Consider the following 144,179-nt stretch of genomic DNA (forward strand, 5'->3'; position numbering starts at 1 on the left):
TGCTAACCCAAGATGGAGCTATTGAGACTAGGAATCACACCTTACCAAGGGTGTAAAACAGGTATTCCTAAGGCCTCAAGATGCATCACCAGGTTGGCATCAGCAGCAGACACATTGACACCGCACTGTGCACATGGAGACTCCAGTCACATATACCACAAAGTCCTGGGTTTGCATCCCACTCAACTAGGCCTCCAAATGGTCAAAGCCATCTCTTGCCTCTCCACTGTGTTGCCTGCACTGGTGGTAAAATGTCATTTTTAGGCCATCTTCCGAAGTGTGACTGATCTGCACATCTAATCAGCTGCTTGAGTCAAATTGGGTTGGCATGCTTCACACGTCATGCCAAATTACCCTATACCTTGGACACTTGGCACAGTTTAATTATCTACAACTTAACTTTGTGCAAGGTCTCTGCTTACTGTAACACAAACCCTTTGGAGGTAGATGTGACAATACAACCAGTAACAATGTATGTTTTTCATCAACAGGTCAAGCTGCCATTGGGCACAAGGAGGCCACGGAACAGACTTCTACTACCCCATTGGATGAAGCCCTTAGTGACAATGACACTCCTGGACTTCTGGATGTGGAAGGGAGTTTTGGCCCATCTGGGCAACCTGGTCAGACGGCAACAGTGAGTCTCACTGTGGCCACAATGTCACCACTCAACCCTCTTCCATCAACATCACAGGAAAGCATTCGCCCCCAAACTGTGTCCCTAGCACAGTGTCCCCATCTAGTGCTCCCAGTCCTGGATCCTGAGTTGCAGCTCAACACTTCAGACAATGAAGGTCCAGGAACAAGTTGAAGAGGGCATCCTGTGGGAAGGGCACAGGGCCATGGGGGTAGAGTGTATGGGAGGGATGCTGTGGGCTAGCGGGGTGACGCCACTGGGGCTGCTCTTGGCCAGCACACCATCAGCCACATCTTGGGGTCTATCAGGAGTCCCAAGACGTGATGGGCCAGATGTTGACCAAACTCAAGGAAATCAAGCAGCTATGGAGGGACGTGCATAGGGACATGTGTGAACAGATGGTGGCCCACAATTCCAGCATGGCCTCCCTAACAGAGGTGTTGAGGGACATACATACCACCTGGAGCAGGGCTTTTTAAAACCAGTCTACCCCTTCCTTTGGCTCATCCACAGGAGGCCGATCAACATCAGCGCCAACCACAAGAAGGGAGGCCCTGCCAGAGGAAGAACCAGCCACAGACATCCCTGCCTCTGTAGCAGTTGATCACCCCCCTCACCCGCAAGTGAGGACATCTAGCAAAGAATCCAGGAGGTGCGGTTAGCAAGACACTCACCTCTGCCAGCAATAACCCTCTTCCTTAAGGTCCTACTTTGTGTGTCACACTTTTCACTCTGTGGACTGATCTTGAACCATATTCCAGTTCCAATGGGACTACTCTGGACTTTGGACTTCCAATTGTGTGGCATGTACTCCAATGAGTTCATTCACCATGACTGACCCCTTCACATATTTTTTTGGGTTGATTCATGACACGCATATTTGCTGTTATTCGTAGCTTCACAATAAAATCACCCATCACTGATTTATTGTCTGTTGATTTTGATTTCATATTGAGCCATGTAGATATGTCAGACCATATGAATCATACGATGATGATCTAAGGTACTTTTCCATGATGAGATATGTTGCATGTACACAGTTTCCAGGTCAGGATTACATTCATCCCACACAAACACACACATACAAGTGTCTGGTCAAACTGAAAAAATGTATTACAGTGTTCAGCACATAGGCTGTCAATATGTCTGAACAATTTGAAACGTAAATGATTGTTTCATACTGAATAAATGAACATATTTACAGGTACTATTGTTTGCCTATTCAGATGGATGACGTGGTGTTCCTCCATGGTCTGAAGGTCTGACAATGGACGGTAGACAGGAGGTTATCACATCCTCCCTCTCCCAGGGTACCTATGTGTGAAAAGACATGATTTGAAACATTAGTCACTGTGTCCACAGCAGCAGGCATGATGCATACTAACAATAGCATGTGATAAAGCATTTCTGATTGGATACACATGACACCTAGTAAACATCACAGCTGGCAACTACACAAGAGACAAATGTGACCCCCATGGTTGTGAACACGTGTCCACAGCATGGATTTGGGCGACACCCAGCTATCTGCTACACAATAGCCCCTAGAAAAGTGACTGTATTTTCCAACCACCAAAAATACCATCAGTGGTGGTGGGCAATGCACTGCCGTAATATGCCATCTGTGCACTGCAACACACTACACTGGCGGTTGTGTAGTAGGACCTACATAACAAGACAGAATAAGAATGTTTGTGATGATCCTACTCATATGGTGTAGGTGTGACACATTTTACAGGACCAAATACAGTATTTTAAACTGCTGCAATGGTGGATGCCTGACCTACTCCACTGGACATTAGGAACTGCCAGCAGCTGCTGATGAAATTAATCTGCACAGTAGGCGGTTCCAATTATGGCGGACACAACCATAAGCTAACTTTGTTGCCTGTGGCGATCACGGCCCAAAGGCTGTGTCTGTCAGCAGTGATGACCGCCTATGTGGCATATGTGTCCGCCGCGTTGTGCAAAATCAGTCACTTGACTCTTGACATTGCTGTCAGCAACACCTCTGGAAGCAATCATGCCATGTCCAGCAGGTGAAAGGGCCCCTGCCTTATCGCCATAGAAGCTGGAGAGGCTTGTGACTGAGGTCCTTATCCCTGTATGGACAGATCTATGGCTCACCAGAGGAGCAGGTAAGTACCTCATGTGCACAAGTGACTCTGTTCAACACCATCCTTTCTCTCCTCACAGACTACAATGTGCTCCTGTGTGCCAGTTACACTTCTTGTGTGCCTGTTATTGCGGTCTGTGTGGCATCAATGGGATGTGCATGGTGCAGGTATTGGTGACCAGTACTATATGTTGTGTTCATTCATAATGCATTGTGTAATGATTTTTGGGGTCCTAGATCATGTTTGTGTTGGATGCACATAACTAGGCAAGGAGAATTTACTGCCATACAATTACATTTCTTTGTTTATGATAGTTGTAAATGTTAGACAACACGTATGACAGCATGAGGTGTGTATGAATCTTGTCTGAGTCATTTGAGGATCTTGTAAGCAATGTGTATTGCAACTGATCTTTCACCCCACATCTGGCCTTGCTGGACTGTTCTCTGGAAGGCATATCATGACTCACTCTGCCCTTCAGGTTTCCACACAAGCCACATTGATGATGGCCTCATGATGTGCTGTCATTCATGGAAGTGATGGAAATGTGAGTGTCATGTAGGTTCTATATGCTCAGACTTCAGAGACCCGGGCTTGTCAAATTTACCTCCCATTATGGGATATTGTCCAGGCTGTGGGAGAGTCACTGTGGCTATGCATCTGTGGCATTGTGCCCACTCCCTGTGGTCCTGCTAATCCCGTCAGGTGGCCAGCTCTTGTGGCAAAACTTGCCCTGAATGCCTTAGTCCATTGACTTGATTAGGAATGGGTTCTGAGGTAAATCCCAGGACAAGTCTATATTTGCATTTTGCATTATTGTCAATGTGTGTCTTTGACTCATGACAGATCCTTTACTCCCACAGCTCTGTTGTCACCGTCACATAAGTCATATTTGCCCTGTACAGGCTTATTGCTCAAATGACAGGCCCACAGTGCAGACAGTGTGTAGATTCCTGGGAGGCCATGATATGTTACTTAGTAGCTGCTTGGTTACACAGCAGAAATTGTACAATACATACCTTTGTATGTCGGATGCAATCTCTGTGGGTTAGAAACATATGACCAAAGGAGTGCACTGTGGTACAAGTACATACCACAGAAACCCCCCTTGAAGTGGCATGAGTCTGCATTTGGTAGGCCACATGTCCACACATACACAGGGAAGACACTTTCTGTACCCACCATGCCAACCCTTTCATCGTCACTCTAGTGTAAGGGTGAAGTCTGTACCAAGGTAGTTGAATGTAGGGACTGTATACAGTGATCAATCTTGCTGAGTGTAAATGTGTTGGTCCAGTCATGCCAAAGGAGTTAACCCTTCAGAAGACACATTGGTGTGTAGTGTTTCATTGTGGCTTACATCACAGTACATGTTCGTGGAGCATGGGCTACCTGATGACAATAGGCTTGCTTAGTCATTACAGGCCATGAGCAGGGCAGTGAGTTGGTCAACAGATGAATCCAAAAGTGTGTAGTCATTTCCCTGGACTTATTGGCATGTGTGCTTTTACACTTGTGGTGTGTTGACAAGTTTGATATTTTGTGCTTGGTGTTTCTACACGTGCGTGACACAACCATTTGGGCAAAAAGTTTTACCCTGGGTGTGCACAGCCAGTGGAGTGCCTACTGTTGCAAGAGTTGGGAGGATCCAAGAAGCTGGGCCCGGAAGATCATGGAGGTCCAACAGGGGTGGGTCACACGTCAGACCATGATCCCCCTAATGGCCCACATTCTGAAGGTGACGTATCTAGACCTTGATGGACATTTGAGGGAAGCAGAGCAGCCACAAGGGGGTAAGTGAAGGGCATAGTCCTGCTTGTCACATAGCCAAGTTGATGTGTTACGTTCTGACATCTCCCTCTGATGATTGGGGATGGGCCATGTGTGACATGCTAGATGAGTGACTGTTTGTGTAAGTATGTAATGTGGTGCATACTGATGTGCCTTGCCTATTATCCCAGGGACCTAAGACACAACTGGGTCAATTCACAACAATTCTGCTCTCCAGGGACAACACATGGCTGTGCACATTGATCAATCAAGTAATGTTTGTTGTTGTAGTGTATCTAAATTCTACACTGCAGACCACTACTTCTCAGTGTTACAGGCCAAAGAAAAAGAAGTTATGGATCACTGTCCTCAGCCATGTGCCTGGTCAAGTGAGTAGATTGACATCTGCCCCCAGAGGCCCATTGTCTTCAGTGTGTGATGAGTGCTGGTGCCTCACTACTGTCTGTCATGTGAAGGTGGCCCTCAAACATGTGACAGAGCATACATTGTTCTTTGGGTGCAGCTACAGATAAAAACTTTCCCTTAGTAAGTGGGGAATGTCCATTGATATGATGTATATGCCATCATTGTTGCCAACATTTCTTGTGTCAAAATGTTAGTATGTGTCCCTTTTTTCTTTTGACAAAATGTGTACACTGCTGTTTCATGCATGGTCTACCTGTGTTCATGGGATTATTTCTGTATTCCCTCACACATATGTGCATGCCAACCTGTGTATGTTTGGAACTGGACATATGTTATGGGGCTACAGTCTATGTGGTGCCATAGACAGGAGTGTGTCACCATTTATGATTGGCTCACACATACCCTCACCTACCATTACATGTTATTTGGCATGTACAACTGCAGAAGGGACATGAAAGGTAGGACTAGAGTACTAATACACAACGTGAATTTCGATGCCATTGATGTCGCATCATGTGGAAATGTGCACTGCACATGTGTAATGGGGAGGGTTTGCTACCTTACTATTGGCATGCATTATGGAGTGGCTTGCAGTTATGTTGGAAACACATGTGGTTGGGTACAACTATTCATCCACGGACATCTGGGTTTACATGACCAAAATGGAGACAGTGATGTAGCTTCCCATTGGGCAACATGTTGAGGGCCTTCTACATTTTGTTGACAGTGTACATTTCCTTGCCAAATGTGTAGTATATCTGAGCAAAATTAGTACTACTTCCATGACTCCATTAAGACAAATTACACCTTCTTCAGGCTACTGTACTGATGTCAGCAACGTGGCACGATTTTGGAGCATCATTTCATATTGTTGTGTTATTGTCTAGGTGACAAATAGATGTCTGCATGACTTTGTGTGGGATCTGTGGGAATGAACTTGGCATTGGCCTACTATTGAGGAAAAGCATTGAAGGTGATGTGTCTCCTATTTGTTAAATGGTTACTGTGTTGCATAACTTCGCCCGTGCAATTGTAGTTGTCTGAGATCCTGATTTTCCTGTGGGCAACTATTGACAGTTTGTGAGGCATGAATACATATGGGTAAATGTAGGAGCCACTTTGATGTAGTTTGTTGCTGGGGCCAACTTGACGTTATGGTACTGTTTGCTAATCACAATCGATCAATCAAAAATGTTATAGAGCGGACTACTCACCTGTAAGGGTCTCAAGGCGCTGGGGGAGAAAGGAGGAGGGGGAGGGGAAGCCGATTAATGTTCGAAAAGCCATGTCTTGAGGTGTTTTCTGAAGAGCAGGAGGTTCTGAGTCTTGCGGAGCTTGGTGGGGAGGGAATGCCAGGTTTTGGGGGCGAGGTAGGAGAAGGATCTGCCTCCGGTGGTGGCGCGTTGGATTCGGGGGACTGTGGCGAGTGCGAGGTCGGCAGAGCGGAGGTGGTGAGTGGGAGTGTGGAAGTTCACTCTTTCGTTGAGGTAGGTTGGTCCAGTGTTGTGGAGGGATTTGTGTGCGTGGATGAGGATTTTGAAGATGATCTTTTTGTCGATCGGAAGCCACTGAAGGGATCTGAGGTGAGAGGAGATGTGTTCATGGCGTGGGAGGTCTAGGATGAGGCGGGCGGCTGCGTTCTGGATCCTCTGGAGTTTCCGCTTGAACTTGACTGTGGTGCCGGCCTAGAGGGCGTTTCCGTAGTCTAGCCTGCTGCTGATGAGTGCATGGGTGATGGCCTTTCTGGTCTCTATGGGAATCCATTTGAAGGTTTTTCACAGCATGCTGAGGGTGTTGAAACAGGAGGAGGTGATGGTGTTGATTTGCTGGGTCATGGAGAGGGAAGAATCCAAGATGATGCTGAGGTTGCATGCGTGGGTTGCGGGTTTTTGGGGGGGACCCTAGGGCGGTGGGACATCAGGAGTCGTCCCATATAGTTTTGTTGGGGCCGAAGATGATGATTTCGGTTTTGTTGGAGTTTAGCTTGAGGCGGTTTGTTGTCATCCATTTGGCAGTGTCAAGGAGTCTGGCGTGGAGGTTGGTTTTGGCGGTGGTAGGGTTTCGGGTGAGGGAGATGACGAGCTGGGTGTCGTCTGCGTAGGATATGATGGTGATTCCGTGTGGCCGGCGGATGTTGACGAGCGGGGCCATATAAATGTTGAAATGGGTGGGGCTGAGGGAGGACCCTTGGGGAACTCCACAGATGATCTTGGTAGCTGGGGAGTGGAAGGGAGGGTGGCGGACTTTCTGGGTTCTTTCGGTGAGGAAGGAGGCAAACCAGTCTAGGGCCTTGTGTCGAATACCTGCGTGTGCGGAGTATTTGGTGGCAGACAGGCAGCGGAGAGGCCCAAGAGGATGATTGCGACAGTCTCGCCCTTGTCGACTATGGTTCTGATGTCATCAGTACATGCGATGAGGGCGGTCTCAGTGCTGTGGTTCTTGCAGAATCCAGACTGGGAGTCGTCGAGTGCGTTGCTTTCCTCTAGGAAGTGAGACAGGCGGGTGTTCACTAGTTTCTCAGCGACCTTGGTGGGGAAGGGGAGAAGCGAAATTAGGTGGTAGTTGGTGAGGTCATCCGGGTCTGCTTTGGGCTTTTTCAGGAGTGCGGTGACTTCTGCGTGCTTCAAGGAGTCTGGGAAGGTGGCATTGTCGAAAGAGCTGTAGATTACAGCGCGAAGTTTGGGAGCGATGGTTGGGCTGCCTTTGTTGAAAATGCGGTAGGGGCAGGGGTTCGAGGGGGAGCCTGAGTGGATGGAATTCATTGTTTTTTCGGTTTCTTCATTGTTGGTAGGAGCCCAGGTGTGTAGTAGGTTGGGGGGAAGGTGAGTTGTTGCTGATCGTGTCGGTGGTGGAGATGGCGAGTGCCTGTGGTGAGAAGCTGGTGTGTATGTCTAAGATTTTGAGGTGGAAGTGGTTGGAGAGGGAGTCGCAGAGGTGTTGTGTGTGAGTGGGGTCAATGTTGATGGCTTTGGGTTTGGAGAGCTCTTTGATGATGGTAAAGAGTTCCTTGCTGTTGTGTGAGTTACTGTCTATAGATTCCTCATAGTATGCCCTTTTGGTGGTGCGTATGAGTTGGTGATGTTTGCGTATGGTGTTTTTGAGGGTGGAGAAGTTGGTGGGAGAGGGTTCCTGTCGCCAAGCTTTATCTGTTTTGCGGCATTCACGCTTGGAGGCTTGGAGTTCAGTGATGTACCAGGGGGCGTTCTTGATATTGCGGGTGGTGATGTTTCTTCTAAGAGGGGCGAGTGAGTCTGAGCAGGTTGTAATCCATTGTGTGAGGTTATGGGCGGCAATGTTGGGGTCGTTGGTGTTGGGGGGGTTCTGAGAGAGTTAAGCGTACAGGTGTTCTGTGGGGATCTTGTCCCACATGTGGTAGGGTGTGGTGTGTTGGTGGTGGTGTTTGAGGGGGTTTGGAGAAGGAGAAATGGACGCAGTGGTGGGCAGTCCAGTGGAGTTCGGTGGTGTGAGTGCAGGTTATGTGGTTGCTCGAGGTGAAGATTGCGTGTGTCCTGCTGAGTAGGTGGGTGATGTGACCAGTTGTTTGAGTCCTAGGTTCGTGAGGTTGTCTAGAAGGGATGTGGAGATGTGGGGATGTGGATGTGAAGGGGGTTCTCCAGGTGAAAGTTAAAGTCACCAAGGAGGATGTAGTCTGTGGAAGTGAGGGTGTGAGAGCTGATGGTGTCAGCGATGGCGTCACAGAAGGGGGGGCGAGGACCGGTGGTCTGTAGCTGAGGGTTCCTCTGAGAGTGGTGTTGTCGTTTATGTGAATTAGGAAGTGCATGTGTTCTGCGCTGCCTAGGCTGTCGTGTTTGTTGGTGGTGACCTTAATGGGGTTTTTGTGTATAATGGCGATGCGGCCTCCTGGTTCGTTTAGACAGTCTCTACAATGGATTTTGTGGCCATCTGGGGTGGCTGTGCCTATATCGGGCTCACATGAGGGATTCATCCAAGTTTCCGTGAGGAAGGCAATGTCTGATGAGTGTGATGTGATAAGGTCCCAGAGTTCAATGGCATGCTTGTGTACGGAGTGGGTGTTTAGGAGTATGCAGTTTAGGTGGTTGCTGGGGCTGTTGTTGTTGTGGTGCATGATGGTGTTGGTGTGGGGGGTGTTAATGATGTTGTGCAGTGTGATGGTGTTGTGGGGTGTTTTGGTGTGGGTTGTGGTGGTGTTTTTGTGGAGTGTGTTAGGGTTACGGGGCTTGTTGGTGTTGGAGTAGGGTCTGTTGGGGTGGGTGAGGACTCTGTGGGAATTTTTGGTATTGATGTTGCGGTGTCTGGTGGTGTTGTTGTCGGGAGCGTTGGGGTTGGTGTGGGGCGTGTGGGTGTTTCTGGTGTTTGTGGGGGAGCAGGAGAACCGGCAAGCATAGCAGGTGAAGGGTCACTGCGTGTGTTTGGGTTGGCTTGGGTGCAGGTGGGGAGCAGTCATGGGTTGAGGGAGAGGAGTGTGGTTGTTGGGTAGTGTTGTCTGGGGGGGTTAGGTTTGCGGGGATCAAGGGGACTGGCGCTGGGCGCGGTCCAGGTGCGGATGGGCGCAGATGGGCTTGCCTCTGGTGTGCCTCCGGTGTGCCAGCGGCGCGCCCACGGAGCGCGGCCGCACAGCGGCCACCATTAGGAGGGTGGGGTGGGAGGGTGGAGCAGCTGGGAGGTGGGAGGGAGGGCCAAAGGGTGTTCGAGGGGGCGGGGCCACAGCGGATGCAGCGGCAGGGGGAAAGTGACCGGCAGGAGCCGGTAGAAAACAGGCGGCAAAAACTGGCAACGAAAGAGATACAGGGGGGCACGGGCAGAACACACTATGCGAACAGCACAGAACAATCACAAAGGATCAGAAAAAAAGATGGCTATAAGAAATAGATGCAAAAAACGGCAATACAACGGCAATACAAAATAATGAAAGGATTACTTATGCGACAACCAGGAAATGCCTACCACTAGGCACCAGGGATGAGGCGCAGGCGGGTGCCTGCGGGTGGTGGAGGGCCTCGAACTGCTGTCCAGGTGGCTGTCTGCAGGATCAGGGGCACAGGGGCAGGCTGGTGAAGCCAAGTGGACTCCTGGCCAGAACCAGGTCAGGAAGTCACATGGGGCTCCGCGCAGTGGCTGCCATTAAGAGGGTGGGGTGGGAGGGTGGAGCAGCTGGGAGGCAGGAGGGAGGGCCAATGGGTGTGCGAGGGGGGTGGGGCCGCAGGGGACGCAGCGGCAGGGGGAAAGTGACCGGCAGGAGCCGGTAGAAAACGGGCCGTGAAAACAGCCAACAAAAGAGATACAGGGGGGCAGAAGGGCAGAACACGCTATGCGAACAGTGCAGAGCAAATACAAAGGGACAGAAAAAAAGATGGCTATAGAAATAGACGCAAAAAAACAGCAATACAACGGCAATACAAAAACACGAAAGGATTACTTAGGTGACAACCAGGAAATGCCTACCACTAGGCACCAGGGATGAGGCGCAGGTGGGTGCCTGCGGGTGGTGAAGGGCCTCAAACTCCTGTCCAGGCGGCAGTCTGCAGGATCAGGGGCACGGGGCAGGCTGGTGGAGCCAAGTGGACTCCTGGCCAGAACCAGGTCACAGCTGTTGTTCAAGTGTGATCAGGAAAATGTGGTGACCCTTTTCCTCTTTGTATTTGCAGCATAAGCCCAGGAAAGCGAAGGAGACTGAGCACAACCAAGTGGGGACTGTGAAAACATCTGGCCACAGTACCTCCAGTCATTACACCACCGACACGGAGGGACCCAGTGGCCCGGAGGGTGAGTGGAGTGCCACGGAGGAGACAGTATCAACCTCGTCATCATCCGATTCTACATTCAGTGGCCACTTCCTAGTGGTGGCGGACCCATCAGGACTTGCTCCTGTACCATCCTTGTCCGCCATCCCTGTTCTATCACCATCCTCCCTATTGCTTCCCACCCAGATGGCCGTGCCCGCTCACCCAAGAGGGTGGATGTCTCCTTTGCCCCAGGCATCTCAACCCCTGTTACTCCTGCTGTCCTGAGTGAGGAGGCTATTGACCTACTGAGGAGTAGCTCTGTGGGGCAGACTGCCATTGTGAATGCCATCCAGGGGTTGGCATGCCAACTTCAGCAGACCATTGTTTTCCTGGAAGGCATTCATAGTGATATGCCAGGCCTAATGAAATATTTTTAGGCTCTGGCCTCCTCACTGATGACATTCCTCACCCCTCCATCTCCCTCATCCCATACCAAGATCCCTATTCCCCTGCCTGTCCCAAGCACACAGACACATCTGCAGGCACTCACCTCAACACACAAGCAGCACACATTGACACAAACAGCAGAAGACAAACTGGCACACAGGAACTCAACATTCACCCGCAGACATCACATCACCCACTACTTCTACAGACACCCCCACCACACCCACCGACCCACACACCACATCCAGCATACCCACCACAACACCCAGTGACACATCTACCACACCCACCATACACCCAGACAACAGCTCACAACCCACGGACCCGCACACCTCAGACACCACACCCCCAGACACCAGCACAACACTCAAAGACACATCTACCACATCAACCATACCCGCACACCACCCCAACAAAGACAGACACATCCACCATACCCGCAGACATCACCCCAACACACATAGACACATTCACCACATCCAGCATATCCCCAGACACCACCCCAATAGACACAAACACATCCACCACTCTCACATCACCCAGCACCTCCACCTCCCAGCCCCCCAAGACATGCCAATGCCCACACGTACAACAGACACCACCCACACAGAAGCATACCTCACATACACACACACCCAAGGCACCCACACAAAAGACAACCACTCTGAAAAATCGCCAAATCCCCAACCCCTTCTGATGTCCCTAACCATTTTCCCATAGAGAGTTTCCTTTTCAACTGTTCCCTTTCCCATGTTACCTCCAAAACCCTTCCCAAACCCAACAGCCCCCCACCCACATCCCAACCCATCCCTTCCACATCCAAGTCCTCCCCTGTCACACCTGTTTCCGATGCTAGCACCCATACCCCCCCAAGAACAAGCCTACCTCTCCAATGAAAAATACCCCCCCCCCCAAACCCACCCATCTCACCCAAGGATGATCCCTGAGGTGCCTGCCTGCCCACTCATGCCGCTTCCTGTGGAGGTTCCCTGGCAGTGATTGGAGTGAAGTTTGGGCACAGCCATGTGCATGGACATATATGGACTGGCCAATAGCATTTGCTCTTAAGCATTTAGATCCAATAAACCCAAGTTGTTGTTTTTTTGGGTACATATTTATCCTGCAATTACTTTTCTACCTTTATGTTGTTTCTGTGTAATTTGTGATGTATGCCTACAGTTGTGTGTGTTTCACCCTGATTGCTGATCCATTTTCTGGTGTTGGCAATATCTGACTTTGTGGGCATTGCGGATGTCTCCCAGGAAAAGGGTAGATGTTCACTGTATGGATATTTATTTGTTAATGCACTTAGGGTGTTATTACATTGTGTTATGTTTGCTGTGGTAAGTATTTTATCTTGTGCTGTCCAATGTCAGCATGTATGGTGTTAAAATAGTCCCTATGATATGGATAGAACATTCCTCTCATGTGTGGAAGCTAGAGTTTTGTTTTTACACACATAGAGGGTGTTCAATTGTGCTACCTTTCTTTGCATTTGACTGAGCATGTGTCCATTTTGATGTGTGTACCTTGCAGCTCATTCATCCAGATGTATGGCTATGCTAATGTATGTGCTTTCTTGACTTGCACTTACACATTATGCAGATAGGCATGTCACTTGCCTCTACTATTGTTTGTCCTGAGATACATGAAGGGCCAGTTCCTCTGCAAAGGTTGTTTTAGAGGCATGTGAAAAGTGAACTATGTCCCAGTGCAGTATCCTTCCATACTACTCCTGATGCCACCATCCCTATTGTGCAGGTATTGTTTGCATTGTGAGCTTTGGCTATTTGTCTCTCAAAATATTGTGCATCCCAATGACCTTTCATTGTTTTGCAATGTGGGTGCTGTGTGGTCCAATCCAGGGATGTTTCATGGAAGGGGTATTTGTGTTACATGTGACATCCATACATATATGTCTTCAATCTGACAAAAGTCCAATGCATGTGAAGAATGTCAGGGTGTCAGTTGAATTTGTAGTTGTGATGTTGCTATGGTGTTGCTGTTGTGTGACACTACGTTCTGCGCACCACACTGTCCCTGTGCCTCAGATGGGCAGACATGTCTTAGTGTGGCGGTGCAGTGTCAGTGACCTGGCCAAGGGGGATGTTTGCTAGCTGTGAATGTGTCATTCGTTGTGAATGACTCTAACTGTAGTTACATTGATGTGTACTTGATGCCCGTACCATGTGCCTTATATCATGTGGACGATGGTGTGATGATCTGTTTTTGAGCTTCATGACACAGGCAAGTGTGTGTACTTACATTCAGTTGTGTCCATCGTGGCGTGGATTTTGGGCGCCATCGATGAGCAGCGACAGGATGTGTGTTATGGGCTCCATGGCTGCACAGGATGTGTAATGCTGCCTGCAGGTGAGTTGCTTCCTTTATGCTCTCCGTTTCCACCAGCTGGGAAGTGGTGGTTGGACCACCACGGTCACACTGGTGGTGTGCAACATCATAATGTGTCTAACGGAAACACTGGCTCAGCGGGCCTGTTTGTCCTGCCTTGCCACTGTGGCGTTCTGCGCTGCCTGGTGGTGCCGGCAGGACTGCGGCGGTCTTTCCTCTAAAGGCCTGCCAGCATTGTAATACAGTGGTCCGACCGCCAAGCCGATGGCTGACAGACCGCTGCCACCACCATGGCATGCTGATGACACATACGTAGCATAGAGGGGAGTTCCAGAAATAAAACTTAAGCCATAGGTTCTGATTTTTCAAAGAGGAAAATAAGATTAGAAAGCTATCTGTTGCAGAGCAGAGGGAGCAGGACGAAACATATCTTCTTATCCTATTTTTAATGAATGGTGGAGCATTACCATAGAAAGGTTTATGAACTATACATAATGCTTTAAATTCAGTTTGTTCCTTTATATGAAGCCAATGAAGTAATAGAGGCATGCACATTAATTGAGCAAAACCTCAGGGGTAGTTGGAGTTACATCATAAGCACTTTGGCTCCCGTAGTCACAACATAGTATGCTACATGACATTTTACCCTGAAGACGTCAAAGAAAGGACCTCACGTGACCTTTGAGTCTGGTGGCACCACGGAATGTGTTGTCACAGAGTAGCCTACAATAAGTGTAAGATTAATAATTTCAAAAAGAGCCTGTATTACATTCCTTACAGTTAATAAATTTAGTCGAAGTTTTAGTTGCTACTTCGGGTTGGGAGATTGGGATTGAGAAATACACAAAATTGCAGCCAGACCATGTGCATAGTTTAACCAAAAAGATATCTATTATGGGGATGATTTGATCCAGTGTGTGCCCTTTGGTATGAGTAGATTGTTTAATCTCTTGGCATCTAGGGAAGTCAGGGGGTCACAAAATCCACTATCTGTAGTATCATTGCGACCATCCGCCCAGTAATTCAAATTGCATGTAATAAGTATTTTGGCGACTTTAGTAAATACGGAGCATATGAAATCATAGTGCACTAGAGACAAGGAATTCGTGTAAGTGGCTGTGCAGCAGCAAGGAAGGAAAACTTACAAAGGGAGAAATTCCAGGTTGGTTTTCTTAGATATTTTCCCAGCAAGGACGGACTGGGCAGAAAATGGATCTGGGCACCAAATTAAAACTGCCAGCCCTACTCCCAGCGAATTAAACAGCCAAACAGGTACCCCATGGTTGCAATCCAGGGCAACTTTAAACGTGTAAAGCCACGCTGAATACGTGTTTTGCAAGGTATGAGCGACTGAATGCATTTGTTCTTCCTGCAGACAATGTTTGTGGCAAAACCGCATGCGATAACACAGTATATCTTGGCGTACTGATCTGATAGCATTTATTATTTAGATCAGTAATTGCGAGATACTTGGGATGAGGGGAGAGTAGAAATGACCACTGGTTCTTTATTACCTCAGAATTATTGACATTCAGTATGAAAAGTTTCAAGAAAGTGCAGAACAATCCTAGCAAAAATTGTCTAAGCCTGGCCCTTTAAAAGAGTGCTGGCACCTGCAGCACTGTGTAATGGCGCCCAACTAGCGCAGGTATCACGACCGAGTCACAGTTGACCTCTAGTGAGACGCCCGTCGCCCAGCAGAGAGTAAACGAACACACTGGCTTGAAGATTAACACAGAATGATGTGTGACACTGGGTTGTGTGGTTAAAATAGTTATCTCCCCTTCTTTCTCCTGCCTGTCACCAAACACAAACAGACATGGAGCCACTAAGCAGATAAGTGGTTGATAGGCTTAACCGTGCCTGAAAAAAGAAAACAAACAGGTCCTATCGGGTGAAATGCAAGTGCATTTTCATCTTCCTTACTTTTCGACCTACCTACTAGAGATCGCAATGGGTCATTCTTGATTTAACGCCATCTCAAAAGGTATTTAAATGACTCAGTAAACAGATGATCTGGTGCAGGCCTTAATCGTGTTTATATGACCAGGACATTCCTGTTCTTATCACAGAGTAACCTCCCTTTCATCGTGTAATTTAATTTACTGTTCAAGTTATTCTTGTACAGGAGCTGAAGATGAGAACATATTTTTGATTAGATAGACTGCACTAGTGGCAACTAAATCTATGTCAGTTAAATAAATGTGCACTGACACATGGACTGAACAGCATACGCAAAATGTCCTGTTTGCACTGGACAGTTCGTACAATTGTTGTTTTTGCACTTTTCAGGCAGTGCAAATTACGGCGCAAAACCTACAGGCCGTGAAACGTGGGTGCAAAATTGTACTGGCAGAGGCACAACCTGTTCTAAACCTCAAATCTATAGCAATGCCAGCACCGTATCAATCACAGGATGGAATTTGTGGTGATAATAGCTCTTCAGAAGTACCGAAACCAGAACTAGATTGGCACGTACACCAGCTATATTCCTCACAGTGTGTCTGTTTATTGGCAGCTTTGTAGAACATAGCACTGACAAGATCCAAAGCGTAGTGGCTGTATATCAGAATATTGACTCCAAAAATATTGTGCTACAAAAATATCATATCACAAAACACATATCCAAGTATGCTTTTCAATACATTGATTGATAATTCAAAACATAATCGAAGCGGTCTTGTCTGATTATCGTGTCAACGGCGTTTCGACCATCATGCTGGATACTAGGTTCTCATCAGGACAAAAAAAAGACCTGGGGAATCTTCCCACTGAAGTCTGATTGCAAGCCCTTGTATACAGACTTCGCAATGCATTCCCCGCTGTGGGAAGATGCTGCCAGTCTACCTAGCTCCTATATTTAGGTGACAAAATCACCATTCTCGGTCAGACAGTGTTACCAATATTTCACATTCAGCAGAGACTTTAATAATGCCAACCTTTTACCATTCCCCAGGTCATTTTTTGTCCTGATGAGACCCTAGTTTCCAGCATGAGGGTCGAAACGCAGTTGACATGTTAATCAGACAAAACCTCTTCGATTACGTTTTGAACCAATGTATTGACAAGCATACTTTATAACTTAATAAGAGGCTATCTTTGTGAGATACACCAAAGATCACAGAACTATATCGATTTCTTTATTGCTTTATGGTGTGGTGTCTCTTTTCTCACTTGGGGATCACTTTTTTCAACTGTCACTCTATGTTTACTTTCCTACAGTATGATTATAAAAATGATTCACCATTACATGCTGATGCAGCTTCCAAAGCATTAAAAAGACGTTTTTCAAATATTTGTTGGTACTGGATTAAGTGGAGCTTTTTTGAAAGATTCTAGACAGATGATTTTCATCTTCACTTAAGAAATGTTTTGTATGAATTAACCAGTAGCAAGATGTTTCTGCTATAATATTTAAATTGATTGAAAATGAGTTTCATGTGGATATATGTTTTGTGATAATTCTACCCAGGTTCACGTGGACATTCTGGGTTGCTCTTGTAGTTGTTTACTGTACAAAAATATCATAGTCAAAGTACCCATATTACTAATATATTGTGACAGTAGTACATATAGCTAAGTTTACATTTATTAGACTCAACTACACATGTACATACCTTGAAGATATATATATCTTCTAGCTGCATAAATGTGGTTTTAGGTGCAGTCGATCCATGTTTACCTTTATACACTTATCTTCACAACACTTTTGTAGCTGATATTTTGTCTATGATATTTTTCAAACACAATATTTACAAGTCGATATTCCACTAGTACATACCTGATTGGCTGAAAACTTCACATACAAACAGTTACATAATAATAGTAAAAACATATGATACAGTTCAATACAGCTGCTTATAGGGGTCACTGGCTTTTTTATGTCTATCCTGTTGTCATGGTGGAGAGGGTTACGCTAACACTGGAGATGGGGCACATCTCTTGTGGTCTGTTTATCATTGGGATTTGGTTGTATCCCTGGAGCAGGGTCCCAATGTCTCTCTTGGACATAGTTGTCAAGATTTCACCAGGGTGTGGGTCTCGGTTGCTGCATGCTCTGGATTGTCCTACTGGTTTAGTGGAAAGATGTCTAAAACTATATAATAGATGTTGATTCAGTAATGTTTATCTGGTTGAACAGCAGCAAATGAGGTTGTAGGGTTAGTGGAAAGCAGTCTCAGTTCTGGTATTGATAAGTGAGGGCTCACTGTTGTACTGCTTTTTATCTGTTGCGGCCCTTCTGAGCGAGACTGTACGTGTGATGCTGGGTGGAGAAAATGACTTTGCAGTATTGTGCAAGAAGTCAGTTTGCCTATTGTTAGGGATTCTTGTATAGTGAAGAGGGCTTAAGGAGAAGTATTTTAAATCCTCATCATGGTCATTGAAGGTGGTAGGAGGGTGCAAGAGAGAGTGGGATCCTGACCATTAGGTGTGGCGATGGCAGTGTTGGATGAGTTAGCAGGAGTAGTGTGGATGGAGTTGGAAAGGATGATCATAGCAGTGGAGTTGGAAGGACAGAGGTAGTCTCTTGATTTCAAATTGTGCCACTGGATTCAGCCTGCCTGTAAGTGGGAGGGGTGTCTGGTAGTATTGATGGTATGGAAAGGTGAGAACATAGAGTTGGAAGAGTAAACAATCTGAGGGGGGGGTGCAGTGGGTACACTAGGCAGAGGAGGAGAGGGTTCTTTAAGAGGATGAAGAAGAGTCAGGACATTTTGGACAATTTTTCTGTCTTGCCAGTGATTGGATCAATATTTTCTATTAATAAAGACAGAAACAGAAAGATTGCCTCTAATGTGCTGGAAGTTATGATATTTTAGAAATTGAAAAAGCCTTCAACTTTTCCCAATACTCCACCTCAATGACTTGTGCAGGCAAATGATGAAGTCAGCTGTTAGGCTATCCACGAGTTAAGGATTATCCAATAATATTTAGTCTTTACTGTCTATTGTCTACAGTCTTTACTGGCACTGTGGTATAGTACTTTTTTCTCTGTCAACAAAGTATAAACTTCAGAAATTATGTATTTTCTTTTCTTCCTCTTTTTCCTCTAGCACGATCTCTATGTGAACGTTCCATCGAGCAAGTATAGCATTCGCAGAGGCCAAGGCACAAATGGCAGTTATGAGTTCATTTGTTCGCTAACTGGCTTTGGAAGTGGTGTGGTACCAATAACTTGAGGACTCAAGTCATGCTGAAAGCAGCTTTGCTTTATTCATGTAATGCATAACAGCACCAGGAAACAACTGTCACCCAAACCAAACCATAACATTATATATAGAACTTAGAACACATATAACCAATGCATTCTATGAATACTTTGCATGAGAATCATTACACACTGTGACAATACATTACCACATCTTCCTCCCTTTATTAAACCAAAACTTATACTTCCCTCAAATAAACTAATAACAAAAACCCTGAACATAAAGTATCACAAATATGCAATCATGAGTTTACACATCCTAACTATGTGATTGTGAGCTTACAGCACCCAAATCAAGTACAAAACTGTATCAGTTTCCTCATCACCCTTTTGTCTCTAGCATTGGCTTGACCACTTTCTGACTGATATGATGATTCAGGATCTTTGTCCTGTTTATCTTGAGAATCTTCATTTGGCTAGATCACCTTCACCACCCTACTCAAACTCTGATTTAAAAGTGTGCTTGTCACTGAAAACACCTGGGTATTCCTTTTGCAACACGCTGATGATTACCAAGTATGCATGTCACTATATACAATGGTGTAACTTTTCCCACAGCGTGGGAAAAGTGAAATCGACTAGTGTGTGTATCACTGAACAACCATCTGTTATCAGCGAGACACTAGTTTTCCAGACATGTGTCAGTGTAACCTTCCCAAGTACACATGGCATTCCAAATGCCACATGTTTGCCATAGAATTTCACAAGTGCCCATGACACTGAACCAGATCTGTTAGTAATGGCACACTCTTATTTCAGGTGTACGTGTCACTGTGAGCTTCCCAAATAAAAATGGCACTCCAATTCCACCAAGATTGCCGTAACGTAGAGGTCTGTGCTCTAGATAATGAAGAACATGGCGTCTGCATGATTAAATCCAGAATGCAGAATGTACTGCTTGTTGGGAGGAATGTCTTGAGGACTGTACGAGAAACACAACACTTGCTCTCAACACTTTGGGGAACACACGCAAAAAGACAAATACGTGACTGGATTACTAGATTCCCAAATACGTGCAATGACAGGTGAGGTGCAAGGATGGCAGATACCACGTTTAAGTGCACAGGACTTTGTAACAGTTTCTGCATTGCTGTGTGCAAGGCTTGTAAATGGTCACCCAGACACAAATTAAGTTAAAAAAACAAACTTGACCCCCAAATGCCACGTAATATTACCCTGGAAACCAAACTCTTTACCCAAAAACGTATCTCCACATCAGGCTTGTGTCAAGACTCCAATGTTACAAATTTGTTGAAGCAATATCATTGCATATCCCAAATAGCGTTGACAAAATACCCAGCCACGTACCTCAATACACCGTGTGGTGCACAGTAGATTACCACAAACACATTACTAGTTCTAGCGCAGGTGCATTAATAAAAATTATTAACGAGTGTTCATGTATTCTGAATAAGGGATTTGTGTAGAACATATAATAATGTAAAAAAATAATGCACGCATTTGAAAATGTGATTACGAAGAGTGGCCGCCGATGTTCACAAAGTGTACTTACTAGTAGAAATATTGTGAAATGTTGAATATAAGTTTGACTAATGTAGTTAATATGTCATATTAAGGGCTATGCTCTAGCTTTATTAATTGTAAGCCTTAACTCAGCAAGTGTCTTGGCCTAGTTGCCAGGCCTCATGTCAAAGCTGTATTTCTTAACGTTTAATAAATGGCTGTCCTAGAGAGTCAAACCATGATTTTCCATTTTGCATTGTTTAAAAGTGCTCGTAGCTGAGAATCCTTTCCCATGAGAACTGACTGCTAGAAGATGCTGTTTTTGCTAATTTAACATTTTGTGTGTAAAATGTTTGAGACTGACTTTGTCAGGAGGAGAACAAAGGAGATACTGACTGGAGTAGAAGAGGCAACAATATTGTTACCTAACAAGCCGGATGATGAGGACATTACAGGACAACCAATCAACAATATGTGAACGGAGTAAAGGTAGAATTCATAGATTTGGAATTTTAGTTTTATTGGACAAAGTGTGAACATGCGATTAACTGACGAATAGGGATTTGGGAAGTTGTTTCACTAGTTTTAATGTAATGAGACTACAGTGAGAGAAGACACCATCATTGCCCATTTCCTTGCTGACTGAAAGGTCACTATCTTCTTGTGTGTATTGACAAGAGACGTGCTTAACTTTAATGCTGAAAGACTTTGGGCTACATGTATCCAAACTTTTTGCATTCGCAAACAGTGCAAATCGCAAAATTTTACCGTTTGCGAATGAAAAAATGGCTTTCAAGATATATGAAAGGCATTCGCAGTGCAATTTCAAGGAATCGCTAAAATAGCGATTCCCTGAAATTGCGACTCAATTTAGGGAATCGCAAATTGTGATTCTCTGAATAGGAAATCGCAAATAGGGCATTCCTATTTGTGATTTTCAAAGCACATGTATCATGCATTTCCTAAATGCGAATCGGGCATTTAGGAAATGCAATTACCACCAAATCCAATTTGGTGGCAACCATGCGTAATTTTAAAAATGCATTTTTTAAAATGACATGTGCGCTTCACATGTCCACTGATATTTTTTTGGGGTGCATCAAAGGGGGCCTCAGGCCCCCAGCACCCTGGGATTTGCATTATCTAATTTGCTAATTTGGAAATGCAAAACCATTCGCACATATGGGCCTCCAGGCCCATAGGGATGAATGGAATCCCATTCCCTAATTGAAATAGCGAATTCGATTTTTGAGAAATCGCTATTATCGAATTGCAATTTTCATAAATCACATTTTGCATTTCTTAAATAGCGATTTTTTAAAAATCGCTATTTAAGAAATGCAAACCAGGGCATGATACATCCAGCCCTTTGCGTTTTCTGAACTTTGATGCTGAATCCTGATGTCTTGCGGATCGACTGATGTCCTGACAACGAAGATTGACTCTGCTTGCTGATCCACATTGAGGATAGGTATGATGAATTAGACTGTTGACTTTTATGTATATTTGCTTTTCTTTTAGAGGTACCAACTGCACTGTTTGATGGAGCCATAGTTAGAAGTTTTTCCAAATTGATGTTACTAAATTGTTTTGCACGAAGCCCACCATGCTGATGGTAATCTGGTGTTAGTTAAGGATCCTCACTAATGAAATTATGTTGATAAGGAAACTGCTTGATAAATTTCTCTGCTGAATTTGAATGTATGTAATTACTCTGATGCAGTTGATTTTGTTATTAATTTGCACAGTAACCTTAGGATGTGTTGTAGTTCAAGCTTTGATTAGATTATGTTTTTTCTGCCACTTTGGACAGCCAGTATTGTTTCATTATGTGTTTCATTTGATTTTGAGATCAATCTACATGACATTAGCATTGTTAATATAGGGAAATTAATATTTTAACTTGTATCAAAAGGTGTGGTTATCCATGACTGAAAGGTCATGGTGCTTGACAGTTACCGACTCTATTGATTGTTAATGTTATTGATTGCTGTTGATTATTGACATTGTGTATTGGTTATTGATTATGTACTGGAGTCATAGCATGTACATCTTAATTGCGAGTCAAAAGGTTCATCGACCTATTTGTGTCCCCTTGTAAGTTTACTTATTAAGGTCAGACGCTCTAACACTATTTACCAAAATATACTTCTTGTTCAGGAATCCCTTAAACGCCGATCATTTTCCTATTTTTCCTCCAAGCAAACGTTTGCAGCACACCATTGAGTACAGTGATTCATTGCTGTTGAGTCCGAAGAAAATTGTCGCCATATTATAGTGGTGCATACTCATAACTTGAGGAAAGCTTTATTTATGTAACTCGTAACAGCACCAGAAAGCAACTCTCACCCAAACCCTAACATTCTATACAGAATGTAGAACACATATAACCAATGTATTCTATGAATACTTTGCTTGAGAATCATTAGACATCATGACAATACATTACCACAGAAAAACATGGTTTAGAGCCTTCACAAAATATTTAGGTGCCATAGGAGGTAACAGGTGGTGTGCAGAAAGGAAAAAGTTTGCATTAGAGCACGAATTAGGTTTTGTGGGACAGGCGATCTACGAACATTTGCCTCAATTACAGGAGGTTGTGAATGAAGATAAGGATGAATTAGATAAATACCAACAAGTGGTAAAAAACTGGAGAAACAGTCTGACATTCAGTCAAGCTTGATAGTAAATAGAATAAGCTTTTCACATGTGAACAGCACCAAGAAGAGTCAATAGATGGATGTGTTGCAGCATTGCGCATGTTAGTTGCTGATTGTGAGTTTCAAGAATTCACTACACAATCAATCACAGACCAAATAGTGGTCAGTGTTTAGGACAAGAAAGTCCAGGAGAAGTTAGCAGAGACTATTGCTACTCCACCCCAATGACTGTTGTGCGGGAAAAAAGATGAAGTCAGTTTTTAGGCTATTCATGAGTTAAGGATTATGCAACTACAGATAGTCTTTACTGACTACGGAGTGAGGCTTGCACTGTGGCATAGCATTTTTTTTCTGTTAACTTCTGAAATTATGTCTTCTCTTCCTATTTTTACTCAAGCGCATTCTCTATATGAACGTTCCATCGAGCAAGTATAACATTCACAAAGGCATAAACAGCAGAATGAAGTTAATTTGCCCCCTGGCTGGCTTGGGAAGAGGTTTGGGAAGGGGCTTTCTTACCGAAATTATAATCCTATAATTTGGGGATGTGTTATGAGCCAGTAGAGGAGGCCAGGGGAAGTCTGCCCCGAATGGAGAGAGTCAGTGCTTTCACCATCCATCGGTATTAAATAACCTGTAAGGAACTTAGGGCCATATGTACGAACACTTTTTCCCATAGACACAGAACGGGTAAAAACCTTTGCTACATCTGTCCCTTAGAAACTCTCAGTTTGAACAGTGTAAGCACTGGTTAAGGAATGAAAAGTTTTGGAGCATTTGAGCCAGTAGTGGCAAATGCAAGAACTGGCACACAGTCAGTGAAGGACCTCCTTCACATCAGCTGAAAATGAGAATGAATGTGTGGTGCCAGAGCTTAGCAAACTAGCCATGGATCCTAGTACAAGCAATGAAAATGGGTCCCCTGGCTGGAATTTGTGTGGTAAAATACAGAAATAACCAAAGTTCTGTTGGTCTCTCAGCCCACTTGGCCCTGGTGCAACTGTACCATACGTACCTGAGCCTTGCTATTGCAAAGAATAGAACAACACTAACTGAAAGACGACCGGCATTGGAAGGAAGGTGCAGTGTAAGTGCTTAAGACTGCCGATAAAACCTTGAAGAGAGAGTGCCATTTATCATTGTGGGAGGGCACAGACATAAAGAAGGATGTTTTACAACTACAAATATTCACTTTGTTGTATTCAGTAAGACAGGATTGAAATTATTATTATTGTTTTTTTTTTAGAAAAATTAGTCTTGCTGAAAAAAATGCACACATTCAACCATTTTCAAAAGAATCAAAGACAACTGTGAGCACATTTTACAACCCAGAGAACACGTATTTTCAAACAAGCCAATATGTTTATTTATTTCCATAGCGTCCAGGGGACTCACCAATCCTGTGGAAAAGTTGAAGAACATTTTCTTCAACCAGTTAGAGGCCACAGAGCAGGAGCTACAGGCAAGGGCATACATGGCATTGTCATAACTGGGTCAAAGAGAATTTGGAATTCCCTGAAAAGTGGGTTGTTTTTTTATACCTCATTTCATTTTTCAACATTTTATTGTTTTCATAGAGTGCTTACATCAAAGCGCTGTTCAGAGCCACCTTTTACAAAAGCAACATATCAATTGAAATAGCAAGGTGCACGCAAAAGCATTTCGCCATGAATGGAACACTCTTGGGGAAGATCTCATGTGCTTTCAGGGGAGCACAAAAGGAGCTTAAAGAAACCAAAGTGCAGAGCCATAGCTAGGGAGTCCAGAGCCTGGTAGCAAGAAGGGACGAAGATCTGAAACAAGCTGGCCGTCATGGAGCAGAGCATACGAAGCGAGAGGGAATGTGAGGCTGGACCAAGGAGGAAAGTGAGGGGGGGCTCAAGCATAGACACATTTAAAGACAATACAAAGAGAGCAGAACTGGAGCCGGGAGGTGGGGAATGGAATCCAGCGAAGAGATGTGAGGTAAGTAGAGAGCTGAGACATGGGGAACAATATTGAAGAAAAGTCAATCAGCAGAGTTAATGAATTAGTTTACAGAAGTAAAAGAATAGGCAATAATGGCTAACAGTAGGGAAGAGGAGTAATCAAGGCAGAAAAGAATGAGAACGAGTATGAGAGTTTTGATGGTCTTGTAGGTCAGGTCACAGAGGGTATTAACAAAGGTTTTAGAGCTGGTAGTGACAAGACCGGGACACAGTAGATATACGCAAAGGAAATGAGAGACTGAAAAAAGAAATGAAGCCCAACATTGTGGGCCTGGAAAGACACATACAAATGAGGATAGGAACAGATGGAGGTGGTAAGGAGGAATGAGGGGAAGAAACAAGGAAAATAGGATTTCAGTTGTTGATGAATTTTGGTGGAGACGTGAGAGGCCATCCATGAACTGACAGTCGAAAAAGAAGAAATTATATAATCAAGAGATGAAACAAAATAGGGGAAAGAGATGAATTCCTGGGAATTCTCTTCGCAGAGATGATAATGAGTCAATGATCCGAGAAAAAGTGGAAGTGTAGATAGAGGGTACCATGTATCAGAGTGCGAACCATTAGCCTAAGAGACAAAATAATTATGATCTGAAGGATTAAAAAAGGACTAAGAAAGAACTGTGCCAGAGGTGCCAACTGATGACAGGATGCAAAAACAAAATGGAGTTTTCCACTGCTTCAGAAGACAATGTCTAGGTGAATAAAACAGAACTCACAGCAGCAAGTGGACTGAAGGTGATTTGAGACAACAATGGGGGATTTTGTGGTTGAATGGACTGGTTACACGTAGATAGAAGAGGGCAAAGTAAAGAATGGAAATTCAGAAACATTGAGAGAGCCTGAAGTATAGTATGAAATGAAAAGAAAGACATCTGTGTTGTCTTTGAAGAAACCGTCTAAAAACTATAACAGTAATACGTATTCTACACATTGCCTCAATGCAAGATATAAAAAGACCAGTTTATAACGTGCTGACAGCTACTTCTGAATTTAGAAATAATTAGGCAACAATTAATTAAAGATTAATGCATTGCACAGTTAAAAGACAAAAAGAGATCCAAGTATACATGCACCGGAGCAGAACCCCTACCCTCCATCAAGCAATCAAGCTACCTAGATTAAAGCAAAAGCCAATGCACTGTATTAAGCCACTGCGTTAAGGAGCTACAGATGAATGTAGAAATAACTGCAATATTGTAAGTCTGGTGAGAAGAAAATATGTATAACATACAACAAAAAAGAGAAAGAAGGACACACAGAAATGTAAAAAAAGAGAGAAAACATACGTAAAACATTTCAAAAACACCCCCCACTTGGGATTGAGCAGAAAACGCCCTGCTTTGGAAAGAAAATATATCATATAGGAGGTAAAGACACGTTGCTGAAGTTTGCAATAACAGATTTAATGGCTTAGATATTATTGGTTATATTGATTAGACAGAAGGTGAACATAGCCTGAGAATGCAAATCATAGTCTATGCACCAATTGTGCATATTGTGAAAAATTTGAAAGAAGTTAAAACTTAAAGAAATTCCTATGTTTCAGAGTATTTGGTAGTAATGATGTATCTTTGGGGTGGATTCAGTCTCACTTTACATCATTCTTCCCAAGTCTAAGCTCAAAGAAATATGGGAAGGAAATTAACTGAAAGGCTCAACAGTACAGTGATGGGTACTGAACTTTGGGATGCCGATTGGTTTTACGCGATGGTGTTGTAGTTGCATGTTCCTTGTTACAGAGAAAGGGGTCAATATTTAGCTGGAGACTTCCTCATGACCTGCCTAAGCCATTGAAAATAGCCTTCTAGGAGCTGGTGGGCACTGGTAGTGGACGGACTTGAGAACAAACTACACATGCGGACGGGAGTGTCTTCAGACACAGTACTTTGTGCTAAAATGATACAAATACCAAATAAAAATGAGGTAGGGTGCAATTCCAACGAGACACCAACTAATGCCAATACTATCGATTGTGAGGAAGGAGGTGGAGAAGATGCAAAAGAATGAGGAGGAGGCTGGTAGAGGTGAACAGGTAAAACGGCTATCCCCACTTCTTATATCGAATTGTGGTAAATGCAAGTTAAGATTCTGTGTAGAGCACTGTAGTGTAAATAAAACATTAAAATTGACAGTTCACCACTGCCAAATATTAAAGAGAGTTGCTCATATGAAATGTGGCCATGAAATTTAGCAACTTAAATCTGTGAGCTGTTTATCAGCAGATAGGTTTACACTCAAGATCCAAGATGATCCCAGAATTTGTAACAACAAAGGACATAATTAAAGAGATTACACTTTGGTTTGGCCAGTGTTGCTTCTGTTTTCCGGAGATAAATAAGCAGCATCTTCAAGAAATTAATGTACTACATTCGACATCCTAATATATGTGGAGATGTGATTGAACAGAACAAAGTAGTGGAAAGTGTTTTGGCTAAGCTTTCAATGGCAGGTTTGATACTAAAAAAAGAGAAATACAGATCTAACACAAGCATTTACAATGCATCGGGTCTCGCGTTTGCTCATGTTAGAGCTGATCGCGTTGTAAACTCCTAACCCGACTTTTCACCTATTGGGCAAAAGTGCATTTATGTACATAACCCGAAAAAGTGAAATCAAGTATGTAAAGCGCTTGACTTCTGCCATGCGAGATCGGGCTCGTAAATTAGAGAAAAAAAAGTCCACGAGCTCGATGGAAAACATCGTGCCTCGCATGTTTTCTGTACTTGGTCGCTGCGCTGGAGGAGGGCTAGCCACCGGAAAAGGCATGACATATGCGTGCCTTCGACTAATGAAAGCAAGCAGATTTTATTAGGGAAGTCTACCAACCAATAAAAAACACTGACGTGAAGTTGACAGGGCTCTGAGCCCTTTTCTAAATACAAGAGTCTCGCTGTGAAACGCATGCGCGGACGCATGCAACGCAGGCTCGACCCTAAAAAAGGAAGTTCAATACCTGGATCAATTAAAATCAGAGCAAGGGATGAAGCCCAAACACAATGCATTGTTCGCCATAAAATACACACCAGTGTCAGCTAATGAAGACCAGTTATCATCCTTCATTGAAATGGAAGAGTAATATGCAAACGTTGTAGGTTACTTTAGCACCATATCATAACCATTAGGCAGCACCCATGGAAGGTGGTGCACCTTTGAGTTGGTGGAAAAACAACACTTTCATTGTATTCTCTTTCAACCTGGTCAGGCACATCAGATGGACTCCTTATATGGGACTGTCATAACAAAGACAAGATGGAAGGGAGTGAAAAGGTCAAGTTGGTTGAGTTCTGATGGGTCTCTGCATGAGAGCTCTAGAACTTGAGAGGAGTTTCCATAGTCCCTGGTCCAATGAGCCCTGATGACGGCCCAGACAGAAAGCCAGCAGTCTGACCAGGCTATACCTGCAAGGAAGAGTGGACCCGAACAGTACTCTAGTGACCTGCTCAGTGTGATCCATGCACTGAGCAGACAGGCACAACTCAGTAGAGGCAGTATTGTCCGAATGTTGCTGCACCAGACGTCTTCATTTATTGATTTTAGAATTTTCTATGGCGCTCAGGAGTTTATCTTGGACAGACAGAGACTGGAACGTTGTGAAATACAGATTTTCCAACAATCACACAGTGAAAGTAGAATAATACAACAAGTAGGGCACTTGAGGGACTTGGGGGACATTACAGAGGGAGAGGGTGTGGATTGTTAGGGGTACTATGCATCAGAAAACACAATGTTTTGTAAAAACAACAATTTTAAAGACATTTAAAGCATGTCAGCTATTTGAGTGATGCTCTAACTGCTCATGGAGAGTTCCACTGCAAGTTGTCTTGGACTGACAGGTGGCCCAACAACATTACAGATGCAGCTTCAAAAACAGAGACCAGTAACAGCTTTTGTGGTGGATGGCCCTCTGCAGGGATGGACCTCAGTGATAGAGCTGCATTTTCCAGACCATGCAATGCATTTCTCCCTGTTCTCTATGCCGTAGAAGCAGATGGGCTCTCCTGGCATAATCCACAGCAGGCCTCACACACAAGGGGCAGTCAGACGAGGCACAAGAGAAATACATCCTATCTGGCTCTCTGGTCTCCCTGTTTGTGACTTGGGAGGACTATTCTGGGCTAGTCAGATTGGATGCCACTACTGTATGGTAGTCTGGAATGCTGATTGACAATTCCTATGTGTTCTGTACACTTAACATAAGTACAGACCAGACAACTAGTTCATCCTACATGTCCTGCCTGCTCAGTCAAAACTCTAGGCTGACTAGTACTTCTACTGATTCGTTGACTGGTCTCTGACTGCTTTTTCCACGTAGGTCAAAACATAAAACAACTTTCATTTAATTTCTTCAACTCTACATTTATCCTGGCCTATGTGTTTGCATTCTGACTTGAGGAAATTTTCTTTTCTCTGTCTTCCCATTCTATTTACTGAGGAAGTTTCATCAGAGCCAAAATCTCATGGCTAGGCTGGTATGAGGTCTAAGGAAATTCATTGTAACATACATTAAAAATAAACTTTACTGACTTCCAAACTTACAACTAATCATTTTCAAAGTGTTAACTGCTGCCCACCTGTACTTGTTTGGCTCTGGAGCTCTGATTTAGCAGCAAAGACTCAAACCCTATCTACATCGGTGGGCACTGCACTCCTACTCCACAATGCAGGTAGATTGGACATGCCTGCTGCGGGGGTTGCACCTTCTCTGTCATGGTGCCTAAATTGTTAAATCATTTGCCTTCCTTTCCCCAAGCCCATCGTAAATTGCACACATACATAAAACCCTATGCATTTAAATAAGGTATTCTCCCTGGTAACCAGTGAAGTCATGTATGATGGCGATCTTGGTGTGATTCAGCACATTATTATAAATGCAATCACTACCTAACTAAAACAACAAACAATCGTTGGTGAAAGCGAGATTTTTTTTTTATTCTTGTGCACTGTTAACTGTCCATTTCTACACCTTTCTCAGCCATGCTATTGGTGCTCTGGTGCAGCCTTCCGCTTATTGTTCCCACCTGCCATTCTTGGTGCATTCCCTCCACCGTACCTCAGGTACACATTGTCTCTTATGGGAGACCTTCAACCTTGTGGATCCACTAGTTGCCTGCCTAAAGCCTATCAATGGACAATTATCTCAAAGCCATTCGTCAAGTTTCAAACTGGTCCCATTTCTTGGCAGTAGCATTATTTCCAACATACTTCCATCTTTCCTTTATTTAGATCTAATTCCCACATAAGGGCTATTCCAGGTACATATATGAATCTTCCCACCATATTCTTCCAGGTTTGCTGATTGGTCACCAATACTGGGTTCACGTCCATATCTCCTTCCTTGCAATTCATATCCAGGCTAAACAAGTGGGCTTTGTGCAGATATCTAGGTGCTTGCAGTGTAAATTTGAACCTGCAGGTGGTGATGTTTGATTACCTGAGTCAATCACTCATATAACTATTGAATAGCAAGGATAATAGGGAGGATCTTGGAGTGTTCCTGGGGAACTGCCCTGAACCAGTTCTGACCTGCTGACAGCAGCTTTGTGGAAATGATTGAATCCACGGTAGCAAGTGAGATTCCCACTGACTCGATCATTTTAGTAAAAGAGCCATTGATTGCAGAGGGTTTAAGGTGTATCAGTGGTGTGTAGCGGTCTTGGTCCTCAGTGATGAGGAGCTCAACTATGATGTTATTTGGTGCAGTTTTTAAATTCTGGTTGGTAGGCATTAAACAGACTGTGGTGTTTCGAGTATTAATGAGCAGTCTGGAAAAGGCTATATTACCACTGAAAATAACATAATTGAGGCCAGTTCCATCATCATTGTAAGTTCAACCACAACACCCACAAAGCAGAGAAGGTGGAAGCTACCAGGATGCAAGGCTTTACCAAACGAGAAAGAATAATCCTGCCCACAAGGCACAACCGCATGTGAAGCTTCCCTGTTGTTCTTGCAGGTAGAGCCATTCAGAAAGTCGCATGAACAACTGCAACTGATGCTGTACTAAGTGTAATAAAGCTGAAACTGAAGCCATGTACCATAAGATGAACTTACCATGCATAAGGCAGCTGTTTCATAGACAGGGATGAATGACTGCCACAAATCTCCAGCATCATGATGGAATGGGAAAATGGTACCCAGGCACTGACTAATGATCTTGTCTGACAAGAACAACACCTGGACAATTTATTGGCCTAAGGTACCAGGACAGCATATCCAATACAAAGGCAATAGGCTACCTGCCCAAACCTGCCGTTTTGTGTTCTGTCCAGATGACATGAGATAAGACCTCTTGAATAACACCTAAATGGCCAGAGAACATTTTGGAATCCAATACCCAAACAAGAGTGACAGGACCACAACAGAATTCTTATCTGCTTCCATTTGTGTAACAACTATAGTTGCGTCTGAGGAAAGATGTTTTGCTTCTGTAAGAGATGAGGGGTGGACAATGGGGTGGTCTGCCATGAGAGTAGACAACTTTCTCTAACTCAGTTCTTCAATAAAAATCCTTATGACTACTCAGTCTACACACCATTACCAAAACTAAATTAACAGGAAGGAAGAGAGGAATGTCTCCCTCGGTTGGGGATCTCTGCAATATTTTCATCACTAATAGCGCAGTTCAATCCAGCCTAGCGGACCTTTAGGAAGATACTAAAAAGCCTAATGTTCATCTATCTTCCTGCCCAAACCACAAAGTCAGGCAAGCAGAAAAGGTGACTAAAGATGATTCTGGTTGTGAGAAGTACACTCTCAAAGCCCGTCGCGTGACAAGATATCACAAATCAGTTGATGTTTGGTAACCTACACTTTAAAAGATAAATCATTTTTATAATTGTTAATTTGAAATGTGACAGGTACCTTCAAAGTAGCTTCCACATTTAGATGTTCTGACTCAAAAAGAATGGCCTCGACATGCTGAAAGAAAAGTCATGGCAACAGATGCATTTCTAAAATCTTTTCAACTGATCATTGTAAGTTTATGAGGAGAGCATTTAAAAAAGAAAATATCTTTTATCTACAGATAATTACATACAATATTATCCCGTATTGTCATATGGCAAGAACAATTAAAATCATTTTGTGTTGAGAAGACATTGTACTGTTTAAATACATTATAATTAATCTTTGCCTAAATTTCCCATGCAAAGTCCTTAAGTATTCTTTTGACCTCGTAAATCAATGTATTCCTGCAGGCCCTGACTAGCTGCATCGTGCATGCTTGACTCTACCGACCAAGGTCTGCCAGTTAAAATCTGTAAAGTCGATGCTCTCCACTTAGCAGTGCACACTAATGGACACTTGCTGACCAGTAAAGCAAGCCAGTTGCCAGGAGTGAGAGGTACGAAGACTAAGGGGCTGATTTAAGAAAAGTGGCACTGCACCCGGTGCAGCGCCACTTTCCTTGCACCCTTTAGCGCCTCCCTACCGCCCCCATGTGTGCACCATATTTAAAAAAGTGTCAGAATACCTGATGCTATTGATGTACTCTGCAGAGTACAGAGGTGCCCATTGTATTCAATGGTGTGCCCCCTTTAAACACCTGCTCTGAGCAGGCATTAAAAGTGCAGAACAAAATTATGCAAAGAAATCTCTTACATTTCTTTGTGCCATTTTTTCAGCCCCCCCCCCTAATGGGGGAACACCCCCTTTGTATACATTATTCCTGGTGCAGCTATAATGTAGTGCAGTGGGTTACAAAGTAGTGCAATGCATGCATTGCGCCACTTTGTAAATCTGGATTGGTGATTTTGGCCTTGTTGGGCCATATTAGCGTACAAAAGAAATGACGTTAATGTGGAGCAAGGAGGCACAAGGCGCTCTTAAATCAGCCTCTAAGACTAAAGGCTAAGACAAAGCTATTCGTTTTTTTGAGATATGATGAAATAGAACAAAACGTACCAGTGAGCACATCATAGACTCCAAGAAACAAATCTATCAGTGAAAAGCACCACCTAAGGCAATCTTTCAAAAGTAGGAAAACTTTTATTTAATGATTGATGTTTTTATGTAGAACTTACAATGTCCAAGGGCATCACACTTTTTACACAAAACGTTGTGCAAATTATGAGACAAATTGATAAAGCTAGTAGCTGCAAAAGAAAAATTATACCAGACAACAAATCAATGGGTGAAAATTATTTTCACAAGGGTAAAATAAGGGTAAAAACTATATGTAAAAAAGATTGAAACTGTCGGTATCCGTACACACAGAATACAGTGATTTAAACCTTGGAGCAAATATTCCACCCTTCAAAAGAGCCTCCCAGCTCTACAGGCAAGGTCTAGTGGTTGTTGGGGTATGAAAAAACAAGCGATTAGGAAGAAATTGGTTTAGTTATTTTTGGCTGGAAAAGAGATGTTAGTGCACATGACAAGTAAAAATGATTAAGCTAGAGTGTTTTTATTGAAGTCTGGTCCTTGAAGAAGTAGGGTGTGAGAACTAATAATGACCAAAAACTGCCTCATTCCTCTTCCATCGCATTGCAAAAAAAATGCCTCAAACAGACCCCCCCACAGAATAATTTAAAGCCCCATATTTATTGGATTCATTCTCGACAATCAACTTAAGCCATGTACTTTCCTGATTAGACTATGGAGATACCTTCCTTTGTGGCATTGCTAAAATTTATCCCACTCCTCCTTAAATGCAGCAGCTTGTCTGATCTCAGTGAGTGACCACTTTGACCACATTTCTCCCTTATAATTCTTTCTGAGTTAGCTCTTTATTGAGGGCATATCCACATATAAACCTCCATGCATAGTGCATAAACTCCTAGGTTCCAACCACTCTCTCTGTCCAAGAAGTTGAAGATCTCAATGGTTTCTTCCATCTCTGGAACTCAGTTTAATCTGGAGAGTACATGGATTAAGACCATAGCTCTCATTGCGAGTGTGGCGGTCTCAAGACTGCCACACTCACAATGGGGATCAGACCGCCGCAGACAGGGCGGTCCAACAGCCCCATTATGAACGTGGCAGAGCCGCCCCAGTGAAACCACTGACCCTGCCAGGCTGCAGCCAGCTAGCAGCCTGGCTGTCCCAGCGGTTGTAATCTGCCAGGGCAGCGCTGCCCTGGGAATTACGAGTCCCCCTTCGCCATCCTTTCCATGGTGGTAAACACTGCCATGAAAAGGCTGACGGAGTGAGGGTGCCGGGCGGCCCCTGGGGGCCCATGCACTTGGCATGGGTAGTGCAGGGGCCCCCATGCACAGCCCTTCACGCATTTCACTGCCCGAATTACAGGCAGTGAAATGTGCGACGAGTGCTGTCGCACCCAATGCATTACAACATTGCCGCCAGCTCAATAATGAGCTGGCGTCAATGTTGTGGTGAGTGTTCCGCTGGGCCAGCTGGTGAAAACACTGTTTTCGCCCACTGGCCTAGCGGAACACTCCTAATATGGCGGGCAAAAGACCTCCAGGACTGGCAGTCTTTTGCCTGCAGCGGCTTTGGCGGTCATCAAAAAGGACCGCTGAAGTCGTAATGAGGCTCTCTGTGTTTTAGATCATGTTCAGGTAAGAAATATTAAATACTCATAGTGAGTCTGATCTGGTGAGTGGCATTTCCTGCCGTATTGTGAATGAGTATATGGAGATTTTCAAGATTAAGGTGATTGTCGAGAATGAATCCAAGAAATTTAGAGCTCTAAATAATTGTAAGGTAACTGTTTACGGCATTACTTTTATATTGGGATGGAAGCGGAATGTCACATATTTTGTCCATTATTAGTTCTGGAGATATCCCAAACCATTTGATTTTACTTAAATTATATGAATATTATAGTTACTTGCTGCGGCTTTCGCTTAGCATTGTTTATCCTTTGGTCTGTTATTGTGTCATTCATGTTTTTCTTCCATCCACAGTAAAGGGTAAGGGATCAGCTCCCTTCATCCATTGCCTGACTTCACTGTCAGTGACACGTTCTGCTCTTTCACAAACAACATCCATATAAAGAGTAGAATCTTTCACTAATAGGGACTACTATGACTGTTTTTTTACATCAAATATGTTGTTTGCTTTTAGCTATTTTTGTTTAAATAGACAAATGTCTGGCACCTTACTCTAACAAAATTGTTTGTAAAGGCCATGACAAAACAAAATAAGCATTGGCTGACAACCAAAGCCAGGCCTATTGGCTTTGCCAGCCTTTATTTCTATTGTCTTTTCAAGTAATCATTTTATGCATTTTAAATACTATTCAAAAACATACAAAACGAACCAAATATCTTATATTCCAAAAAAGTGTTACAGCAATACTCTACAATATAGCAAAACAAAATACTAAGGGGAATTAAAACAAGGGATGAGGAAATCTGATAAAAAGCAACCCAAAACAGTCTTACAGAAGGCATAGGAATGGACATTTTCCATGCAGTCATAGAATAGTGGGTGCAGTGTGAGAGCTGTATGTAGTCAACAATGGTAGTTCTGCATCCATGTTTACATGGATACTGATCTTCTTTTATGCACAGTATTTCAGGGGTTATCATTACGGTGTTTTAACAAAACATAAATGTCGTATGTATACCACATGACTCTTCATATCTGTAAAGCTGACGTATTACAGATACGGAACCTCTTATGCTTTTCAGATCTGGAAACTCTGACTCATTTGGCAAGTGGTGGTGATGAGGTAGGGCCTCTGGGGTTTGTTGGTAGAGTACTTACTTTGAAACATGTCATTCAGAATTTAAAAAATGAACAAGTACTGCCACTGCCAATAGGCCTAGCCTGCATTTTGAGTCCTGAGAATAACATTTAAAAAAGCTTACTGCAGTAAAAAACACATACAAATGATTGATTTTAGTATACAATGCGTCTATTAGATAAATTATTTCGTATATTGTGATTCGATGCGCCTTTGAGATGTAAAATTGTGCTTTGCAGTGCAAGCACTCCATAGGTCACAACCAAAAATCCAGAAGCCTGATGTGACAGAGAAATACTCATCTGGTGTGAGCCAGAGCTCTTTTATGTACATTTAGGAAATAGGGGCAGTAGGTCAGGCAGACATTTCACTTTGAAGCAATACCTAAATATACTGCTCCTCAAATAGAAAAAAAATATTAAAACTAGTGAAGAGAATAATTTGACAAATAATAATGTAATTATACAAATTTGCCAGTTTTGTTCAGGGGAAGGAAATTTGATGTGGTCGACGAGAGGTTTAGGCCATTGAGGATAAAACACTTGTTTGATGATCAAAGGAGTTTGGTTCAGGCACATGTGAAGGTGCAACGGACATGGCTTCATTCCGAGTACCACAGTATGTTGAAATTCGGGCTCAAACACGGTTTGCGTCTGATTTTAAATCACAGGTCGCATATAAAGTGCATGTTGTCCTGGGTAGTTTGCCTGTGCAAGTTATTCGGGTGATATGTGACAGAATTTGTTTCAATAACAGTGCTAAACGGAGAATACATTGTAATAATATTGGTTAGGAAAATTGTTGCAGTTTAATGATTCCCCATTGCATTAGAGAAAAATTATGATTTGGGGTAAAATCCCCCTACGAAAAATCTGATATGGTGTGGTTAAAGATTATTTCCCCAAGTTGTTTATTTTTCATTTGACTTTTCCCCCATTCTTCTGAATGAGAAAGTGAGTGGGGCTATCTTTGGCTTGAGCAGAGCTACCAGCTGAAGTGGTTAGGTGGGATGCAAGGAAGAGTGTGCAAATGGGCAAAGGGGCAAAGGGTCAAGGGGTCAAAGGGTCATGGCTTATGCCTAAATACAATGGAGGATAAACTGAAATACAATGGAGGATAAACTGACGAAATAGTAAAATGTTCAATGTGTGCTGGTTAAACCACACTCTCATTTACATTTTATTCCTGTTGTTTCCCATGTACTACTTTGGAAGTAAGTGCTCGGATGAAAGTAAACAGGATGAAGGGTTTGTTGGGGTATGTGGTGGGGCAGAGTTACAGGCTTTTTGCCAGGAGTGGGGGGATTTTGGTAAAATTTCGCGCTTAAATTGGTTAAAGCCTTGTCATTTCCTGAAAGTTATCACCGATATGAATACCTCACATGTCTGTATCTGTGACAGTCATTAGGTGATGTCACAAGGTTTGATCAGCCTTATGTATTTTTAAATTCACACAAGCCCTATATTTTACTGGTACCTACGAGCACTGGAGCTCCTGATGAGCACACACAGCTATGTGCAATTAACATAGGAGAAAGGACATGGGAAGGTCTAACTATTACCAGAAGCCCCGTACGCCATGTTTTGAAACAGTGCAGGTGGAATAGTCAGCAGAAAATATTGTTCCCAGCAGTAATTACACCAGCTTCCCCAAGAGCTACAAGTTGCTGAGGGTATCTCCAAGAACTGCCAGTAGATATCTGTCATTACTTGCATGGCTCCTGATATTATACCGGCATCTTCCAGTAATACTGAGATGTTTTCATTACCGATAACCAGATAACAAGGAATTTCTACAGGTAGACAAGTGCATGGTAAGGAGACTAGATGTGAAATGCTGTGATTCATAATGCTTTTCCTGTCAGCACTTGTCTTACTCCTTGCTTAGGAGTGCTTACTTAATGTCTTAAGTAAAACATACTTGTCCGCATGCCCTATTTATAGTGGGCAAACAAATGGCACGTTTTCACTTTCTTTCACTGCCAGGTAAAACCTGGCGTTACGTGGCAGAGAGAATTGCAAAACGACCCCAACTCCGTGGGAGAAAGCCCCCATGATGAGGGAGTCATTGCTTTTTTTATTTTAAAAAACAAAATCCTTCTTAGGCCGCTGGGCCGGCAGACATCTCTACAATTGGCAGGTGGGTATTCCCTCAAGGTGTTAATGTACTTTACTCCATCGCCCTGACGGAGCAAATCCCATCCCCTGAACTCTAAATCAAGCGCCTAGAAGCTCAGTTTATGGTTATCCTGCAGCTAACTTTGTGTCCTTTGCACCAAATGTCGCAAGGGAAGCTACTACCCCATCAAGGAAAGAAAGTCCTATAAAAAAACAAATGATAAATAAGTACTGTGAGTTGCATGTTCAGGACCTGCTTACATAGGAATTCAGACAGTGGCATATTGCAAAATTATGAATATGAGAGAGAATATGATGAGAGGCCCTGTGTCTCGAATATGTCACAGAAATTCATTAGACTTGGGCTGCATGAAGGGCCCCTTGAAGGATTATGGTGCATGGGCTACAGGGGCCCATGTTAGTCCTCTGAGTACAGTGTAGAAGTGAATGATTTGCTTTGTTCAGTATTACAGAATATGTGCACCTCAACCAACTCATACGTTTATACCTCTTGCAAGTTTATTACCACTCTAAAATTTTCTCATGCCAATGGCTGTTGTTTGCATGTTTTATCATTGAGAAAACTCCACAGATCTAAATGGTGCAATTTGGAGTCCTCCTAGAAATTTACGACTGTCATTAAGTTCCATAGGTATTCTTAGGATCGTTTGTGCATTCCTCAAAAGAAAGAAACCTGCTCCAATCATAATTGACAATAGACGTGCAACTCTTTCTCCAAATGCTTGGTGAACAAGCTCTCTGCCTTTCTGTGCACACAGCCTTTCAAAACCCAAACACTTTCTTTGCAATCAGGCTAGTGTGTGTTTTTGTGTCTGTTTCAGAACCACTTAGAGAGGGTCACGTGGCAAGCAGGAGCGACTGGGTTTAACCGCAGGCTGGGGCTTTATGCTCTTGATGTCCTGGGATCCAACCTACTATGGATCCTGAGTAACTAGCCCTTCCAGCCCTTGGCATTTAGTGGTAGCACAGTTCGAGCAGTCCAAGGATGTTCAGGGGGAGGTAGGTGCAAGGCATACACAGGCTGACAACACAAAGTGCACAAATTAACAGCAATAAGATGAATTTCAAGTCAAATACTAGCTTTTATGAAAAAAGGAGTATTTAGGGCCATATTTATACTTTTTGACGCAAAACTGCGCTAACGCAGTTTTGCGCCCAAAAAATTAGCGCCGGCTGACGCCATTCTGAAGCACCATGCGGGCGCCGTATTTATTGAATGGCGTTAGCCGGCGTTAGCCGACCGGCGCTGCCTGGTGTGCGTGAAAAAAAACCACGTACACCAGGCAGCGCCGGCGTAGGGAAAAATGTCGTTTGGGCGTCTAAAAATGGGGCAAGTCAGGCTGAGGCAAAAAAAACGTCTTAACCCGATTTGCGCCATTTTTTAACGACGCCCATCCCCCATTGAAATGACTCCTGTCTTAGCAAAGACAGGAGTCATGCCCCCTTGCCCAATGGCCATGCCCAGGGGACGTCTGTCCCCTGGGCATGGTCATTGGGCATAGTGGCATGTAGTGGGGCACAAATCAGGCCCCCCTATGCCACAAAAAAAAATAAAAAAAAATACTTACCTGGACTTACCTTAATGTCCCTGGGGTGGGTCCCTCCATCCTTGGGTGTCCTCCTGGGGTGGGCAAGGGTGGCAGGGGGTGTCCCTGGGGGCAGGTGAGGGCACCTCTGGGCTCATTCTGAGCCCACAGGTCCCTTAACGCCTGCCCTGACCCAGGCGCTAAAATCCGGCGCAAATGCGGGTTTTTTAGACCCGCCCACTCCCGGGCGTCATTTTTGCCCGGGAGTATAAATACGACGCAATAGCATCGCAGTCATTTTTTAAGACGGGAACGCCTACCTTGCATATCATTAACGCAAGGAAGGTGTTCACGCAAAAAAATGACGCTAATTCCAGGAACTTTGGCGCTAGACGCGTCTAACGCCAAAGTATAAATATGGAGTTAGTTTTGCGTCGAATTTGCGTCGAAAAAAACGACGCAAATTCGGTGCAAACGGAGTATAAATATGCCCCTCAATGTAAAGATACAAAACATGTATGGCACACCAAATAATCCGCACAACCATCTTAAAGTCAGCATGGGAAAACTATCCAGGGTGGTATTGCAGAGTCCCTCTGTCCTGCCTACTGGAATTGGTCATTCACCGTTTTAAAAGGGAGGCAACTCCCAGATGCCCACACTAGCCCTAAGCAAGGAAATCAGCTCCTGCAGGAATTGATAAGTGTTCTCTACAGCATCCTTGACATGAGAGAGTAGAGCAATGACCCTGTTTCCATGGTGGCCCCCACCTGACACACAAGGGTAGCCAAATTTAGCTTGCTTATCGGGCCCCTTCTTGGCATACTCAGGCCAGCACCTACAGCTGCACAGGGGCCATGGGCCAGACTTCACAGTGGCCCCAAAGGGGCTACTGGGGTGTGGGTGGGGATCAACAACTACAGCACACCCCTAGGCGACACCCTAAACTTCACAGTGGCCCCTTCCTGACAGATGAGGGTCAAAGACTCAGTGTGCACATCAGGGTGACAGCCCTACCTTCCACAAGATCGAGCACATGGCCTGTATTCTTGCGATGATCCAAAACAGACTCACATTTTGCTGAGCGGGTTCCACACAGCAGAATCCCCACTTGATTTCACTCCCTACAGGCACCTTCCTCCTCCTCTTCACAGGGCTCACTGGTCTTGCCAGGGAAACAGACTCTAGGCACTCTCCTCATCACAAGGTACTCTGGTCTTGTCAGGCAGACGGAAGGATGGTGCTTCAGGCTCAGGGAAAGGAGCTTTGACTTCCTAGGTGATGACCCTCACCAAGCAGGGAAATCTTGGTCCCAAGTCCTGGTTCAAGCAGCAGGGAGTCTTACTGATCTTCCCTCTCTTGATGAGACAGTGCTCTTTAACCAGGTACGGGGCTCATGGTCACATCTTTATAGTTCAAATCAAGGCATATCTATTGTTTAGTGTCTGGTCCCTGAAATTCGTGTTGGGGTATCAGCTCTTCCGACGTGCCATCTCTTCTGCCCTGCCCTTTGTCAAAGGGGCAGTCTGCCACAGCAGGAATGGCTTAATTGCCGACTGACCCACAACACAGGCCAACGGGGTAGCCGATGATCACAACCAGCTGTCATTCTGCCATGAACTCTACCCCATAGAGGTTCAAAGGACTAAGCCTTCCTCTCTATCAAGATTCCCTGGTAGTGCCAACCTTAACAGTCCCATCATTTCCCTAACAACGAGCCTAGGCCCCACTGACTAGTAACTCTTCCTGTAATCAAAGAGTACTATGTACAGAGGTTGCCCTGCTCCTCACCCTTTAGTGCATTTGATCCCACTCCAGTCCTCAATACGCATCTCCTTTCTCTGTGTCACAGTGTTGCAGTCCTCACCTCTCCAGCATCTTCATAATGGAACCACAGGCCTCCATCGTATGCACCACATAAAGCACAAACATGCATCAAAGCACACACACACCAGTATCACGAGCTGTCTGGCGCTAAACACAGTCCATATGGGCCAGTAGTGAGTTAAATACACAGCCACAGAACTTTACACATGTGGGCCAGTAGGCCCCATTCCAGTGACACAGGTAAAAATACCTTTTCTTTATTCTACGGAACAAAAAATGGGAATGTTGTCACCATCGTCCTTGTGTCAGTTAACTCCAGGTAAGGGCAGTAGCCCTCTACATTCGCAGGGGTAGCACTTGGTCTTCCCCTCCTGGCCTAACCAGATCACATTACTGTGAAACAGGACTTGGCCATAGTAGACATGCATAATCTGTGTTCTCTGACGTCCAGAAATCATTACCAGTGTTCCAGATGTCAATACTCAGGGTAGGTATTCAAGTCGGTCATGATGCAGGGGAATTTTCCATCCCAAAAGAATGTGTGCCTTTTTTCATGGAAGTGAATTTAGAAGGCTGTGCTTCTCCCCTAGGCTGCTTTAACTTGCATTACTAGGAGACACTTTTCTTCATGTTGCCCAGCCGCTGACATCAGTATTCAGAGTCACCTCCTCTTTTTCTTCTAACCAAGAGATTCCCATAGGAGACCCACTGTGTTTGCAAACAGTAGACATGCTAATCTCTTCTCCTCGTACACCACAACGCATGAGCATAAAGTACATCACTAGAGAAATGTGGATGCAAGAACAGAAGAGATGCAAATAATGATCAACGTCACTTAATCGTTTTTGTATACAAATTTGAAATAATGGTTTTTGTGAAAAAGTGACAGCATTTATTTTTCAGCATCTTATCGCTCATATTTGAAACATATTATGCTAAAACCTCAGCCCATACTGGTGGTAACCTATTTGTAATCTGGTCGTCAGCGGCATTCAACAAAACATGCCTGACAACACATTTACAAATGGGTTAGATCTAAAAGGACAAAAGACTAACGCCGGATTACAAGTATCAGCTGGTGTGAATGATAATCAATAACGTGGGGTATGTTATTTATGTGATAAATGTCACCTATTGTGAGTTGTTGGGGAATAACGTGGATTTTGGTGTTCATGAACCAAAGTCTGCATGATACGATAAATACCGTACGGTATTTCACTGTTAAATTTTGGCAGATTTGACCTGCCAAAATGTAATGGTGGTTGAGTTATTTGATGCATCTGATCATTATTGGATGCGTTAAATGCCTAACAACTCGTAATTCCAAACCATGCACAAACATGGGTTTATGTTCAGGCCGAAATTTAACAAGCAACTCATAATCAGGCCATAACATGCTCATTTAGAGCAGTGGACTAAATATAGGATAATACTTGATATTGTGATATTAGTGAAAATAATGATATGGTGTAACCATATGGCATATCTCCATGATTTAGAGTTGCAGCTTGTAGTTCACATACATAAGCTCAGCGACTTAGGGACCCAGTCTAGAAACCTGTGCTTATCCTGGTGATGTTGACCCAGCTTTCATCTTTCTGAGGCTGAAAAAATGAGTACCATTTGATATGGAAAATGTTAACACCATGAATGCCACAACTTCAAATTTGTAAGCAATTTATTAACACTACATTAGGACATTCTAAATGGAGATGAGCTATTCAGAGATCTAGGTGCCGGGTACAACATCTCCAGTCATCAGTGTGCTAATACCATCCAATTACATCTACCAGTGCTGCCTGAATCCACCACCTGAAGAGTATCTCTTTGTGATCAAGGCATAATTGGAGGCTGCCTGCATAAAATATCATACTTCTTAATAGAGTACTTACCCACCTCACCAGTAGAAGTTAGCCCTGTCCCTGTTTCCATTCTTGGTTGGGTATCACTATTGATTATGAAAAAACTGCAAAGTATTCAAAACTCAGCTGCCAGGCTACTATTACATGTAAAGCCACAAGCCCACATCTCCCCTGCCTTGAGAGCACTACACTATTTACATGTTGCCAGAAGATCCACCTTCAAGCAGCTTTGTATCACCCTCAAAGCTATACATGGAACAGGACCGCTTTTCATCAGAAACAAAATAACCAAATAAATTCAGCAAAGAACTCTCCACTCAAGACTGGCACCCTGCCATATAACACCACCATACAAGAAAAAGGCTATAGGTGGTACATTCTTCTCTGTTCAAGCATCCAAACTATGGAATTCATGACGCCCAATTATAAGATCCACGGATAACTATCTTTCCTTCAGAAGACTAATTAAGAGTTGGCTCTTTCTTTCATAACCACCATATTCAAACAGCAATGGACTGCATATGCCTGTGTTGATAAATATTTATAATCTGATTATGTGTATATTCTAGATATGTATAGTTCTTTAAGAGATAAGTATTGTTACTATTTCATAGTCATAAATTATAAACATACTCTTTAAGCCTGTTTAACAAATGTATATTTACTCATAGTGAAATATATATATGTGTGTATACATATATATGTATATGTGTATATATATTTATATATATACACATACATATACATATATATGTGTGTATGTGTCTGTAAACTATTCTATGCTTAACATGTTCATAGGCCATTGCATAGCTCCTAGATAAGTTGTTACATGAATCCCTGCTTTCTTTTTTATATTACAATGACCAAATGTTATCTTAACTAGTTAACAGCAAGCATTTCTCTGTTGAAAAATTGAGGAAAGATAAATGAATGTTAAAAAAGTGCACTTATTAATTAACTTCAAATATTAAATTTCTTGAAACTCTGTGTTTATACAATACTACTTTATTCTCATATTAATATACCCATTATTATATTCCTTGCACATATATTCCCTCACTATGTATTTACATAGCGATTTATTTCTCTAGTCCTACTGTACTATAGAAAAAATAAATAAAAATAGATACAATTAAATCTATAAATAAAATTCAAAATATAAATAATGAAATAAAATTTAAAAAAATATATATAAAATAAATAAATACAAATTATATAAATGTTACTCTTTCGTAAGCTTTACTCTGTCTCACCATCACCCTATGTCTGTATCAATCTACTCCTCCATCCCCACTCTGACTCATCCGAAAACCCATTCTACTACTTTCATCTCCAAAATAACCCTGCCTAAGCTCTTCCCTCCTCTACCGCATCTAGCTCACCCCAGACCTCAGTTTACTACTATGATCCCCCCAAACAACCCTATTAAATTCTCCCTCATATATCTCACCTTTGACTAATCCAAAACCCTCCTGCTACTATGATCTCCCTAACCCCTTTCCACAGACTCTTCCCTCCTCCATCTCTCCATTACTCATCCCAAGCTTCATCCTATTACTATAAAATCCCAATTAACACTTCTGGATTCTTCCCTCCTCTATCCCTCCATTACTCTAGTCAATCCAACTAACAAACTCACATATCCTCTGCTGAAATTAACTCATAATAATACAAATACAGTACTCATATTTCCCTATACTGATCCACCACTAATTCCTCTTGGGTCCCGGAGTAGCTTGCTACTCGTCAAAAAGCTCTTCGATGCCTCGACAGGGGTAGTAAGCGCTATATAAAAACAATTACAATACAATGCAATTACAATCACAAATGTTGTCATAACAGTCCTTTTACTGATTTTAAATTTTTGTATAAAGCTCTAGAAGCAACAATCATCTCCAATTTCTTCCGGTCATTGTAGAGCTTTGTTGGAATATCCCAGATGTTATTGCTTGTCTGCCATTGAAGTGATTCGGAAACTGCAAGGTGCGGCAATTGACCAGGTGGTCATGTAGTACCAAACAGAGTTGTACAGTCTTGAACAAAACCATTGTGTAAACCACCAAATCATTGGGTGGCACGATGACAATGCCATGATAAAGAGCCATGTATTTTAGCACTCAGACCCACGGGCTGGAGGAAGGCACTCACTGGAATTGGGCATCCTATCATTAAGCAAAAATCAGAGGGGAATATGTAGCTGTATCTGCATAATCTAAGAAAGTGGCAAGTGAAATGTTTTAGTGATAGCCACACTATGCCCTCTTCTCCGGTAGTTCCCTCTACAAAGACTGCAGACCTCAGAAATGCTAATAAATATCTAGGATTGATTGCATGGCTTCCTTGGTTGTAGATGTACTCTTCAGGTCAATGTAGGTTTTTATACAAAAAAAGAATGCAGAGCACCTCGCTTCATCATCTGGGTAGTTCCTCTCCTGCTACTGCCATTGCTGGTGGTCTCACTATGAGTTTTTTAATGACAATTTGTTGAGTGTCTGTTCAAATCCTATTGTGTACTCATACAACCTATTGTAGGTGTACATACTGAGCAACAAATGGGATTGAGACTGTTATTACAGCACGGTGCCTCAAGTGTTTTCAAATGTGTATGTCCACCATTGAGATGGAGACAATTCAGGCAGACTCCAGTTCGTACCATTCAAACATTACATAGTGGCATCCTTACACAGGCAACATTTGGATGTTTTGGTAAGGCAACAAAGAAAAAGCAGAACAAATTCTTTGTGAGTTGAACTAATAAGATCCCCATTTGCATTTTATGGTAAACATTAACAGAAGTGAATTCATTTTCTAGGTGCTATCTATCAAAGCAAAGAAGGGTAAGCTACAAACTGTAGTTTTCACTAAACCTACTGAATCCGAATCATAAATCACTTTATTCGGCTGCCATAAAAGCATGCTAAACATATACAATAACACTGAAATGCATACAGCCAGTTAAAATCACTTTTGTTAAATCATGCAGATAAAATCAATGTTTTTCTAAATAAAAACAGGCTAAAATAATCAAAAATAAAAAAGCATCGACTTCCTAAACCTACTGATAGAAAGTCTATGTCAAGCTTCAAACGGCACCACACTCTCGTAATTTGAAAGTACAGCTACAACCAAGGAAGCCATGCAGTGAATCCTGGAAATTCTCTAATATTCCTCAGCATTAGAGTTTGTGTGTAGGTAACTAGTTGTGTCTGTGTGCCCAGGCCAACCCATGTGTAAATAACTAAGGACCTTATTTACAGTTTGGTGGATGGGATACTCTGACAAAACGTGACAGAAGATCCTGTTTGCCGTTTTACAAGTGTCACAGGTGATATGCAGGCTGGGCATCCATCATATCTTGATGAAGTATCCTGTACACCAAATTATAACAAAATCTATAAGGTTTTAGAGTGATCCAGATTACTGAACCATCAAGTCCAGTGGTAGTCCTACTAAGGTTGCTTGAATGGGTGGTTCACAAATATACTGTCCATAGCCCCGGAAGTGACAAGCAGTCTTCTCGGAAAGTTCCAGTGTTAGGACGAAATCAATGATAAAACTCTGCTTATCTGAGAGAAGTTTCCCTAAACTACTAACATGTCAAAATGCCCAAAAGCGGATTCGAATATTTTAAGCTATAGACAAGATGTTTAAAATGTTGTAAACATGTTATAGATTACAGCACCCGCTCTGGGGAAGACTGCAACCACAGCATTTTAGGTGACGTAGATGTTTTTTCTCTTCCCAAATTTTCCTCAGCTTTGATTTGGAAACTTCAGATATATAAAACGGCTTTCTGAGATGAGGAGAGAAAAGAGCGGCTCTTTTTAATGCAATTACAAATAAGATATGTAAATGTTCATACAATGCCTAAGAAGACCACGGCGCCTTTATACTGGGGTGCTTATTCAAAGCACCACGAAGCTATTTCCAAAGTGATATTATTTTCAGATCTAGTCAAGTACTATGTTTCAACTACGCTATGAGTACAGTAACATACAGTAGCAAACATAAAATGTCCTGTCTTTGCAATTCGAAGTCAGGTGGGCCATATGTGCTAGCTATTAATGATGAACGACTGGATGCTGCTAAATACATGGGGCCCAATAAGCTAACATTTTGCTGTGACTAGGGGCCCAAGGAACAAACGTGTTTTGCAGTTGCAAACCCTGAAATTTGCAAAACCACGGGTTTGCAACCACAAAAACATCTTGCTCCAATGTACATAAGCACATATTGAGTCAGAAAGGACTTTCTAGGTCACAAATGGCCTTTTGTGATCCTATTCAAATCGCAAGAAGAAGGAAGCACGAAAGGGGTGTTCTCTTCCTATTTGCAAGTAATAAGGGTATGTCTCAGTGGTTTAAGAGCACAAATCATTAAGCATTTGGCCACTTTTGCCAACTTCTATATTAGGGTGCTAATGGATTTTCTAGAATGACCTGTGGCCCGAGCTTACCTGTGTATACCGGGCAGGCATAGAGAGGATTTCCTTTGGACTTCAATGGTGCTGGTTGGAGAGTGAGCTGCTTCTTACTGGCGCTTCGTGGCTGCGACTTCTGCGCTATATGAAACATACATGTGAAATCAAGTCAAACTACATTTCATGAATGCCACTGGACTCTTTTAAGACATGCTGTGGGTATCTTAAACCCACTGCATATAATTTCTGCTTGGCTCAGATTGCTCCGTGTTAGGCAATCAAAATACATATTTGCTGCGGCTGAAATTTTGTTGCCACGAGATTGGAATTCATGCCCTTTCCTCAAGATTTGTCAAAGATCTTGTTCACAGAAACATTAGGATTTAACTTTGATTTACATTTTAGTATTGAATCATCCTTTCCATTATTACAAACTCCAGAGTCAGAATGTTCTAGGATTATGAACTGTATTGTACATATTCACAGAAAGTGTATATTCTATATTGGTCAGATCTTGTATCACTTGAGTCAAGAATGTTATTAAGGGATTCTCAGTAGTTTGAAAGCAAATGTATATTGGCAGGAGTGGAGGTACAGTACATATGAGCAGGGCTGTAGCTTGGTGAGTAAGATCAGGGAGTTGTGGGCTTCAGATTTTCCAACAATCAGGCTGGCATATTATACTTAAATAAATTATATGACAAGCAGGGTGCATCAGAGGGGCCTAAGGCGCAGTGGAAAGGGAAATAAATGAGCATTGGTAGGAGTATTGAGAGAAAACACATTGGGGGTTATTACAACTTTGGAGGAGGTCTTAATCCGTCCTAAAAGTGACGGTAAAGTGACGGATATACCACCAGCCGTATTACGAGTCCATTATATCCTATGTCCTCCAAAGTTGTAATAACCCCCATTGTTCTGTAAAACTAACGATTATTCTTGAGTACTTTCAAAACAAGAGTGACACTGTGTGGGGGCGTGGCCAAGATGGCGGCCGGAGCAGACGCCTGTTTCAGGAGCTCCGCTCTCGGCCCACCGATTAACTAAATATCCTGATCCCTGATGCGCAACGCCTCAGTGAGGCTCCCCCCTGTTATCTAGGGGAAGCCCAGCACACGAACGCCCTGGACCGGCGTCATCTTAGATGCGAGGAGCGGAGCGGGACGGGCGCGAGGCTCCCGGCGCCGAGGAACGACCGCGCCGCGTGAGGTGAGGGGAGGAGAGCGCCACCCGAGGTCCGTGTGGCGTCCGTTGCCGCCGCTGCGGCCTCGAAGCCTGACGGGGCCCGGGGGGGCTGGGCACTGCCTCCTGGTTCATGCAGATCGCCTCCGGCGCCCTCTGCCTTGACCACGGTCGGCTGGGGCGGCTTCGGCCCGGGGTGCGAGTGGCGGACGGGCCGACCCCAGGGCAGGGAGCTGCCTGATTGTCTTCACGTGGAGGAGGCGCGCGAGCCCTGGGACCCCGTGGGATCGGGCCCGGGCCGCGCGCGAACCCGGCTCTGTCCGATTGGAGCCGCTTGCCCCCGGAGTGGCCCTGGGCTGTGCGGAGCCGTTTGCGCGGGGCCCGGACCTCCAGAGACTCTACGACGCGCCCCATGCGGCTTGGGGCGGCCTGAACTTTGTCTTTTGGGCCCACTGCGACTGGGCCGAAGAATATGGCCTACCTGTAGTGACTGACCCCCCCCCCTACCCCCACACCGAGGAAAACAAGAGGGCCTAGATTAGCAATAAAGAACGGGCAAATACAATCCTGCACCGAGGCGGAGACCGTGTGTGCACCAGGACTAGCTACAAAAACCACCTCAGAGAAACCCAGAACAAAGTAAAGCGCAAAAGGAAAAAAATAAAGGAGTATAGGCGAAAAAGGAAAAAAAAAATAATAATAATTTTTTATTTAGATACCAGAAAAACAAAATTCCTTAAGTAGTAAGTTCTTGACCACAACAAACACCTTTGCTCTCCAACAAGCGGAGGCTGCTGCTGCTGCAGAGGCTGCACCAACGAGGACACTGTGGATCGCACAGATGAGGCAAGGGCAAAAAACTAAGCCCGCACTAATAACACAATCTCAGACAACCTCTGGCTCCACAACAGTACTAAACTTCGCACTACTACTCATTGAACCCTGCAACAGTAGCACCGAACGCTGCATCTTCATATCACATACGAGTTGTCCGACCTAATCCTCCTGGAACCCCCTCTGGATCCTACCTAACTCTACTTATTCCACCCAAGAAGAGGGCACCATGGTCAAGCCAAAGCTCCCCAAACCGGGACCCCCCACTGGTGGGGAATCCCTCCATGACACCGAACACTCTGCTACGCAAGCGGCAACACTGCTCCAACTGAGCGAAACTCTACGAACACTTTCCCTACAGTTCGACAAAATCATGCAAGCAATAATGGAGACCAAGACCTCACTGGAAGGGAAAATAGACGGCGCGGCACTGGAGGTCTCGCTGCTCCGCGACGATCACCGCAAATTGACAGACAGAGTGCATAACACAGAATCAACATTAAAAACGGTCCAACCAGAGATAGCAGACATGAAAAACTAAATCCAACAAATGGAAACGGAGCTGGCACAACTGCACCGCAGGACCGAAGAAGCGGAAGGGCGCTCCAGACGCAATAACATCAGATTTGTAGGCATCCCGGAGCGCCTGGAACTACCTATAGCCGAAGATTTCATCGAAAAATGGCTGAAAAACATTATGGACATACAAGGCACCGCCAAAGCCCCTGCAATAGAAAGAGCCCATAGAATTCCGGGCAAACCCCCCCGACCCGGAGCACCGCCACACCCACTGATAGCCCGGTTCCTTAACCACAGGGAAAGAGATTCTGTCCTCCAGCACTTCAGAAACGCTAACCCAATCGTCCTGGAAAACAGCACAATCTCCGCTTACCCAGACTACACAATAGAAGTGCAACGTAAAACAGCGGCATACGTCAAGATAAAACAACTGTTGCGGGAACATAACATCATCTACTCACTCGTGTTTCCAGCCTGCCTGCGTATTGATACCGACGATAAAACACTCATGTTCCCCACTCCGGAGGACACATGGACATGGATTCACGCAAAGGGCCTGGTCAACTCGCCCAAAGGAAAAGAACCAACTGAAGAATGGGTCACCCCCAAAGCCAGAAGGAAAAAGAAACCCAAAATAATATCTCGACCAACAAAATCACAGATGGAAGCCGATCAAGCACAAAGCTTAAAGGAAACTAGCACATTCACCCGATCCCAAACCAACACCAGAAGCGAGGCAGATGACACCGACAATGGCTCTCCCAGGGGGGGATCCAGCCCATCCCTCTCACCTCTCCTGGCCGGCCCCGTCTTCACCCCACGCTCGGCTGACGAACTCCAATGTTTCTACACAAGCCAGAACCGCGCTCTCTCCAGATGCCATGTGAGGGGGGCTGGGCCCCCCTTCCCGCGTAGCCACAAATGGAGCCGCGCGGCCGCCCTGGACTGGGGCAGATGCTGCTACCGCCCCTCCGGCTCCTCGCCGGACGGTCGCTGCGAGACGCGACCACAACTTAACGCGCACAGGGAAAGAACTATCCTGGAGGTGGGCCATAGGAGGTTCAACCCACGCTCCCCATCAACCTCATACCCGTATGGAACTTAACCTCCTGGACTGCTGTTTAGGCACCGGTTGTGCCACTTTGTTTCAACTCGGGCCTTACCCGAAATATCCTTTAGTGTTGTATTTTGTTTTCCCTCTCTATTTTCTTCACTCCACCTCTGCACTATCTCCCCTTTTCGGGGATGGGGCGGCCCCCGTGCCGGTGTGGGACGGGGGGGGTGCTCGGGCTGGGGGTGTGCGCGCCGTGCCGACAGCGTTACATAGACAACACTGTGGATGGGATCCCGGGATCATTACGCTGACACATTAAACCTCTAATTAACATAATGAATAAGGAACCAATATACAATATAATGACTTGGAATGTAAAAGGCATGGCGGGAATAAACAAGCGCAACAGAATCCATGCACATCTAAAAAGACATCGCATCCACATAGCCATTCTTCAAGAAACACACATCCCCTCAGATGAGATCCCGCGGTTGGCGAAATCGTGCGCGGGGCAAGTCTACGGCTCTGGCAATTCATCCTTCGCTAGGGGGGTCTTGATCTGGATAGCTCCAGGGGTTCCCTATGTGGTGCAACGCAGCGTAACAGACAGAGACGGCAGGTACATACAACTAGTAGGCCATCTCGACGGAGAGATGCTGAGGATTAATGGACTATATGTCCCGAACGCTGGTCAGGGCGACTTTCTACAAAGAACGATATCGCATATATCAAACGACTCACTCTCAACATGCATCTGGGGTGGGGATATGAACTGCGTCCCACAGATAGACATGGATAGATCACACCCCCCCATAGCGGCCACTCCTGGAGCTAAAAACTCTCAAACTCTGCGACTATGGATGTCGGACCACCGCCTGATGGACTCTTGGAGACATTTACATCCTCAAGACAGGACATACTCCTATTACTCCCCGGTACATCTTCTACACACTCGCATAGATCTCATTCTCACCACACATGACTTGATACATAGAATCACAGGCATCGAATACACTGCCAGAGTGATCTCAGATCACTCCCCACTTATTGCACATATCAAGTGGGGCAGGCCACGCGCTTGTATCCCAACTTGGCGCCTGCAAACACAGTTATTACAGGACCCGCCATTCAGAAAAGTACTAGCCACACACATCTCCTCTTATTTCACTCACAATGACGGATCAACGAACACAAAAGCAAATGAATGGGACGCCCACAAAGCAGTTATAAGAGGTGCTTGCATATCAACAACGGTAGGAGTACGCCAAACACTGGTACGTGAGCTCCGCAAGCTCGAGGATGAAATCCACTCCTCGGAATGTAAATTTGCCTGTGGCACAATTACCCAAGCTGAGATCACCGGAACGCGAGCACAATGGCACGAAACGGATAAGCGACTAAGGCTCTTCGATTTCAGACACCGCACGGCACGTGCGCATGCAGAGGGAGATAGGTCAGGCAAACTTCTGTCATGGCTCACGCGTCCCAAACCAAGGAGTTCTCCTATAGGGGCCATCCGCCTTGACACAGGACTAATAGTAAACACGCAAGTTGATATAAACTGCGCTTTCAGAGAGTATTATAGTACACTATACAAAGCTCTCCCAACACCTCCCACAGAATCACTGAATGAGTTTTTTAATGATATCACATTGACCTGCCTGACTGCCACACAAACAGCTGACCTAGATAGGCCAATAGACATAATGGAAATGCAACAGGCTTTACAACAACTATCACAAGGCAAGGCTCCCGGCAGCGATGGGTTACCCGTAGAATATTACAGCATGTTCCCGACCCAAACATTAACTCCATATCTCGCTATGCTATCTGAAGCCCTGAAGAGTGGTCAACTGCCTGACACTTGCCGGGAGGCTCTAATAGCGGCACTCCCTAAAACGGGCCGTGACCCACTAGATGTACGCTCATACAGACCACTCTCGTTACTTAACACAGACTGTAAATTATTAGGTAAACTGTTAGCCAATCGATTACTCTCATATATGACATATCTGGTCCACCAAGACCAATCTGGCTTCATATCAGGTCACAGCACCTTCAGCAACATCCGGAATTTACTGCGCCTAATGGCAAACTCCCCTGAGGGCGATTATCACCGTGTTGCAGTGTCACTAGACATAGAAAAAGCTTTTGACACGTTGGGATGGCCCTTCCTGATGGATACACTTCGACGCATGGGATTCGGACGAATATACATAGACTGGGTGGGGGTGCTTTACGCTAACCCCACCGCACGAGTCAAAACTGTCGACACGATCTCCCAACCATTCAACATAGAAAGGGGAACCAGACAGGGATGTCCACAGTCACCACTCCTGTTCGCACTTGCTATCGAACCACTAGCAGCCCGATTACGAGCGGTTGCCCCTTTATGGGGCATCCGCGACGTTCACACATACCGCATAGTATCATTATACGCAGATGTTGCCCTCATATTCCTTTGTAATCACAATGAAACTCTGCCGGAACTATTGAAACTATTGAGTGAATTCGGCGCACTAGCCGGTTTAAAGGTGAACTGGACAAAGTCATGTATCTTCCCTATGCGCCCAGTCCCTGAAGCACTCAGGACGCCTCCCAGCTCGGGCGATCTGCAGTGGTGCAGCAATACTTTCAAATACTTAGGCATAAATATATACCACGATACACACGACCTTAGGGAGGGCAACCTAAGTCAAGCAATCAGATCCATCAGAGGCACCCTGCCTTTCTGGTGCTCGCTCCTGCTCTCGCCCCTAGGCAGAGTGGCCATAGCAAAAATGATAATCCTCCCCCGGCTATTATATTACTTCATGGCCCTCCCGCTGATTTTACCAGCATCCTTCTTCAAACCACTGAATAGCCTATTAACAGCCTTAATTTGGGGCACCGGCCGGCGTCGAGTAGCACTAACTAAAATATACCAACCACTGAACGTGGGAGGACTGGGAGCACCCAGACTTGAGCTATACTACGCAGCCGCCCAAATACAGTGGATATCCACCTGGCCTGGGTGCCCTGATAGCGCAGAATCACAATTGATTCTCTCCACAATGGGCAACCCAGGGCTACTACAATATCTGATGAATCGCGAGCACCCCAAACACCCACGCAATATATTATTGAAAATCGCGCACTGGATATGGGGCCACTACGTCCTAGCCGGCGCCCAAAAACCGCCGTACTCCCCCAAAATTCCACTACTAGCTGATTCGAAACTTGCCAATATAGCTGCAAGGGTCGGGCTAGATGGATGGATTGATAAAGGCATACGCACATTCGGCGACATATATAGTGAAGGGCACCTCCCAACATTCAATGCTCTTGCCGAAAAATATGATTTGGGACAGGGTGGATTCATAACATTCGGAGGAGTAAGGCAGATAATACGCTCTTGGTGGAACTGCGGCAATTTAGAACCTAACATTGCCCCCACGCTCCACGACATAATGGGCAGCATAGACTCCCCACTAAATGTATCCAGAACATACACGATCCTAGCAGCCCACCAAGAACACAGACAAGAACAAGCAAAAATCAGATGGGACAACGTGCTGACTGCACCACTCTCAGAACACGCATGGAGCCAAGCCATGAACATGATAAAAGAGGTATCGCGCAACCTACGTCTCCGCTACACCCAGTTTCATTATATACACCAAACATACCTATCCCTTCATCGTATTACGCGTATGTTCCCTCAGTCAACCCAGGTGTGCCCCAGATGCTCTGTTCCTGACGCCAACTTCTATCACATGACCTGGGACTGCCCCCCGGTTCATACAACTTGGAACGACATAATAACTATGCTGTCGGAATGGACGGCCATCACGCTCTCCCGAACTGTGCCTACTGGGGATAGTTCCAGGTCTTAAAAACCGGAAATAGTCACTAAGATGAATAGCTCTGGCACTGGTGATATACAGGCGCCTCGTAGCCATGCATTGGAAGGCCCCGGCCGCCCCTGGGATAGATATGTGGCGCTCTGAGCTGCTGCGATGGGCCAAAGCTGAGGCAGACACACTGCAGCTACTATTGTCCAGGGGGATTCCAGTTAAAGGCTTAACCACCTGGAACTCCTTTGTAACAACCATAGACAACAAAGACGACGAACGCCCACCATGAATATCCTACAAAACGGCAATCCCCGAGACTGCACACTACAAACCCGTTAACACTACCTCATATTAACATAAACACAACAAAGGTGCGTCTCATAGCACGCAGAACAACACGGGTACAAGGAAATCTCAACATACTTCTAACTAGGGAACACACAATAACAATGAACAATAACAACAACAAAAAACACACACAAAAAAACGGCTCGGTGCCTCCTCCCCCCCTTGCGTGCCCCCCCCTGCCCGCGGCGTTCGTTGGGTGGGCACCCCACCCCCAGACCTGTGCTCACCCCTATATTTTCCTAGTAATATAATCTTAATTTCTTAAGGTCGATCGGATAAACGCTCTCCCTGTGCCCCGCCATACCAAACCAGCGCGCGCCACTCCCTGATCGCGCGATGAAGGGCACCACTGGGAACCTATACCTGGGTGCTGTGGGCTGAGCAGAACAGGTCACTACCTGCCATGTAACTTGATCACCTGTATTTATCTCTTATTTTTATGCTTATTTGTTACATTTTAAAAACAATAAAAATATATTTAAAAAAAAAAAAAAGAGTGACACTGTGTTTTTGTCTGTGTGTATGTAAAACGTCCTGTTAAAATCTTACTGGATCTCGCAATACCTGACTGAAAGCACCTGTACCTAACTATTTACCAGAAAATACATCCATGGGGGGGGCAGGGAGGCGGAGTGTAACACTCCAAACACTCCCCTGAAGCTGCACCCTTGCAAATTAGTATTCATTATGTTACTGCTGAAGAGCTATGTGTGATGAAAATCATTCAGATCACAGACTTGATTATTTGATATTCCATAGATTATTTACAAAGGCTTTTACATCCAGGAAATCATAGAGGTATCAGCAACCACAGAGAGTGGGCTATACAGAGATTGCCACAAGATGGATCACATTTCATAATAGGAATAGTGAACTGCAATATGATTTACCAAGTACTGAAAAAATAATTTATTGTAGATATCAGTGGTTCTGTAGTGTAGGTGGAGTTTGGAAGTTAGTTGAAGTTGAAGATATCCAGTGGCTGATTTACAAAGGTAAACTTACATTTTTGTGTAAGTTTACATTTGTTTCCTATTCACAAAGGGATTCACAAGTAGTATTTTTAGGAGTGCAGAGTCTCTGCACATAAAAAGGTAGATCTTTTTGTGTGCGGAGACTCTGCACTTGTAAAGCTACTACTCGTAAATTCCATTGTGAATAGTAAACAATTGTAAACTTACATGAAAATGTAAGTTTACCTTTGTGAATCAGGACCCTAGTGTCTTCATTTTTCTCTCTCACCCTATAGCCAGTGTGGCTACTAGCATCTTTCCTACTGGATCTTTATTGCTATGGTAATGCAACCATGACATTCACAAAGAGGAAGCTATTACATAGGGCTAGCTTCCATTTAGGAAATCATGCTGGAAAGTTTTGGGGAAACAGACCACTGCATGCCCCAGCTCCCCTTCCTCCCCCAGTGTCTTCTCAGCATATCAACATTGTTTAAAAAGCTATGGCTCTTGATTTAAGGGACACAAGCTACTCTAAAAGCAAGCAATGGCAAAGACAACAGGCTGTGCCTTGACAATGCCCTTGTTGGCTTTGCTAGTGCTTCTGAGGTGCAAGCACTGTCAAAGCCAACACCATCGGATGGTCATCTTGGAATCCTATTTTTTCTATTGTTTATCATAGTTACACTGTTCCAAGAGGACTGCCTTAGTACTTCGCATTGAATTGTGATGCAATGTAGCAACCATCTTCAAATTGTTGTACTTACAATAACAGTAGAAAAACATAGAATTTCAAGATGGCTGCTAGGTTACATTACGTCGGGTCCAGGTGCAGCAAGGAGGCCATCTTGGAATGGTATAAATATAATGAACACAAAAAAATCCGTATTCTCAGATGGCCACAAGACGGTATTGAGTTTCCCAATTCTTTTGCCACAACTGTTCAAGCATTCATTTAAGAAATTAATTATTTATTTAGGGTACATCACTATCCACCTCAAGAAATGATCACAACCCACGTCAGTGTGAACCCTCAAAGTCACTAAATTAAACTGCAGTCAAAACTCTGGTGGCTGTGGCACAGATCACAAAGGCTTAACTTAGGACAAAGTGTAAAGAATTGATGCCACACCAAAACAGTAATGAAGTCAAAATGCAAAAGAATAACAATCCCAAACTGAATAGTTAAAATAGAGTACAATTGTATTTACAAAATGGCTTACAGATGATAAAAATCCAATAAGAGGAACCAGAGATATGAATGTTTAAAGTTTTAAGTAATAATAGTGCCAAGAAGTCAGAAGTTCCAATGACAGTCAATGGTTAGTATATACCAGGACCCAGGTTCTGTTTGAGGCAGGCCCTGATGGAGGCTGGGTCCGACGCACCAACCAGGTTCATCCTGGTCAAAGATTTTACCTTCTGACTTAGGGCCTAATGTAGATTTCGACAGATGGGATAGTAGTTGTGCTAGTATTGTCAATGGCAGTGCTGGCAGGAGCAATGGGTGGTGCAAACTGCAGTGGCATCCTGAGCAAGGCCCTATCACTTACTGTTTTACAAAATAAGCCCTATATGCATGTTCAACCCATGGGGCATCTTACCACTCCATAAAATATAATTGTTTTTCTTCAGTTCAATGGTACTCAATTTATTGACCATGGAATGATTAAAGGCTGACACAGTCAAACACAGATTCTTGGAGTAGATGCATTAGTCTACTGTTATTCACAGTTTTTTAAGTATCTGGACTTATGGCCTTATTTATAGTTCGGCAGATGGGTTACACCATCGCAAGCATGACTAATATCCCATCCACCATATTACAAGTGCCTTTTGATGTAATGCACTTCTAAAATGGTGGATGGGATATCTGTAACACTTATGATAAAGTGACACCAAACTCTAAATCAGGCCCTTAGGATTTAAAACTTGACGGACAGGTTACTCCATCACAATGTGACAGATGTCCTGTCTGCTAAAATCTAAATCTCATTGGGTATAATAGAACTTAGATTTCGGTGGACGGGACATCCGCCACCATTGTGAGGGAGTAACCTGTCTGCCAAATTCTAAATCAGGCCCTTAGTCTTTTAAGTACATATTCCACCAAAGGAGTACACCTCTCAGGTCACAGGCAGCAGGCTCCCCCTCTTCTGATCTTCCACAGTCCAGGAGTGTATTACAGTGGGTGCCTGAAGGTGCCACATGTATACGTGCCACTAGCTAGTGGGGGGATAACTCCTGGACACACCCTAAGCAATATGGTAAAAGTTCTCTGGGCCAACTCTATACACTTTGGGGACTTTCAAGATGCAGAAAGTTTTGAGCCACACTCAACATGGGCTCTGAGGACTGGATCTGTGTAGGGGGAGTGTACTATGGTAATCCCAGTGTCCCCCCACATCTAATACTAAAATCCAGTTTAGGGCAGTCACTATACCCTCAACAAACCCTGAGGCAGATGTCTGGTAGGACAGCACCTAGATTTTTCAGCAACCAGACAATGGATACACAAGAACTGTCTTGGCATCCTGTTCCCTTCCTTTCAAATGTGACCTAAGTGCTATATGTAAAATCCAGAGACGCAGGTAAACTATCCATTGAGAAGAAGAGAAATAAGATAGGTAACAGACCCATCGAATTGTAAGAAAGAGGCAGACACAAAATTCATTCTAATCATAACTTAAATTACTGGATACAATCTTGTTTGTGACAGACAGCTAATGCTGTCTGTAGTTAGACCATAAAAATGTTGACATTCCCTTTTGCCTATTCACTATTATTGTATTTCTCCAAATTTACCCTGACTCGTTTACAAGATTACAGTCTCTCCTCCTTTCACTGAAAGTCAAACCTATGCAACCTAACAGAACATAATCCCCTCTAACTCATGTATTAATTCCACCAACCATGCGTATGAGCTCACGCTAATGAGCGCAGTCAACCACTATTAATTTAGTCCACCATCAAGAAACTGAAATGACTGCATGGAATGATTTGCTTTGAGCACACAAGCCTAATTTCATTAACTAACAGTAACCAATACCACTGGACAAACCACTAACCTTGTGTCCCGGAGCAGCGTGCTGCCCGGCTTAAAGTGCTTCAACGCATCATCAGGGGTAGTAAGAGCTATATAAATGCAATTACAATCCCCATTGTGAGTCTTCACAAGCAAACTATAGGATCCAAAATACACTGCTGATAACTGTCTTAAAACTAATAACCATTTCCTCTGGTGGCAGCTAAAAAGCAGTTGACACAGGTAGATGAGAGTAACTTCAGTCAGAGTGAAGCACCTCAGGATGGATTATTCTGACCCTGGTGTGAATCAATTCTTCTCCAAGTGACAGGAGAATAAGACAGCACCTTGAACAAGGTAAGTAAGAGATTAATACCAAAGCATCCAAAGATAGGATGGAAGATGAGAGTCTGGGCAACAGAACTGTCTATTACAGTGATTCTTGACCTGTGGTGCGACTCTTGCTCAGCGAGGTCCACAATAATGAAGACAATTAAATAATATTATGCAAATAATAAAATATAAACACATACAAAAACAAACTGGAAAGCTGAAAATGTTAAAAAGCTCTGTAACTTTGAAGGGATTTGAAACTGGAGACTAAAAAGTAAGTTGGCATCTTTAATTTGATACATTGGAGCAGCACAACAAAAAGAGAGGCTTCATTAGGAGCATAAAGTACAAGCATTGGCAAAGCCAAGAGGTCTGGTGTTGGCCACCAGCCTTCTGGCAACTCTTGTTTTGTTTTGTCATGGCTTTTGCAAAACTTAATTGTTTGGCAATATACCAGCCCTCATCATTAAAAAAGATCATTTGCTAAAGGCAAAAACTTTTCTTGGTCTAAAAAAATCACACACATTACCAAGTACTTCCAACACTGAAGGGAACTACTTTGTGTGTGGTCCCGTTCCTTGTCAAAGGGCAGCATACCGTAATTTGTAGAGAAGTCAGCCAATTGCTTAAGGAGGCTAATACATTGCTCCTTAATGTATGTTGGAGTGGGTCGAAGAAAAATGTGAATGACACCACCCACAGACTAATGGATAAAGTATGAATCAAAAAACCCTATAATTAACTATGTTGTTCACATAATTTTAGGAAAATCAAACAGTCTTGGCAAACACAGACCTACAAAAGTCACTCAATCTGACCTTGGCTGAAAGTCTCTAGCCTTTGAATGTGAAAAGAAGGAAAGAAGGAAAGAAAAAGAAAGAACAAAGGAAAGAAAATGATAAATAGAAAGAGAGAAAAGAAAAAGAGACAAACAGGGAAAGAAAGAGAGAAAGAAAGAAAGAGGAAGGAGAAAAAGGAAGGAAAGGAAGACAGAAAGAAAGAAAGAAACAAACAAATAAAGTAAAGAGAGAAAGAAAGAAAATAACAGTACAGAACGTTTTAAAGGGACACAATTTGGCATGCCGTGAAATAGCAGCAGTTGGAAAAGGAAAACACTTTATAATGAAATTACAACAGCATTGGCAGGAGACGGGATCTGATAAAGATGGAATGTGCATTAGAAGCGTCCTGCTAACACATCAGGCTCTAACTACAAAGGCAACACTAAAGTAACTTTAAAGTAAACATAAAAACACTGACACTGAAGGGTACTACATTGTGTGTGGATGTGCTCCTTGTGAGAGAGCAAATTGCAGTCACTCAAAGTGAAGTTAACCAGTGGATTAAGTAGGTTGACCACCTGCGCCATTTTATATGGTGTAGTGGATGGAAGCAGCATGTGAATCACACAACAATGGACCATTGGATGAAGAGAGGTGGCTGGAAACTTCTGTAAGTACATTAAACATATTTAAATAAAATCAAAAGGTATTAACTAATGTCAGACTTAAGAGAGTGGTATATCAGAGCCTAGTATATCACTTCATCTTTTAAAAATAAAATCACATTTTATAAAGCTCAAACTTTTCCAGTAAAATTACATATTCGATTTTTGTTTGTGGATTAAAGAAATTATTTCAGAATGTGTGTGTTTGTTTGATATATTTGATATTTCTGTAGCTTTGAGTATTTTTTAGCTTCACGTCCTTAAAATTGTTTAGGTGAGGATCCACGACTTTCAAAAATGATTTGCTGCGGGACCTTGGATGTCAAAAGATTAAGAACTGCTAGTTTAACAGGTTGTATTTCGTACCAAGGAAGTTGCAGAGACACTAACCTTTTATGGTCACCGTTTTTAATATGCCTTTCCCCTGATTGCTACTTAGCTACAGTTTCACTGCTGGGTGTCTGTGAAAAGGGACGGGGCCCCACCAGAGTGATCTGCACCATAAAAGCAGAGATTGCTTAGCAGTGGCTTCCTGCTTCCTGCAAGATGTTGGTGGATCCGGGACGCGCTTGTCGTATGGACCACCACCCCCAGCTACAATTACCACAAACTCCATTATGCTCTTCTTTGCAGGCTCCTTACGCCACATCTACCTTTATGAATGGTCTACATCTGCCTGCAACTAGGGGGAAGAACGCTGATAGGATGAGCGCAGCAGCGTTTGGTCTTACCAGTGACAAATTATCTTTGTTTCCTTTATCCCTCTAATGCATTTGACAAAGTCAAGAAATGTAAAAGGATGGCTATTCAGACCAATATTGTGGCCTATAATAGATTTAAGTCGAAACACCTGAGTCCTTATTCAAGAGTAATGAAAATTATCCTACAGAACAGAGGTTAAAACTGGTTCATGCAAAGATGTGTCCTTTCTCTGTGCTGTGCTGACCTTCAGGAGTACAGAACTTACAAGTCCAATCTCTCTGTCATCATTGGATGGGAAAAGCTTTTCTTTACTCGTTTACCCAGACAATATACTACTCCTTTATTCAACCCATGTCAGACCACAAATAAATTGTTTTTAGGTGCTTCTAACTTGATCCTTATCACTTGAGGAAGCCATCAGTGTACTATAGTTGAGCTGCAATATTAAGGCCCTCTGAAATTGGCCAGACTTGTCCTTTTTGCAAGAAAGCAATATGAGACATTTACCATAAAGTATTTGTCTATCCAGTCTTAAATTCCCATAAAAATGTATTCCACTAATGTTTCTAAACAAAAACATATACACTGAAAACAAGGTATTATAGATTTTGTATAATTCTACAACATTGAACATAGTTATCAACTTAACAGTTTTTAAAATTGTTTTCTGGATTTATAAAAGTTCCACGTTTCTTCACCTCTGTGCAACTAGATATGGTTATACAACATATTTAATAAACATAACACACAGACTAAGCCAGAGTGCAGTCATTGCTGAATTATGAGGTTGGTCTCAAACAGGGGCAGCCTGACTTGCAGAACCGAGGAAAGATTTCACACAAGTGTAATGTCTGTCTGGTTGGGAGGCAAATTTTTGGCAGGAACCATCGCTCACGGAACACAGAAATGCGGGTAATTCCAGTACAATTTTATTTTTTATTTTGTCCATGGATTGGTAAAAGAGCACTAATTCTTCCACGTAGGGCCAGTGCGATATTTGTGAAAAGCAAAAGTGCATGGGGCCCAAAGATTTTCTGAAGAGTCTGTCCCTGCCAAATGCCAGGGCTGGTTACTAACAAGCCTGCCTGGTTTGATTCCACCTCTTGCCTCTTTCTTCCAACACTCAACGGTTCCGTATATATTCACCTCACTCTTGCAGGTGCTCTTTCATCCTTTCTTTTTCACAATGTACGTCTTCCCCTTTCTTGCTCTGGGCCAAAGTCTGAGGATGTAAAATATTTTCCAGTCCCAGAAATGAGTGTCAATCTCCACTATCTGCAACCATCTACACAAACAGAGCACAGTTGAGGACCACAGTGGGGTTTCCGGCTACTACTGAGGTGGCTAATTTCATTGTTTTTCATGTTATCATTAATACGTGCATTTCCTTTCTAATGTTTATTAAAGTTTGCATGAAAGTCTAACAATGCCTAGCCAGACGGAGTCAATTTACAGAGTTTGTGTGATATGCTGTGATATCAGCAAGGCTACTGTGAACTTGTGATGTTGATGCTATAATATCGAAGGACAATGCAGGCATAGTCATCTCAAATGATTGTGCAAAGATCACCTTCTCAAGGTGTTATCCATTTGGAAATCATTGTGGAGCAAAATTGCATCTCCTAGATGTATTCTCACATGACATTTACCATGAATTGCGTTTATGTACCTGGTTGGTTTACTATTGATGAATTAATTTTAATATGTTCATAACTATCTTTTGGAATGGCACTCATTTTATTGGCTGTAAGCGCCATTCACTGCCATCATTACCTCACTTGCAAAGCAACTGTTACACAAAGAAACCAGGTGACTGATACCCGCTGTGGAAATTGGGGATTAAGTAGGGAAGGTCTAATTTGATACATACACTCTTATGCCTTGACACATGATGGCTGTAATCAGGAACTTCTCAATTACAGCTGCAGCACTGGAAGAGCCATGCTCAAGACAGAGTAATCAGGGCTTAATTCATGCTCCACGCAAAAGAAGAGGAAGTGAAGAAACGTGCTGGTCAATTGGAAGGCAGCAAATAAGAGTGAACTCAATGAATGGTAAGCGGTGGGCTGGTTTCAAGCTCATTGCAAAAATCAATGGCCTCATTTACAAGGCCCTAGCATCACACTGCGCCACCTTGCGTGGCTTTTTATGGTCTTGTAAATATGGACCCCTTATATGCATAGCAGTCTGTTAAAGGGGCATTCCATGGGTGTTGCTTGGGGTATTCCCACACAACAACCATGGAACCCAAAGGAATCTGACGCATTCCCAATTTACAAGTCTGGGAATGCACCAGATTCCTATATCACCTCAGGGGTGGTGTAAGAGTGATGCAACAGGGAGAAATATCTTTATTTCTCCCTGTTTTTCCTCTTTCTATGTGTGCTGCATTTTGCAGTACATATAGAAAGAGGAAAACACCCCTTGTTATTGGTTTTGTGCAGGAAGGTGTTCCTTCTGGCACAAAAACAATCATCCCCACAATGCAGGCACCCTTGCACCATGGTGCAAGAGTGTCCGCGTTGGTGCATGGCAGCAATTTGTGTGCCAGCACAGGGGGAGAGGACAGAAATGCGCTGTATCTTGTATGTACAGCACATTTCTGCTCTTTCCTGCTGGTGCAGGGCGGCACAGCAAGGCACAGACCTTGTAAATGAGGCCCAATATTTTTTGGAAGCAAGATCGCATGCACTCTCACAGGCGACACCTAAAAATTGGAAGCACTGTAGGGGTGAGATGTCTCTTACCTGAAAAGACTGGAAAAAAACAACACAATTTTTACACAGCGGTCTCTCATGTTTTTTAGTAGCAGCCTGTTCACACACACATCTGTCTGGGCTTTTCTCTTTGATTTTGCTGAGAGAGAAACCCAAACAGCCCAAAAAATAGGAAAAAACATTTGTTTAAATTTTTCATCTTTTGTGGATGATTGGGCTTCCCTCTCACCAAAATCAGTTGGAGGAACCCAGGTAACCATGAGTAAACAGGCTGCTTATATAGAGGCTGAGGGAGTGCCATAGGAGAATGGGGCTGCTTTTTTCTATCCCTGCTTTTGCAGTGCTCCCAGGGACCATAGACCACAGAAGCAACATTGGGAGCTCCCAGAATACTCCATTTGCAGGAACTGGCAGAATACTCTCTTCACAGCACAGTCGCAAAAGCTATAGCCAAGAAGGTAGAATTCTGATTGGCTGGGCATTGACCAGAGCTCCATCCAAGATACTACTAGGAATTAACAGTGAAAGAGGTGGGTATCAGGCTACCATTACGCAGGATTATAAAGTTCAGGAGCACATTAGAAGAGGAACAGCAGAGTTAGGATGCGGCCGGAAAAAAAAGAGTTATCCTACGAAACAGGTCTCTTAAGAACAGATGGAAGAAGTGTATCCTAAATTGGTTCCTTACAGTAAAGGTATAGCGTTGGACTTGGATGCTTAGCGGAAAAGAGTTCCAGGCTGAGGCAGTGGACCCTGCCAAGGAGAGTTGGGTATTTCACTCTGTTGCTTCCAGATGCCAAGTTATAGACACATAAATGAAGTGTATGTGATCAAACAGCAAAATTGTCAGAATTATTTTCCATACAGTTACTTATTTTATTTTGATTACTTAAAAGGAATACAAGTTCACCTTTACTTGTCTATTTTGTGTGTTTAATATTATGCAAACATGATGCCTCATAGCCACTTCAGAGTGCAATGCAATGCATTTCACTATGCTTATGGTTGGTGGGGATTGGTAAGTATAAAGTATTTATTAGAGTTTGGTTGCCCACAAAAACCATGAATTAACCTGTATTTGATGGGTAAGCACAGAGTTAGTTGGGATTGGAGGGTGAAGTTTAAGATCATGGGAAGGTATAGTTCATCTAAAACATCCACGGCTTGACTCCTGCCTTCCAACATTAATTGCAATTGTCTTTGGATTTCAGTCACAAGCTTGTTTGGACCATTAAGCTGTAAACTATTTTCTTAAGAGTAGTTACCTTGCTTGCATTCGCAGTGTTATGGAGTTTCTATAGTTTTGGACCCAGTACTTCGAAGCTACTGCTTCTCCTCCTGTGTTGTAGCCTTTCGCCTTACCTGACCGGTAGCAGACCCGTAGCTAAGAGCATATCTTTTAGTGGGGTATGGTGAGCACCTAGAGAGGGAATTCATCTATGCTCTTTTGAATCTAAAATGTACAATATGTTGAGATTTCAAACTAAGAAGCACATTTTTGATTTATCATCACAAGAAGTTTTGGGAATTTCTTGATAGTTCTTTTTTTTTTTTTTTTATTCTTGTGAACATGAATGTTAAATGTTGAATTTTAAAATAAAACTTCTGACATTGATATAAGGATGTAAATACTTTTCTACAATTGTTTGAGGGCTTTCTCTAAGGGAATTTGGTAAAATAATTGCCAACTCATGCATTTTAATCATACTGGTGAGTACTGGAGGATGTATGATGGAACCACGCATGCCACTGCAACTCATGCCTTTACCACACGTCCATTACCACGCAGTGCCATTACTACGTATTGCCTTTACCACGCAAGACTTCACTCTGCATATGCCTTTACTACGCATGCCTTTACACCAAGATTGTAAGAATATATTAGGTAATTAAAACCTCTAATTTTTTAATATGTGTGTGTGTGTGTGTACACACACACATACATATATCTCACTTATTGACCTCTAAACCCTAAACTTACCCACCCCAAACCCTAAAAACAATCTTACCAGCCAAATACCCTTTACCACCCTAAACCCTAAATACAATCTTACCAGCCAAATACCCTTCCCCACCCTAAACCCTAAAACACCCTTACCACCCAAATACCCAACCCACCCTAAACCCTAATACACCTTTATCACCCAAATACCCTTACCCACCCTAAACACTAAAAATATCCTTACCACCCAACAAACCTTACCCACCCTAAACATGCCTTTACTGCCCAAATACCCTTACCCACCCTAAACACCAATACACCCTTACCACTTAAATACCCTTACCCACCCAAATCTCTAAAAATACCCTTACTACCAAGATGCCCAGAGCCACCCTAATAATACCCTTACCACCCAAATCCCATTATTCACCCTAAACACTTAAAATACCCTTCCCACCAAAACACCTTTACCCACCCTAAACCCTAAAAACAAACTTACTACCAAAAAATGCCCTAACCCACTTAAACCTTAAAAATACCCTTACCACCTGAATGCCCTTACCCACCCTAATCCCTAAAAATACTCATACCACTCAAATACCTTTACCCACTTGTGATGGGGCCCAGGAAACAACGACTATCGGGCTAATGTAGGAGTCCCCCCCTGGGGACTGCCGAGGACTTGTTGGATGTAAACACAACGGAGCATGCTTACCTCATGAGGGATTCCCTCAAGAAAAAGAAGGCCGGAAGGAGGAACAGGGACGGCGTCGCGGGAACGCAGAGAAAGAAGCTCAAGCAGGAAGATGGACGAGGAGAGGTAGCAGAACAACCGGAGGAGGAGGAGAAACGAGAGAAGACAGCGAGCGGAGACCCGGGAGCACAACAGGAGAGCCGGGAAGCAGCCGCAGGGAACGGGGAGAGTGAAAAAGCCAGCCATGCACGTCTCTGGAGGGCTTGGCTCTTTCAGGTACGTGACCGCTTATGAGGTCAGCTCTGAGAACTGGTGGGGAAGGTCAGGAGGGATCGGGGAGGAGGCCTAGGCCACTGGGAAGCACGGCACTCGAAGGTTTAAAGGGCAAAGACCTTGTGCCCCACTACCTAAGAGGACAGAGCACCTTTGTGAGCACTGTAGTTAGGTCTATTTTGTTTGCTTTCTTTCCTCAATTCAATCCCCATAACAAAAAGAAAAAGAAATCCTAAACCTATGGAACCTAACAACAGCCACTTGGGCAGCACAAATTAAAATCTGCGTGTGTTCACAAACAAAGGGTTGCTTTTTTGTTTTACCTTCTCTCCCACCCTCTCTAATCACATCCCGGCCTGTATGCATGATAAGGAATAATAAAACTAGAAAAGAAAATGATAAAAAGGAGAGAAAGACTTACCTGTTAGAGGCTTCTTCTTTGTTTTCTCCCCTTCTCTCGCTGCCTACGTGGGAGTGGAACGCATGTTAATTCCTGATACCCTATGGAAACAAAGAAACCGTCACCTGGGGAAGGAAACGAGAGACATAATACTAATATACCATCATAGCATACTCTAAGGAAGTACTAGAACTCTGTATTGGGTACAAATAAAGGCAGTCTGTTCAAACATTTCATAGTGTCGAACACTTTGTAGATGGAATAGAAGCATTAAAGACCTCCCTGAGTACATACTCCCCCATCACACCACCCAAAACCCTAAAAATACCTTTGCTACCCAAATACTCTTACCCACCAGAAACTCTAAACACACACTTACCCATATACATATATATATTCACTGATAAAAACAAAGGTTAGAGGGATGTTGCCCAAAGGCAGCTATAACTCGTGCCCCTGCCAGGCATACTTTTTTCATCTATATTTTTATTACAAATAAAAAAGTGATAATATCAATGATGCCATAGAAGATGTCATCAATTATGTAATATGTGGGGTAATTAGCTGTGCATGGCGAGGACCGCAGAATGTGAGAAGAACCCTATCACTCACAGGGGCAATCCTTGTTTTCTTCCTCTCTGATGAGGCCTGAAGTAGCACAGGCCGAAACGTATTGACAACCTTGGACAGCCTTGGAAGGAGTCCTTTAAATTGGAAGGAGCACATACCTTTGGCCCAGATTTAAGAGGGCCTAGTGTCTCCTTGAGCCACATTTGCGTCATTTTTTACAACTCTAATGTGGCCCAATGAGGCCAAATTTGCCATGCCATATTTATAAAGTGGTACAATGCATGCATTGTGTTACTTTGCAACCCCTTGCGCCACATTATGCCTGCCCCAGGTATAATGTATTAAAGGAGGGGCATCACCCGTTAGGGGGACCACAAAAATGGTGCACTGGAATCTAACAGATTCCACTGCACCAGTTTTAGTGCTATTTTTAACACCTGCACAGAGCAGGTGTTCAAAGGGGGCATCCCATTGTTTTCAATGGGGCCCTATGTACTCTGCAGAATTAGCACCAAAATGTTGCCGCTAATCCTGCACAGTACCACAATAGCGTAAAAAATGTTGACCCTATTGCCCCTACCCTGCGCCATGGTGCGTCGTATATTAAATACGCTAAGGGGCGCAAAACAAGTGGCGCCTCATTGAATGCAGCACCAATTTTCTTATATTTGGGCCTTTGTGACTAATTAGCTGATTCACACATATAATTTTAAGTTCTGTGACTTTAGGGTGGGAATGACCAAGCAAATGTTTGTGAATACAACCATGTTCCACCAAACAATCTGCTTTGACTGGTCCTTAATGCTGACGTCCTGACTGTGAATATTCCACCACTTTAGTAATGGAATTTCTCTAAAAGATCCACCAGCAGATTAAAATTCTCTGTGGACCTTATCCTGTAAAGTTACATCCCATACAAATTGCTTGTACACCTAATTTTAGCTAGATGTACTGGTCACGCACATAGTGCAAGTTAACTTTTTCTGGGTTCTCGGGGGCTAAAAGTCAATATTCTGACCCTTGTCTGTGAAGTTAGTGAGAGATGAAAGGTAGACCCATTCGAAAGAAAGAAGAGAGATTACACACAATTAAAGAATAAGACATTTACGTAACCTAAAAGTTTCACAAAGCAACTTTGGTCTTCATTCCCAAAAAGTGAAAACAGGACTGAATATTGAAAAGTTCTATGCACCTAAGTCATTCTTAGAAGCGCCAAAAGTTTCACCAGGGCCACGAATGACAGATCTAAATTCACAGAATAAAGGTGTGCAGAAGTTTGCTGGTGCAGATAGCTGTAACTAATGCAGAAATCCCCAAATGTTTGGATTTCCACACTGATAGGCACTGCACACGGAAGGGAAAAATAATGTCTCTGTGGGAATGTCATGGAAAGTGACATTGCCAGTGTCCTGAACATCCAGTTTGTATGTTTTAATAAACAATGACATTGACTTTCCAAAGGTCCTTCCACTTCGTCTCCTTCAACCGTTATCGATGTAATAAGGAATGGAAAGTGCACTCACCTTCCTACTTCACTTGCGGTATTAGGAGGGAGATTTCTTCATGTGTAAAAATTCTGTTCATATGAAGAAAGAAATGAAAAGTCCAATTGCAAATTGATGGTGGCACTGTGACTGCAGATAATTTGCATTTGTATGGTTATGTCTAACAGGTGTGTGTCGTTTAAATATGAAACTATAGCTTAGCATCTTATGTATTTGTAAAGAGCCGGCTGACCTCATGGGGCATCTTGGCGCTGAATAAAATATATTTATTTCTGCCAATTCAATGGTACTCATTTTATCAACTATGAAAAGATGAAAGGCTGAGTTGACCGGTTGCAATTTCAAACAGTGACCGTCAAATAAAGAGTGCCAGATTTACAAGAAAGTGGCGCATCAGCTTTGAGACACCACTTTTCCTACGCCCCCAATGACACCATGTGTGTACCATATTTACAATACGGCGCACCATGGCGCTTGTTTCCACAAGAGCGTGATAATTTATGGCCATAATCCAGCAAAGTGCCACAATAGCGTCATACTTTATGAAGCAATTGTGGCACTTTGCTGGATTGGCATCATAAATTATGGCCCTAGTGCAGCAAAGCACTAGGGAGGCCCATAGGCTCCTATGGGCCTGTCACTTTAACGCATGCCCCGAGCAGATGGAAAAAATGATGGAAAAAATGTTGAGGTGAAATCGTGTAGATTTTACTGCGCCATTTTTTGCGGCCTCCCTGCAGGGGAATGCCCCCTTGCATACATTACGCCTGCTGCAGCTATAATGTGACGCAATGTGTTACAAAGTGGTGCAATGCTAGCATTGCGCCACTTTGTAAATATGACGAAGGAGAATTGTCTCCTTAGCGCCAAATTAGCGTTGAAATATTACACTAGTGTGGTGCTAAGGTGCTAGGGCCTTGTAAATATTGCCTAGTTTCTTGTAGTGGATTAGTCTATTGAGTGACCAGACTCGGTCACTTGTACAATGAAAAAAATGAGTGAAGATTTATAGTTCATAATTCATAAAAGAACCTGGATTTACTAATTTTTGCAGTGCACATATGGCACCTCTGTACCATTAGTAGAATCTTTCTGGAGACATAGCACTTTATAAAATGGGTGGGCTATGCCTGCCTGTTCCCTTTGTGACTACGCCCTGTTCCACCTATGCTGCTTTGCCAGTTTTCTCATCTATTCGTGTTCCTTGTTTCAGTGTTTTATGCAAAATACATAAGACGTTGAATGTTATCACGGCTTCCACCAGGAGCCCGTTTTATATAACTGGCTGCTTCCAGCCAATGCCTTCTTGCTGCGTGGATCTCCATCCATTGCTTTCTGTTAATGGGCTCCTGGGAGCCCTGTGTGCAGCTTGGAGCGGTAAAACATAGTGGTACAATAACAAGTTCAATTTAGTTCTTTTTAACAAGGCCATAATTTAAGGAACAAATACTAGTTCCAGGTTTAAACGCATAGTTTGCCTCTTTTTACTAGTGTGACTAGAGGCATATGATAATTTAATTCATTCATCACATGTCCAAAAAACCGCCATTGTGTATGTAGACATATGATAAGTTTATTAATTTATCACATGTCCAAAAATAGATATTGTGTATATAGGCATATGATAGGTTTTTTCATTTATCACGTGTCAAAATAGCCACTGTGTTTATAGGCTTATGCTAATTTTATTCTTTCACCACGTGTCCAAATACAGTCATTGTGCTTATAGACATAGAATGATTTCAGTCAATTATCATTAGTCTGTATCAATCACTGAGCTGAATTGCTGCTCACAAACCGCGGGAACAAGGAACTGTACTTCAGCCGTGTTCACAGGCCTGGCATTTGTGAACAGCTCGGCCTATAGATAAACAGGTCCGCAAGGAGCCCGCATCTCGAGCTAATGGGAAGAAACAAGCATTCTTGGTGGGGAATCCTTCGAGGTCACAGTGAGGACACAGGAAGGACAGTAAGATGACAGCACCGATACACTAAGGCCCATATTTATACTTTTTAGCGCCGCATTTGCGTCATTATTTGAAGCAAAAGCGGCGCAAATTTACAAAATACAATTGTATTTTGCAAGTTTGCGCCGCTTTTTGCGTCTAAAAGCTGCGCAAATGCGGCGCTAAAAAAGTATAAATATGGGCCTAAGTGTTGTTCATATGCACAAAATAACACAGTCAAGCAAGATATGGTGCCCGATATCTAGGTTTCACGTATTTATGTAGCTCAGTGTGTTGAGAATTTAAGTTGTATTTTGAATTTGAAACAGAACTGCTTTGCAAACACAGACAAGGAATATCTACGAAAAATATTTAGAAAAAAACGTGGGTAACATGCTAACTATATATCAGTTATGTGCTACAGAAGTTACTGAATACTCCAATTTACATTTATTATGCAATAATATTAATAATAATAATAACAAAAATATGAATAAGAAAAATGGTAATGTTTAATGCTGATAATAATATTAATATACTTATTATTATCGTTATTCTTAACCTTAGTCTTATTATCATTATTATTAGATACAGTGTTATTGTTTTTGTTACTATTGTTGTTACCATTAAAGAAGATGATGATGATCATTATTATTAGTAATATTACTTTTTTTAAATAGTTTTCTGCACAACCCTGGAGGCCACTTCAGATCATACAGCAAAGGAGGAGACGGCACCTCAAGGATGGTGGATGTGTACAGTCCAAGGTGGTCGAGGTGATGTGAAATCTGTGGGGAGGAACAGATTGCATTCTCTAGATTTAAGATGAGTAAGAGAAGACTTAGGCCCATATTTATACTTTTTTATGCGCCGCATTTGCGTCACTTTTTGGCACAAAAGCAGCGCAAATTTACAAAACACAATTGTATTTTGTACGTTTGCGCCGCTTTTGCATAAAAAATAACACAAATGCAGCGCTAAAAAAAGTATAAATATGGGCCTTAGATACTTATTAGCTGGTTTTAGGTAACTGACCAGCCAAATGGGTTGTGAGGCCTTGGGTGCTGGTTATGAAGAGGGCTGGTATGGGTGGATGTGTGGGGGAAGTAAAGGGATCGGGCAGGGAAGTGGTGGGAGGTGCTTCCTAGGTGACTGAGGATATTGGTCTTGGGATGGAGATATTGTTAGATGCTGTCTGGCTGGTGTTAGATGTTTAATTTACCTGGACAGGGATTAGTGGAAGAGAGTGAGTCTGGGTTTAAGTTAGGCCTGGTTGAAATGTAAGTAATTTCAGCAAAAATTGCAAACCTCTTGAATTTTGCATTGCGTGAAATTCACAGACAATTTTCAATTATGCATAATTTTCACATGACACTGGTTTGCACAGAAAATGGCTCGCTGAGAGACATGTCCTCTAATCAGTATTCTGCTGATATTGCGTGTGACTTTTTCATGCAAAGTATGCCTTTACGTGAAATAGGTCACACAAGATACCAGCAAACCACATTTTGTGTTAAAGCATAATGTGATGAAACGTTCATGAAACTTTGGAAAATTTCACAAAAACATCAAATTCCACACACACTCCTAGATTAAGTGGGCAGAGCGTGTCAGTGGTGGGGAAGATGTTCGAAGATTTTCAGCGAGGAGGAAAGGGGGCTGGCTAGGAGTTGGATGGGAGTCTTGGTACTAAAATTAGGAAGGTGAACTTTGGCTGGGTTGAGTTGAACAGAATTGATATGGCATGATAACTGGCTTGGTTCATGATATGCAGTGATAAATATTTCTAATTGCTCAGCAAATGGAATTTGGAGGACTGCAGCGACTGGAGTCAAACACAAGAACCCTTATACACCTGGTGCACTGTCCTTTGTAGAAAAAAAGTCCAGAATGTGCAAAGTCAACAACTCCATGTATCTACCCACAACTGCCACTACAGCTGTGCGTGTGCTTCATTGAACAGGAGGTCAAAGAGACAGCAAATAGAGGGTACTCTACCATTGATTAGTGAGGACAACTGTAGAGCATCCTAATATTGACTTTTGAGATTTTAGGCAGGTTCATTTGAAGACTTTTGGCTGCTAACCTCTTCCATCTCTAACATTTGAAGGTTCTATCCTTTTGGTAACCTACCACATTCTCCACCGCATAGCAGAGGGCACAGTAATAGATTAATTATATCTTCTTCAAAGGGTGTGTGGCTAGACTATTTGGCGTTCAGCTGTCCATGAGTTTGTTCTGCCTCATATGTCACTGTGATGTCATCAAGGATTAATAAAATTTGCCTCGTGCCTCCTGGCCTGACGTAAAAACATTTTAACAAATACTATAGGTGTTGTACTTTTTCTCATAATGTAACAGAAAGGGACTCATGGCAGCAGCCACAGTAGAGTGAGGTGTCATGGCAAAGTTCACTAACATCACATCAGAGCATGCGGTTACGTAAATAAGCACACAGACCAGAGACTGCGTTGACTTGCAAAGTTCCCTGAGGCCTCTGTCAGTAAGAGGAGTAAGATAGCATAGAAAAAGCAGAGAAAACAAACTCCTCCCACCCATGGATGAGGTATGAAACATCTGACCTAAGCAGGGTAAGGCCTATATGTACTTTTCCTTCTGATGACAGAGATGAGCCATGCTGACGATCAAATTACTGAAGCTGGCAATGGCTGACATTCTCCAAAGAGGGTGTGTTTGCAGCTTCTACTGTCTGCAGAAGCAGTGCATGCCACCCCGCCGACACAATTACATAACAGCACCTTGAGGTGTGTCCTTACCTCTTTTCCTTACCTCACAACAGGAAAGAAGACACTCTGCCTAACAGGAGAGACCAGTTTGAGTAGTGAGAAGCAGTGAGTGAACCATTCCCGCCTGATGCCTCGTCGAGACTGAGACTCAACTTCTAGTCCAATCAGGCAGCTAGGTTCGGGAGGAGGCACTGACACACTGTGTGGATGTCGGCCGCACCCCTTTAGCAGCACCCACACAGTAGAAGGCTTTCATAAATCTCATGCGGTCCTCGCCACATTTTGAAGGTGGGAATCGTACCTTTTGTCTTGCAGTCCCACTCAGCAAAACATATGACGCACATTTAAGGTCACCATGATTAATAAACTATGGCGTAAAGAACATTCTCAAATCTGGTGTGCACTATGGAGTTTTAAGTTTCTTCACGACTTAAGTCACCTTACCAAATACCTCGCTTTGAAACCACAGAACATGTTTTTTTCCGCGCGGCACGACCAAAAATGAAATTGAAATATAATTGCGTCAATTCAAGGCACTTCTAGCAGCAACAAAGCAAAACCCGACCTCTGTTGTTCTAAAACGGCTCAAAATGAAACCGAATAGCTACGGTACAGTATGTGGAGGGTAGGGCCTCAGGTCTCCTGAATGTAAAAGGAATGAGGAAATAAGCTGTTCCAGTGACGGAGACAGCTCCTCGCGCAATTCAAACACATGGCATTACATCATTTTAGCTCAAGGCAATCCTGGGCTGCGGCTACCTCTTGGCGAAATTGTCAAACTTGAGTCCACTTGACATCGCACTTTTTTTCGCATTATTTCGACGGTGAAAGACCCCGGTTCATCCAGCAATAATGGTAGAACCCTCATTCTACGGCCCAGGCCCAGGTTGAAAGAAGATTAATTAGACAGGGTGTTTGCTTCTCGTGCAGCTAGAACTGGTCCTAGGGTTTAATAGGAGTTGCAATCAAACCCATTGCCACTGCATCTATTAGGAGGCACCCATCGTCAACATACATTTTCTGCACAAGATTGCCAATCATCATCAAAGATTTTTTTAAACAAAACTCCAGTGGTTTAGGATCCTTAAGAATGAGTTACTTTCAGCGTCCGATTGGGGCGGAAAATAGACCTTCGCACCAAAATAAATGTGGCCCAATTAGTGAATTAGATAGCTTAAAATTGGCGCGTTTGCAAACTAAGGCAGTTCTGAATTTGTAAATACACTCTGCATTAGTGGTGTAACTAGTTTTCAATGGGCCCAAGGGCAACCAAAGTAACTAGGTCCCTTCATTCTCACCTACACTCCTCAATCTCCTTTGACAATGTCTCAATCTGACATATCAAAAACCACTACTGCTCTCGCACACACACTATTATATGTTCACTTCCAGTACTGCATTTCTGCAAGTCAAATCCATAACCCTTACAACATTACCAAAGCCAATAGGTTTGTCTCTGGTAAAGTGCATGCACACAAAGACATATGCAGGCACCCCACACTCATACTGTTGCCCTCACGTGGCACATCTGTCATGCTGCTTTCACACAGGCATAGGCCTCACTCTGCACTCACAGAGGCACAACTTTCAACATATGTAGACCTCTTATCCTGCACTCACAAAAGACAATGCAAATCCACACAACCCACACAATGCACTCACAAAATGTGATGCCTATCTTATGCTCACGCAAGTTCACTGCGCACACACAGGTACACCGTTCAGTAGGAAGGGCCAGAGTTTGGATAGATGGTGTCCTCACGACACAGGTTATCTAGTGCATCAGTCCACTAGTATAATTCAAAGCTCTTGAAGTAAGCTACACGGGCTCCAGAAAGTTCACTGAAGTTATCGGTCAGGCACACTTAGATCAGCACTGCAGGCTGTATGAAACTGATCTTGGGGGGACTGTTTTGAGGAACAGGCGGCATAAAAGAAGTCCCACTAGCCTTCTGAAAAACAAGGGGGTAATTTTCTTTGTAGTGCATGCATATGCTAAAATAAAAAAATAAAGAAAAATAAAATAAAGAAAATCAAAAAAAAGTGTTTCAATAAAAAAAATAAAAAGTAAAGCTTCACAAGGGTCTGCCATCTTGCAACAGTTAAAAATGATTGTGTATGCAGAGTACAGTTTCAAGATGGTGGCACGGTTTTGAAGTTTGCAGCAGTGAAGCCTGTGCTCCCTATATGAAAGTTGCAGTCCAATGGCATTGTGGCTGCTGGTTCTATCATTACTCAACTAGCTCTAGTCTGCATTTGCAGGTGAACTGCTAGGGGATGAACTAAAGGAAATATCTTCTGAGTTGCCGAGTAACACAGCGTTAGCACACACAATACCACAATACTGCTACTCAGACTACTCAGAGTAAGCAGACAAAATACTGCTACTCAGACTACCTGACATCCTAAAGACCAGCAGTTGTCTGCAAGGCAGAACCAAACATTGGCAACAAATCCAATGGCTAAAGAGAGCTGATCCACTGCCCAGTCCAACTGTAGGTATGTTGTTCCAAAGGACTGAAATAATACACAAATTACACTCTGTCTGAACAATAGATGAAGTTGGCTGATCTAAAGCCCACTTTCACTAAGCATGATTATTTCTTGTTTTTGAGAAAACATAAGGCTGGAGAAACCGCTAAACCAGTCTTTTTGGCAGACCTTAAACACACAGAACTAGATAGAGTATCAAGTGCAAGGAGACCTTGTTTTACACCAAAATATATAAAGCGCTGGTGAAGAGCATCACAATCTTTCCTGAAAGACATGGAGCAAGTGTGGTACTCCAAGGCCACTCAGTGCAAGTGTCATTCAAAGACATAGAACAAATGTTGTGCAGCAGGGCACTGAAAGCTTCTTTCAAGGACATGGAACAAGTATGGTTCTTCAGGGTCAGTACAAGCTTCCTTCAAAGACATGCAACAAGTGTGGTACTGCAAGGGCTTTCAGTGCAAGCTTCCTTCAAAGACATGGAACAAGTTTGGTATTGCAGGGCACTACAAGCTTCCTCCAAAGACATGAAAAAGTATGCCACTAGGCAGCACCATTTAACGTCTCCCTTGGATTCAATCAAGAAGCAGCATTTCAGATTTGGTACAAGTGTAAGGAACAGCATTGAGGTGTATGAGTGCAAGCTTGACTCGCACACATAGCTCAATTTCCACACACAAAACAGGTACAGTAACCAGGAAGGAACACACTCTTCTCTCACACCCATAGAACACATCTGATCAGAAACAATAAACGCTTCCCTCACATGGAGAGGACATAAATAGAATCATACACATACAATGTGCAAGATTTAGCAGCCGTGTAAGCTCCCCTCAAATGTAGGACAGGTACAAGATGGTCATCAGCAGTGTTAGGTAAGATATCCTCACATACAAAAGAGGTATCAAATTGGCAACAGTATATTGGGGGTCATTACAACATTGGCGGTAAAAGGCGCTTACCGCCGTGCAGAAGACCGCCAATACACCGCTGCGGCCGCGGTATACCGCCACAGCTATTATGACACACATCTCGGAATCTGCCGAAATTCAGACACCCACACAACACAGCCACACCAAAGGTCAGTGATAAACTGGCAGAAATAAATCCTCCACCTCCACGCCAACAGAAACACGCCCATGCTATTACGACCCACGAATCCATGCGGTGGTCATTCAACCGCGGTATTCCATTGGCGGTACACATCGCCGTGCTCAAAATACACACACATCTCCAAAACACCGCCACATTGGACAATTCGAAAGACACACACCTGATACACATACAAACACCACTCCTCCCACACACCCAACACAATAGAAAACACACACCCACATCACCCACAAACCCCTATGACCAGAAATTCTGAAAGAAGGCCAGAGAGAGAGCACAGCAATTGACAACCCCATCACACAGAGGCACACAACACCATCACCCACACAACATCCATGCACAAAACACCACACACCACTACACTACCACTACACTCATCACACTCATCACCACATACACCACCCCACCCCACACCTCACCCACACCACCCAATGTCACGCCAAAGACACCCCCGCTTCTCCGAGGAGGAGCTCAGGGTCATGGTGGAGGACATCGTATGGGTAGAGCCACAGCTATTTGGCTCACAGGTACAGTACACATCAATAGCCAGGAAGATGGAGTTATGGTGCACAATAGTGGACAGGGTGAACGCCGTGGGACAGCACCCAAGAAATAGGGAGGACATCAGGAAGAGGTGGAATGACCTACGGGGGAAGGTGCGTTCAACGGTCTCCAGGCACAACATCGCAGTGCAGCGGACTGGTGGCGGACCCCCCCTCCTCCCCCACAACTAACAACATGGGAGGAGCAAGTCTTGACCATCTTGCATCCTGAGGGCCTCGGAGGAGTCGGTGGAGGATGGGACACTGGTAAGTCAAATCTTAAATATCATTTCCCCTACCCTACCTGCATGCTACCACACACCCCCTCCCTCACCCCCTACCCTATCACTACAACTCCTCACTAATGTACCCATGACACCAACCACCCATCCCAACACCAAGCCCTGCATGATACAACTAAGCATGGACACCCCTCACTAAAGCATGCCCACTTCACATACCCAGAACACCCCCTCAACCATCATCACACAAACCCACACACAGGAATGCTTGCACTGTGGTACACAAACACCCACCCATTGCACACCATGACACACACACATGCAATAATCATGCTCTTATGCCCCTGCAGGAACCCGAAGGACCGTCACCACACCAGAGGGTCCAGACAACACCACTCCACCCCCAGAAGAGGCCCACAGTGACGAGAGCAGATCTGCCCTACTGGATCTTGATGACCAGCCCGGACCATCGTGGGCCTCAGGACAGTCGGTTCCTCTTGCACAGGCACAGCCCAACACTGACCTTCCACCCTCAGGTAACACCAGCACAGCACCCACCCAGCATTTGGAGTTCAGGGAGGAGCTCAGGACCATCGGCTCCGCCCTGGGCACCATCGTAGGGGTGCTGAAGGACATACAGCAGACCTTGAGGGACACAGTGGCACTCCAAGGGGCCCCTGACACTAGCCAGGACGATGAACTGCCCACCACCTCTGCCGGCGCTAGTGGACAGGACGCCACGCCACAGGACCAACACACCAGCACCCCACCCCCTGCAGACGGACAACCACCCCGCAAGCGGTCCCTGAGATCCAGGAACAGGACAGAGCAAGATGGCAAGACCCCGCCAGGAAATGAGACCACCCTGATTGTCCTCCCACTGTCCCACTTTGTTACCCTGTCCATATTCGAACTGCCCCAGCTCCACTTCCTATGCCCAGATGGGCAGTGCACCTGTGAGACTAATAGACTGGACTCTGCCATGGACATTCCTCCACCATCACCCATCACCATTTTACAACCCCCCTTCATTTTTGAGCACTTAAATAAACACCCTTGAAACACAAAACAATCTAGAGTCAGTCTATGATTTGGTAATTTGTATTATCAATGACAGTGTCATAATGGCTTTACCATTGTGAGGCTAACATACCTATGTCACACATCACAAGCCCTTGAAGGATGCAAGCAGTTGACACGTAGGTAACTACACCTGTGAAACCGTAATGGAAGGGTACAACTCAGTTAACAAATAGTGATTTAAATCGAGGAACAGGATAGATGTAGACGTGTGAAAGTCAATGTAATGTTAAACCTGAAAATGTTCTCACCTGTGTCTCACTGGAAATATTGCTGTATGACTGACTCCCTGTTGTCGTTGTCTTCTTCCTCAGCTTCATCCTCATCACTGTCCACAGGCTCCACAGACTCCACAGCTGCTACAACACCGCCATCTGGATCATCCTCCTGCAGAAAAGGCACCTGGTGTCGCAAAGCCAAATTATGGAGCATGGAGCAGGCGATGATGATGTCGCACACGTTCTTCGGTGAGTAGAATAGGGATCCACATGTCATATGGAGGCACCTGAACCTGGCCTTCAGGAGGCCGAAGGTGCATTCGATCACCCTCCTAGTCCGCTCATGGGCCTCATTGTACCGTTCCTCTGCCCTGGTCCTGGGATTCCTCACGAGGGTCAATAGCCAGGAAAGGTTGGGGTAACCAGAGTCCCCCAATAGCCTTACACAGTGCCTCTGGAGTTGACCCATCATATCAGGGATGCTGCTATTCCACAGGATGTGGGCATCATGCACTGAGCCAGGGAACATAGCATTTACCTGCGAGATGTACTGGTCTGCCAAACAGACCATGTGGACATTCATCGAATTATAACTCTTCCTGTTCCTGTACACCTGTTCACTCCTGTGGGGGGGGGGAACCAGAGCTACATGGGTCCCATCAATGGCACCAATGACGTTGGGGATATGTCCAAGGGCATAGAACTCACCTTTCACTGTAGGCAAATCCTCCACCTAAGGGAAAATGATGTATCTCCTTACTTGTTTCAGCAGGGCAGACAACACTCTGGACCAGACATTGGAAAACATAGGCTGGGACATCCCTGATGCCATGGCCACAGTAGTCTGAAATGACCCACTTGCAAGGAAATGGAGCACTGACAGCACCTACACGTCAGGGGGGATTCCAGTCGGATGGCGGATTGGTGACATCAGGTCTGGCTCCAACTGGATACATAGTTCCTGGATAGTGGCACGGTCAAATCGGTAGGTGACGATGACATGTCTCTCTTCCATTGTCAACAGGTCCACCAGCAGTCGGTACACCGGAGGATTCCGCCATCTTCTCATATGTCCCAGCTGACAGTGCCTACGAAGGACAACAGTGAAGAACCAGTCATTATTCCTCCAGGTATGTACCCACAGTTACACACAAGACTACACCAGACACAAAACCCTTCCTGTATGTGTGTTGAGTGTAGGCCTAGCTATGTGTGACGCAGTAGTAAATGAAGCCATGTGGGCCCCTGAAATGGCGGCTGCCTGACCTCTAAACTGGGACAATGGGATTGTGGGGTAACTGCGCTGGCGTTGTACACCGTCGCGGTAGGCGGTCGTAGACCGGGGCGCAATGCTGCATTGGTTAACATTGGACCCTATGGGTCCCAGGAGCCAATGAACAGGTGCGCCGGCGGTGATGATGCGCACCGCCGCGGACGTCACCGCCATTTTCTATCTGTTCAATCACTAGATACCTGACCTTCGACAGGAGAGGACCTACACTGCAAGTGCTGCTGTGACCTCGGTCTGGAAGCGACGATGGCTGCTGCGTCTGGGGAAAGGGCCCCTGCCTTCACTGCACAGGAGTTGGAGAAACTTGTGGATGGGGTCCTCCCCCAGTACATGCTACTCTACGGTCCTCCAGACCAACAGGTTAGTACACAGGGAGCACGTTGTATGGGCTAGGCCTGGGTGGAGAGGGCTGGTTGGAAGAGGGAATGGGGCAGAGTACATAGAACATTAATGCATGGGAATGAATGGGCCACCTGGCCAGAGTAGGGAGGGGGCCACTCACATTGACGGTGCAGTTGGTAATGACTGTTCCTCTTCCCTTGTGCATGTCATGTAGGTCAGCGCCCACCAGAAGAGGGACATCTGGCGTGCCATCACCAAGGAGGTTCGGACCCTGGGGGCCCACCAGAGACGGGGCACCCACTGCCGGAAGAGATGGGAGGACATTCGCCGCTGCAGCAAGAAGACGGCGGAGGCTCAGCTGGGGATGGCCTCCCAACGTGGGAGGGGTGCCCGTCGCACCATGACCCCCCCTGATGTTCCGGATCCTGGCGGGGGCCTACCCGGAGTTGGATGGGCGCTTGAGGACATCACAGCAGACACAAGGGGGTGAGTACAACCTCATTCTGCGGACTTTGCGTGCAGTGGAGGGGTCTGGGTGGGGTAGGAGGCCTGTGGGTGTCCCTAGGCCAGGGCAAGTAAGGTAGGCAAGGCCCCTCCGTAATGTAGGCCATGTGGCACTCTACCCCACCTCAGCAGAGTGGCAAGTCGAGGTATAGTGCGCAGATGTCCACCATTGCCATGTAGGCCATATCCCAGAAATTGCGTGTGCAGAGTGCAGGAGCACGGCATAATGCAGGGGGCTGCTGCGTCTGTCTTGTCCGCCAACGGTAGCGGAATGCCATGCACTAAAACTCTCTTTCTTCTGTCTCCCCCCCCTTTTCCTGTTCTCCCTGTCCTTTTGTACATCAGCATCAAGAGGCGGAGGTACAGTGGCACCGGAGCACGAGGGAGCTGCATCCCACATGGCCATGGAGGGCCACACCACGGACTCAGAATGCACCAGTGGGACGGAGGGCGAGGGGAGCTTCACGTCGGCCACCGGATCACCAACCAGCGACACGGACTCGTCCTCCGATGGGAGCTCCCTTGTGGTGGCGGCACCATCTGTGCGCCCCACTTCTACAGGTACAGCAGCCACCTCCCCTACCAGCACCGCCCTCCCAGCAGCCCCTCAGCGTTCGTCCCGTGCCCGCTCACCCAGGAGGGTGGGCATCACCTTCGCCCCAGGCACCTCAGGCCCTGCCCCAGTCACCCCTGCTGCCCTCAGTGAGGAGGCCATTGACCTCCTCAGGTCACTCACTGTTGGGCAGTCTACCATTGTGAATGCCATCCAGGGTGTAGAACGAGAGTGGCAACACGGTAATGCATTCCTGGAGGGCATTCATTCTGGTCAGGCTGTCCTTCAGCGAACCCTGCAATCTCTGGCCTCCGCACTGATGGCAGCCATTGTCCCTGTGTCTAGCCTCCCCCCTCCAACTTCCTCCACCCAGACCCAATCTCCTGTACCTCAGACCATCCCAAGCACACCTAGAGACCAGCATGCACACAAGTCAACACACAAAAGTAGCTCAAGCAAACATAGGCACCACACATCCCTCAGGCACTCACACAAGCATCACACCCATACAGACACAGCAACATCCACTGTCTCCACTGTGTCCCCCCTCCTCCTCTTCTCCCTCCTCCCTCCCAGTCTCGTCTACACCCACACCTGCATGCACCACATCTACAGGCACCAGGAATCGCACCAGGACACCCAGCACCCCAAGCCGCTCACCTGCACTCACCACCTCCACTCCCATTTGCACGTCCCCTGTGTCCTCTCCCAGTGTGTGACGCCCCCTCCCAAAGTACACAAACGCCGGCAATTACTCACCCAACATCCATCCACCTCACGACAGCCTCCAGTACCTGCACCTGCACCCAAAACAGCTAAAGTGACACCTCCGACAACCACCTCCTCTTCCTCCTCCACTCCCAGACCCCCTCCAGCTACCCATCCCAATGTTCGTCAGAAACTGTCCCTCTGTAAAATTTACCCCCCCCTCCAATTCATCAGTCCCTTTGTAGCGCCTCAGCCAAAAAGCCTCCAATACCAGTGGTGCGTGTTCAAGGCTTGTGGAGTGCACCGGCCACTAGGGCAGGCAGTAGGACCCGGAGTCAAGGCACTGGCAGCCCACCCCCTGTAAAGGCTCTAAAATTGGAGAGTGGACGACGGGACCGTGTTAAGACTCCTGGTGGGACAACAACTGACATGGGTTCGAAGGGGATTGGAGAGTCAGTTGTGACTCCACCAAAGGTGGGGAAGGGCCAAAGGAAGTCTGCCCAGCCTGTTGTGAGTGTCACAGCGGAGAAGTGCGCCATCATTTCCGGCGGTCCAGACACAACCGCCAGCACCGTCGTCACTGGTCCAGAGACCACCGCAGGAGTCATAGCCCAGGAGGGCCCAAGTATCGTCACTGGTCAGGAGACTACCGCCGGAGTCAGTGCCCTGAGGGCCCCGGCTGCCACAGCCCCGCTGAGCAATGATGGAACGTCATGCCACACACCAATGCCGAGTGTAGAGAACGTCATGCCACACACCAATGCCCAGTGTAGAGAACGTCATGCCACACACCAATGCCCAGTGTAGAGAACGTCATACCACACACCAATGCCCAGTGTAGAGAACGTTATGCCACACACCAATGTCCGTATCAGAACCGCCATGGCAAAGCACCGCTGAACAGGGCAAAGACCGCCATGTCAAAGCACCGCTGAACAGTCCAGAACCGCCATGGCAAAGCACCGCTGAACAGGGCAAAGACCGCATGTCAAAGCACCGCTGAACAGTCCAGAACCGCCATGGCAAAGCACCGCTGAACAGGGCAAAGACCTCCATGTCAAAGCACCGCTGAACAGTCCAGAACCGCCATGGCAAAGCACCGCTGAACAGGGCAAAGACCGCCATGGCAAAGCACCGCTGAACAGGGCAAAGACCGCCATGGCAAAGCACCGCTGAACAGTCCAGAACCGCCATGGCAAAGCACCGCTGAACAGGGCAAAGACCTCCATGTCAAAGCACCGCTGAACAGTCCAGAACCGCCATGGCAAAGCACCGCTGAACAGTCCAGAACCGCCATGGCAAAGCACCGCTGAACAGGGCAAAGACCACCATGGCAAAGCACCGCTGAACAGGGCAAAGTCCGCCATGGCAAAGCACCGCTGAACAGGGCAAAGACCGCCATGTCAAAGCACCGCTGAACAGTCCGGAACTGCCATGGCAAAGCACCGCTGAACAGGGCAAAGACCGCCATGTCAAAGCACCGCTGAACAGGGCCAAGACCGCCATGGTGAAGACCGCTGAACAGGGCAAGCACTGTGTAGGAATGAATAGCCCGCCACATCAGGCATCCATATCCCATGTGCAGCTGGGACAGTGACAGGACAGGAACTTTCACGGGGAGACTCATCCAGTCTGGGCACCAGTCCCACCCAGTACCAGTAGAGACCTGCATCTACTTGAGAGACTGTGGCTTTGCACTCTCCAGGATGGCACAGTGGGCAAACCACCCACTGTAGAGACTTGTGAGACTGTGGCTTTGCACTCCCCAGGATGGCACAGTGTGCAAACTACTCACTGTAGAGACTTGTGAGACTGTGGCTTTGCACTCCCCAGGATGGCACAGTGGGCAAACCACCCACTGTAGAGACTTGAGAGACTGTGGCTTTGCACTCCCCAGGATACATCAATGGGCATGGAACCCCGTCGTGGATCTGGCTTTGCATTCATCCTACTGAGGTGCCCCCCCTTCCCTTCCCCCTGAGGTGCCTGTAGTATTTCTATCTGATGCCCCGGCAGTGTTCTCTCCGATTGTGGTCAGGTATCGTTTGTGGGCCTCGCCCATGCATTTTTGGACTGTTGGTGCACGGACATTTTTGTGTACATATCTGCACTACTTCTCGTATTTTATATATAATTATGACTGATTTTCAAATATATATCTGTATATTTTTGTATGACATGTATATTGGCACATTACAAAGTTTGACCGAATTTTGCATTGTCTTTGTATTCTTCCGGGTGGATTGTGGGTTGTTACTGTGATTTTTGTGAATGCATGGTGTGTATGTTGTAATATGCAAGGGTGGGGGTGGGCGTGTTTGGTGGGTGTCCCCCTAACTTTTGCCTCCCCCGTGTCGTAGGTGCAGTACTCACAAGTGTCTTCGGCGCCTACGTAGCTGTTGGTCGTAGAGGAGCAGAAAGACAAGGGCAGGGAGTATTTGTAATTCCGGATCCATGGTGTCCTCCTTCCTCGTGGGATGTGTAGAAGGTGAGCGTTTTCCCATAGCAAAAGCTGTTTCCGCCCTGTTTTTATCCACGGTGAATCCGTCCCGGAAAAGGTGACGTATTGGCGGGTTGTGATACTGTGGGCGGTACATTGTCTTCCGCCTGTCTGTTGGCGGTGACCGCTGCGCTGCTTGTCTGTACCGCCGTGGCGGGCGGTGTGTTAAAGTGGCTGTCTTTGTTGGCGGTTTCCGCCAGGGTCATAATTCCCTTTTTTTGTCCACCGGCCTGTTTGCGGTATTACTGCACCTTTAACACCGTCCGCCAGGGTTGTAATGACCACCATAGTCTTATTGCAAACACAGAATACCAAGAGTAAAGTATAGAAGTGGGTAAGCCACTGAAGGCTAAGGCCAGATGCTAGCCTCTGGTTCAGCTTGAGGTCATGATGAGTCCTCAAGCCCAAAATGAGCTTAGCTCTCTTGTGGCTTCTGCAGGCTAATCTCATGCATTCTATTCTCATGTACCAAGAATGAAAGGCAAAGCATTAAACATTGATGTCAAAAAAGTGCAAGAAAGGAACTCCAAACTAGTGGCTGAAATACACAGTGTGATACCAGAAAACCTAGGATCAATCCATGCTTGGTTACATGACCAAATTATGTGATCCTTAGCAAATATTTTATTTAATTGTGCCTCCAATGTTTTGTTTTATTGCATATGAGGAAACCCAAAAATACATGAGGATGTGTGCTTTACAAAATTCTCTCTTATGTTTGACTTAATGGACTATAATGCTGCTCTGTGTAAAATACGAATGCAATCCACACATAGGGTGCACATGACAAATGACTTGCCTGTGAGTTTACCAATGGTATTGTCTTCGGGAGTACAGGGTGGGGACATGAATGTTTAAAAACGTATTTTTGCATAATATTTGTTGCATTATTTCTATGCCAAATGTTCCCATAGCTCATTTCATGCCTGGGGTTCCGTGAACCAAAACGGGCTTATAGGGTCAAGACAGAATCTTTACTCATCTCTCCCTGCTAATTTGTTGGCTCGCCCACCTCTACTACAGGACTGCGTTTAACAATTACTCACGTCCCACCTCACTCAGTATCCGTTCTGGAGAGCAACGTCTTGTTTAACAAGATTCTGGTCAGGTTCCATGGGTCTCAGAAGGACAATTATTCCTACTTCTGGTTTTATTAAGGAAAAATTGTACATTAGGGCTAAAATAAGTTGTTTAAAGTTTTGTGTGCATTGTTTTGGCATAACATGAAACAAACAATGCTCAAATCAATAATTTTCCAAGACCCAGAATTATGCTCTAATTAAGCCTATGTTCTTTTATTAACTCCCATCGTCTTCTCTCCACCAATCAGGCTGAATGCTGTGATTACTGTGACTGTCTTGTCTTCAGCAGCCACCCAGCAGCATGGGCATAACATCTTCTTTGATCCCTGCAGGTGTCAGGCAGCCATGGCTGAATGGCATACTCCAACTTAACAAAACTGAACAACCACACTGCTCAGCCGTTCAGTGTGTGCTCATGAGTAATTTGTAGTGTCTCCGCAGGTGCTTCAGTAGATCTTGCTGCTTGGAGTCTAACTACTGCAGTTGACGGAATTGGACAGAGATAACAGCAAGCTCCAAGTGCGTTAAGAACAACTATGGCGGAGCTAACAGTGGTGGTGGAACAGCTTTCAGACTAGGAGTGCTGCCAGCAATGTTACATCACTGAACTCATAGGAATTCTGAATAATCCAAACATCACATAAATAACAAGTGTCACAAATGAACCATGTCCATTTATAATATTTGCCTTTCACACATCACCAAGTAAAGAGTCTTGATTTGTATTTATCATACTAAAATCATTTTTCCATCACATTATAAAATTAGAAAAAATAGTTAATTTGTGCCTTCTGGTTTATTTATTTAAAAATATTTGTACAGTTCATTTACATGAATTTAAGTCTGTGTGTCAAACGAAAACTAAATCCTACAGCTTTTCGCTCCACACCAGCCAGATTTTCACATAATTCACATTACAAAATCCACACACTTTCCAGTAAACGAAATAAGAGTAAACACCAGTTTCCATGTTGAAAGAATAAGCAGCAATTTGTTAGAAGACTAGACTGACATTTGTCCTGTCTTTGAATGTACAGCAAATGTTAAGATACAAACAAAATGTAAAGTCATCATTAATGCTTTTTTGGCAGTGGAACTGCAGCATGGTTATTTAGGTGCCCTGTCAGGGCTCAAGGCGGTGTTGTTGTTGAGTCCCCTCCGTGTCTGGGTACCTGTGTACTTTACCACTGGTAGCTACACCCCTGTGCTAAATAAGTGTTTTGCAAGCAATGGAAGACTGCACAGATTTGAACTTGCTGCAGGCAATGTTTGTTTTAATATCAGGGAAATCCTCCTAAATAGATGGCCCAGCAGACAATAAAACAGGACCATAAACAGCCAAAAAAACACATACTACACACCGACTTGTTAGATCTGCCAGTCAGGCACTGCCTGATTGCTTTAAAGGACAGTTCAATCCTGAATACTTTGAAGTATTTAGACAAGTTCATCAGAATCAATGTGGTAGCAGAAGGGAGCATTGTGTCTTTCAAAGCTCCTTGAAATAACATGAGGAATGGGGAAAAATCTGGTGGCTGGCTGATACTGCAGTGAGTGTGCTCCTCCCTGCCTTCATCCCCACCACCCCCTGCAATCTGTTCTCAGTACCTCAGCGGAACCTTTTGCTTGTCCCAGTGACCCGTCTATACTGAAGATATGTGGCTGGTATCTCAGAAGCAGGGCTTAAGGCGAGCAGGATTGCTTTAAACAAAATACTTGCCGACTGACCTCTGCCTCTCGTGCTTCTGGCACAGATGTGGTTTGCTTTCGCCAGCATGCCCGCAGCGGTGTCTTCTTCAGTGAGATCATCAGCCTTCCCCATACTGCTCTCAGAGTAGTTATGGCTCTCACTAAGGCATGTGGGTCAAGCATGGTGAAGGCACTCATCAGGCGGTCAACACGGCCTGAGCAGATGTCTGGGCACCAGCCCAGTAACAACCAGCAGAAGACAGTCTATTTCTGGGATCGGGTGCCCTGCAGTGAAGCTGTTGACTTCAGGTGCTGCAGCTTCTTTGCTGTCCCTAGAAGGCCCTGGACGAGGTCCTCTCTCCTCCTTTGCTGTAGTTTCTCCTGTGAGCCTGATGTACATGGAAACATTGGACACGACAACCTCTGAGGAGGATACACTGTTTCCAGCCCCGGCCGCCTTGGCTTCCAACCTGCCTCCCATCCCTGGAACGGACGATCAGCTGAGACAAGGGATTTGCAACATTGTATCCACAACAGGGGTAACTTTTACAGAGATTCCTGATTCAGGTAATAAATGCTGCTCTCCTGCCTAATCTTTCCTTAGTGGTTCCCATTACTAGTGAATATAGTCGACGTTGCTATGCCCTTAGAGACTCAGGACAATAATATGTGTCAAGGTAATGGTGGCCGAGAGCATGAGAGGTGATCTTCGTGAGAATCACTAAATTCCAATAATTATGCAGCTAATTGTGAACCTACATCGACATGCGGTGTTGGAGCACCCCCTTTAGTGCCCTGCTCTTTTTCTTTAAGGGACTGTGCAGACACAGATACCGATGCAATAGTAGGTGCAGCCAAGGTGGTGGTGGTGAAGGAAAAGAGAAATAAGGCCAGTCAAAAAGTGCCCCATTCAAAGGCTGGCCTCTTACATTGCTGGGGGATGTTGAAACCAAATACTGATATTACAACACCTCCGGGCATTGGTGGTTTCCCCTTGGACAGGTCTCGGTCTTTGGAGGAGGGCGACAGCACACCTCAAAGCAAGGCGCTACATTCCACTGATGACCAGTCTTTGGGTTGTAACAAATTCTCTATCTCATTTAGTAACTGCCCAGCTATCCAGGAGAAGCCACACAGCGCTAGCAAGCTGGGAGCGCCTCCTCTTACTTATCTCACGGACAAATCAGCTTTATTAGACCAGGGCATGGACCCAGCGGGGGGCTGGGGGTACTGTGGGAGAGGCAGTATCACCAACGCATTTAAGTGCTGACCCCACAACCCTGACTCACTTCAAAATTTCTGAACCCTCAGTAGCTCCTTTATCTACATTTATCTAGCTAATGCAGGTTCAGCGATCTCACGCACACCAACATTATCCTCAGGTGAGGAGTAATAATCTACAGCTACAGCAATCTATAGCTGAAATCACAGGAAAAGTTTCCACTTTGACATCACAGGTTTCGGAAGTTCAGCAGCAAGTGGTGGACACAGAAAAAGTTGCAACAGCTTCGGCCAAATAAATCCAAGACCATGAGGGCCATCTGTCTCTGCTGCCGACTAAGATTAAAGTTTTGGAGAGTTACCAGCGATGGAATAACCTCCGAGTGATTGGAATTGCAGAGGAGAAAGGAGAGGATCCCGACGGTTCATCACTTAACTGTTTATTAAAGCTTTTCTGGAGCTGTCAGACTGGGATATGGACTGCCAAATTCAATGGGCCCACCACCTCCCTTCAATGGAACACTACTAATTTAGACAAAACATGTCCTCTGACTTTTCTGATATATACATCGGTAACTATCTACTCCGACAGGCAATTTTTTTGAAGGCCTGCCCTGCAGTTCCCCTTACTGTTGATGAAACATCTTTCAATGTTCACTCAGATTTCTGTAAATCTACAATGGGTAAGCGATGGCGGCTCCGACAAATGATTGGTCCACTAAAGGCGCAGGTTTTTCTTCAGGAGCCTGCCTGGTTGAAGATCCTCAGGGATGGCCAAGCTCAGTAGTGCAATACAGAAGCTGATGCTACGTAAATACTTAAGAAGTGGCAGGGCCAGAACTGGTAATCTTTCTTCTGCCTCTTTGTTTTCATTTTTTCTACTAATGGTACATGATATTGATTTACATTGGGCCCTTTCTTCTTTTTTCTTCATTAATTGCTGCAATATGTGTATATACAAGAATGTCGCTGGGGAATGTGGTATGGGGTGGGTCGGCACACCGATGGCTGTCTGAGATCCCCGACAGCTAGAGGATGAAGCTTTGGGTTTCAGGGTTGAACAACTGGGAGGGTGGGTGAATAAGGGGCTGGGTGGAAGGGTGGTGATTATTAAAATCAGTTGCTGCTATCACAAGTGTTCGAGATTGGTACAAGCGTAGTGAATGGGTCTCACATGGTTGGCTGGTTTACTGCTCATTAAGATATTATGGGCCTGATTTAAATGTTGATGGTGCTTCTGGAGAGCTGCATCAGCGGCAGACCTGAGAACACTGTAAAGTTGCCAGTGTTCCACTCGCTGTATTTAGATGTTACAGCTCTGAAAGCGGTGTACTGGTAACGGAATGCTGATGGAGGGAGATGGTGGCGGGACCCAATGGACTTTGTACAATGACAGTCACAATGGAGTAGAGGTAATTGACACACACAAACACTGTACCATAGCCATATGTATCCCTCTGCACTACACACTACACAACACACCACATACACATCATCATCTATTACAATTCCAACACAACACAACACAACACAACACAACACAACACAACCTGTACATGCCCAAAACATACATTGCCATGTATCCATGACACCACACACACACACACCATTGGCACTGCACCCACACACAATACAACCATAATAACAAACACAACTATACATTCTGCTACACAAACTCACACACAAGCACAACTACATACAAAACAACAATGTTCCGCCAAACAACAACAACACTCACCTGAATGTGTCACATGGGAACACAACACACACAACATTGATCTCACATGCATGTGGCACACATACAGACACAACCACATCACCCACATCAGCTCCCTCCACCTCAACCAGCCAATACACTCACACACACATGCACATTCTGACTTACATACAAAAAAGATAGCATAAACCTAGCTGTACAGGTCCCCTTGCCATGTGCACATATGGACACCGCTGTCCAGTGTGAGTGTACTGTTGTTGTGGTGCCAGCATTCATTTGGCAATGAATAATAACACCACAATGACATGTGTGTATGCGTGTGATATGTGTGTTGTGCAAGTTTGTACTCAGCCATGTGTGATACAATTGTCACTCCAACATATGAATGAGTCAGTGATTTAAAAAAATGACTGTGCCATTTTATATGTCTGCAGTGGTCCCGACCTCCCATACAGTGCCCACCCAATGTACCCTGGCAATGCAGAGTCCCTTACCTTCGAGTCCGGCAATGGTGCGGGGGTCATGTTTTCTCTGTTGGTCGGTGGCAGCAGTGACAGCGGGTGCTTTCAAGTCATGTCCAGGCGAAAAAGAAGTAGACTCGAGAAAAACGGCAATCCCCCTCCATCCCCATCTGCCAACTTGGCGGAAAGGCACAGCCAAATCTGCATGGCGGCAAGGGTAGCTGGGGGTCCCACCAGCAGCCACTTTTCCCTATCCCTCTGTTGATACGGGCAGTGTTATTTGGGGAAGACAGCAGTTCAAGTGTCCCGGGGCAGTTACTCTCACCAGTTACTTTGGGGTTAAACTTTGTGCAAATGCAGAGCATATTGTTTCTTTGAATTATGAACTTCTTAAAGTCAGTGAAGATGCGGTCAGTATTCTTGGGCAATGCAATAATATGAAAATGAATGTCTTACCTACATTTTTTTTTTGGGGCAATTGCATGGCGGGTTCCGGACCATTTCTTTAGGCATCTTGGTGGAGCTATAGGCAGTTTCATCTGAAGTTATCAGAGGGCCAGAAGGGTTATCAGCCTCCTAAAGCTTCCACATAGCCTTGGCAGCCTGTCTGTTCCAGAACGTAAGTTATTTTGAGGGCCGTATTTGGCTCTCGAATTAGGAATATTCTCACCCACCACAAGCTGGACAGCTATGCTTAGGAGTATCAAATGGACTAAGGGCCGTATTTCAAGTTTGGTCTGCGCAAATGTAGTGATCTGAATTATTTTAAGAGGGTATGGTTCAAGATCGTTTGGGACGCCTTTCGAATCTGGGTGAAATCTGTAACCCAAACTCCTTGCACGCTATCCATTCACTTACACCGATGTGGAGGAACCCAGTTTTTCCAGCTATGATTCAGTATTCAACAATTTAGTTAACTAAGGTATTAAGACTGTCAGTCAGATTTTTAACTCTGATGGGGTCTGTGCGTTTGTGGCTCTACAAGAACTTTATGATCTTCCCCAGCAGTTTTTTAAAAAATATTTACAAAATCCAGGATGCATGGCTGGGAGTAAAGATGAAGATATTCTGATTTACGTATATACTCTAAATTGTGAACCCTCTATTAAAACTTACTTTGTATCAACGTTTGACCATTGGTAGGGCAGATGATAGATCAAGCTTGGATGCTAAGTGGGGTGTGGAGCTTGGCCAGGATATTTCGGTTAATGAAATATTGGCAGCTTTTGATAACATCAATCGGTCTGTCTGCTCAGTCAGCCTTAAACTGCAGCAATTCTGAACACTGTGCATGCTGTACTACACCCCGGTCAGAATCCGTAAATGGTCTAGGAATAGTCTGAATTAAAAGATGTATTGCTCTAAATGTAGCCAACACACAACCAATATTATTCATATGTTTGCAGAATGCCCCACACTCAAAATGTTCTGGTCTGGTGTAGCACAATTCTTTTCTTTTCATTTGGAATACCATATGGAGTGGACTGTTAAGGATATTATGTTGGCTTACAAACCTGATCTTAACCCTAGATTATCATCAATGGTATCAATCACTATCACTGTGGCCCATTTATGTATTGCTAGAGGGTTGGGTACAACCTACTCCCCCTACTGTTTCTGAATGGTGGTCATTGATTTACATGATGTATGAACATGAGTCTGATATTATAAAGACCAGTAGCCCCAAGGCTTCAGTGCATTTAAATAATGTCTGGATGAATCTATGTGAGGCATTGAATTGGACTTTTCTTCATGTATGCTGTTCTATTTTATTTTACTTTTTTTCATCTTTGTGGCTTTTTGTGGCCTGAATGCTTAATGTTGTGTGCCTTTAGTGTTGATATTATTTTTGTATATATGATTTACTGATTGCAACAACTTCAATAAAAAACGTTTAAAAAAAAAAAGAAATTCTAGGAAGAGACGTTATGCAACATTTGCCTCCAAAGGGGGTTGGCTGTAATGTAGTTTTAAACAATTGTCACCAAAAATTAGCATAAATTAGTGCTGTTTATAGAGAGTGGCCCTCATTAGATGTCATTTGTACACCCACTCTTAATAGGGTAGGGTTAGGTGGACAAACTTCTAAACCTTCTAACAGCTTTCACTCTGTCAGGCCTTCTGAGCTGTGTGTCAGAGGCGGAAATGGAGCATTCTTTGCCGTCGACATACTGAAGGTCCATCCAACTCTAAATAAGATGTGGGTACTCTTTCCATAAAATGATAAATCATGCCCTTATTAAGATATGTAACACAATTCAATAGACTCATTTCTGAAACTAACTGGCCCAAGATAAAAAGAGCCACCCCTTACTATTAGGTTCTCAAGGATGAAAAAAAAGACATACTAGTTCATATACACCCATGACCAAGCACATGTGCTGAGTTAATTATTCTTACACTTCAATTAGATCACTGCTTGCCAGATAGGAAAGGGTAAAGGAAGCAATCATACAACCTCATCCTTTTCAATACTAAGGAAAACCCTCTTCCAATGTCAGAATCCACAAAACCAATAAAATTTAGCGAGGGGGTGGGTCCCAAGGACCTTTTTGAAAGAGGAGAAGAAACAACACAGGAAAATGGATTGTGTCTATATTGTGTAAAAAGGGCCCTTTTGCCAAGAAATCTTCTTTTAAAATACAAATAAAAATACTTTTAAAATGCCCCCAAATGGAAATAAGAAGCAGGGAAACTAGCAAGCTCACAGAGACAGGAGACCCTCTCGAGCTACAAGGAAAAGTCTCCTGAACAATGGATAGCAAAAACCCTCTGAACTTTATCCCCTCATAATCTTATCAATGTTCATATTGATATTCAAGACGTTCCAGTTGTAAGTGGTAATATTGATCGACTCTAGAGCTACAAATCATTGTATTGACACATTATTGCAAATCCTTAAAACTGCACATTATCAAAAAGGACAGAGCAGAAGTTTTAAGGGCAGTTGTTGCAGGTACATTAATCTCAGAATCAATTACTCATCAAGTCGAAAGAGTTGGTTGTGTTGTAAAGCATCCAGGGGAAATAAGTTTCAATCTCATAGATGCACTCCAATTTGCAATATTAGTGGGGGTGCCATGGTTAACACTTGGAATCCCATCATAGACTGGAAACTAGAAAGATACTTTTAATTTATGGATGGTGCAAAATATGTTTTCAATTCAAACTCACATGTCCTGAAAAACACAGAGCTAACCTATTTTATTGCAACAACTGCTGAGTGAGATACACAGCCTCCAAAGGAATATTCATGCTTCCAAGATCTCTGCAGTGAGATTAGTGCAGAGACATTGCAACCACATTACCCATACAACTACCAGATAGACATGGTACAGGGGTTAAAGATCCCTTTCCTTCACACGTATGTGCTTAATGAGAAAGAAAATAAGTATTTGAGCGAGTAATTGAATAAACGTTTGCTGGATGTTTTATATAATATTTCAAATCCCCAGCTACCACACCACTTTTTCTTGTTCCATGATTCAATTGGGCATTAGGAATAGCATTGATTTAAGATCCCTTGTTTACATCCCTGTTAAAAACAGGTACCCTGGTCTACTCATCCCTGTCCTATTAGACTCAGTTAAAACAAATGTGAATTACACAAAACTGGATTTATTTGTTGCATGCAATTTAGTATGAATAAGGGCTGCATATGAATGGAACATCAAACACATAAAAGGTTATGGAAAGAATGCTTGCAAGTTGTCTAACCACTGGCTATCACTCGGGGAAGCATTCCATCCCAGTGTTCTTTTGGCCCCCATGCCACTTCTGTTTGCGCACAGCCATATGCAAATCAGTCTCGACCCTGCTTCAACAGGCAGTCTAGCCCAAACTGCCAGGCCTGTTTCTCCTTGAACCAGAATACAAGCGACCCATATTCGGTTTCACCCTTAGTAATTTCCTGTGGCTGAAATTAATTCAAGCATTCCATCCATCACTTTTTGTATACTGCACAGTGATGCTTTAAGTTGATCTACTATGGGCTATACACTGGTCTGTAAACTAGAGCTGTGCTCCCTGCTCTGTGCCTGTTTGTTACCCTTGTATCTTGCATGAGTGTAATGGTTCATGTTAACCTTTAACATTGCTGTGTTGCTGTGTTATCCTTTATGTTGTGCTTGCTATGTGCTTGGGGATAACTGTTGTTTGCTTCGTTCAGGTACTTGGGGACACAAACAAATTGAGTCTCAATCTCCAGACATGGGAATGGGGGCAGCTGCTATTCAGCAGAGCTATTGTTTCATGATTTGGCCCAGAGGAAAGAAGCAACCACTGGTCCTACAGTAAGGCCAGTGCTCTCATCTTGTTTTTTTTAGATTGAAAGGCGGTCTGATCATAGAATGTTCGATTTTCCTCATTGGTGATTTTGGAACTAAATTCTTTCCTTAATATTGGAATGCTTATAGTGATGGTTATCGACAGCCTGCGGAACTATCAGACTTAAAATTTGATGTTCATTGATTTTTACTTCAACAAATAGCTGGTTGTTTCTAGAGGGAGGCTGCCTTAACCTCACATCATTAATGGAACGTTCTGACTCATAGATTATGCTGAACAATAGATCAGAAGTTATGAGTGAACTATGACAAGCCTTATCTCTCCTTCCAAGATTTGGGTTGCAATATGTCCTAATTGTTCCTAATGGTCCGCAAATCTAATGTACGTACGTATGGTGTAAGAAGAATTGATGTTATGAGAATCTTATTGTGCAGGAGGCTCAACCCACTCCCCATTTGCTAAAACAATCAAGGCCCAGACTGAGAAACGCAAGTCATGAGAAAGAATATAGCCATTTATCTTTTTCATTTAACTACAGTATATCCAGAAGGAGTCATTTCTAGCGCTTTCAGCTTAGAGTTTGAAAACGCTAATTGGTTTTCTCCTTGTGTTCCAGATCTCCTTCCCAACTGTTCCTTACCACACTCTTTCTCTCATTCATCCACATCAAATATCTGTACCAAATCGACAAGGAGAACGGATGGTGCCAGCAGGTGGATTACTTGAGCACCACACTGATCCTAAGGAGCAGCTTTGCTGACAGAAGCAGGGTCAAGAAAGATTTGCATATAGCTGGGTCCAAACTAAGGTAGGACTATGTCCAAATAACAATGGACTGGGAGCGGCTCGAGTAATTACAAGTGGCTCGGACTAATTCAAACATTTCAACCATTATTTTTTTGTGTGTACTTCAGGAAGAAGAAGGCTTTTTGTACACAATAAGGCCTATTTGCATGCTGTGCCTTGTCATTTGGGCTTTGTAATGCCACAGTGGCATTTCAGTTATTTGTCAAGGATATCCTGTATGAATTTCATGACAGGTTAGTTTAAATCAGTGCTAACCTCATCTATTCCTATTTCAGAGAGGAGCACATCCAGCATGTCAACACCATTTTACTACTTTCAGGAAACATGGACTCTTTTGTAAATTAATGAAATGTGAATTTTAGTCTACCAAGGTAGAATTTTTGGGCTTACCCCGCAGCCATAGTGAATCACTATGGTCGAGAGAAAAATACAATCTGAGGGTATTTGCCCCAATCACAAAATATAAATGATGTTCAGGAATTCCTTGGCTTCTCCAGTTTTTACAGGCGATTTATTGACTACTTTTCAACAAAAATCACCTCTCTCACCAAGCTATTAAAAATTGGAGCAATATTCCAATGGACCATTGAAATGCAACAAGCCTTCCAAGAACTAAAAAAGACATTCACCACTACTTCAATATTAGCACACCTAGATACTTCCAAACCGTTGATATAGGAAACAGGTGCCCCTGACACTGCCATGGATGCTATAGTATCTCAAAGAAACTGGTCAGATACACCCACTGACATAGTTGTCTAAAAAAATCCTACAGACCGAACAAAACTACAGAGTCTATAGAAGGAACTCTTCATTTTTACATTAGCATTCAAAGAATTTGGACATCATTTATTGGAAGCCAAGTTTCTTATTACAGTTTATAGCAACCATAGAAATCTAAAATTCTTGCACTGTGCTAGAACCATTAATTCAAACAAATTAAGATGGACTCTATTCTTTGCTGAACTCGACTTCATAATTAGTTTTTGTCCCAGGATGGAGAATCACATAACAGAATCTCTATCAAGATGCAACAATGATACCTGACAAGTGACAAACCTCTCAGCACCCATGATTTTGAGAGAACTACTTGTAGGGGGAACGCAAATGATGGACTTCTTAAAAGATATGAAGAAAGCCATTCCTCTCAAAAAGCTAGTATCCAAGGGGAACAAAAACATTAAAACTAATATAAAAGAATGTTTGCTTCCCAAATGAGTAAAAAGACGTTATTACATTTGTAGATAAATGTGATACAAATAGTAGAGCCAAGGATGATGGATTGAGGCTAAAAGCCCTTTTGCAATGCTTGCCAACTCCACATTAAGTATGGGTAGAAACTTCTTTGGATTTAATCACAGACGTGCCATCACAAAAAGGGAAAACCACATTTTAGTATTTGTTGATAGAGTTTCGAAAATGGCACACTTTACTGCTAGTTCTCGCTTACTTCATGCCTCAGAGCTGGTAAACCTGCGTTTACATAATATAGAATAAATTCTGGACTTCTTAAAAGCACAGCTTCCCACCATGGTGATCAATTCACGTCTTGTTTTGGAAAGCTTGGTGTTCTTTCAAAATCAAGATACAACTATTGACTACATTCCTCCTTCAAACTGACAGGTCTACAAAGAGAATGAACCAGGTTACTAAGCAGTATCTTTGCGATTACATCACATTTATACCAGAATCCTGTGAGTAATTTTTATGGATGGCAGAGTTTGCTTACAATAACCTTTTCATACTACTCAATGCTCACTTTTCCATGCAAACTATGGTTTTCATTCCATGTTTTTACCATTTTTGTATTGTTAACCAACAGATCATGTTTCCAATGCTGCATGAACTATCAACAGCTCTTCAAATTGGCACAAGAGATTAGAAACAAAGGCCATTACTTTTACTTTTTTTGCACCACATTTGCATCATTTTTTGACTGAAAAGTGGTGCAAACGAACAAAATAATTGTATTTTGTAAGTTTGCGCCGCTTTTGTGTCAAAAAGTGACACCAAAGCGGGGCAAAAAAAGTATCAATATGGGCCAAAGTTCTCAAAGCTAAAACCTTCTAAAAATGGTTAGCAGATCACAAAGAACTGCCTGGCCCACTATATGTGGAAATGGTTGTTGTCAACACGACAACATAAACTTAAAACCCCACATATGATTCATTCAAAATTCATAAATCCCTTTGAAAGCATTGCCCAAATTAACCTCGTGACCCTACAAAATGCACTTGCCTAGGTACATTAAAACCCATCTTATTTTTCATCCTTCCCTTCTTCAGCCAGTTTTGCAGAAAACTTGATCTCAACCCTACTCTAATAGTTGAAGGTCAACCTAAATATGAGCTGAGAGCAATTAAATGTATCATAAAATCGAATGGCAAAATCTGGTGTCTTGTTTCCTGATGAGGTTTTGGTCAAGTGGGTGACACCTGGGAACCAGTAGACACCATTCAAACCCTTGGTCCAATATGACGTTTTCATGCCTGTTGTCCTCATCACACACCTGCAGTTGGATGTGGAGGGCTTTGGAGGAGTGTTAGGGGTGTATTGTCAAGAAATAAAGCTCATTTTGCCCTCCTGCAACTTTGGATATTGCAATTCGAACAAAGATATAGGGGAAAAACAAAAATATGATTCAGACTCTAATCAACGAGTCAGCCTTATTGCCAACCTATTGTTAAGAATAATCACAAAGGAATATTAAGCCTAGTTTTTGTGCTCTCCTTTTACTTATGTAAAGATTAAGATTCAAGTAGCATTTGCATTGCGAACAATTATTTGCTAAAATGATTTATTTTTATGTCATAAATCAGCATTACAGACTAAGATGTGCTTATCATGACAATTTGTAGAATACCTATTGAAAAACAAAAGAAACCGAGAGATTTTGCATGGGTTGGGCAAAATCTCAGCTGAGATAGTGAAATTCCAAGAAGCATAATAAGGAGCCCCACTCTAAGCGCCCTGGTTGTTCAAAGGTCAGAAGATCCCTTGAAGAGCAGCCAGAGTTTGAGTAATATTACAGTCCCAGTGAGTAAAATAAAAGCATTTGAAGGAATCAGAGGGCTCCAAGTTGTAGACCTTTCCTAAGATAAAAGATCCTGTAAACAATCATGCTAAAGGTGGCCAGGTCACTGATTTCTAGTCGGTGGACGTCTAACTGAATCAAAAAAAGATTTTGGAGATATCGCATCACCCACACCTAATGGTGGCATGCTTCATCACAGGCGATATTCCACACCATGGTAGGTAAATACCACTATGACGGATTCCGTCATGGCTGGCAGTTTTTAGATTAATTGATATTGGATGTTTGCAGGGATCCAATTTGAAGGTAAAACTATCTTGAGGTATACCCTGGATTTAACCTTTACTATGTGTACCTCAGGTATGATTAAAAACACCACTGTTCCGGATCTCTAATGCTTCTGCCTTACTCCCTTTCCATATGATGAGAATATTATCAATGTAGTGTTTCCATATCCTGATGTTTTTGGAGTATGGGTTTGTGTTGTTCAGGATATAGGATATTTCAAAATTCTGTACATACAAACAAGATATGCTTGCAGCAAATGTTCTGCCCATCGAAGTTTCATGCACTTGTAGGTAAAATTGACATTCAAACCTAAAATAATTCTGTCTGACAGTCATGTGAGCACAATTCAACATGAAATATACTGGAGTGATTGAATTCCGTTTGCGTGCCTATAGTAGGGCTTCCAAATCTTCAAGTGCTACTTCTTGCGGAATACTTGTGTAAAGGGTTTCAGTGTTATTAGAATTTCAGATGTGGGATCAAATGTGATAACTTCCAAAATATTCAAAACATCTGTGGTGTCTTTAATAAATGTTGACATCTTTGACACCAAGGCCCATATTTATACTTTTTAGCGCCGCATTTGCGTCATTTTTTTAACGCAGAAACGGCGCAAACTTGCAAAATACAATTGTATTTTGGAAGTTTGCGCCATTTTTGCGTCAAAAAGCGGTGCAAATGCGGCGCTAAAAAAGTGTAAATATGGGCCCAAGGGTCTCTAAAAGTGATCTCTAAATTTTGACAACAATTCTGGTAAAGATCTAATGCCTGATACAATGTGTCTACCTGGTGGAGGATGTTTCACCTCATGTATTTTAGGTAGGATGTAAAATATGGAATATGTAGATGTTTTTCCAGAAGAAACTCTGCCTCTTTTTTGGTTACTCAGTTGTTTTCCACTGCTCTGTTAACTAAGAATTGCATATCTTCCATAATGTAATTTGTCAGGTTTCTGGTTGATGTTCTGTTGTGCCTTTCATTATTCAAAAGTCTCATACATTCAGCACTGTACTTCCCTTTTGGTAGAATCACAATGGCTCCTCCTTTTTTAGACGTTTTTATTACAATAGTGTAGAGTAGCACTATATCCTTCATGGCCTCTTGTTCATTTTTTGCCAAGTTGTGATAAGTATGTTTGTCAACTTCATTCAGTTGATCTATATCATGTGTTCAAATGCTTGTTTAGATGCCACCACTTCATGTGACATGTTATGTGAAGGTGGGTAGAGTCCAGATCTGAGAAGAAGAGTTTAAGTCTAATTCTGTGAAAGAATCCTGGGAGCTCCTTTCATAGAGAAAAAATGTATTTTTTAGGATTTGGACCGAAGCCCAGCCCATTGTTAAGTACTTGAATCTGAATGTCTGAAAGTACATGGTCACTCAGATTTAATACCCCATTCAAGGTTTGCTTGTTCCAGGTTGATGACGGTTCTCTCTGTGGTAGAAATGGCTGGTTGTTCCACTGAATCTCTTTTTTATTTTTTATTTTGTTCTCTTCCCTGGCATCTGCTTCTTCCTAGATAAGGATTCCATTCAAATTATGGTGGTGGATATTGTAATGGAGTGTGTGGTCTTCTACATCTTTGTCCACTCCTTAATTTTTTATCCAGAACCCAAGACTTCTTTTACTCTGGGTCACAATTGTTGGGCTCAAATGTTGAACTGCCTGTCGTAAAACTGTATGTTTGGTCTGAGATTTTTGGTTGGAAGTCTGGATTGGGATAAAGAAAAACACCCTCCAAAGAGAACTTTTTCTTAAACAGCCAATTTGAAGGTAAAACTATCTTGAGGTATACCCAGTAGATTTTACCTTTATTATGGGTACCTCAGATATGATTAAAAACACTACTGTTCTGGCTGTCCGATGAGATACAATGCCTCATCCACCCGTATGACTAAGCCAACATGTTTTGACCATTTGGATCTCCAGACTTTGACTTCAGGTCTAAACTTAGCCTTGAGGTCTATGTTTACCATGTTGAATTGGGACAATAGACTCTTTCAGTGGAGCAAATTGGTCCCATAGACTCTTTCAGTAGAGCAGAGGAAGTTCACGTTTATAATGAATAAGTTGGACACTTGAGAACCAAAGTGATGTTTCAAGCCTTCAGTGCAATTACATGACTGTTTATGTGAACTATTAATATTCTGTGTGATTCAACAGAGTCACTTATTCTTCATTGTAGAAACCTGCTAGAGAGAAGTAATCTAAACAGATTTTAGAGAAAGAACCCAGTGACTGTGTACATTTCCCAGCAAAAAAGGACTTCTTAAATAAAAGAACACTTTGTTTGTATAACACGATATTGAAGTCTGGACGATAATCTTTTTTCTTCTGCTGGTATTTTGGCTTACTTGCTTGATAAAGGAATATTGATATGTGATAACACAGATGTATACTAAGCTGTTCAAAACTTCTTGTTCCAGATTTCCTTCCCTTCACTCCCTTCCTAATTCAGCTCTCCTCACCTGGCCACTCCGTACTCTGGTGCAATATGTACTGAGTCGTTGCTGCCCGTTGGTGGGTCTTTTGAGAGTACTGCTCATGAGGAACACTGGTCGTGTCTTGTAGCTTTGGTAGCTGCAAACAACCCTCGAAGAAATTAATGTTATGCATCATACAGTTTACAATTTCTTCTCTACCAATTTTTGACTGAGGTTATTTTAGAACACAGGATACAGATATTACAGCACCTTTCTAAGTCTACTTTCAAACCAGCTATTTATAAAGTTCAGGTGAAGGCCTGCTATCTCACATATTGCAGTTTCTTACTTAGTGTCACAGTTCCCTAGGCATCCATGTCCTCTGAAGCCTTATGCAGAAATGTGTACAACATATAAAACACATTTAGCATATTACACAATGGTGAAACGTGGTGTCTTTTCTGTAAAGGGCCTTTTCATTCCTTTCACTAAAGGATTTTCCTTTTGTTAACGTGGGCAAGAAACAGCCTTCTAACTGTGAGTAAAAAAGCAGAATTAAACAGGAAACTAAAATTATCAATCCAACAATCTACAGCAAGCATTGGCAAAGCTGAAAGGTCTGGATTTACAGTGCTAATGCGTGCAGCGTATGCACTTTAAAGCCAAAGAAGGCTGTCTGTATTGAAAGCTCACTTATCTTTGGTCCTGTTTTGTTTCTATGTCAATATGTCAAATAAAGGCCAGGAGTCTTGATTATAGTGCTTCTTTAGTTTCTATGATACACAAAAATAGGAAAGACCATGCGAAAGGCACTAGCCGCTATATTTGATGTAGAAACAAAAAGAGGACAGGGTTATTTAATGTAGAGACCCTTTTGTTTCAACGAAACTGAAAAAAGAAAAAAATCATGGTCTAAGCACTGCTAATGAGAAGCTACCAGAAGGGAAGAACCAGCGGGGAGAACAGGAGGGTGTAGTAGGTAGGGGAACAAGGAACCCAAGGAGAAAAGATGGAGACGGAGAAAAAATAATCACTAGCGGTGTTAGAATGTAGAGTGAGACAAATAGCAAGGAGGGAGGGGCGAGAGGGATCCAGTAGGAGCTGGCAGAGAGTTCTCCAGTCCCTTATGCAGTTCCATGCAAGCACTGCATTAGAGGCGAAAAGATACACCCTAACAGTTTGTACCATCAGGTGAGAAAGAAATACTCTTCTGGAATGAGCAACAATGTTATTGACAAAGTTTCAGGCCAATGGCTTGAAAACTCCAGTTAGGAAAGCAATGGTTTAAGGGGACAGAGATGAAGAAAACTTTAAGGGGCTGATTTAAGAACCGTGGTGCTGCACCCAGTGCAGCACCATTTTTCTTGCGCCCCTTAATGCCCCTCTAACGCCACCATGTGTACGCCGTATCTAATATACAGCGCACCATGGTAGTAGTTAGGGAAATTAGCATCAACATTTTGGACGCTAGTTGAGAGCTTTGCAGGACTACCATCAAAAATGTTGATGCTAATCCTGCAAAGCCCATTGAGGACCATTGAAAACAATAGTCTGCCTCTTTTTAACGCCTGCTCTGAGCAGGCATTAAAAGTGCCAAAAAATAACGCAAAGAAATCTCTTAGATTTCTTTGCACCATTTTTTCGGTCCCCCTAACAGGGTAACGCTCTCTTTGCATACATTATGCCTGGCGCAGGTATGATGTAGCGCAAAGGTTTACAAAGTGGCGCAATGCATGCATTGCGCCACTTTGTAAATTTGTTGCGGCAATTTTGGTCTTGTTAGGCCACATTAGCATTAAAAAAATGACACTAATGTGGCACAAGGGGCCCCTAGGGGCTCTTAAATCAGCCCCTCAGTATATTATGAGCAAAAGGTCTGTTTAATAGCTGAGCTGTCACCTCAGACCTGAAAATCATGGAAGACTCTCTGCTACACCAGTGGGTAAGTTGAAAGGCTTCACCAATAGTTTTAGTGAAATTTACATAGTATAAACCCATCAAGATTTAGCCCCTGATTAAGCGTTTGGCAGGCCGGTTATTCATTCACAAAAGAGACGGCTATCCCGTCCACGTTATTTCAAGTGCATTATATCTACTGCCTCTCTTACCTGTCTAGCGCTTCGATACCTCCAGTCTGAGTGCGCTCAAGAAATAACATAAATGCAAACATAAGGTGGATAGTTGTGACAGGTTGACCTATTCACCATAGTCTAAATCAGGTCCTTAATCATAAACTAAGATTAAACAGTTCTGAATATTGTTTTCTTAAAAGCACAAGTTAAAACAGCGGCCAGAATAAAGTCTTCTCGTGACTCCACATCTGAGCATATCTTTCTGTGTAGAGAAGAATGCACAGGTAGAAGTGCTCACCTTTTTGGGGGAAACTTTCTGAACTCCCGACACACTGCTTCAAAAAGCATAGCTAATAACCTGTAGCGGTGTGATAACGCAATTCTGGCAATAAAGTGAAATCCTTCTTAACTGAGAAGAATAGAGAAAGTGAACAAAAGTGGGTCTTCTTCAGGGAGAGGACATGTGGTGATGACACTGTAGGACGACTGGGTACACAGATATCCCTATTGTGGCATAAAGCAATATATTTCAATTCGTGCAAATAAGCAAATCACTTCTATTTTGGTAGCCCATGGCTTATTTAAGGTTTCTGCGTTCAAAGTTGTTCGGCTTGAACTGGTGGAGAATACTCAAAGGGTTAACCACAGTTCAAGGATTTCATACGTGGTCTTTACTTGCTCCTGTAATTTCAACTTGCTTTCTAATTGCATCTTTGTCAACTGTATAAAAAGCTGTTTGTGTAAAGACTGTATTTTGTGTTTTTTAGATCTTGACTTAACTGCTTTATGTACCTGTAAAGGGCAAACATTTCTGTGGGAAACGATGCAATTGTTTTTTTTTCCTTAAAAAGGCAATCCTATATCCACCATTTACTATACGTACCCGAACATATCACAATATTGAGGAAGGTATAGGCAGTATTAAATGAAAGTCGCAGAACTGAAAGCAGAGTGGGCCGACCGAGTCCCCTCGGCCAATTAAAAAACATCTATATACTATATACTAAAAAGAAGAAGGCACGGCTTAATGAGAAGATCAGGCACTTAATAGCACCATCAGCACATACATTTACAAGTTATTTACTGCAGGTAAGGGCAGATGGGGACACCCATACTCACGTCAACCCATGCTTCTGCCCCCTGTTACCCTATGGTCTCTAAGTTGCCTCAGCTCTTTCCTTGTTTTACCACTCATTATTCACAGTTCTTCCCAGGTCTTCCTTAATTCTGTTACACATATTGACCATGCTATGCGCTCATGAAAGGCCGATTCAATTTGACCACACCACTCCCTACTGCAAAATGGTTCTAAGTTGCTGCACCATTTTCTGTGATGTGTCCTTTTGCAGTGCTGAAGTGCAAGTAACGACAGTATATTTATGCAAAGATGCCTATATGTTTGAGGACAGTTCTTTAATGCTTACTTAAAATGCACTTCTAGATCAGCTTCATGCTGCTAGATATGTTAGTACCACGTGTGATATTACACTACTTTGAAATATTGAGTTGCATTCCGCCAGATACCTCTATATGACTAAAGTGGAATTTGAAATCTTAGGCCCTGATTTATAATTTTTGACGCAAAACAGCGCTAATGCAGTTTTGCGTGAAAAAGTCTACCACCGGCTAGCGCCATCCCAAGACGCTGCGGGGCATCATATTTTTGGTATGACGATAGCCAGCAGTAAGGTCTGGCTAGCGCCATGAAAAAGGATGCTAGCTGGGTGGGGGAGGTGTAGGGGGAACAGGAGGTTGTCCATCAAAGGATGATGCTAGTCTGATTAGAGGCATAAATATGCCTCTAACCAGACTAGCGTCATCCTTTGATGCACAACCCTCAAGGACAGGACTCCTGCCTTAGTAAAGACAGGAGTCATGCCCAACACCCCAATGGCCATTGGGCCCAGTGCCATGTAGGGGGGTCCAAGTTAGGCCCCCCATGGCGCTTTTAAAAAAACTTGAAAATACTCACCAGAACTTACCTGTCTGATCTGGGATGGAGTCCCCCCATCGACTGACGTCCCTCGGATGTGGGTGGGGGATGTCCCTGGGGCTAGGAAACGTCACTGCGGGCCCATTCCATGGTCTCTGACCATGTAAATAGGCCCACAGGTCCTCTAAGGCCTGCCCTGACCCAGGTGGTAAATAGTGGTGCTAAGGAACCTTAGTGTGAGGTACTGGGTTTTTCAGAACCGGTACTGATCCGGTAACCCAGCGGTGCCAGGGTACACCCAAAGACCTTGGGTACTTTCCTGATTCAGACTACAGAAACTCAGAGTCTTCTAGGTGAAGTCAAAGATCGAATTTATTGGCTGCAACCAAGTAACAAGCGTCCTAGAAGTACAACAGCACGGTTTGTATGTTCTCAGGAGACTGCGTGTCAATGCAAAATCAGGTTTCCGTATATACAGTTTTTTTAAGCTTCAGGCAAACATTCTTGACATTTTGGTTGGTCATTCACATGTCTTCACTACAAAGGAAAAAACAGTGACATGATGAAACCTCATATTTCATGTCATCCAACCCATAATAAATTACCCGGCAAGGCCTAGAATTTCACATCAGATAAGTGTGGACCCCCAATAAAAACGGGCACCTCCCCCTCGTAAAGTAAGAAGAAGAAAAGAGCAGGTGCAAGTGTGAGCAAGATTAGGCAGGGTGTGTGAGCGATAATGAGGGTTTTATGGCATGGTGTGCCTTGATGCTATCTGATTCGGCCACTGGGAGAGGGACTGACCAAACAGGTTTGGCCTGAGGCAATGGTTCCAGCTTGCCCAGGTCAGAGAAAAGTCAATCAAGGTGTACGTGTCCTTGGAATCAAATCCGACTGTATTATAAGCCTATGTGAGGGCAACTTTTAAAATGGCTGCCGTGTATAAAATGGGAGCCACGAGTGCAGGACGAAAATGGCGATTTCGAGGTGAAAACGCTGCTGGAATTGAGCGAAAATGCTCATGCTTAGTGTACTAGTCATTATCGGTCTTTTGATACTAAAATCGTACTGCTGTGGCAAAGTAAACTACATGGGTCCAGAATTTTTAGAACCACAAACCCTCCTTTTGCCCTTACATAGGCAATATACCTATTCTCATGCTAATCTGAGTCCAGGTCTATGTTTCTAAAGTCGTTGAGATGTTGCTGTAACATCATCCTAGTATTTAGCTCGTCTCTTGGTGCAGGTTTCCTTATGCATGATGTAACACAGAAACCACATATCGCAGGAGCACACTGCACGCATAGACATAACAGGAAAAGAATGGCCAAGATCATCCCAATGACCATCAGAATCTTCCATCCCCATGCTGATATCAGTTCCCAGAGCCATCCCATTAATGACCAATCTCCTTTATCTAAATGAATAGATTCGGAAATTCTATGCAATTTGGAGATGGCCTGGTATACTGTTGGAGCATTATCTGGGACAAAAACACAGCAACTCGACTGGATCAATGTACATACTCCACCCCGGTCTGCAAGTATGACATCTAATGCGACCCTGTTCTGAAGGGTCATAAGACGATCCGACTGGAGCTCAGCAGTCAAGTTACCAAGGGCACCAGCGGTTTCAGCCTCTATGGATACAACCACTCTAATCAATTGCCTTATACTTCTGCTGTTACTTATTTGTCCCCAGAACGGCAGAAAACCCTTTACGAAGTCCCCAAATTCTTGTCCTGCAGTGTCTTCTTCACTGAAGACGCCTCTAACTATCCTTGTCTTGTGGTAATCTGCCGCTGCTGTGTAGGTAGGGGGCAACAGGAACGAAACGAAGCATGTGCCCGAAAAGTCAGGGGGCAACCATGTAAAGGCTCTATCATGGCAGATGAAATAGGTACCCTTAGCTGCCAAGAGCGGAGGGGAGGTCTGAGATGCGAAGACATATGTCTCAGTGCAGACGCTTTCCCCTAGCTGAGCTCTGGGATTCTTGCCAGTACCTTGCAGACACAGGTGACCCTGATGGGGTACAACCCAAATCAGGGAAGATATCTTAGCTTGCTGTTTCTCATTCATTGTGGCTTCATATCCGGTCATGTTCCATCCTATATATGCAATTGTCTCTTCTCTGGGGATAGTCTCGTAGAGGATATTGTCCTTCATCATGTCTATGATACCTTTAACTAAAGCATTTTTCTTAGGGTTGTCTTCCGCAAAACGTAGGGGGTAGTGTGCATAGATGAATATCGTTCTGAATGCCCACACAGAACCATTGTGGCTGAAAGGCAGGATCAGATAAGGGATACCTTTATCTGCTGTGTGAGGCATAAGGCCACACACCCAACAGTTAGTTGTATTTATCACTAGCTGGTGTTGGTGCAAAAGCTGGATGAAGGAGTTATTAATGAACTCTAGTCTCCTAGCAGATTCATGTTTAGGGAGGAGTTGAAAAGAATGTGGAGAAACAGTGGAAGGAGGAGGTGCAGACGAGGTAGTGGGTGCCAATATCACATTAAAACAGAATAAAATATATCCTATAAAAAACATAAGTATACTAAATAATATAAAAATGCACAGCAGCAAAAACCGTTTCCTGGTTATCGTTTCACATATTCTCTTCTTGAAACTCAGTCTTTCAACATGTTCTCCATTTTGGAAAGATTCCATCCTCTAACCGTTGCCGCTCGTGGCGGTTGGTTTACTTCACTTAGGAGTGTTCTGAATGTTCCAGGCCGCCCTAGAACAAACCAGACCTGTAGACCTTGTGTCCACAGGCTACCCCACTAAGTCTTTTCAGCCACGATCCTACAGCCGAACCCGGATGGAGGTTCAAAAAATACAAAAAGCAAAAAGTCATTCAAAAATAATTTTCCATATTGGAGAACTTTGCTAAAGAGAAGAAAAGTAAACTATTTTATTTGTCCTTTATTCTTGGTCGTAGATTATAACGGTTAGTCCCAGGTATCGTGTGGTCCTGAAAAAGGAGTTCAGGTTCTGTAGTGTCCAATCGAACTGACGGTGATACTGCTGATTGTAAAATGTCATCACTTTCTTTCTCAGTGAGTGTTCCTTTTATTCGTGCATCGCTGAAAGGCAGAAAACGTGGCACGGTTTCAGTCTCTGAGTCGGCGACACCTTCCTGAACCCACCGGTCATATGGCAGAGGTAGGGGTACCCTTTTGCAATGGGTCCCATGGATCCAGTGTTTCTTCCCTTCTACTCGAACAGCTGATCTTGTGGAGAGAAGAACGAGGTGCGGTCCGGTCCACCTGGGCTGCTCGTTTTTTGTTTGCTGAAAGTTCTTTATTAAAACCCAGGATCCAGGCTCAATGGGATGACCTGGAGATTCAGAGACCGGAGGCAGGGTGTCGTGGACCTGTTGATGTAAGACACGCAATTTAGCTGTCAATTCATACAGATAGTCAAGCAAGACAGGATGCTCTATCTCGCTGAACTTCTTGGGCCTAGGCACTCCCCATATATTGGCCGGGCGGCCAAAGATTATTTCATAAGGGCTAAGTTTCACTTGTGAATGCACAGTAATTCTGGTTGATAGGAGTGCTAAGGGTAGAGAGTCAGGCCATTTGAGACCAGAGCTCGCTTGTATCTTGGCCAATTTTAGCTTTAGAGTGCCGTTATAGCACTCCACTAATCCAGCTGATTGGGGGTGATTTGCAGCATGAAACTTTTGGTTTATGCCTAGCCCTTCGCATACTTTCTTCATCACTTGACCCACAAATTCACTTCCATTGTCACTCCAGATCATTCTCGGCATTCCGAATCTAGGGAAGAACTCTTTCACAAGGGCTTTGGCTGTGGATAGCGCAGTATTGTCTTTTAGGGGATAGGCTTCGACCCATCTTGAAAAGGCACAAACAACAACGAGTACGTATTTTAAGTTGTTGCACCTCTCCATGTGGATGAAATCTAGCTGCAAAACCTCAAACGGATACGTAGGAGGTGCAAAATGACCAGCTGGAGTTGGGGTTCCTCTACCAGGGTTGTGTTTCAGGCATACCATGCAATTTCTAACCACATTTTCTGCGCACTTGGGAATTCCTGCATTTTGCCATACTGGGGCCAACAACTTACAAATCCCTTTCACACTGATGTGAGCTATTCCATGAGCCATTGTAACTACTGCAAGCACATACGCATCGGGTAGCAACCATCTCTGATGTTCTGACAACTCGACCCAACAACCATTCACATCCAATTTACCCGTACTTTCTCTCCACACACTCAATTCTCTCTCTGTGGCTTCAGCTTGAATCGATTTCACGCTTTCTATCGTGTCTTCACACATTCCAACATCACCAATCCATCTTGCAGGGCCCGCGACATACATTCGGCTCATCACATTCCTTGCCGTTTCTTTTGCGACCTCGTCAGCAAATGCATTCCCACGACCAACATCATCAGTCACCTTTTTATGTGCGCTACACTTCACAATCGCAACTTGCAACGGTAAAGTAAGTGAATCAAGAAGCTCGTTTACCAACTGACCATGCTGTATTTTAGTTCCATGCGAGGTCAGGAACCCACGTTCCTTCCACAAACGCCCAAAACTATGGGCCACACCAAACGCTTATTGGCTATCGGTATAGATAGTCACTTTCATTCCTTTTGATACTGTACATGCTCTTGTTAGGGCTATTAACTCAGCTGCTTGGGCTGAATTATGTGGGATACGTGCAGCTTCAACAATCGTACCCAAAGTTGTCACAGCATACGCCGCAGTCGTGTCACCATTCGGGAGCTTAAAGCATGAACCATCCACCCACAAAGTACCATCACTCTTTGCAATGGGAGTGTCCAGAAGGTCTATTCTCCCTTTCGTTTCTTCTTCTGTTCTATGGAGACAATCATGTTGTTCAGAAGTATCTAACTCCGTCACAATTGGCAATAACGTAGCTGGGTTAAGTGTAGTGCATCTTTTTATATGTACATGGCTTGCTAACAATGTCAACTCGTAACCTGACAATCGAGCACTAGTTAAATGCTGTGTCTTGGTTCTGTTTAACAACGTGTCCACTGCATGTGGAACCATTACGATTATTGTGTTATTCATCACTAAACCAGCAGACTGTCGGATAGAAACAGCAGCTGCCGCTGCCGCTCTTAAGCAGCTCGGTAGTGCCTTAGCTACTGGGTCTAAGGTTGAAGAGAAATAGGCGCATGGACGCTCCCTGTCTCCAAACTGTTGTGTCAAAACTGCTAACGCACAACCTTCTTTCTCATGGACATACAATGTAAAAGGCTTGCTGTAGTTGGGGGTACCCAACACAGGAGCTGAACATAATGCATCACGTAATTCGACAAAACTTTTCTGACAATCTTCAGATCATGGGACGGGATTTGGTATATCTTTACAAGTTAATGCCACCAAGGGTTTGGCTATTAACGAAAAATTAGGGCCCGTATTTATACTCCGTTTGCGCCGAATTAGCGTTGTTTTTTTTAACGCAAATTCGGCGCAAAACGAACGCCATATTTATACTTTGGCGTTAGACGCGTCTAGCGCCAAAGTATGGGCAAATAGCGTCATTTTTTTGCGTGAACGCCTTCCTTGCGTTAATGAGATGCAAGGAAGGCGTTCCCGTCTAAAAAAATGACGGCGACGCAAATGCGTCGTATTTATACTCCCGGGCAAAAATCACGCCCGGGAGTTGCCGGGTCAAAAAACCCCGCATTTGCGCCACTTTTTAACGCCTGGGTCAGGGTAGGCGTTAAGGGGCCTTTGGGCTTAAAATGAGCCCACAGGTGCCCTCCCCTGCCCCCAGGGACCCCCCCTGCCACCCTTGCCCACCCCAGGAGGACACCCAAGGATGGAGGGACCCACCCCAGGGACATTCAGGTAAGTTCAGGTAAGTATAAATTTTTATATTTTTTAATTTTTTTTGGTGGCATAGGGGGGCCTTATTTGTGCCCCCCTACATGCCACTATGCCCAATGACCATGCCCAGGGGACATATGTCCCCTGGGCATGGCCATTGGGCAAGGGGGCATGACTCCTGTCTTTACTAAGACAGGAGTCATTTAAATGGCGTCTGGGCGTCGAAAATAATGGCGCAAATCGGGTTGAGGCGATTTTTTTGCCTCAACCTGACTTGCCCCATTTTAAGACGCCCTAACGCCATTTTCCCCCTACGCCGGTGCTGCCTGGTCTACGTGGTTTTTTTCCACGCACACCAGGCAGCGCCGGTCTGCTAGTGCCGGCTAACGCCATTCCATAAATACGGCGCCCGCATGGCGCTTCAGAATGGCGTTAGACGGCGCTAAATATTTTGACGCTAAACTGCGTTAGCGCAGTTTAGCGTCAAAAAGTATAAATATGGGCCTAGGTATCCATTGTCTGCAATATGATGTAATACCCAAGAAAGCACGCACTTCTCTTTGTGTTTTTGGCACACTTATTGCTGCAACAGCCCTGATTCTCTCTGGGGTCAGTTGCCTTCCCTCCTTCGAAAAGAGATGACCTAAATAGGTCACTTCTTTTTGACAATACTGTAACTTTGAAAGGGACACTTTGTGGTGTAAATCAGACAAATGACGCAATAATGACAATGTTGCTTCTTTGCAGATCTCCTTAGTATCTGCGGCAACTAGCAAATCATCTACATATTGAATGAGAGTGGCGCCATCAGGTAACATAACAGTGTCAAGTTGTGCTTTCAAAGCCTGACTATAGATAGATGGACTTTCACAATAGCCTTGAGGAGCTCTCTTAAATCTGAAGCTTCGTCCTCCCAAATTGAAGCCAAAAATGTCCCTGCTCTCTTCTGCAATAGGGATGCTGAAGAAAGCATTTTTCAGGTCTATTACTGAGAACCAAGTGGCTGAAGCTGGAATCATTGTCAACAATGCAGTGATATCGGGGACGACTGGAAACTGTGGCACAACTATTTTGTTCACCTCTCTAAGATCAATTACAAACCTATAAACAGGTGGCTGAGTAGGGTCAGTATGCTTCAAGACAGGCAAAACAGGACTATTGCAAACGTTGCCTCTTGTCTCCTCAATTACATCCTTCTCAATCAGATCACGAATAATTGCCAACAATGCTTTTTCCCCCTCACTAGAGATCTTGTATTGGGGGATACGTGGCATTTTAACATTGGCTTTTAATGTTATCACATATGGCTGAATTTCCAAAAGACCTACATCATTAGGTCCAGTAGCCCAAAGAGTATTAGGAAGAGACGAAAATTCTGGTGGAAATCTGTCCTTTGACAAATACATTGGTGAAACCACTTTCTTACCCAATGTGAGTTGCACTCCAGAAGGAGAGCAATACAATGTTGCATACAATCTCTTTAACAAATCTAATCCTAACAAGTTCTCGCCACAACCTGTCGTCAAAATAAGGGGTGTTTCAAATTTACAAGGTCCAACAGAAAGAGATATAGGGTTAGAAATCGGATTTCTAACTGGGGCGCCGGAAAACCCTACTGATACATTTGTTTCGCCAGACAAAGGTGCGCCAGGGAGTTTTGAGTGCATAATAGAACTCTTGGTAGCACCAGTATCCAACAGAAAAGGTTCTGACACACCTGATGCAATCACCTTAACATAAGGCCCACTCTGATCTACTGGAACTGAAACAACTCCCTCTCTTTGTCTATGGCTGTCCTAGCAATCATTACTGTCCAAATGCTCATCCTCTGTATAGTAATCATCAGTATAGTACTGAGTCGTCCTACCAGATGCATTAACCTGTTGATCAAATCTGTTCATTGAGTTTTGAGGGAGGAATGGGCGCGCGCTCTGGGGAACATATCCACGTCCTCTTCCTCTAGGTGCTTGTGGAACACCTCGACCTCTTAAACCAGAAGTACCATTTGCGCGCTGTAGCAAAGCAGGGCAACTATACTTGAAATGACCCTCTTCCTTGCAATATGAACACTGATTGGGACCTACTGGGATACGTGGTTGAGCATACTCGGTTCTTTGCGAGTTTCTCTGAAACGGTTGGGGCTGATAGTTATTCTGATAATTGTTCTGTGCACCACTATTCTGACCACCACGTGGCGGGTACGCTTGTTGTAACAGAACCTTCGTTTTCAATTATTTTGTTTTCTTCTCTACTCTATCTCTCTCATCTTTATCTCTATTTTCGTAGTACTGTGCAGTAGCCAATATCTGTGCTGAAGAGGAAACTGCCCAATAACTTTCTGAGTCTTTTAACTTTTTACACAATTCAGGAAGCAGATTATGCACAAATTTATCGACGAACAAACGTTGACCACCTTCCGTGCTCATATCTTGACCACTGTGGTCCACAAACGTTTCTTCAAACCTGGTGAAGAAATCTGATACCGTTTCTTCTTTCTTTTGCTTACATGCAGACAATTTATCCCAGTTTACACGCATCGCAGGCATTATAGTTTTCATGTAATCAATAATCCTACCATGAAGCTCTGCCACTAAAGGCTCAGGTTTAGCACCACCAATTTGTCGGGCATCTGCAGCAGCAATATTAGCCCATGTGTCACCTAACTCTTGAGCATGGTCTGTATGGCGAATCTTTCCCCATAAAGGCTGTGGAACAACATTCCCAAACAACATGTCCATGTCAGCTAAATTCATAATGCAAGATCCCGCAGTCTGTGACAATTCCTTGTAATACCCTGTAGGATTCTTACGGGGATCAGGCAATGTCTGCTTAAGGGCTTAAACTTCAGCTCGCTTCCATGGAACGTGTACCCATACACGCTGGAAATGAGGCAGGACAGGTGGATTAGCATTTGGGTCCCCTTCCCTCCACTGTGGGGGAACTTCTCTCATGGGGTACTGTTTCCCTTTCTTTTTAGCAGAAGAATCATATTTAAATAATAACCTGGAAACACCTTCAGTCCTAAATGACAATAACATCGCAACTGCTTTCTCGACATCTGAACCCACAATCAAACCTGTCGAAAAATCAAACCGTACACAACACAACTTAGGCGGATTGGGCTCCAAACCATTTTCCTCTAAATCCTCAGAAAGAAAAGTACACATTTTCTCAAAAACGTATCTCTGTTTCGGTTCTTCCCACTGATGGAAGACATCCATAACAGACTCTAGTTCATATCTCGCTGGTTCAGTAACCCATTTATGCGCCAAATAATTCAGTGTCTCTTTCTCCATACCATCAGGCAATTGGCTACGCAATTGCTTACGCTCTGAAACTGGGGTCGTAGCTAATGACCCAAAGAGAGGGGATAAAAGACTAGTCACAGTGTTTGTCATTCTCTGACGGATAGAGGGAGAGGTTGACAAATGAACAGGAGGAAAAACAGAATGAGACAAGGCAGAGACAGAAGCAGTATCAGAAACAATACCAGGAGTGGTAGTCGCTATAGTAGTCAAAGTTGTAGGAAGTAAAGGCAGAGCAGATGTCAAAGCCGGTGGCCCTTGAGAAGGCTGCACCGGAGAAATAGGAACCAACTGAGGAATAGCTGGTGGGTGCTGGGGAGGAGCAGGAGGCAATGCAACCACCGCTTGTGCAACTAGAGGTTGCGGAGGTGCCGTTGCATTCTGCGCATAGGGTGGTGGCGAACTTAGCAAATGCGACATTAGGGGATCTTTTTCAGAGTCTTTTGCTGCATCTTGCTGAAGAGGCGGCAAAACTGGATAGCATTTATCTATTGTCATTTTATGTCGCCTATGCAACTGCTCATTCAACTGTTCTACCTCGTTATCTTTAAACTGTATAGCAGCTTGCATAATCGAAATACCTTTTTCTCTCTTATTTTTCTTAGCTAATTTAATTTCCTTTTGCTTGGCTTCCTTACGCCATAAGCGGAAAGAATCAAACATTGCCGGCCGGGCTTTCTTCTTAAAAAGTCTAACTTCGAGGTTATCTAAGATTTCTGTGTCAAAGCTACCATTTTGGGGCCATTTTAAAACACCATCTTTTCTGGTGTAACGGATCCATACTTCATTATATGTGATGGGGCCTACTCCGTGCTTCACATATAGTTCATAAGTTGGAGTTCCAATCGGAGGAACCGGACATGAGTCCTCCAACCGGGAGTCCCTTTTACAACCAAGACAAAACAAATTTCCAAGTCTGCTAAGACCAGGCATCTTCGCTCACTAGTCTAGCTTCAAACTTCAAAGGATTATCGTTTACGATAGTCTCGTGAATACACGATTCCTTCGGCTTTGGTACTTGCAAGTTCCAAATCAAAGTGATCCCGAAGGGATACCAAACCAAATGTCCAACTAAGGACCAAACCAAGTGTCCTTGGACTGGGAGACGCTCCACTTATACTTAACTGAAAATATCGATGACGTCACCAGAAGACTCGTCTTTTCGTTTCGCTCTACCAAACATCAAGGGTCCAAATCAGGGCGATAGCCAGGGCAGCAGTCCTTCGTAGCCGTCGGGAAGCAGGGAACCTCGCAGCAAAGACTTTCGGACCACGTCGACATGCAGGGGTCGATGAAGTGGCGGCCTTCCTCCAGAATTTTCACACGAGGCTCCTCACGGACCTCAGGCTTGGACCGGTACCGCTGGTATCGCCCCACGTTGGGCGCCAACTGAGGTACTGGGTTTTTCAGAACCGGTACTGATCCGGTAACCCAGCGGTGCCAGGGTACACCCAAAGACCTCGGGTACTTTCCTGATTCAGACTACAGAAACTCAGAGTCTTCTAGGTGAAGTCAAAGATCGAATTTATTGGCTGCAACCAAGTAACAAGCGTCCTAGAAGTACAACAGCACGGTTTGTATGTTCTCAGGAGACTGCGTGTCAATGCAAAATCAGGTTTCCTTATATACAGTTTTTTTAAGCTTCAGGCAAACATTCTTGACATTTTGGTTGGTCATTCACATGTCTTCACTACAAAGGAAAAAACAGTGACATGATGAAACCTCATATTTCATGTCATCCAACCCATAATAAATTACCCGGCAAGGCCTAGAATTTCACATCAGATAAGTGTGGACCCCCAATAAAAACGGGCACCTCCCCCTCGTAAAGTAAGAAGAAGAAAAGAGCAGGTGCAAGTGTGAGCAAGATTAGGCAGGGTGTGTGAGCGATAATAAGGGTTTTATGGCATGGTGTGCCTTGATGCTATCTGATTCGGCAACTGGGAGAGGGACTGACCAAACAGGTTTGGCCTGAGGCAATGGTTCCAGCTTGCCCAGGTCAGAGAAAAGTCAATCAAGGTGTACGTGTCCTTGGAATCAAATCCGACTGTATTATAAGCCTATGTGAGGTCAACTTTTAAAATGGCTGCCGTGTATAAAATGGGAGCCACGAGTGCAGGACGAAAATGGCGATTTCGAGGTGAAAACGCTGCTGGAATTGAGCGAAAATGCTCATGCTTAGTGTACTAGTCATTATCGGTCTTTTGATACTAAAATCGTACTGCTGTGGCAAAGTAAACTACATGGGTCCAGAATTTTTAGAACCACAAGTGCCATTTTTTAAGCCCCCCTTACCCCGTGCTTGATTTTAGCATGAAGGGATGAATATGGCGTTAAGGCCATATACTCATTTTTTGCCCAGGAATGTCTACCTTGCATCTCAGTGACACAAGGTAGTTTCCCGCTAGCAAAAATTGACTTTCATTCCAAAACGTTTGCACTAGACGGGTCTAGTGCCAAAGTATAAATTTGGAATTATATTTGCGCCAAATTTGGGTAAAAACAATTACGCAAATTCGGCACAAAAGGTGATGGGAGGATTGCTTGCAATGTCAAACCACTAGAAAATAATCTAATGTTAGTTGAAACGGTCCGCCGACCCCCGCTGCATTCTAAAGGATGATCATTAAAGAGTCTCATAGTAGGAACAATGTATCTTAGATAGCAAGTCCTAGTCCAGTCTCTGGGCAGCCAGGATAGATTCCTGGCCTGCAAATGAAATATGCATGATATCCTTGCATGTAGAGTTTATGAAAGAACAGTCCTTGAGGAAAATGATACTCAAAGGAAAGCAATTCAAAAGGAATGTTCTCCACTTTGAAAGTACACTTATTGTGCCCACCAAAAGCACTAGAAGCATTTGCTTCTTAGTGCTTGCACATACATCCTTGCTCAGTCATTGCAAGATAAATCACATATGGCCTGTCATGGTTCAAGGGCTAGTTAAACATTTAAAAGCCTGGGTAGGAAGTGGGAGAGACGTTGGTACACTCTGTTAGTCTATGCCGTTAGTGGAAAAGATGAAGGCAAGTTTCACTATAAGTGATGGGTACTCTGATCAAAGGAATGATATCCCCAAAACATCAACAGGCAGGAAGAATTCATTGTTTGCCTGTACAAAAATAAGTAGGAGTTACCTTTATAGACAGAGTGGGGGATCCGCACAAGGGAAGGTTAGGTGAAGTTTTTGTCCTGGAATAATTCCCCATTCTTCTGCAAGAATGTATCTCACCACCAACCAGATGGTCAGAGCTGCGTCAAAAATTGGACACTGTTTACCTCAGACGGAGGTAGCACAGAGGAGAGGCTCCAGAAACAACCTCATCTATTGGTGATGGAAGAGGAAAAGATAGTGGACATGAAGAACTTGACCCACCAACAGGTAAAGGGGCTGCAACCGGAGCAGTTGTGGCAGGGGTTTTGGGGCCAAATGCAGGAGCAGTGTTGTCTCTGGGAGGAGCAGCTCGCTTCCAATGAGAAGAGTGGATCCAAGCTGCCAAACAACAACATTTCAGAACCGTGTTTGTGATGAGCAGGATCGGATAGCACCCACGTAAGTGATCCTGAAATGTGGACTTCCTTTAGTGCACATGGATAAAGCCCCTTGCCAGAATGAAGAAAGTAATAGGCCTTGGTTAGCTACTCAGGTAAGGTTACGTGCATCTGAACGCTGTGAAGACATTGAATAAGCGTTCTGCAATATTGTAAGACAGCATCATCATTCAATTGTAAAACCAATTTAGCAGTAGAAACTGAGGGATTTGATGGGAGCATCATGGGTCCGCCTATTATTATTTCATATGGGCTCAATTTAGTCTTCTGAGAAGGATTCACTCTGAGTGACATATCTTAGCTATCTAGTTTTAAGGGTATCATTGCTCCTTTTAACTTTGCCAGCCGAATCGCAGTGATATGCACAATGAAAATGTTAATCCACCCTAGTGCCTTTCAACTGCCTTTCAACTGCTGACACAAATTGTGTCCTGCAGTCACTAATGATTCGCTTCGGTACCCCCAAGCCGATGGGTAAAGTCACTGATTAACTCCTTTGCAACTGTGATGGCATCTGCACAGGCACAGCTGTATGCTTCCACTCATGTTGAAAGCATACACACGACAATAATCACTTTTACAACATTGTGTGGCAGGCAGATGTTACTGGATTCGTAATAACTCTGAACAATGGAAGAAAACAAAGGTGCATAGCAATTGGTTGCTGCAGCATGAATCATGCCATTCCTACCAACATGGGATGTCCTCTGATACAACCTTGTAAGGCTGGAGATTAGGAATTTCAGTGAGACCACATGGCTAGTGTTGTCTCATTAAACCCCTTCAGGGTTTTTGTTTACATTGCTGACTGATCCATACCTGTTTTGTTTTTTCATTTTCAGAAGCTTGCTTTTGCAGTTGAGACAGGTCCTTCAATTTTGGTACAGTAAATAAATCAATTCTCATAACATAGTAATATCAGCAGTTTTAGACAACGCAGCATTCTTAACAATTCAATCAGCTAGGGTATTGCTGTGCAAAAACATGATCATGATAATGATGCTGGCCTGCAGTACATTTTACCACTGCCACCTTTCTGGTAATTAAAAAGATTTTTTTTTTAGATATTGCTGAGGTTAATAAACCCCTTTGCATCCATAGGAGTCCAAAGTTGTGTATCACCCGAAACATGTACTTTGATTCCTTGTTTGCAGTGACAATCATTTGTTTAGCTAGAAGGTAGGCTCAGGTGAGAGCAATAAGCTCTGCAACTTGAGTCTATTTCACAGTTGTTACAATGCAACTCTTCACAATTTGATACATAGTGCATACAGCATAACCAGCTACTAGGACACCCTTATCATTTCTAAAACACGACCCATCAACAAAATCTGTTAATTTACAGTCAATAATTGTCATATCAGTCATTTCAATAAAAGCTTCGTAACGCGGTCAGTAGCAAGGATGCAGTCCTGGGGCTCCCCGTCCTCAAAGATGGGCACTAAAGAAGCAGGGTTGAAAGTGGGACAATAAACTAGGGAAATATGGGAAGCAGACAATATTTTGTCTTGAGATAATTGGGCTGTGGAAAAGTGCTGGATTTTCGTAGTGAGGTGGAGCGCAACCACAGAATAGGGCACAGCAACGATTAAAAGGGAACTCAACACAATATTTTCAGATCCTTCAACAACATTTTTTGAGGCAGCTACCACAGAACATAAACATTCTGGAAACCCAGCAACACCTATGTCCAAAATTGAAGACTAATAAGTTATGGGTTTCTTTCTGATCACTGTGGCTCTGTACCTACAGTCCAAGTGCAAATCCATTATGTTCAAGACTATAAAAATTAAAAGGTGTGGCGTAGTCAGGAAGTCCTAAAGCAGGAACAGAAATCAAAGTTTGTTTAATTTTCCCGAATGCATTTTCAGCTTCACTAGACCACTGAAAGGATGAAGAGGTATATTTTCGGACATACTCTTGCATAGGAGTCACAATCTCTCTGCAGCCACTTTCTACAGAACCCAGCCATTCCCAGAAAGGTACACATCTGAGAGACAGTTACAGGGCGAGGGGTGGCATCAACTCATTCTGAGGACAGGTGTTGGTGAGCCAGCAGAGATTTCATGACTAATTTTTCTTACTTGGGAAAGGCAGAACTTTAATTTCTCTTTTGAAGTCTTGTGTTATTTTTAGCCACTTTGGTGAGGAGATAAATGGAATCTTCCGTGCACTGATCTAGAGCACAGAGGCTAAAAGTAAGTCATTTACACTTCGGATTAAATTAGAACCTTGAGGGGGAAACAATCTATCAAGATTCATCTTCTGTGCCTGTGAAAAGATTGGAGATTCCATAAATCCTTGAGAAAGTCATATCCATGAAAGCTGAGACCTTCAAATGCCGATTCTCCTCGTGTAGGAGTGTGGTGGGGAAAGCAGAACAATGGTCAACCATAGTGAGCCATTTTGCATTTCCAGGCATACGAGAAAAGAAGGTGACAGGCTTGGGGGCCACAGTGACGTTTAGTATAACCACATTATTGATAGCCCTAAGGTACAGTACGAATCCGTAAACATTGGCTTTCTCTGCCTTGCGTACTGGGTGCAGGAGGGACAAGAATGAGGGTATTTCTTCTACTGACATTATGTACAAAAACACCTGGCTTAATAAACTTGGCTATTACAGGGTGGATTAATTTTCCTTGCTTCATCTATTAGTGGGTACTAGGGTATTCTGGGTAGCTTTTCCTAAGGGTCCACCTTCACCCCTACAGGTTCCATCAAGGAGATAAATCCCACGTTGTTAGTTGTTTGGCACCACAATGTGGACAGTACCTATGAAACCAATTCAGGTAAATCGGGGGACGCACCAACCAGACCCATTTCATCTTGGTTACTTAGGTTCTCATATAATAGCATGAGTGCCTGGTTTTCTTGATGGTGAGCATATTTGAGAGCACCCCTTCTGGGGTACAAAACACACTGCATTTGAGCTTACATACCACATTCCTGCCTAACACATTCAATGGAGAGGTTGGGCTATGGAAAAGGGAATGATTATTTGTAACGGATACCTCAGAAATAGATAAGGGATCACCAGTATAATGTTGATCTTGTTAGTTGGAACTACCGAGTGCCTCTATAGACGTGGCCCAGGGGCGATAAAGAGGGGAATTCTGCGGTTTCTAGAGTTGAGCGACTAGGACCGGTGTCAATAAGGCCAGAGGTAGACTTAAAATCAATCAAATACACAAAAGGTGGTGGGAGGATTGCTTGCAATGTCTAACCGCTAGCAGGTGCTTGAGGTAGCATTCTTTTTCCAACCATGCTGCTTGAAATTAGACCCAGCCATATGCAAGTCAGTTTTGACCCTTTTCCAGCAGGAACAGTCCAACCGAACTGCCAAGCCAGGTCCTCTCTGAACACAAGCAACCAAAGACTGGTTTCACCCTGATTAACCATCAATGACACATACCACATGGGCCCTTGAGGTCTACTAGTATTAAGTTACACATAACATAGGCTTTCTTAAAATTCAGGCCAAGGGTTTTAGGCAGCTTGATGGAAGCCCAGCCTGATCGGGGAGGCCTGGCATGTTTCCAATGCCCTAGCTCAGGGTTCTACAAAGTCGGTCCTGGAGAGCCGAGTCCATGCCAGAGTTTTAGCACATCCACATATAATAAATTGTAGATTTCTGAAACATCTTTTTTCTAAATGTGGATATGCTAAAAACCTGGCATGGACCTGGCTCTCCAGGACCGACTTTGCAGAACCCTGCCCTAGCTGACCAGAAGTGAAATAACAACCTTCTGCTTCCAGGTCCTCGTCTGTTCTCTCTCCCATGTCTCCTGTCTCCTTGTCTTGCCCTTCTGTCCATTTAAAACACATCAATAGGTCTGTCCAAATATTCAGCTGGTGGCTCATCCTTATTTTCTTTCCAATGCAAGATCTAAGTCCACTCAGTTTTCATGAGGTACACTTTGGCACTTGCATTCAACAATACATCCTTTGCTGTGCCCAATTATACATTATTTCCAATGGCGCTCTCTGCCATTGGAAATAACCACCAGTCTTTCTGTCACCTCACTCAGCACCACCAATTGTAATAACTGATTCACATTCTTTCAACTAGGTCTATACACCTCAAACACAGTCTATAATTTGTTTCAGAACTGAGTGGGAATTTCCTGAATATTGGGAAACTGTTACTTGACTCAATAAATCAGAAGGGGTCCATGGGACTTGAGCCTGCTGCAGAATAGTGTCTCAAATGAGATGGGTAGAAGACTAGGGGCCCTCATCGTCAGCACCACTTGGATAGGGAGAAAAGAGATGCATTCTAGAAGCCGTTCTGTGGTCTGCCTCAAGCTTTCTAAGTTAATAGTGGAGCTTTGTTCTCATCTGACTACATCCATGGATAGAATGTGGGCTATGGTAGTGGAATAAGCCTCTGACCTGGTCACTTTATTGCCAGACAATCTCATTGCTAGGCTTGCTTGTGCATTAGCTCCTTGTTCTCCAACCACAGATGGTCCCATAGGCACTGGTTCATTTCTGGGTGCATTATCAGTGCTCCACTCCCAGCCTCATCAGTCGGCATAGGGAGCATGCCCAACAGATCCACCTCCTGAGTGTACTCTCACTCTTTCTACTTGTGTTGTGGTTCTGTGATCTACAGATATAGATAAGGAGAAGGCGGAGCAGTGGAAGCACAAGCCCTACCTCTGTCCCTAACGTGACTAATTTGGTGTTTCAATATCCCCTGAGTAGCTCTCATACTTTATACTTGGCATTCATACGTGTGTTTGTGTGCCTCTTCATTAGGTTGTATGAAGAATGGCCCTTGTTCTGCATTTATCTTTTTTTTAGGGTCCTTCAGTTTCTTCTGTAAATTAGCTAATATTTCTATATCTAAAGTACCACATTAGGTAAAGGGCTTCTCCCTGTCCTTGTTAGTAAATCTCACCCATGCACATAAATATTAGCAGATGTGTTTATCATATTGCTGGAACATAGTGTGAGTAGGAACTTGTTACATTCAGATTTGTCTGTCCCCCATAACTGTTCCGTACAGTTCATTCACACCCAGGTAACAGGGAAAGGATCTACAGGTCTTGCGCCTGCATCTCATCTCATAGATGGAGCAATATGAAGGAAACAGAAAATGGATACGGTTCTCTTAAGTTATATTACATCGAACTGATCTCATGAAGAGGGTGATATATTGTGCACTCACACTCAGTGACCTCCCTGTGCTGAACATTTAAAACTGGAAGGGGCACTTAAAGGGGCTAGGGTGTCTAATACAGATGGGGCCGTATTTATACTCCGTTTGCGCCGAATTTGCGTCGTTTTTTTCGACGCAAATTCGACGCTAAACTAACGCCAACTAACGCCATATTTATACTATGGCGTTAGAGGCGTATAGCGCCAAAGTTCCCGGAATGTGCGTCATTTTTTAGCGTGAACCCCTTCCTTACGTTAATGATATGCAAGGGAGGCGTTCCCGTCTAAAAAATGACTCCCAGGCCTTTACGTGGTATTTATACTCCTGGGCAAAAGAGACGCCCGGGAGTGGGCGTGGCTAAAAACGGCGCATTTGCGCCGCTTTTTAACGCCTGGGTCAGGCATGGCGTTAAGGGACAAGTGGGCTCAAAATGAGCACAGAGTGCCCTCCCCTGCCCCCAGGGACCCCCCCTGCCACCCTTGCCCACCCCAGGAGGACACCCAAGGCTGGAGGGACCCACCCCAGGGACATTCAGGTAAGTTCAGGTAAGTATTTTATTTTTTATTTTTTGTGGCATAGGGGGGCCTGATTTGTGCCCCCCTACATGCCACTATGCCCAATGACCATGCCCAGGGGACAGAAGTCCCCTGGGCATGGCCATTGGGCAAGGGGGCATGACTCCTATCTTTACAATGATAGGAGTCATGTTGATGGGGGATGGGCGTCGAAAAAAAATGGCGCAAGTCGGGTTACGACGATATTTTCGACGTAACCTGACTTGCCCCATTTTAAGACGCCCATGCGCCATTTTCCCCCTACGCCGGCGCTGCCTGGTGTACGTGGTTTTTCTCGCGCACACCAGGCAGCGCCGGTCTGCTTGCGCCGGCTAACGCCATTCAATAAATACGGCGCCCGCATGGCGCTTCAGAATGGCGTTAGCCGGCGCAAAACTTTTTGACGCTAAACTGCGTTAGCGCAGTTTAGCGTCAAAAAGTATAAATATGGGCCATGGTTTCTTTCTCTCACATGTTCATCCTTCTAGGCTCTATGCTTTGAGTCCTGGTACTCTGCCTATCTTCCCTGTTACCATACTATTTCTACAGCCCATTCATTCTATACAAAGGGGGTTTATGCTCATTCTAACTTTCTGTTTTCTGGACTACTCTCAGTACTACCTACCCAACTATTTTTTTAAATATTTTCCAACACCTCCTACCTGGACAACATCTGTGCACACCCTTTTTGGGAGTACATTAACCACAAAGCAATATGAGCCATGCAAGTAAGCAAACAAACAGTAATCATAGTTAGACTTTACCCACGGTCACTGGAATTATGTAATTGTGCAGCAGCATTAATTTTCACATCATTTTACATTTGCCACATAACCCATCGTCTGCCTCATAAGCTGCAGATTTTAACAAAAAATGTTTTTGGTTTTAGCTCAAATGCTTCAAATGTTAGTAAAAATGTAACACATATTTTTCACGCAGTAGAAGGCCCTTTATAACATTTGACTGGTCACCTTTCTGTATCTCATTGCTATATTTGGGTATTAAACTGGTACTAATGAGGTTCAACTAATTCACAGAAAGAGTTAACAAGTTTGAAAATGACTATATAATGAAGTAACACTTACTCAAAATATGCTGCACAATGCAGCATAATTTGCCTTTTCTTGCTGCATTATTCACTCAACCCTGCTGCATAATTTGACCCTCCATTGCTGCATAATTCCAGTGGCCCTGACTTTACCTAAAGTTTTTTGTTCAATTTGCATTCATACGTTAAGTCCATTCTGTAGGTCTAAAGCTGAACCGCTCTTCACTCCATTGCCACTGGAGAAATGTATCCCTTAATTCTGGTGCCTGGATCACTGTGTGTAGCTCGGTCCAGCTGTCCGTGTCTCCGTTCTGTGAAGGCAAATCCAGTCCAGAATTTCGATGGTTATGCGTGGGTAAAACATCAACATTACTATAATGTCATTGTAACCTCTCAGTGAATTTCTATATTTTTTAACATAAAGTAATATATGATTATCATTACTACAACCACCACAGCACATGGCCTTTGGACATGTGCTGTGGGAGTTGGCTGCAGGTCTGGGCCTCTGGTGAGGCCCTGCAGTCAAACCCTCCACGTGCACCCAACCCCATACTGCGCACAGCCTTTGGCCGTGTGTGGCAGGGCGTTTCGTGAATGAATGGGTATAGTTTTCTTTAAGCCTGCTTTGGCTCAGCTGATACACTATGGATTTACACTTGGGGATGTGCTGAGCCCTGCGGTGGATCTGTGGATGCGTAGTTCGACTGTAAAAAAAACAAAAAACATTTTTTCCCCATAAAGTGTCCCTTTGAGGGACCCCTCAATGTGTCCTATGTGGTCAGGATACCTGTACTCTGACCCCTTATGTGTTTTTAATTTAATAACTCCAAAACTACTGAACAGATTTATACCAAATTACAAAAAGCAAGCTTTCTGGATCAAGATCTAGCTTTCTGCCAAATTTGGTGTTATTCCGTCCAGGAGGTTTGGTCTCTAGTCGTGTAACAAATCCCTATGAGAAATTGCATGGGGAAACACGATTTGGGCCCTGCTTAATGAATCACTTCAAAACTTTCCAAACAGACGCAAAAGTTAATGGCAAACTAGTTTTGAAAATTTCATAAAGATTTGTCAACTGCACTAAAGTTATAGGTAAAAGAAAAAATGCTTTTTCCTCTGGAAACTAGATCCTAACTATGGCCAGTGCGCAATATACATATATGTGATTTTCACAAAGTATTCGCAACCTCAGATATATAAATGCATTTTCCCTTTAATATTTCAAAAACTACTGAACGGATTTACACTAAACACCCAAAAGCACAATTTGCATCTGCATACCAACAGCTAGCATTCTGCCAAATTTGAGGGCATATTTATACTCTGTTTGCGCAGAATGTGCATCAAACATTTTGGCGCACATTCTGCGCAAACCGTGCAAGGTAGGCGTTCCCGCCCAAAAAATTACTTTAAGGCCTGTGCGCCTTATTTATACTCCAGCGTAATTTTTACGCACAGGAGGGGGGAGGGGGCAGGTCTTAAAAAAAGGTGCACAGCCTGATGTGCACCGTTTTTTTAACGCCGAGTCAGGGCAGGCATTATGGGACCTGTGGGATCACTTCCATGGTCTCTGACCATGGAAGGAGTCCAGAGGTGCCCTTCCCTGCCCCCAGGGACACCCCTTGCCACCTTTGCCCACCCCTGGAGGACACCCAAGGATGGGGGGACCCATCCCAAGTAAGTACAGGTAAGTTGAGGTAAGTATTATTATTTTTTGTAAAGTGGCATAGGGGGGCCTACTTTGGGCCCCCCCTACAGAAGTCCCCTGGGCATGGCCATTGGGCAGGGGGCATGACTCCTGTCTTTGCTAAGACATGAGTCATTTCAATGGGGGTTGTGCGTAAAAAAACGGCGCAAGTCCCATTTGAGGCCTGATTTTTGCCTCAAACCTGACTTGCACCATTTTTTGACACACAACCCCCATTTTCCCTACGCCAGTGCTGCCTGGTTTGAGTAATTTTTGGGACTCAGACCAGTCCGCAGCATCGGCTAACGTCATTCCTTAAATAAGGCGCCCGCATGGTGCGTAGGAATGGTGTTCGCCGGCGGTAAAAAATTGAACGCAATGGTGTGCGTCAAAAAGTATAAATATGGGCCTTGGTGTAATCCTGTCAAGTCGTTCGGGCTGTAGTGGTGTTAAACACTTCTATGGGAATTAACAAGAGAAACACAACTTTTCTGACTCTCCCTTTTTTCTCTGCCCCTATAGGCAAGTCAAAAAATACTTTTTCTATGGAAACATGGTCCTAACTATAACTACCTACTGGTGATATCAAGGTACATCTATGCCGGTCCTTTAGAGGGACGACGTTCCAACACCATAGCCCATGCGGTTTGATAGCTAAGATGTTTCTGATGGCAGAGCTGTCTAAGTCTCAGCTGTCAGAAAAAACAGCTGTACTACCATAGGTGAATGGAGGTTGTATAGACCAATTTTTGGCCTGATACCATAGTACCACCCACCTTTAAATGAGCTCCTTACTTTCATGTTTTGCTTCTCATTTGTTTTGTAGCTTACATGAATAACCTTTTTGCTTGCAGCCACATAATATTTCTTACACCCATCCCACCTGTGCACAAAAAAGGGAGATGGAAACATGATTAACTCCACTTGACATAGTGGTCATCAAAAACCTAATATTTTTAAATAGCTGAACACCAGTGGTCTCCGTAATGTCTGTAACTCATGAGCCACTGCTTGCAAAATTAACACAGGAGTGACTGCAAAGAAAGGGAGGTCATGACTGTGTTGGCAATGATACTGGTGCTGGTTATAGCAATTGTTAGTGGTGTATTTAGGATATGGTTTTCAGAGAAAATATTTAGGGGCCTATTCATAAACTGCAATTTGAAGTGGGTTTAGTAGTATTACAGTACTACTCCCGAAGGACTACAAAAGTCTATTCAACAACCACGAGTATAAATCTCCATCTACATCTCCACCTTTCCTATAATTTCTATGGGGACATCCTCCCACTTGTAGATTTACTACTTAGTACTAAGTCTGGGAGGGACTGCTGGGTGGCTGAAATAAGAGGTACACTTACTGCTAAATGAGAGGGGTTAGGAAGGAGGGGTTTAGGGAGATCTAGTGAGGGATTTTGTGAAGCACATTCATCCAGCCACAAAAGAGTAAGCCATTGCTATTCACAAACTGCACTTCTATAGTTACTACAGGGAAAAAGGGATCCAAAACAGTAGTAGTATCTCTGAACTTCAGTAAGTCCAGCACCGCACATGTCCAATGTTAAATACATTTTTAAATTGAAAAAAAGATTATTTAAATACTTTTATAAATATTTTTATTAACATTTGACATTTACAGGTTGCATTCTTTACTACATGTACAGTTTCAAACATTATTTGTGCTTCTTTATCATTCTTCTTTTTTTTTTTCCCCTCTTACAGCATGCGTCATTGTTATTCGTTTCATATATGTTCGGTGTCTTATTCTGCATTCAGTTTAGTGAGGGGTAGTCATTGATTGGTCCTTACTATTATCCTGTCGGCTTATCTAAACTTAAACATGAACTTAAACTTCCTGGTGCCATTTTCCCAAATGTCTTTTTATGTGGGTGCACTTTGGAGTATTGTCTTATACTATCCTGCTCTTGATTAGTTCTTACCCCTTCTATTGACAAGTTGGGTCATTTACTATTCATTGGTCCCTTCTTGCTATGTCTTATTTCACTTGTCAGTTGCTAATCTGAGCCTTCTGTGTCCTTGCTTCCTTCCATTACTTTGCTTCTCCAATTTGACAATATCTCTTCCCAGGCCTGGGCTATTTGTTTTTGGCGCAACCCTCTTGCTTCCTCGCTCTTCAGGGTCTGTAATTCAGCCCTCGCCCATCTCTCTACATCCCGCCTCCACTCCGTTATTACTGGGGCCTTAGTGGATTTCCAGCCTGCTGCTATTAGCCGCCTATATAGTGCTAGCGCAGTATATATGTACCGCTCCTGCACCTTCCTGATTTTTAGGTCTTGTTTCAGGCCTACCAAGCATATCGCCGGGGTCTGTGGCATTGCGCATCCCACTAGCTTCTCTAGGTCATTTGTCACCAGTCCCCATCCAGTTTGGATCTCTGGGCACTGCCATACCATGTGGTCTAGATCAGCACTCACCACACCACATCTGGGGCATTCCGCCGGGGTGCCCCCATATATACGGGTTAAAGCGCTGTGGGGTGAGATATGTCCTATGAGTGTAGTTATACTGGTTATATCTTACACGGGTATTTCTCGATACTTTCTTTGGGTACACCAGTATTTTCCTCCATTCCCAGTCTGTGAGGTCTTTCCCGAGTGTTCTTTCCCATTTATCTCTCAATGGTCTCAACTGGTCTAATGTGCCTTCAATTTGTGTTTTGTATAGCTTGGTGATTTGGTGGGCTTCTGTCCCTATTGTCAGTAGTTGGTGTAACATGCAGTGCGTGGCAGGTTCTGCGTTAACCGTTTCCCAGTGTTCTTGTATAATATGGGTTAGTCTTTGGTGCACTAGGAACTGACCTCTGGGAACCCCTTTTTTTTCTACGAACTCGGTGAATGAGCTCAGTACCCCCTCCTCAAATAGGTCTCCTATCGTCCCTATTCCAGCCCTTGTCCAGGGCCCTAGATCTGTGTCCATCCATTTCCCATTAATTGTCTCTGCCTTCAACACATGTAGTGGTAATGCCGGGGAGTAGGGTTTACCTATTCCTATCCTCTTTGAACATCTCTTCCAACACATCAATGCTACTTTCGTCAACATGCTTTTTTCTTGTAACTTCAGCTTTCGTCCTATCATTTCCGATATGATCTCTTCCATGCTTAACACTTTGCTCCCCGTGTGTCTTTCTAGCTTGCCCTCCCCTGCATTCCATCTGGCTGACCACTGTAATTGACAAGCTAAATAATATAACTCAAAGTCGGGAACTCCCAGTCCTCCCTCAGTAGTTGGTCTACACAATGTAGATAGTGCTGTGCGACTTCGGCCTCCGTCCCAGACTAGCTCTCTGAGTAGTGAGTTTAGTTCGTTAAACCATTGCATTGGGATCAATATCGGTAAGTTAGTAAAATAGTAAAGGAGGCGAGGTAACATGATCATTTTGGTTAGTGCTGTTCTGGCCATTATGGAGAGTTTCAGGGTTCTCCAGAACCCTACGGATGCTCTTAGAGAGCTGAGCGCCCTGCTAAGGTTACCCTCCCGCAGATCCATCTGGTCATGATACACCTGGATGCCTAGGTACCTAAATGTGTCAGGAGCCCATACCACTGTCTCCGGGAATGTCGCTGGCTGGGTACAGCCCTTTGTGATCGGAAAAACGTATGTTTTGCTTCTATTAAGTTTTAGCCCTGATAGCTCAGCAAATCTATCCAGGGCCTGTAAGGCCCATTGAAGTCGAGTGTCTCCGTCATTAAGGTAGATTAGGATATCGTCGGCATAGAGTGAGATATTGTGTTCACTCCCTCCCCATCTCACCCCTCTGTCTTTACCCTCCATACGGAAGTAGGCGGCTAACGGTTCAATGGCCAGGGCAAACAGTAGCGGCGATAATGGACATCCCTGCCTGGTTCCCCTATGAATGGTGTAGGGGGTTGAGATAACTTTTCCTGTCTTGACTCTCGCTTGTGGGGCTGTGTAGAGCAGGTCTACCCATTTTACCCATTTGTCTCCCATGCCCATCTTTAGCATTACTACTCTTAGGTAATCCCAGCGGATCGAGTCAAAGGCTTTCTCAAAGTCTATAGCCAGCAACATCCCTTTGGGTGGCTTCGCTTCTGCTGGCATCTGTAAGATGGCAAAGAGTCGTCGGAGATTGAGTGATGTATTGCGATTCGGTACAAACCCGTTTTGGTCCACATGTACCAGAGCTGGTATATGTTGCAGCAGCCGGTTAGCTAGGATTTTGCTGAGGATTTTAAAATCATTGTTTAACATTGAAAGTGGTCTAAAGTTGGTGACTGAGGCCTCGTTAGACTTTATTTTGGGCAGTGGGATCACCACTGCTTCCCTGAGTGTGTCTGGGAGAAGGCCTCTGTGTAGTGCCTCTGCATAAAGGTCTACCAGCTGTGGGGCCAATTGCTTGGGTATTTCTTGTAAAAATCCATTGGCAACCCATCAGTTCCTGGTGTTTTGCCTGGGGCCAGCTGTGTGATAGCCTCCAGTACCTCTTCCTTCGTAATTGGGCCCCCTAGTGTTTCACCTTCTCCCCTGTCTAAGGTCGGGAGCGGGAGTGATCGTAAGAATTCCGTTAGTTTGTCTTTCTCTAGTTCGTCTGGTTCCCTATATAGGTGAGTGTAATACTCTTTAAAGGCCTCGTTAATGGGTCCAGGTTGGAATCTGTGGTCTCCTCTCATGTTGCGTACACTCACTACAGTATAGGTGTTCCCTCTCCTCCCGCTTTCACCAGCCATGCTAGCATCTTCCCCGATCTACCCTCTTCTGCTTGTACTGTGGCCAAGTGTTTCTGTAAGCAGTGGCATCGTAGCTGTTCCTCAGCGCAGGAATAGGATTTCATCACCTGTTCGTACTCTTCCCTTTCTTGTGCACTCTTGTGCACTTTCTTTTCCCAACTATGTATTGCGCCCTCAAGCTTGATTACTTCTTGTTCTAGTGTGCGCTTAATCCCGACTGTCTGTCCTATACTGTAGCCCCTCACCTCCACCTTTAGTGCCTCCCATTCTAGATACCTAGAAGACGTTGATCCTTTGTTTATGTTAATTTGGTCTGCTAGGTGGGATCTAAGATTTTCTCTAAATGTCTGATCTTCTAATGCTGTTGGTGGGAGTCTCCAGATCGGAATGGGGGGCCTATCCTCATCTAGTCTCCATCTCACCAAAAGCGGGTTGTGGTCTGATATTGTTCGTCCCAGGTATTCAGTATGAAAGATACCTCTTGCTATCCCAGTAGTACATACCACCCTGTCGATTCTAGTGTGTAATTGGTGTAGTGCAGAGTAAAAGGTGTAATCCTTTTCGTTTGGGTGTTGTTCTCGCCAGATATCTACCATTCCCCACACTTCTACCCACTCTCTTACTTTCTTCGTTGTTTTATGTGTCACTTCCCCCTGTAGTGGAGGTAAAGAGCGATCTGAGTCTACATTCATGACACTATTAAAGTCTCCTCCTATTAATAAGTCCCCATTTTGTTGGCAGGTGATGCGGCTCGAGAGACGCTGCAGGAAGGGTGCTTGATCTTGGTTAGGGGCATAGATGCTTCCCAGCATTATTGGGATCCCATGTAATCGTCCCTCCACCACCACAAATCTGCCCTCCCGATCTACCTCTATTGATCTCGCTTCAAATGGCACACCAGCACGGATCCAAATCAGCGCCCCCCTGGAGTAAGACGAGTACCCGGTGGCAAACACCTGTCCTCGACATCTGCGTTTGAACTTTTCTACCTCGTTCGTTGTCAGGTGGGTTTCTTGAAGCATTGCTACATGTATGCCTCTTCGTTTCAAGTAAGCCAATACTTTGTGTCGTTTTGCCGGTGACCCCATTCCCCGTACGTTCCATGTCAGGATGCTATAGTCTGTCATCTGGGTATGTCTGTGAGGGATGCTGGTCCCACCCCCTCCCAATAACCTCTTCTCTCTGTTGTGTGTTCTGGCGACCCACGTGTGTATGATATTTTCGGTTTATGCACCTATTGGTTTCAAACTTACGCAACCCCAACTCCCCCGCCTCAGGGCCCCTCCCTAACTGTAGGGTGCCCAGAAAAAATGTGCCAACGAGCAACTTAATACAACAAGTCTGTCTAGTTCTCGCCATTCTACTGAATAGGCGAGAAGTCTGTTGGGGGGGCTGGTACAGAGTCCGTTGGGGCCTTACTTCTGGTCGGTGTGCCCCACCTTGGTGCGTGGCTGCACCACAATCACCCTATTTCGTCCGCCGTCTGCGGTGTCACTATCGGTTGGTTCTCTGAGACACAGGTGCTCTCCGCAGATGATGCTGCTGTGTCGTCCGATTCATTGTCAATTTTCCTCTTTGGTGAAGTTTCTTTGTTCATTAAGGCCGCTGCCCTTAGGGCCTCTTTTTTACTCAGGTCTTTCTGAGTCTGTGATGGTCCAGCTCGTGAGCGGAGTCTGCGTCTCGTCCTCTTGTTCCCGCCTCTGGTCGGGTAGGTGGGATCACGCCCTGGGCCCTCAGTTTGCTTTCTGCCGCTCCCTCAGGCCTCCAGCCATTCCCAGGCCTCCTCTGGACTGGGGAAGAACTCGGTGCTACCGTCGATCATCACCCTCAGTTTGGCCGGGAAGATGAGTGAGTACTGTATTCCCTCTTCTCTTAGTGCTCTCTTTACTGCCATAAAGGAGGCTCTCCTATTTTGAACCTCAAGAGTAAAGTCTGGGAAGAGGGTCACTTCTCTGTTTCCTACTCTGTGGGGGCCCATCTCCCTAGCCCTCTGGAGCAGGATGTCTCTGTCTCTATAATGTAGCAGACGTGCTATCACCACCCTTGGCGGTCGACCTGGTGCCGGCTGTCTCGCAGGAACTCGGTGCGCTCTCTCTAGCGCGAAGAATGGTGTCAGGCAGTCTGGAGCTACTGTCTCCTTCACCCACTTCTCCAGGTATTCCACCATGTTTGTGCCCTATGTTCCTTCTGGTAGACCCACCACTCGTATATTGTTCCTTCGGCTTCGTCCCTCTGCATCTTCTGCTCTTTGTTCCAGCCTTGTTATTCTCTCCGTCAAGTGCAGTACAGTGGATTCCAAGTCCTTTTGTCTCGGGGTTATATCTGTCAGGATCTTCTCTGTGTCTTTAACCCTGTCTGCTAGCTTTTGATGATCTGCTCGGAGGAGACCCACTTCCACTGCAACCTGACTGATGTCGTGTTGCAGTGTGGTTTTTGTGTCTTCTATTGCTCCTAGGATTTTGTCCAATTTTTCCTGCATCGTGGATTGTGTTGCTTCCTGCTTGTCTCCACCTCTACTACCATCAAGTGCCTGACGCTCCATTTTGTTCCCTCCTCAGCGGCTTTTTGATGTCATCAGCGCTGTTATATCGGGTTCCAGCCTTGGATATCACTTGTACCTCGGTCCTCTGTGTGCTTCTACTGCCATCTGTTTTAACCCCCCGGTGGTTCTGTTGGGAGCCGTACCACTCGCCTGAGTTGTTTGTGCGTATGTGGTGCTGCTCCTCAGTGCGTGGGCTGTGTCACAGGTCCGTTTCGCCCTTTGCCAGGCTCTCCCTGATTCCTGCTCTCTCGGTTCTTTTGCTTGTGGGGTAGTCGTCAACTATCTCCCCTTATCGTTGGCTTTCTCATGCCCCCCACCTCAGTCTCAGTGATGTTCGTGGGCTCGCCCCCGCTAGGCCGAGGTCCTGTATCGCCTCTTTATTATTTGTTCAGCTTCTCCGTTTCTCTCCGCTGCGCGATCATAGTCTTTCTGGCAGTGGGCCTTGGGGGCGTCCTATTAGTTCCTAATTCTTCCTGGCGTACTTTTGTAGTCCTTTCTTCGGTTGTGATCTTGGGTGCTCCCCCCTTCCATGGCCTTGACTGGGGCTTCGCTCACCTGGGTTGCTGTGTTGTACGGAGTAAGTTCTTCAGCATCGGCTCCTTCCCCGTCCGGACTTCCTCTGTGCCGGTCCTCCTCTCTCCTCTTCAGGGGGGCCTCAGCTGGCGGGTGGCGTCCACCCCCCATGTCACCGTGTTTTATCTTCCGGGCCCAGGCCAGTTACTTGCAGTGGGTTGGGCCGCTGTTCTCCGGCAGGTCCTGAGCCCCGTATCCCGGCGATTTACTGCGCCTCGGGGGGGAGAGCCGACAGCGTCCCCCACGCTCAAGGGACAGGCCCGCTCCCCCTGCTCCACTTGTTCTGACCTCAATAGGCGGACGTCACTCCATCCGCTCGGCCAAGCGAGGGTAGTCGTCCCCCGTTCTGCTCGTTCACTCGGGGGCAGGGTTCACTAGCATTCCACTCGCCTTATATGTCTGCGCCTTCTCTGTTCAGTCGTTCGAGCCCTGCCGTCCGGCGTCTACGTTTACTCAAGCTCCCGGTAGGCCCCAGGTGCAGCGGAGCTTCTGGTTCCAGGTCCCCCCAAGCGAAGTGGCTCTTCTTCACGCGACACTGCTATCTCTAGTGGCAGATCAGCACTTCTCAGGAGCCGACAGCGTCCCCCATGCTCAAGGGACAGGCCCGCTCCCCCTGCTCCACTTGTTCTGACCTCAATAGGCGGACGTCACTCCATCCGCTCGGCCAAGTGAGGGTGGTCGTCCTCCGTTCTGCTTGTTCACCCGGGGGCAGGGGTCGCTAGCGTTCCACTCGCCTTATATGTCCATGCCTCCTCTGTCAAGTCGTTCGAGCCCTGCCATTCGGCGTCTACGTTTACTTGAGCTCCCGGTAGGCCCCAGGTGCGGCGGGGTTTCTGGCTCCAGGTCCTCCCAAGTCAAGCGGTTCTTCCTCACGCGATACCGCTATCTCTTGCGGCAGATCAGCACTTCTCAGAAGCCGGTATCGTCCCCCACTCTCAGGGGCAGGCCCGCTCCCTCCGCTCCGCTTGTTACAATAGGCGGGCGTCACTCCCTCCGTTCGGTCAAGCGAGGGTGGTCGTTTCCGTTCTGCTCGTTCACCCGGGGGCAGGGGTCGCTAGCGTTCCACTCGCCTTATATGTCCGCGCTTCCTCTGTTTAATCGTTCGAGCCCTGCCATCAGGCTTCTACGTTTACTCGAGCTCCCGGTAGGCCCCAGGTGTGGCGGGGTTTCTGGCTCCAGGTCCCCCCAAGTCAAGCAGCTCTTCCTCACGCGGCACCGCTATCTCTAGTGGCAGATCAGCAATTCTCAGGAGCCGACAGTGTCCCCCACGCTCAGGGACAGGCCCGCTCCCTCCGCTCCGCTTGTTACGACCTCAATAGACAGGCGTCACTCCCTCCGTTCGACCAAGCGAGGGTAGCCATCCTCTGCTCTGCTCGTTCACCCTAGGGCAGGGGTCGCCAGCGTTCCACTCGCCTTATATGTCTGCGCCTCCTCTGTTCAGTCGTTCGAGTCCTGCCATTCGGCGTCTACGTTTACCCGAGCTCCCGGTAGGCCCGAGGTGCAGCGGGGTTTCTGGCTCCAGGCCTCCCCAAGTCAAGCGGCTCTTCCTCACGTGACACCGCTATCTCTAGCGGTAGATCAGCACTTCTCAGGCGCCAACTTCACTCAGGCGGGGCTCGGTTTTTGCGGATAATTGCAAGGCCCCGTCGGAGCACACGGACTACGCGTCCGACATCTTGACTTCCCCAGCCACGCCCCCTATAGTACTTATATTTGTAACAATTTTTATAGAATGTAATTTAACATTATTTCCCATATGGTTTTATTTTAAGTCCCTGTCTCAATTAAAGTCTATGGGAGGATGTTGCAATATCAGTGGTTGGCCATGTGTGATTCTGGACTTACAACTGTTTCTTTACTGGCAGTAGCAATTTACACTTGTAAATTTGGCTAAACCCCATGTTTCGGGGGTGGAGACATGTAAGTCTACACTTTTGAGTATAACATGTTATTATGGTACATACCAATGCATTATTATAATTTATGTATGTAGTAACCCTTCAAATACACTGTGCATACAGGTAAGACAGTGCAAATGTGAAAACCTTGCACTGTGAGTTAAGGGTGTTTTGTGTGTGTTATGTTTGGGTAAGGCTATTGCATGCTCTAGAGTGCTATGTAGTTATCTTACCCATTATTGTAGTGGGCAGGTCATCCAGACGGGTTTTAAAGGAAAGCCACGCTAAGGTTGCATTGGGCCTTTCACATCCCTCAGCACCGGTTACACTGTACATCTTCTAGTCTTGATAGCCATAGTCCTGTAGAGGGGTCACATAAAAGGGTGTGGCTGAGCCATAGACACCGGATTTTGTGTGGGCTATAGTGAGGTCAGTAAAAGGGAGGTCTGGAAAATTATTGTGAGTATCTCTTCCAGTATGGTGAACCTTAGGACTGGACTACACAGGTCGCCATGATTTCGCAACAACTTTCACTCGTGCTTATTTACAGGGAGAACGATATTGCACCACTGTTCCTTCAGTTTACAACTACATTATGTTTTTTTGTAATGGTAGTCGTTATCAAAGGAGTATTTCTTTGACGATGGTCAGTTTGACACTTTTAGGAAGACAGTAAAGCATCTGTAATGTGGGTACTGACTATGGCCCGGGGCACCAGAGGTCTACTTATAAAACTGAAAACTGAGAGTGCCAGGCAAGGATGTTCTACCATAACATTAAGGGCCAGATTTAAGAAAAGTGGTGCTGCTCTTCTTTCAAGACGCTAGCCCAAATTTAGCGCCAGCTTGAGCCATTCAATAAATACGGTGCCCGACTGGTGTTGTTAAATGATGCAAGCCGGCACAAAACTTTTTGCCGCAAAACTGAGTTTGCGCAGTTTTGCGGCAAAAAGCATAAATATGGGCCCAAGTGTGTCCAAGAAGGTTGGAGGGCGAAGTGCTTGAAAAATGTAATGAGTCCAGCTCATAGGACATTTTCTAAATACTTTACTGCTGAGAATCTTTTTAATGAATGCGCTGCTGGAGCTTTTCTGAACGATTATGATTGTCACTTTAAAATTGTGTAATACAATATTGGGTGTGGTAGGGCGCATGCCGTACCCCTTCTTCACCGCCACTCCATCTAAGTATAGGTTTACTATTGTAACTCTACATCTGCTTACATTGAAAATGTATCTGAATGTATCAAGCAAGTGCTGCTAATAATAGTAAATCTACGCTTATTTATGCCTTTGTTAACTGGCCTCGAATCATCTAAAATTAGAATAAAATGCGAGCATTTAATTACAGTTAGCACAAATAGAAAAGATTCTGACCTTTTCCCACTTTTACTAATACGGAGTTGAACATTTCGGGCCGATTCACAAAGGTACTTAAGAGCACATAAAAGAGTACTGCTGTAGTACTACTTTCAGCTCTCATAAATGCTTTGTGAATGTGGTCTCATGTCCTTGGACGATGGTTTCCTCTGATCCAAGAAACACATGTAACAAAAATAAAGTTTATAAAAAAGTTAGGGAACAAGGTGTGGCCTGCCAAGATTGCTGAGTGGACGTGATCCATAAAGGCTCCACTACCAAACTTAAAAAAGTTAAGTCACTACTACATCTGGAGACATGTTTGGTAGCTTAAAGGTGTAGTCAAGTTTTTGTCAGAAATAAAGAAGTGACACAATTCTAATAATAATTTAGTATATTTTCAAGTAAATAAAATATGGCCAGGAGTACAGCACAGTTCTGTAACTGAAGCCACACTCAACTCAGCTCTTACAAACAGCGGTTTTTATAATCTTGGCGGACACCTAAGTTCCACCTCCTTCATAGCATGTACAATTAACAAAGACCATAATTCTTTAAACGCTATCTGACTGCCTGTTACAAAAAAACAGTTATAACAATATATAATACATATATATATCTTCCTATATACAGAGTGACCTTCGATCCTACCCTTTGAACTCTATCAATATGTCCTCCCTTCACACCTACTGGACTTTGAAGTTTTACAGTCTGTCTCCCACTCCCTGCCAACCTTGAAACACAAACATCTAGTGCTGTGTCTCCCTTTCAGCCCGTCATGATTTACCCCTTCTCCTAACCCTGGTATCAGAAAGTGGCTCAGACTCTCCTTTGTGTATGCGCCCTTCTAAATTATCTATGGCATGCGAAGTCGGACTGTGACTGCTTTTACCCTGCACCTGGCCTCTCTCCTCATTCTCCTTTCTGTCCCTGCATCCCTACGTGACCATTGTGTTCAAACCAAGGCCCGTACTTTTCACGTATCATATACACTTCTGCACATTTGGTTTTCTACGTCGCATGTTGTCCAGAGTAGGCCTTCTGTCATTTTCTTGAGGCCTATTACACAGGTACACAGAGAAACCAGGGAAGTATAATGAAGCCCCGTAAGTAAATATTACTGTGGAATCTGGCCGGATGGTGTCAGCTGCAACACGAGCCTCCTCTGTGCAATGGCGAGCTGACGGCCGCACTGTTGAACCAGCGTCGGCCTCTGACAATGCTTGGGGTCGAGTTAGGAACTGCCTCACCTGGCAGAATTTCCTCCTCTGGCATCATACCGGAAAGGGAAGCCAGTATCTGTAAACCCTGAGGAACACTGGTGAGTGCTGCAGTGCGGCCCCAGGTGCCCACAATAACTCCTCCGGGCGATTCAACTTCCTGAAGGGCCAACATACAGCAGTCCTTTGTGGGCAGTGTGCAGACTTAGGGGAGGCTTAAACTGGTGACCGGGTGCCTCCCCCCTCCTATCATCAAGTGTACTTGGCAATGACGAGGGGATACCAGAGGCCTATTGATCCCCTTGCCTGACTTCAAAATGACAGCCTATGAGTACAAAGTACTGCACACTGCTCCATAAAAAGCTCCCCTGGCCCTCCGCACACTTGACCTGCATGACAGAGAGGATTCCCCACATCAAAATGCTATAGCCCTCCAACTGTGACCATTGCTATATGCAGCAGTGATGCCATGACGTTTTGTGCCTTGCTGACAGAGCTATACTCAATGAACTGCTCCCCATGCTGAGATGACACTTTGCCCAAAAGACTCCCACAAAGGGGTATTTCACAATGAGGGCCGAGGCAGAGCCTACGTAGTGCCAATCACTCTGCGTGCGAGACTAATAGTGTGTGTTGTGGAGTGCGAGTTCACATGGGCTCTACTGAATCCTGCACAAGAAACTCTTTATTTCTACTCACAGAGCCCTCCTGCCCAAGCTGCTGCAATCCTCCTCAGCAAGACTAGGGACCCCAAACCATTATTTTAGTGCTAATGAGCAATGGAGTGCACACTCTGCTTATCTCTACACAGACCCCCTTCTGGGATTGAAGGGGCTGGTTATGAAGATTTGAGGTAAACTACTCCCTCCCTAAGCAACACAACTGGATATTGATCAGCTCATGGCGGGGGACCCAACGTGCCCATAAAGGGACAGCCCTTTCCACACCCAGGCACTCTGCAACAAATACTGCTGTGTCCAGAGGGCTTCATCCTGACAAGGACTGAGGTAGTGGATGCCTTTCTCCACTGGTTCTGGAGAGGGTTTTGTCCCCAGAGTGCTTCATTCTGTCCCAGAGGTAGTGGATGCCTTTCTCCACTGGTTCTGGAGGGGGATTTGTGCCCAGAGTGCTTCATCCTGCCAAGGACAGAGGTAGTGGATGTGACACTCCACTGACGGTTGGCCTACATTGAAGCTGTCCAAGCCCCTGGAACTGACCACCAGCTTTGTACGACTGACCACTGGGGATGACAGCCATGTCTGCGGTGGTGCCACTGGCACATGATGTGGCGTGGCCGCTGGCTGTGCTTGTGGCGGCCCCAGTAGCGGCGGTGCTTGAGGCGGCCTCAGTAGCGGTGCTCATTGGCCAGCGGTGCTGGTGGGTGGCTCAGTGAGCGTGCTGCTGGCAGCGTTGTCCTGGGCAGCGGTGCTGGTGGCGGCGGTGTCCTGGGCAGCGGTGCTGGTGGCGATGGTGTCCTGGGAAGCGGTGCTCGTGGCGGCGGTGTCCGGGCAAGTGGTGCTGGTGGTGGCAGTGCATGTGGCGGTAACGGTGGTGGTCTTGTCCGCCGTGCAGGTTGACGGCGACTTCCCTTTCTTTCTCTGCCCCTTCCCCACCTTGGATGGTGGCGCAGGTGTCTTGCCACTCCCAACTGTAGTCCTGGGAGAGCCCTTGGTGGCAGGTGTTTTGCCCTTCTCCCTCCAGGCTGTGGCCAACTTCTTATGTTTCTGAGGTGGGAGACTGTCCTTGGCCTGGCTCCTTGGCACACTGGCTGCCCTGCTGCTTGGCGCACTCCAGAAGCCGGTTACTGCAGGCACCACTGTTACCGGTGATGTGGTAGCTGAGGTGCTGGATTGGGACCTGGAAAGGCGTGCCCTAGGGGACGGAAGGGGTGGGGGAGGTGAAGAGAAGAGGTCAAGGTTTGACAGGAAAAGTTTTTTAGACACACTGGGATGGGTAGATGGAAGGGGTTTGGGAGTGGAGGAAGAGGTAGTGGTTGTAGGAGGTGTTCGTTTGCTGACTTTGGGTGAAGGTGCATGGGCTGGAGGCTGCCGTGAGGTGGATGGCTGTTGGTGGGTGTGTGACTGCGTTTGTGTAGTTTGGGAGGTGGGCTCACAGACACACTGGGAGAGGACACAGGGGATGAGTGGATGGTAGTGGGGGTGGTGAGTGCACATGAGCGGTGTGTGGTGATGGACGGAGTGGCTGAAGATGTAGTACATGCAGGTGTGAATGGAGACATGACAGGGAGGGAGGAGGGAGATGAGGAGGAGGGGGACACAGTGGAGGCAGTGGATGTTGGTATGTGTGCATTGGTATGATGCTTGTGTGAGTGCCTGTGGAATGTGTGGTGCTTATGTTTGCCAGAGCTACCCTTGCGTGTTGAGGTGTGTGCATGCTGGTCTGATGATGTGCTTGGGATAGGCTGAGGTACTGGGGATTGGGGCTGGGTGGAGGAAGTTGGAGGGGGGAGGCAGGACACAGGGACAATGGCTGCCATCAGTGCTGAGGCCAGAGTCTGAAAAGCTCGCTGTTGGGCTGCCTGACCAGAATGAATTCCCTCCAGGTATGCATTTGTCTGTTGCAACTGCCTCTCTACACCCTGGATGGCATTCATAATGGTAGACTGCCCAACAGTGAGGGATCTGAGGAGGTCAATGGCCTCCTCACTGAGGGCAGCAGGGCTGACAGGGGCAGGGGCTGAGGTGCCTGGGGCGAAGGAGATGCCCACCCTCCTGGGTGAGTGGCCACAGGGCAAACGCTGAGGGGCTGCTGGGAGGGCGGTGCTGGTAGGGGGGGTGGCAGCTGTACCTGTAGATGTGGTGGGCACAGAGGGGCCCGCCACCGCAAGGGAGCTCCCATCAGAGGAGGAGTCGGTGTCGCTGGTCTCAGCTCCCGTCCCCGCCATGGAGCTCCCCTTGCTCTCCGTCCCACTGGTGAATTCAGAGCAAGTAGTCTCACCCTCCAGGGCCATGTGGAATGCAGCTCCCTCATGCTCCGGTGGCACTGCTCCTCCGCGTGATGCTGCTAATGCACACAAGAACAGGGAGACCACAAAAAGAGGGGGAAAGAAAGTAGAAAGACATGTTCAGTGCATGCAATACCGCTACCGTTGGCGGACACTAGAGACACAGCAGCCCTTTGCCCTACGCCATGCACTTAGAGTTCCCTAATTAATCACAGGGCCATGGGGTACAAGGCCTATGCCCGATTGCTGCACACATGGCTACGCCACCGCCAGGATCCGGAACATCAGGGGGGTCATGGTGCGACGGGCACTCCTCCCACGTTGGGAGGCCATCCCCAGCTGGGCCTCTGCCGTCTTCTTGCTCCAGTGGCGAATGTCCTCCCATCTTTTCCGGCAGTGGGTGCTCCGTCTGTGCTGGACCCCCAGGGTCCGGACTTCCTTGGCGATGGCACACCAAATATCCTTCTTCTGGTGGGCGCTGACCTACAGGAATAGTACAGGGGAAAAGGAGAAGATATAACCGTCCGGACCGTCACAGTCATTGGCCCAGGTTCTTACCCTTGCCATGACTCACATACACTTACCGTTGTTTCATGCATGCCTCATTCCCCCCCCCCCAATCTCCCATCCACACCACTCCAAACAGGCATTGCCCATACAGCATGCTTACAGTGTACTCACCTGTTTGTCTGGAGGACCGTAGAGTAGCATGTACTGGGAGAGGACCCCATCCCCTAGTTTGTCCAACTCCTCCGATGTGAAGGCAGGGGCCCTTTCCACAGACACTTGAGCCATTGTCTCTTCCAGACTGAGGTCACAGCAGCACTTGCAGTGTAGGTCCTCTCCTGTCGAAGATCAGGTATCAAGTGAGTGAACAGTGAAAAAATGGTGGTCACTGCGACGGTGTACAACACCAGCACTGTTACCTCATATCC

At 44.6% G+C, this 144,179-nt stretch overlaps 1 long non-coding RNA gene across 1 annotated transcript; it reads right to left on the reverse strand.

Annotated features, from left to right (window-relative positions):
• Window positions 1–1,727: 1,727 nt before the first annotated feature.
• LOC138297299 (uncharacterized) lies at window positions 1,728–74,377 on the reverse strand. Its single transcript, XR_011204003.1, has 4 exons — window positions 74,276–74,377; window positions 67,486–67,565; window positions 47,242–47,346; window positions 1,728–1,951 (listed from the first exon to the last, which is right to left on the reverse strand). It is a non-coding gene; the product is annotated as an uncharacterized lncRNA (long non-coding RNA).
• Window positions 74,378–144,179: the final 69,802 nt, after the last annotated feature.

Source organism: Pleurodeles waltl, chromosome 5 (assembly GCF_031143425.1).
Source record: "Pleurodeles waltl isolate 20211129_DDA chromosome 5, aPleWal1.hap1.20221129, whole genome shotgun sequence".
Taxonomy (NCBI): domain Eukaryota; kingdom Metazoa; phylum Chordata; class Amphibia; order Caudata; family Salamandridae; genus Pleurodeles; species Pleurodeles waltl.